The 144,179-nt window shown below is 39.5% G+C and overlaps 9 protein-coding genes across 9 annotated transcripts in view; 6 read left to right on the top strand and 3 right to left on the bottom strand.

Moving 5' to 3' along the window:
- The window catches only part of il11b (interleukin 11b), a 17,423-nt gene extending 9,189 nt beyond the window's left edge, over nucleotides 1-8,234 (top strand). The window contains exons 2-5 of the mRNA XM_055225232.1: nucleotides 6,042-6,205; nucleotides 6,930-7,025; nucleotides 7,401-7,568; nucleotides 8,067-8,234. Of these exons, the coding sequence (XP_055081207.1) occupies nucleotides 6,042-6,205; nucleotides 6,930-7,025; nucleotides 7,401-7,568; nucleotides 8,067-8,234 (596 nt within the window). The remainder of the gene's footprint in view (nucleotides 1-6,041; nucleotides 6,206-6,929; nucleotides 7,026-7,400; nucleotides 7,569-8,066) is intronic.
- Nucleotides 8,235-15,031: 6,797 nt separating this feature from the next.
- Nucleotides 15,032-25,955, top strand: si:ch211-171h4.3 (serine/threonine-protein kinase SBK2). The gene is made up of 5 exons (XM_055225276.1): nucleotides 15,032-15,195; nucleotides 21,081-21,225; nucleotides 22,022-22,224; nucleotides 22,610-22,771; nucleotides 23,315-25,955. The coding sequence occupies exons 1-5, from the start codon at nucleotides 15,190-15,192 to the stop codon at nucleotides 23,900-23,902; spliced, it is 1,104 nt and encodes a 367-aa protein (XP_055081251.1). The 5' UTR covers nucleotides 15,032-15,189; the 3' UTR covers nucleotides 23,903-25,955.
- Nucleotides 25,956-33,829: 7,874 nt separating this feature from the next.
- Nucleotides 33,830-39,664, bottom strand: necap1 (NECAP endocytosis associated 1). The gene is made up of 8 exons (XM_033975201.2): nucleotides 39,503-39,664; nucleotides 38,293-38,393; nucleotides 37,670-37,774; nucleotides 37,470-37,551; nucleotides 36,758-36,866; nucleotides 35,751-35,898; nucleotides 35,560-35,653; nucleotides 33,830-35,484 (listed from the first exon to the last, which is right to left on the bottom strand). The coding sequence occupies exons 1-8, from the start codon at nucleotides 39,595-39,597 to the stop codon at nucleotides 35,436-35,438; spliced, it is 783 nt and encodes a 260-aa protein (XP_033831092.1). The 5' UTR covers nucleotides 39,598-39,664; the 3' UTR covers nucleotides 33,830-35,435.
- A 1,188-nt stretch (nucleotides 39,665-40,852) lies between these two features.
- LOC117378322 (epsin-1-like) lies at nucleotides 40,853-52,397 on the top strand. Its single transcript, XM_055225323.1, has 11 exons — nucleotides 40,853-40,962; nucleotides 41,388-41,543; nucleotides 42,830-42,958; nucleotides 43,233-43,353; nucleotides 43,913-44,088; nucleotides 44,607-45,101; nucleotides 46,309-46,747; nucleotides 47,873-48,391; nucleotides 49,065-49,193; nucleotides 50,379-50,549; nucleotides 51,960-52,397. The coding sequence occupies exons 1-11, from the start codon at nucleotides 40,894-40,896 to the stop codon at nucleotides 52,349-52,351; spliced, it is 2,796 nt and encodes a 931-aa protein (XP_055081298.1). The 5' UTR covers nucleotides 40,853-40,893; the 3' UTR covers nucleotides 52,352-52,397.
- A 7,862-nt stretch (nucleotides 52,398-60,259) lies between these two features.
- Nucleotides 60,260-64,801, top strand: si:ch211-232m10.6 (uncharacterized protein LOC572203 homolog). Its single transcript, XM_033975409.2, has 6 exons — nucleotides 60,260-60,455; nucleotides 62,108-62,302; nucleotides 62,753-62,812; nucleotides 63,344-63,502; nucleotides 64,083-64,194; nucleotides 64,270-64,801. The coding sequence occupies exons 1-6, from the start codon at nucleotides 60,260-60,262 to the stop codon at nucleotides 64,799-64,801; spliced, it is 1,254 nt and encodes a 417-aa protein (XP_033831300.1).
- A 3,554-nt stretch (nucleotides 64,802-68,355) lies between these two features.
- LOC117378320 (recoverin-like) lies at nucleotides 68,356-74,504 on the bottom strand. Its single transcript, XM_033974909.2, has 4 exons — nucleotides 74,425-74,504; nucleotides 72,572-73,050; nucleotides 69,092-69,203; nucleotides 68,356-68,513 (listed from the first exon to the last, which is right to left on the bottom strand). The coding sequence occupies exons 2-4, from the start codon at nucleotides 72,947-72,949 to the stop codon at nucleotides 68,428-68,430; spliced, it is 576 nt and encodes a 191-aa protein (XP_033830800.1). The 5' UTR covers nucleotides 72,950-73,050; nucleotides 74,425-74,504; the 3' UTR covers nucleotides 68,356-68,427.
- Nucleotides 74,505-80,409: 5,905 nt separating this feature from the next.
- tmem238a (transmembrane protein 238a) lies at nucleotides 80,410-85,807 on the bottom strand. The gene is made up of 3 exons (XM_033975468.2): nucleotides 85,656-85,807; nucleotides 83,387-83,538; nucleotides 80,410-82,363 (listed from the first exon to the last, which is right to left on the bottom strand). Exons 2-3 carry the CDS (start codon nucleotides 83,529-83,531, stop codon nucleotides 82,200-82,202), a joined length of 309 nt encoding a protein of 102 aa, XP_033831359.1. The 5' UTR covers nucleotides 83,532-83,538; nucleotides 85,656-85,807; the 3' UTR covers nucleotides 80,410-82,199.
- A 148-nt stretch (nucleotides 85,808-85,955) lies between these two features.
- On the top strand, nucleotides 85,956-91,964 carry ccdc106b (coiled-coil domain containing 106b). The gene is made up of 7 exons (XM_033974908.2): nucleotides 85,956-86,192; nucleotides 87,375-87,542; nucleotides 88,452-88,640; nucleotides 89,701-89,847; nucleotides 90,655-90,846; nucleotides 91,121-91,281; nucleotides 91,512-91,964. Exons 1-7 carry the CDS (start codon nucleotides 86,153-86,155, stop codon nucleotides 91,665-91,667), a joined length of 1,053 nt encoding a protein of 350 aa, XP_033830799.1. The 5' UTR covers nucleotides 85,956-86,152; the 3' UTR covers nucleotides 91,668-91,964.
- A 519-nt stretch (nucleotides 91,965-92,483) lies between these two features.
- Nucleotides 92,484-131,782, top strand: cnot3b (CCR4-NOT transcription complex, subunit 3b). The gene is made up of 19 exons (XM_033975341.2): nucleotides 92,484-92,658; nucleotides 95,086-95,148; nucleotides 104,512-104,579; nucleotides 104,671-104,745; nucleotides 105,889-105,978; nucleotides 110,107-110,235; nucleotides 110,784-110,879; nucleotides 115,085-115,213; nucleotides 116,469-116,559; nucleotides 117,026-117,159; nucleotides 119,424-119,480; nucleotides 120,647-121,535; nucleotides 123,709-123,814; nucleotides 124,223-124,367; nucleotides 125,248-125,338; nucleotides 125,821-126,019; nucleotides 129,634-129,766; nucleotides 130,290-130,415; nucleotides 131,106-131,782. Exons 2-19 carry the CDS (start codon nucleotides 95,124-95,126, stop codon nucleotides 131,202-131,204), a joined length of 2,682 nt encoding a protein of 893 aa, XP_033831232.1. The 5' UTR covers nucleotides 92,484-92,658; nucleotides 95,086-95,123; the 3' UTR covers nucleotides 131,205-131,782.
- Nucleotides 131,783-144,179: the final 12,397 nt, after the last annotated feature.

Here is a 144,179-nt window from a genome sequence, read left to right as displayed (position 1 = left end):
CTTTGATATTCGCGGTTGGAACTCGGCTCCAAATTCGCCCGGATGAGCCTGGATGAGCTTCATCTGTCCCGACGCTATGGGTGATATCACACTCACTTAGTCACACTCTACGTTATTATCCCACCAAACCAAGTCAGAATAAGAAAAACTTGAAAACCTGTCGTATGCACTTTATATGTTGAAGAATCATAAAAGACTGTCAGTTTGATAAAGTTACCACATGGATTCTGTTGATTGATGACCATAACGTTATCATCATGAGCCACAGCTAAGGCTAATTCACAATGGGACAGTTGTTTTGTTCCTGGAAATGTTCAATCTGTTTGTCCTCTATTGACTAATAACTGTTTCACCCTTTTGGGGCAGGGCGTATTTAGCTAACTGTAGTCTAAATCCTATTGTCTCAGAGCAGTATCATCCAATGTAATAGTCTAAACATCTTGATTTCAAAAAGTCTCCAGATGACGAAACTGTTTCTACATTGTTTCACTGTTGGGTTTTCTGTGAAGCTGCGAGGTGACTGCTGTTGTGATTTTAAACTCTACAAAAATAAATAGAAACCATCTCTCCATAAGCCCCCTGCTCTGTACATTAGCCTGCATGTTCATTATAGCAGCAGGTGAGATGTATTTCTCACCCAGATGTGACTGAACTCTCACCTGCTCCGACCACAGCTGTCTGCAGACTACACTGTGTCATTCAGCCTGTCTGACTCTCACACAGTATTTACATTCTTTATATGCAGTGAAACACAGAAGAAGCACCAGAACCAAATAATGAACATGTTGGTATAACCTTTCACAGTGTAATGGTGAAATATAATTTATTGGGTCACAGTCTTTGATTGTTCACATAAGATTGTGGGGGGTCTGTACAATTTTCTCCATGTACTTGAGCACATTGTCTCTTGCTCCAGTACAGATATAGTGTATAAGCAGCTCTTTAGGTCAAAATATGTCAGTTGTGCCCTGTCTGCATCTAATTATGAAACGCGTTACTGTCCATGAATCAGGAAGTACACGGTTATCATGTGAGTTTTTCGTAGCAGTACCATGACAGCAAACTCTGCCCCTGTGTTTGAAACTTGTGAAAAGTCTTATTCACCTTATTCAGGAAGTTGCCACCATAGACTGTATAAATAAATGGACATATCACTCATAGCATTAGCAACAGGTTTGATTGACCAGTTGTCCGGGGCGGGAAGGGGCGTTATCTTCAATAGTCTCACTCTAGATGGGCTCTTTGGTTGCGATGATACTCGTGCTCCGAATTCCAAATGTAGAACTCTCGCCTCGATAAGCTTCATTTGACTGGAGCTGAACGCTATGGATGACGTCATACTCACCTGGTCCACTTCTTTATGCAGTCTTTGGTTGCCATGGGTAACACAATCAATTTTAGCCCAATTTTTGGTTGTATGATTTTGCATAGAGCTGCTTAATACGCTGTTTTCAGGCTCCCAAAGAATCGATGCTCTGATGACTCTGAACTTGAAGTTGAATAAACATTTATCACAAATACTAACTACTACTAAACTACTTTATATCATATTTTAGTTAGTAGTGGCAAGACATTTCTCTAGTTGTCCATTGAAATGAATTGGATTTGCGCATAAGACGAATAGCCAACACAAATGAAAGTCTGGTTTAGTCACAGTCTGAAGTAAAAATGGGCGGGTCTAAAGGATCATTTTATGAAATATATTTATCACTTTATTCATTTTGCTGTAAATTCCTGTAAACTAAAACTTAAAAATGATAGCAGTTTCCACAAGGACACTGCACAAAGATCTGTTGCTATTTTAAACTCAATTATTCTTAAGATGAAGTAATGACATTTCTAACTAACTTTGAGAAATCTTGAACATTCTCCACTGATGTGTAACTAGACAGGCGTCCTAGGATCAGACATCTCCTCATGGTTGACCTTTGACCTCACAGACATGAATCGGAGGGGCCTCGCAAAATGCAGGGTTAGTAAAAACAGTAAGGGAAAGTGGCGTCCCACGGCGTCTGCCCGGTGATGTCAAAGCTTTGACTCACAATGGCTGCTCCCAAGGCATGATGGGAAAAAAACCTCCGCTGCGTTCCACAAATTCCACTGGGCTGGTGTAACGCTGTCTCTGAGCATGTCTTTGTGGCCCTAGGTTAAATTTTTTTTTAAATAAACGATTGGATAGCTTTACTCATAAACCCTACTGAATGCTGTTATTGTTGAGAATTGAGATCTTCTTCCAGCAAAGACGCACGAGACAAGACAAAACACAACACAGAGGATGTGACTGGCAGAGTGCAGCAGATGGATTAGATAAGGCTGTGCAAACAGACAGGAGTGTTCCCAATGATTATTAAGCAACGCATATAAACTCTAGACACTTCATTCATTCATTATTAGCTCATATTAAGTCTCATGAACGCGGAAATGTGTTAAAAATATGTCACTTTATCAAAATCTGTGTCTGGACTAGTTGATGGAACCATTTTGGAACACTTTATAATAAATACACTTTAATTAGCCTTAGTAAAGCACAAACAAAAACGTAATTCATAATGAGCAAATCGTTTTTTGAGAATGATTCAGGCTTAGGTACTACTCAATTAGCCTGATTTGTCTATTATTAATGTTCATATCTTGAGCTACGGGCACAATAGAAAAATAAAAATACCAGGATTATGTAGAGCGGGTTAATGTGAACATTTTAAGACTAAAATGATGAGCCAGACCGCAGGAGTTACAAAGAGAGGGACAAATGTTTTTTAATAGAAAGTGAATTTAAGCGTCGATGCAGGTGGAAGTGTGCCCATGCTCATTATTTGGAACGCTAGCAGGTTAGCCCAGTCTATGCTCTAGCCCCTTAATTAGATAGATATGAAGACTGAGTCGCTCCTAATAAACAATATGTCCAATATAATTATGAAATGAAGTCCTTGTTCATGCTTTATTAAGGCTATACAGGGAGATACAATTAAAATTTGTTTGGCTCTGCGTGTTTTAGGCTAACGGGAGGAACCTTTGACCCCAGCTATGGCCTGTATACATGCTGCTGTTATCTAAGTATGTAAGAATGAGTGTGTTATTAAGTGAGTGACTGGTGGTGGTTGGAGAGGCTGTTGTCGCAGAGTGGCAGCCATCCTTGGACAGCTGTGGCTACAGAATCTTGTACCTCTATGTGGTTCGGCGGTCAAAGAAAAAGCCAAATATTTATCCAGTAAGTTAGTAGGCCCGTCACAGTAAAAATAAATCTATATATATATATAAATGAGCTGTAATGCTTGAGAAAATATTGCAATTAACAAAAATATTGTTTAATATTTCAGCAGGATAAAACCTTTTGAACCATATTGTAAAGACAAAATAAAATACAGTAGATAAACAGTATCAGTAAGGTGTCATAGAGATATCAGTATTGTAGTATATTCTGCAGCACAAAAATACAAAAACAAAAAAAAGTACTCCAATGGCGCAAAAAACATAGACTGTATATATACATGGACATGGCTAACTTCCTAGCCGTCACATTCTAAACAAGAAGTGAGCATGTGCGCGCTTCCAGCTTCATCGACACTGGCTTCAATTAACTTCCTATTGATAAACTGTTGCCCCTCTCTTTGTAACTGCTGCTGTCAGACTCGTCATTTTGGTCTTAAAATGTTCATATTAACTCGCTCTACATGATCCTAATGTTTTTATTTCTCTATTTCAACAATAAGTTGCTATATTAATTACAGGCCTGTATGAGTTAGTGCTACTAGAAATCCAAAGTACAGATTTGCTCAGCTCAGACCAGGAAGAGGCACCTGTTGCTGTTTGTGGATCAGTGGAAACTTAGACCTGGATCAGATTCTATACACGCCTATTGCTCTTTCTGCGCTTCCTCTGGGAATGCACTAAAATGACTGCAGCCCATTCACAAAAAGGTCTACTGGCCCCAAAACCCACGTCACCAGGCCACAAAGGAGAACCATTGTGTCAGAATGTTTGTTGTAGCGACGTATTGTTGGTGAAACTGGTGATTTGGGAAAAGGACTCGTACAAGTCCAGGATACAGACTGCATTTATTTTAAGGAAATAGTGGTTATTGCCGGAAAAACGCTTTGCAGAACAGTTTGATACTATAAATGTGACTGTGGAATAGGTCATTAACCCAAAGTATGGTAGTTTGTTAATGGACACTGCCCTTGTGTTCTTGAACAAGACTTGAAATATCAGTTTCCTCAAGAACCCTGCACAAGAAACTGGTGCTTTTATAAACTCGATTAGTTTAAGATGAAGTTATGCCATTTCTAACTAACTCTGAGAAATCTTGAACATCACAGACTAGAATGATGAGTATTAGAGTGAATTCATATTGTTTGTTGTATTTCAGATTGGCTAATAGTTTGATTAAAGGTGCACTGTGTCACTTTTCTTGTGCAAGGTCCACCACCCGGTCGTCTCTATGGAGCTGTCATGGAAAGTTTTACATTATGACATTAGTATCTCTTTATAAAGGGTTAAATGCTGGTGTTTTAATTGCTTAACTATTTTATTGCTGAACTAAACGTAAAAGGAGCCGTTAACTTGAAAACTACCATTTCATGACACCACAAGGTGAAACAGAGCCTTTTGAGCTTTGGAAATGTAGACAGAGTAATAATAAAGTGTTACTCAAGGATTTGTAAATGAAACAAAACACATCTCCAGGTCTGTTTTAGAGAGGTAATAGCATTATAACATGACTGAACATGTCTTATATTGTACGTTAAAAGTGAAAACGCTGATTGGGTTCCTGTGGTACCTGTGGGGGTGGATCTTGATTAGGTGTTGACATATTAGTTTCTCTGAAATGGGCTGCACACTGTCTTCCTTCCCATCAGAGAGTTAACAGCATGTGACATTTGACCTGTTTCCTCATCACATATCATAAATAGCCTTGTAACCGTCACCTCAACCAGCATTGTCTGCACAACGATGATGTTTTATTATGGCATATACTGATAGGAAATAAGTATCCTACAGATTACATAATGATATTTTGATTAAAATTACTGGAAAGCACAAATGTTGAATCTGATAATTAATGTTGACTTGGCCTTTATACTCTTTAAAATCTGTAAACTCTTTAGTAACAAGAGCGAAGGAATAAGAATAATGTTTAGATCATGTAATTAGTAAGGACTTTAAATAACGGATAAAAGATAAACAATAGCTCACTAAACATAGCAAACAACGAATTTAAATCTGTCAACTGGACAAATCTTGTAGGAGTGAAGACGTTTTGCTGCTCATCCAAGCTACTTCTTCAGTTCTGAAGAAATGGCTTGGATGAGCAACAAAACGTCTTCACTCCTACAAGATTTGTCCAGTTGACAGATTTAAATTCATTGCTTGCTATGGATCAGACCTGGACGACTGAGGGTCTACACAGACAATAGCTCACTAAGTACATGTTAATACTTGTATTAGTGTGTTATATTCTCAGAGTTTATACAGTTTCTTGCTGAGCTTGGTACCAGTCCATTAGTGTGTTCAGATGTGTTCAGATTTGATGTAGAACAGATGATGTGATAGGATGTGGGAGCGTGGCCTGTTTCCTCTCTCTTATTAACACATAAACCACACACAGAGATTACATGAGTGTAGCAGAGATAACCCTGCTCTGACCTCATTGTGTATTTACTGATGTTAATAATGTCTGATCAAAGACAATACTTGGGTCCGGATATGGTTTTCGAAGATGTGCAGCTTGGCAGTTTCAAAGACAAAACACAACCTTCAGTTTTAGCTTTGCACTTTTAGAAATACCATATTGTTTGCTCATCAATTTTGAAGTTTTCACAACTGTCAGAGACCAGGGTGACGTTTTTCCATGGCGGTTAAGCAAACAACAACTAGCAAGCTAATACGCACTTCCTTTAATTCCTTGCTAAGACATTATTTGAGTGGTAACCCCTAGTACAGAAATTAAAAATGAAAATACTTGAATGTGTGTGAGTAATCTTGTGTAATCTAAATTTACGTTTTGGGCATAATTTAAATTTTTTGTCACCTTGTCTTTTCAGTAATCCCAGACTCGATATCCTGCCTTGTCCTGCTGCTGTTGTCGGAGCTGATTGGCCAGTCCCTGTCTCGTCCCGCCCACAACCCCGCCCTCTGCTCTCTGTTTAACTCCATGATCCCACACACCGAGAAGCTCATCAACCTCTCTCGAAAACTGCACGAGCTGGTGAGCTTTGGCTTTACTTATTATGGGAAAAATGTGTGTCTGCTTCAAACGCATTTTTTTGTATTGTGAGAAACCTCTATGGATCATTATGGTTTAGTTTGGACATTTAAAAACACAATATTCATCAAAAACAAGAGCGGTGAGCGTGTACCAATAGCAGTGAAAACGAGGGTTGATTGGAGCAATGCATCTGGAATACAGAAGAATAAAGATTACTCAAACATGAATCACTCTAAATAGAACATTGGGAGGGTAAATGAGAAGGAAACAGTTCAATAAAAGTCCATTTTGCAGAATAGGTCCACTTTAAGTTTGACTTAAATTGGTTCGTTCACAATTGAGTAATCCTGTAATGTTCTGCATCTAAAGCTTGTGCTAAAAAAATGTCTGTTTTCACCTACCCCCTATCTCCTTCTTTGTACATTTTGCGATTTTTCAAGAACTCCGGGTCATACCCAGGATTCAAATAATAATTTCTCACATAAACGAAATAAATCAAAACACTGTTTACAGTGACCACAGTGCCACTATGAAGCAGTTGGGCCTATCAGTTTTGCATTCGAAGGAAATCTGTTTATATTATTAGGACATTTTTATTTAAAATATTGCAGTTTAGGATGAATAAAATGTAGAATAATTGTGTGCATATGTTACAGTTTCATATTAAACATCCATAAAACGCCTTATCTTTTCTAATCCTGTATTTTTTCTCACATCTCCACAGTCAGATCAGGAGCTGAGTCGACTGGTCACTGTAGATCACAGACTGGACTCTCTCCTGGAGATACCGCACACAGCAGAGGCCTTCAGCAGCATCAAGGTAAGACCACAGAAACACAGAACACAGGCTGTTTGGGGCTTTTACTCAGCTCATCATGATCTATCACATAACCAGAGGTGGAAGAAGTACTCACTGTTACTTAAGTAAAAGTACACATATTGGAGCAAAAAAAAATAAAATTAATGTAAAAGTATCACATGACAAAATCTCGTTTAACTCGGCCTATTGGCATCACCTGCTTATCTCCATGGGGATAGAAATGGTTAATGTCATACTGTGGAAAATGCAGATAAAGCAATGAGATTCCTGGAGACATGGTAGAAAGGTTCCACAGTGCCTCTTTAATTATCAGTGAAAGTACATGATTTCAGTGTTGTATATTAAAATCGACTCTGCTTGTGCTCCGCTCCACAGATAAACGAGTCCCTCTCTCAGCTCTATAACTTCTCAGAATCGTACAGGTCACACATGGACTGGTTAAAAACAGCCAGAGAAAATGTGAGTCTTCCTACTCATCCAACAGAGGACGCCACCCGACACCTGCAGCAGCTCATGCACCTGCTCAACTCCAGCCTCAGCCAGGTCAGACATTATACACACAGACACACACACCCACAGACACACCCTGACACACACACACATACCCACCCACACACACGCACACACACCCCTACACACCCACACACACACACACACACACACACACAATATAAACAGGTCCATTACTTCCTGTTCTATGCTGGTGTCTTCCCTCTTCACAGTGGCATTTCAGCAGATTTCACTTTAGTATTTTATTTTTGTTGTGTTTAATCAGAATGTTTTATATATTATTTGTAAGTACATATAGTGCAGTGAGTGGAGCTAAGGGGTAGGTGAAAAATGTGTCCAAGTACTCAAGCCTGTGAAAGTAGGACAATACAGGATGACTCAAATGTGCACGAATCAGTCAAAAATAATAAAGAGTAAGCTAGAGGTGATGGAAACACAGAACATGTTAGGAGTGCATAAAGACAAAAAGTATGAAACTAGATGTATGTTTCTCATGTCCACTGTTTTGTGTCCCTTTGTCCCCAGGTGCAGGTTCCCCAGGCCCCTCACCCCCCACCCCCCTCCCTCCCTCTGGTCTCCTCGGCATTTGACGCACTCAGGTTTTCGGTGGAGGTCTCAGAGAAGCTCCGAGCATTCGGTCTGTGGACCAGGAGGTGCATCCGGGTTATACAGAGACACTCACGCTGCCCGAGACGCTGACCACACCTGCGGTTGCCACGGACACCGCATCTGCGGTTTCCACGGACACAGGGTCTGGACTCTTACTGTGAGGAGGGACTGTTCACATGTATCTTATAGAAATATCAAAGCTGAATGTATGACTGTCCAGTTTCTAAAGCCTTTAAGCGCACTCAGAACAATCACATGTCCACCCTAAACATATGAAGTCACTTCTTTCTGTTTAATAATCTTATGTTAATTTAAAACAAATCATTTAAATTTTAAGATAATCTAGGCCTATTCTAGTAGCAACTCTCCACGGCGATACTATTGCTTTGCCTACAATATTCCACAGTATGGAAATAAAGTTCAAACTTTAAATTGAACCTATTTCCATGGATATTTTCAAGGTTTCTGAGTAATAGAATAACTGCTAATGAGATATGTTTGATGCATACAGTGGAAGATTCCAGGGTTAGTCCCATCTCCACGGTGACAATCATTTAACATATGTTGAAAAGTAAAAGCTTATACATTATATTTAAATGGGGTGGGCGTGTGGTTTTTGAGTGAGGTAATGCACTGTTTTGGGCCAGTTCCTCTGTTTACACTGACGGTGCCTCCAGGAATATTTTTGTACTGTTTCTTTAGAATGTTATTTATGACTCTCATCAGTGTTTAGTTTGAGGTGCAGGCACCTCACGTTTTGTATATCCGTCAAATAATATGCAATATTTAATAATAATATTAATATTAATAATATTAGCATTGCTGTAATGCTTAAGGTTTATTTATGTTTTTATATGTTTCTGTTTTGATATGTTGATTAATGAAGATAAATACATTTTACAAGAAAACATGTAGTACTGTGTTGTGTTTTACTCAAGCAACAGCACTGTTTATTTATTTGTTTGTTTATTCATTTATTCTTTCATTCAGAAGAATCCCATTGAGATTAAAAATATCTTTTTGAAGGGAGTCCTGCATCGTTCCACACAGTTATGACTTACAACAACAATGACATGACAACATGACACGTGGACGCACAGAAGAGGAAACACAAGTGCACTGAAACACATTTGAAAAACTGCACTACAAACTCAACACATCTCACAGCCACAGACAGGACAAAACACACTCTAGAGCAGGAAACAAAACAAACAAATTCCAAATCAACCCCACATCAACACATAAAAATAAGTAAATAAACTAACAATCAATACATGTGTATGTATGTTTATGTTCCTATAGAGCTGTCAAATGTGCCAGTGCTCAGTGTTGACATGGCCCATATCACACACAGTTGTTATATAAGTGTCTGTAACGCTCCATAGGCTCAGATCAGGTCCAGTTTCGCAGTGTGGCCTCGATACGTCATGTCTGTACTGCAGATCTCCAGGGTCTGCTAACATGAACCAAGATGGAAATGAAGTCGTCTTTCTTACCTAAGCTAATTTCAAACATAGACTTTTGAAGAGCTCAAAATGAACTGTGTGTGTAAGTCAATCATACTCAAAACATTTAACAGGGATTGTTAAGTTTCAAGTTTTTACTGAGGCAACCCAAGAGAAACACCAAAAATAAAGTCCTGATAAATGCGAGACGTGATACTAAACTGTACTGTACTGAAGAAAACTAAGACTAAACTGAAATTTTAAAATCATGCTTTTTGGTAAAACTTTAAAATAGCAAACATAATTAACGAAGAATTTATGAAGAATGATTCAGGCTAACTACTTCACACAAGGCAGACATTAAAATCACTATAACAAATCAAAATGTAAATAATCATTATAGAATTAACATTAAAAGAGAACAGTGCAGAATAAAATCCTTTCAGTCGAGCAGCAGTGTTCTGGATGTACTGCAGCTGTGTTAAGGCTCGTTTGGAGAGGCCAGTGAGCAGGACGTTACAGTAGTCTGACCTACTGGAGACAAATGCATGGATAAGTCTCTATAAATCTGTGTTTGTCAGTAAATCTTTGATTTTTTAAATGGTAAAAAGCTGCAGATATTATTAATTTGATGTGGCTGTTAAAGTTCAAGTCTGAGACCATTATTACCCATAGATTTCTCACCCGATTTGAAGGTTTTAGAGAGAGACTGGAGGTGACTGCTGACACTTTCTCAGTGTTTCTGTGGCTAAAGACTATGACTTCAGTCTTGTCTGAGTTTAGCTGGAGAAAGTTGTTTTGCATCGACACACTGATCTGCTGCCAGTGAGACATAGATCTGAGTGTCATCTGTACAGTTGTGGTAGGACACATTATTGCTGCGTTTTAACTGGCCAAACAGGAGCATGTAGAGATTGAACAAAAGGGGTCCCAGGATTGACCCCTGGGGAACCCCACAGGTCAGGGCCATACAATATGATGTTTCAATGGAAATAGAAAGTTAAAACCATTAAAGGAGATAAATAAGTTTTATGTTATACTTTGAGTCTATTTTTTGACTCCATACTGTGGCTTTAATTTGATTTAATAAACTATTTGTTCTTTATGAATTAAGTCTTTCATCATCATTTATTAAGGCTCATGTAGGTGTAGTTATTATGAAATGTAATCTTTTTTTTTTTTTTTTTATCTTTAAAGTGTCTTGTCAGCCTGTGTTTCAGGGATGGGACGTGTTTGAAAAGCTCTGGTCTATTTCCCATGAAGATTCTTAAGAAAAAAACATGAGAAAGAAGCTGCTGAGAAGTGCTCTGTGAAATGCTGAAATAGATGGATTTATGGCTGCGGTCTTTGGTCCACCCACCAGGGAATGTACAGAGGAGCAGATGGAGAGGCACGGGAGCTCACGAAAAGAAAGAGAGAAAGAAGAGAGGAGGGGCAGAGCAAGAGACAGAGAGAGGGGGGGGGGGAAAAAGAGGAGAGAAGGAGAGGAAGGGAGAGGAAAGAAGAGGAGAGAGATGGTGGAAGGACAAGAGACAGGGAGGAAGGGGGGGAAGGGGAGGGAGAGGAGAGAGAGGGGATGGAGTGAGGGGGGAGAGAGAGGGAGAAAGGAGTGAAAGAGAGGGAGAGAGACAAAAAGAGGTGGAAAAAGAGAGACAGAAAGATTTAGTGAGACAGGAGATAAAAACTTGGGTGTGTTGAGTATCTAAAAATAGTTATGACATATATTACTCAAGTAGAAGTACAAAGAAGTATAACTGGATGTAACATGCTTCAGTGATTCATATTTCTTAAGAAGTTAATCTAGCACACATAAAGATTACAAAATAAATCTGGTATTTTCAAAAAAACAGATCACAAGAAACACAAATGTTATCATGTTTAATGTTTTGAAAAAAAGCTGTTGTCACTCAGCAAGAACAAAACCAAAACTTTTAATATGATACGGTTTAATGCCAAGTAGTTATTTCTTATTTGTCAGTTGGGAAGTTTTGTCCTCCTCGTTTCATTCAACAAAGTATTCCTGACATATTTGCCTTAAAAATGGATAAAAATGAGAGAAATCATCATAAAAATAAAGTCAGTCTTAAGTTTAAGTGATGAACCTGTAAACAAAGTGGACTGTGACAGAGGACTCATGTTTTAGAGTCGGGCAGAGAGTGTAATATCATGCTGACCTGTAGGGGGCAATCATGTTTGTGTGGTTGTGGTCACTGGCAACAGCTGTATCGAGAGAGAGAAAAGGAGAGGGAGAGAGAGTAAAAGAGGAAGAGCAAGAAAGATTAGACTGAGAGCTGGGTAAAGGTAGAGCTGGCAGAAGGGGAGAGAGAGAGAGACAGGGAGGGGGAGAGAGGGAGAGCGAGAAGAAAGAGAGCTGTATAAAGATAGAGCAGATGACAGGAGGCCAGAGGAGCAGGGTCAGAGCAGAGAAGAGAAAAAGAGAGAGGGATCTGTATAAAGATAGAGCAGATGACAGGAGGCCAGAGGAGCAGGGTCAGAGCAGAGAAGAGAAAAAGAGAGAGGGATCTGTATAAAGATAGAGCAGATGACAGGAGGCCAGAGGAGCAGGGTCAGAGCAGAGAAGAGAAAAAGAGAGAGGGATCTGTATAAAGATAGAGCAGATGACAGGAGGCGAGAAGAGCAGGGCCAGAGGAGTAGGGTCAGAGGAGGAGGGTCAGGAGTGCAGGGAGAGAGGAGCAGGGTCAGAGGAACAGGGTCAGAGGAGGAGCAAGGTGAGAGGAGCAAGGTCAGTGGAACAGGGTCAGAGAAAGGCCAGAGGAGCAGGGCCAGAGGAGCAGGGCCAAAGCAGAAAGGCCAGAGGAGTAGGGTCAGAGCAGGGTCAGAGGAGCAGAGTAAGAAAAGCAGGGTCGTAGGAGCAGGGTCGTAGGAGCAGGGTCAGAGGAGCAGGGTCAGAGGAGCAGGGTCAGAGGAGCAGGGTCAGAGGAGCAGGGTCAGAGGAGCAGGGTCAGAGGAGCAGGGTCAGAGGAGCAGGGTCAGATCAGGGCCTGTGTTGTTTTTGGGAGCGCTGAGTCTCACTGTGACTCTGAGGGAATTCTATGGAATAAAAATAACCAGAGACAAAGAGAATGACACAAACATGGTTTGAGAACATAAACATGATGTGACCCATTTTACTTGTTTTCAGTGTAATGTGGGTCACTTTTACATGAAGTAACTTTGTGATGAGCAAACAGAAATTCATTCTTCACAAAAAATACATACATATAAATATAATCCCCTAGAGGCAAAGTATGGGATAGACAGAATGTTCTACAAGTCTTCAACAAACATTAAAAACAAATGACATTACACAGTTATTTTTGTATAAAGCAATAATACATGAATTCATGCAGTCACAAACTGACAGCCATGATCTTCTCACTCTGTCCCATGGCAGATGTGGCAACAGAAGAAATGTCATCAATGATAATAAACTAAAAACAAACTAAAGAGATGAACTGAAATGTTCAAACGAACAACATGAAACATCTCTATTATTAGAAAGCAGAGGGTTAAACTCAAGGGAGGAGGCCCTGTCAACACCAGGAGAGGACGAGAAGGAGAGGAAGAGAGGAGGAGGAGAGAGGACGAGAGGACGAGAGGAAGAGAGGAGGAGGAGAGAGGACGAGAGGAGGAGGAGAGAGGAGGAGGAGAGAGGACGAGAGGGAGAGAGGAAGAGAGGAGGAGGAGGAGAGAGGACGAGAGGAGGAGGAGAGAGGAGGAGGAGAGAGGATGAGAGGGAGAGAGGAGGAGGAGAGAGGACGAGAGGGAGACGAAGAGAGGAGGAGAGAGGATGAGAGGGAGAGGAAGAGAGGAGGAGGAGAGGGAGAGGAAGAGAGGAGGAGGAGAGAGGATGAGAGGGAGAGGAAGAGAGGAGGCGGAGAGAGGACGAGAGGGAGAGGAAGAGAGGAAGAGAGGAGGGCGAGAGGGAGAGGAAGCGAGGAGGAGGAGAGGGAGAGGAAGAGAGGAGGAAGAGAGAGGACGAGAGAGAGAGGAAGAGAGGAGGGCGAGAGGGAGAGGAAGAGAGGAGGAGGAGAGGGAGAGGAAGAGAGGAGGAAGAGAGGAGGGCAAGAGGGAGAGGAAGAGAGGTAGAGAGGAGGGTGAGAGGGAGAGGAAGAGAGGAGGAGGAGAGGGAGAGGAAGAGAGGAGGAGGAGAGAGGACGAGAGAGGAAGAGAGGAGGAGGAGAGGGAGAGGAAAAGAGGAGGAGGAGAGGGAGAGGAAGAGAGGAGGAGGAGAGGGAGAGGAAGAGAGGAGGAGGAGAGGAAGAGAGGAGGAGGAGAGGGAGAGGAAGAGAGGAGGAGGAGAGGAAGAGAGGTGGAGGAGAGGGAGAGGATGAGAGGGAGAGGAAGAGAAGAGGGAGAGGAAGAGAGGACGAGAGGGAGAGGAAGAGAAGAGGGAGAGGAAGAGAGGACGAGAGGGAGAGGAAGAGAGAACGAGAGGGAGAGGAAGAGAGGAGGGATAGAGGGAGAGAGACAGAGAGAGGGAGGGAGAGAGAGACAGAGGGAGAGACAGAGAGAGAGACAGAAAGAGAGACAGAGAAAGAGAGACCGAGAGAGAGAGAGAGAGGGAGAGTTAGAAAGAGAGAGACAGACAGACAGAGAGAGACAGAGAGAGAGAGACAGAGAGAGAGAGAAGGAGAGAGAGAAAGACAGGGAGAGAGAGAAGGAGGGAGGATGCATGTCAAAAAAGGGGAGGACGAGTGGGAGAGGAAGAGAGGAGGGAAAGAGGGGGAGGGAAAGAGAGGGAGAGAGACAGAAGGAGGGAGGGAGGACCCATGTCAACACCAGAGCTACTCACACCCTCTGAGGCACAGGAATGAGGGAGGAGGAGAGGAAGAGGAGGGAGAGAGGAGGGAGGGAAAGACAGGAGAGGGGGGAGAAAGAGAGAGGGGGAGAGGAGTCCATGTCAACACAAGAGCTCTGGGGCTGTCTCACTCCCACCCGTTCAGGCACAGGAATGGGGGAGGAGGAGAGGAGGAAGGGAAGAGAGGCATGAGAGAGGGAGAGAACAGCAAGAAGACAAGAGGGAGAGAAAGAAAGAGGGGGAGAAGATAGGGGGGAGAGAGGAGAAGAAGAAAGAGAGAGAAGAATAGCAGGATAAAGGGAGGAGAGAAATAGGGAGGACAGAGGGCGAGAGAATGATAGAAGAGGTTGAGGAAGAGATAAGGAGAAAGGAGAGGGAGGAGGAGGGAGGGATGATGAGAGGATTGAGAGAAAGCGAGGAGGGAGTATAGGGAGGGGGAGAAAGAGGGAGGAGAAGGGAAGAGGGAGGAAGAGAGAGTATGAGTAAGAGAGAGTAAGGAGCGGGGGGAAAGGGAGAGAAAGGGAGGAGGAGAGGAGGACAGATCTAAAGCGGTGCAGCTGCAGACATGAAACTGTCCAGCACACACACACATGCACACCCCGACAGACAGACAAACACACACACAGAGAGAGAGAGAGAGAGAGAGAGAGAGAGAGAGAGAGAGAGAGAGGCTTTGAAGAAGTGAAAAGCTCCCAGGTCTGAGTCACCAGAGTCCCGGGACGATCGGCCTGAAAACACAAGGACCGCTCTGCACCTGCTCCTCCCTCAGTCTGCACCAGGACCTGTGAATCAGAGCAGAATGACAGTAAGACGCCGCCATCGTTTCACTTTCAAACACACCAGAGACACTAACCCCTTACCCCTAACCCCAGTCATGTGTCACGCATGCACTTAAACTCGTTCACTTTACGCTTGAGCTTCAAATCTGTGGCAAACGTGAGTAATACAAACGTCTGTCAGGAGAGAACTCTTTTGTGCAAGTCTGAAAACATGTGAAGCTTTGATGTTGGTTGAGGCTGTTCTGCGTAAGGCGTTCAGTCACTTTGGGTGTTTTTTGCGGGTATTTTTTACATTACTCAACAGTGACGAGATTCAAACGGCTTCAGTTGTTACTAAACATTTGCAGAACTGATTTTGTGTTACATAAAACGTAGGCTACATATAATAATAGGTGTGTGGGTTTCATGGTGTCCGGAAATGCTCCAGATGGGCCGATGTTAACTTTGAAATAGGGTTAATTCTGTCTAGAGTAGGTGTTGAGGTAATTTAAAGGTACACTCTGGAACTTTTCTGGAGAAGAATCAATCAGCCACCTGCTTTTTGCATGAAGATGTTATAGCTGTGACTGGAATATTCTATAGTATGGCATTAACCTTATCTAGCTGGTACATATTCAATTACCAGAGTTTTTATTGCTAAAATAAAATCTGAAAACCATGCGTTCTTAGTGTACCAGGAGTCGCCGCTCCACAGATCTGACCTGTAACTGGAGGATTCACCTGTAATTGTATAAAAAATAAAAAAATTAAAAGCTTTGTAATATCAAAAAGTATTGTCAATAATTGTTTGATCAGCTTTTGATTGGATTTAATAATAATAATAATAATAATAATAATAATAATAATAATAATCGTAATCGTAATAATGCCTCAAGTTTTACAGTTATATAAGTTCCAAACAGATAGGGGTGTATACGTTAATATATGATTGGCATTGCTATTTGAAAGGGAAACTGCATTGTAAACTGTGATATACTTTAAGTTACACAATCTTTATTAAACAAATACCACACATACCACAGTATAATTTTATGTGCTCATTAAAGTCTATGGTGTGAATTCTTTGCGCTGGAGTTCAGACAGTCATCCTATCCCCATGCAGGGTCCCTCTGGTCTTATTTGTTTATTGCTTTGTTTATAGAGATTAACTATTTCTAGACTTGGCTTCAGGATTCAGGGCATGGTACAGTTGCGTATATCCAGTTTGGGCCGGTCCATCTGGGGTCTTATGTAATGTAGATGGCAATGGGACATCCCGCTGAGAGAGGGCTCCTGTCACCTCATCTCTCTCTGCTCCTAAACCCACTCCTGACATGGCAGACATGCAGCTCACTGAATACTGGGTTAACCCCTCATATGCCTTAGACAGACACAGCACTTACAACTATAGACCGCTATTGTCCCTGATAAATAAACTAATAAACTAATAAACTAAACTGGTCGCACAAATAAGAGACAAGCACAAATCACAATATTGATTTTAAATTACTTAATAAAAGAAACATGCCCACTGATTTTTGTGTTAGAAACCTGAGGTGCCCAATGGGAGTTGATGTCGCCAGAAACTAATTGGAGAATGAAGTGTGTATGTGAGAGTGGGTGTGTACTGGTGGTGGTGAAAACAGGAGTTGATCAGCAACATGTTAAAATTAAAAATTACTCAAACATGCACAAGTCACTCCAAATACAACTTCAAGGGAAGGAAACAAGTATGACATGGTTAAAAGCTCTGAAAAGTACATTTTGCAGAATAGGTCTGATTTCTTCCATCTGACAGAAATTAAATGCAGTGGTTTTCTACAGAGAATATAATGATGATAAACTTTACATCACCTTCCCCCTGCACTGACCTGTAACTGAGGCTGATGCTGTTTCCATGGAGATAGATGAGTTGACACTAATGCCAAACTTCAGGCAAAACAACGAAATCTGTGGAAAACCATGTTGCCTTCCCTTTACTAAAGTTACTGCACTTTTAAGTCTTACAAATGTACACAGATAAGAGGACAAAAATAACATTTAATATTGAGGTCTGTGATCACTATTACACCAGCATTTCCCCTGAGTTATATATTTATGTAAAGATGAGGTCATTATTATATTATAGATGCAATTTGGCTAAGTATACCCATTTAGAATTTGTAAAGTTAATTAAAAGCAACTGTTTTTATTAGATCTACTTCAAAATGTATACAGAAAAGACGACATAATAAATCTTCAATAAAAAGGTTTTGGAGTGAACAGTGAGCTTATATTGTGATATAAGCTGATGGGGGTGCATAAACATCACACACCTTTAGCTCTTGGTGCCTTTAGAAGTTTTATTTCATTAAAATAAAAAATAAAAATAGACTCAATATAGACATATTTGTTTTGTTTTAGGTAATTAGCATATTGGCACTTTGTTGACTGTAGTTTAGCACATTCTCAGTTGCACTTGGGGAGTGTGAATAACTTACCAATTAGAGAGAGGTAGAAATACCGATAGGGTTAAAGGTCATGCAGCACTCAGACCCCCCCCCCCCCCCCCCCCCATACTGACGAGAGATTACACCCTCGGGGAATTACATAACACAGCTCGGTATCTATAGGTTCTCTCATGTACATTATGTTTGAATTAAGTGTCAGCTGTCTAATGTGGAGGAACGCTGTTTATCTCTCAAAATAGTGTCTCCTGTTGCACATGTTCAGAGAATCATAAACAAATGCCATCGTATGTGGACAGACAGACGTGTAAATAAACCGTAATTATCTGTTGCTATAGTGATCCATTAAAGGTGCGCTATATGTCTTTTCTAGTGGAGAGTAGTGGGGAGCTACTTTTCTCCATGAAGACGTTAGTGCTTTGTCTGAAATGTTCCATGGTATAGCATTACATTTGTCTATGTTGCCAAGTTACAGGACAGAACACACTCACAGTAAGAATACAAGTATCTTTAAAGGCGTTGTGCTTGGTTTTTACTGTCTTAAAAACTTGGAAAACAGAACAATTTGCAGTGGTCCAACATTATTCTTCACTTACCTCATGCATTCAGAGCATGCTAATTATTCACAGTGATGATTTTATAAGTGCCTTTCACAATTTAGAGCAGCAGCTAGCATGCTAACACACATTTCCTGATTATTGGACAACAAAACGCTTCATAGTTAAATGCAGACAGAACACAGCAGACATATTTTAATCATTTTTTGCTCACATAATTGGAAAAAACATTGGGTAGAGGACCTTAAAGGAGCAAAAATCTGTTAATGAAGTTTCTAATCATACAATAAACAATCCAGGAAAACCGACAACATCTCCATAAGAAGAGCAGATGACTGACCCACCTCCCCAAAAGTGACATAGTGCCTCTTTAAACATAATGCTAACAACTCCACAAGACAATACAGTATAATTCCCTCTCAGTATTTCATATAAACACACTGATTCACACAGGTATGAATGAAACAAAGCACAAACCAGAAAACCTGCACACAAAAAAGTAAATCACACCTTTACTAACATATGTAATATAATTAGAAGTGGGGGGCAGGGAGAGCGAGGGATATTTCCACACAGCTGTTGGGGATCACACTGGGATAACATCAGAATCTGGTGTCAGGACAGAACAACAATAACAGCGTCATTACAGATCATTACATGGAGCAAAACACAGGGCTGGGAATGCACTGCCCATTCACACAGAGAGAGCACACAGCAAAATATGTGTGCGTTTTGATGTTACTTCTAAGTGATGTGGTGTATGCTCTAATACAGGGATGGGTCAAATGTACAGGACATACTTACACAGGGGATCAATGAAGTATACCTAACATATTTCAACCTATCACATTCTGTAGGCCGGTAATATTTGATACAGATGGGGGAACCTAGAATTATTATTGTCAAAATCGAAATTTGTGTTACAATATAGAGAGTTATTGGGGATTCTCTCTAATAGAAATGACCAGGTTCAACATCTGTGAATTTACCTTTTGGATATTTCATGGCAAAGTACAAGTTCACTAGACTAGGGGACTAGAATGCAGGCAATTGATACTTCACAGCGATATCATGCTGGGGGTGTTCTTCATGGATGTCTATGGCGGAATGTTCAGCAGTTATCATAGTGACACATTGCACACATTAGCAAACACTGTCAAAAAAGTTATAGGATTGTCTGAAAACTCAAGAAAAAATACAAAATGGATTTAAGTAAGAAACATTTTCAGTAGCCTGTGATCAGTCCGAGCCGATCCGTTCATGGTCCTGTTTAGGAGATTTTCAACAAAAAAGTGAGAGTGACTAACTGAAAAACTGTTGGCTAATAAGGGCCAGCTGTAATGTTATTTGAGAGGGACTTGTTTAACAGCACAAATCAGCTCACCTGTTGTATTTCCAGCTAAGTCAGTTCTTTATGACCAGATTGTGTTAAAACAGCTCCGATTGAAGTTTTACTTAAGTAACCTTGCCTACAGTTATCATCACACCCCCAGGGAATGTTGACGACATCAGCTGCGTATTATCAACAGCCAGATTTCCCTATGGCTTACACTTTACTGTACTTTCCAATGAAATATCCAAAATATTAGAACTGATCATTTCTGTTTATGACTAGACCCAAGTCGCTGTATCACGACACAAATCTGCATTGAATCAATATTTACTTTACCTGCTGCGTTAAATATTATTGACCTGCAGAATGTAGTGGGGCCCTCCTTTACCCAGCAATAGCAGCCTGGAGTTGACTATGTGTCTGAAGTGCTCATTCCAAAAATATGCTCTAGTTCGAAGTAGAAATTGAACCGATAACCATCTGGTCTACTGGCAGCCTGCTTGAGCTACTGTGCCACTGTGAACAGCCTATTGTTTGACCAGCTGAACAAATGAGGTCTCAGTTTGGCCGCGCATTTTAATAACAGACGATAAAATGTGAGCTATGGCACCGCTGCAGTGCTAAATCAACGCTAAAGACTTGTCGGGATTTGGATAGTGTCCCGAGTGCATGGGAGGGGGAGGGCAGGGGGACGCAGGGGGGCAGAGGGGGGCACAGGGGGGCACAGGGGGGCACAGGGGGGCACAGGGGGGCACAGGGGGGCATAGGGGGGAAGCAGGGGACACTGGACATAAACACGTCTCATAATAGAGCCTCAAATCCACATGGCTCCACAGAGAGAGAGAGAGAAAGAGGGAGAGAGGGAGGGAGAGAGAGGAGAGAGACAGGAGGGAGAGAGGGAGAGAGGGAGAGAGGGAGTGAGAGAGAGCGGGAGGGAGGGAAAAGAGAGAGGGGAAAAGAGGGACGGAAGAGAGAGAAAGGGGAGAGGAGAGAGGGACAGAAGAGAGAGAAGAGGGAAAGATTGGAGAGAGTGGAGAGGGAGAGAGGGGAAAGAGAGTGAAAGTGAGAGAGAGAGAAAGGAGGAGAGAGGGGGCAAGAGAGGAGAGAGGAGGGGGAGAGGGAGAGATATAGAAGGGGGCAAAGAGAGAATAAGACAGGAAGAAGGAGAAAGACAGAGGGGGTAGAGAGAGGGAGGTTGTAAGAGAAAAAGAGGGAAAGAGAAAAATAGAGAGAGGAGAGTGAAAGAGAGGGAGGGAATGATGGAGAGAGGTGGGCAGAGAGAGAGGGAAAGAGAGGAAGAGAAAGGGGGTAGAGAGGGGAGGAGGCAGTCGGAAAGGTAGAGAAGGAGGAGGTAAACACTTTTTCTGTGTACTAGCTCTCTGGGTTGTAACATGTTGGCAGCTCTTCCTCTCTCTGTCTCTGTGTCAAACTGGAATCAGAGTTCATCCCTCCATTTCCACAACATTCATCAACATGTCTGTGGCCCACTCACACCACACTGACACCCAGGCAACAAGGGTGGAGTGTCTTGCCAAAGGACACGAGATCACTCGACCTCATTACTAATATGTTCCTGCGTTACTTTTCTGTGTTAGGCGGCAACGAAGCTCCTGGATGAGATGTGCTTGTTGACAGCACAGTCTCTGATCTCCATGGAAACGGCAGAGCACTTCCAGGTCCTGAAGATGTTGGGAGAGGGGTCCTACGGGAGGGTCATGCTCGCTGTGCACAAGAAGAGAGGTGACTCAATATGGCTTTAATCTGGGTTTTAAATGTGTGTAGAAACTTTGTTTTGTGTGTAGGCTATGTAAAATGTATATGTGTATATTTTATCTTTATTTAAACAAGGAGAGCCCAATGAGAGCACTTAGACTCTGCTTTTCATGGGTGACTTGTTCAAATTCCAGAAAAAAAACATTCATACATAAGTCCATTTCAAACATTACAAACCGGGGCAGGTGTGAGCATAAATGTTTATGACCATATATGGAAAGTGAAGATGACTCTGCGCTAGACAAGGAAGATAAATGTTGTTTTTTGCACATTAACAATAACCTTAATAAACTGCTGTCCTTACACGCAGGTAATTTAGCAAGAAAACTGTTGAAACCTGCAATAATTTGGTACAATCCAAAAATGCAGACCTAAAGATTAAATCAATTTTGAAATCACTCAAATCAAGATTAGTATTCTGAATTTGGGTGATTTGAACTCAGATGGACATGATATATGTGTATTTATTTATTTATTTATTTATTTTTTTTGTGACAACAATTTGTCCAGTTGACAGATTTAAATGTTGCCTTTTGTTATTTATTTATTTATTTATTACAAATGAACGATGAAAAGAAAAAGATTGCTCATATTTCAGAGAATATTTCCAATTTCAGTCAATGTAAATGTGGGATCGATGTAAAGTATTTTGCGTCTGAACTGAACCTGAGTACTTTTATTACTAAGCCCTGCCTCCTGGACACCTGAATTTCTCCTAAGGGGGTTAATAAATCATCTCTCTGTCTATCTCTCTATCCTGCAGGCACTCCAATGGCCCTGAAGTTCTTCCCCCGTGAGTCCACCTCCATAGTTTCATTCCTTCGGGAGTATAACCTCTCCCTCTCCTTCTGCACCCATCCCTCGCTCACCCGCGCTCTGGGCATCGCGTACAGCACCCCCTCGCACTACGTGTTCGCCCAGCAGGCCAGTCTGTTTGGAGACCTGTACGACGTCATTATACCGGAGGTCAGGAAACAGTACCAGTCACAATACAAGAACTAGATCCTCACATATTCTCAAGTAGTTAAGTGAATTTTTAAAGCTATTATGAAAAATCACTTATTTTGTGGAGACATAAACTTGTGAAGCTAGTACAAAGAGTCTCAGTCTTCTCTCCAGACCCTGCTGCATCTGTACGTGTCATTAGTTCTGTTCTTAGTCAATCAGAACAATCTTTACAGCAAAAACACACAATAATTTTATGGACACATGGACATTTTTGCATTTTCCTGACAATCTTGAAAAACTTACATTATTATGCTATGAGGCTAATAACATAACTGGTTCATCATCAGCCCAGATCACCACCAACCACTCACTCACATTTGTTTGTTTGTTTGTTGTGGTGCAGGTGGGGATGGAGGAGGAGAGCTGTCAGAGAGTGGTGTCTCAGCTGTGTGGAGCTCTGTCCCACCTGCACTCGCTCGGCTTCGTCCACAGAGACCTGAAACCAGAGAACGTGTTCCTGTGTGACGCGGCCTGTCGCTGGGTCAAACTGGGAGACTTCGGCATGGTGCGTGTATCCGTACATTTACGCAGGGATACTTCAGAGGTCACTGATCTCTGCACTCGTCCATACGAAAAGACAGAATTTACCTAAGAGCTCTATCTCTGTGTGGACTCTTTGTACCACTGTGCCATGAGAAACCAGTGACCCGTGCACTCTCATTCAGGCACCTGTCCCCAGACAAAAGGGCGACGTGGGCTTCCAGTAAGACGCCCTGCGATTACTCATCTGATACAGTAAAAGTAGAGATCTGACCTGCAACTTAGCCTGTTAGAACCACCTGCTTGTCTTGATGTATACGTTTAATGCTTTAATGGGGATTTTCCAAGCAAAATAATAACAACTCCATGGAGAGAAGTATGAGCATCATCAGAAAAGTTACATAGCGCACCTTTAACTTTGGCACTTTGATGTCTTTTATGTCATGTGATGGACAAAATCACTGTGTAGTTACAATTAGTTAGCCTTGGACACAATTAATTAATCTTATCTTCTCTATCTATTCTATATATTTGATGTCAAAATTCCAACTTCTTCATTTTCTACCAGGTCAAACCCAGAGGCACTAAGGTCCCGGAGGTGTGGTACAGCTCTCCATACTGCCCCCCAGAGGCAGAGGTGGCTCGGGGTAACGTGGACTGCTGGAGCTCTGGAGGTGGAGGAGAGGCAGGCAGAGGAGAGGAGCGTCCCAAACGTGTGTGGGTCCCGGTGGAGCCCTGTACAGACAGCTGGGCTCTGGGCATTCTCACCTATGCTATGCTAACAGGTAGCCACCCCTGGTCTGAAACCGCAAGCGACTGCAGGTCCTATCTCATTTACAAGGAGTGGTTTGACTCTGAGAAAAGCCCAGAAGACGAGCTCGATGTTTGGGCTTGTGGAGGAGAGGGGCAGGAGCAAAAGAATCTTGGAGCTCCAGTAGCACCTCAGTTCAGCTGTTTTACCCCTCTGGCGTGTTCGTATTTCCAGAGCCTGCTAGACCCCAGGCCCAAGCAGCGTGGACAGCCTGCAGACATGCTAGCATTCCTGGGAGCGGAGTGGATGAGGGAGGCGGAGAGGGAGAGGCTAGCCCAGGAGAGGAGGAAGAGCAGAGGAGCCATCAGCAATGTGAAAGATCTGGAAGGAAGGAGCGAACGCTGAGACGCTTAGACTCTGACTTTAATGATGTAAAAGAGGAATTACTTGGACACAGCAGCTCAGAAATATAAAACAATGAAAACACCTTCAATGGTCTGGCCTGGAACGATTCTGAGACATTCTGAAAAACAAAGATGGAGAAATTCAACAGTTTGGCATGAAACTTATCTATCTATGGAGACAAGCAGGGATACCACCAAATTAGGAGTCAGATTTGTGCGCAGTAACATCTGTAAATGAATACAGGATAGAAAAATTAAAAGTAAAGCCACAGCATCTCCATGGAAACAGATAGCAGAAAGGTTCACAGTGTAAAGAAAAGCTTCTGTAGCAATCCATCCGTCCACATTCTTCCCTTCTAGGCGGGGATGTGCAGACCAGGGGAGGCGTCCAGGAGACATCCAGTACAGATGCCTGAGCCAACTCATCTGGTTCCTTTCCACGTGGAGGAGCAGCGACTCTAGTCTGAGCTCTACCTTTTATGTGACTGAGCTCTTCGCCGTATCTCCACAATCACCTAAAAACAACAGAACATGAAGCACATCGTCTTTTTCTCTTTTGCTTTCCTCCATTTTCCTAAGACGTTACCTGACTGTACTTTGGTCCTGGTCATACTTGGACAGTCTGGAGTAGTCTGGAGTAGTCTACATTATGTTGTGCTCTTGGCTTGAACAGTTGAACTTGTAAGAATATTATGAAATAGAAATAGAAATGATGCCATGGACACCCAGGATTTTGACCTTATGAACAGCCTCACATGGTCTTGTATATACTCTCTCTTGGAAACCACTTCATCTCGCCAAGCCGCTTTTCTCAATCAGCATTTTGCAGCCATAGAAAAAGTTGTTATGGATATGAGTACATGATATGTGTGGTTTGGATATTTAAAGTGCATTAAAACCATATTTATAAAGTGTAACAGGTGCAGTGAGAGTGGAGCCCTGTAAATCCACTGGGGTTTGTAAAGGAGGAGTTGTATTTAGGTGTGTGAAATATGCTGTATGTCATATAGGAGCCGTGTAAACAGCACAAGAAACTCCAGATGCCCCGCCAGCTCCTCATACTGCATAAACTCAGTATCTTAAGTTGCGTTAGAATCTTTCTTTCTTTTTTTTTTTTTCTTGATTGTAGTCATTTCAACTAGATTTTTAATAGATTTTTTTTATATGCATCTGGGTATTTCCAAAAGGTTTCTTGTTTCTATACAGTACCTGCATGATAATTTAATGTGAGTGATTTTTTAAATAAATAAATAAAGTAAAAACAAACTCAAAGATAAAAAATCCAGAAGATAATTTTGATAATGACAAAAATTATTACTAATTATTAAGACAATCAAAAATGTACTAAAACATTCATGGAAATATTGTAGTTAAAGTTTCAGTCAGGATGAATTAATGCCCCCTGTGTTTATTTTTAATTGGCTCTTTTTGTAACGCATCCCTCCATTTTCTTTTGGGTCGGGGGGCACTCTAAGCAGGGACTCCTAGACTTCCCTCATCCCAGACACTTCCTCCAGCTCCTCCAGTGGGACCCAAAGGTGTTCCCAGGCCAGCCCAGAGACAGAGACCAGAGTCCCTCCAGCGTGTAATGGGTATTCCTCAGGGTCTTCTCCTGGTGGGACTGGGTCTTTTTGATACCGTTCATTTTTTTTTTTTTTAGTAAAGACAATATAGGCCTACTGGATTTTCAAATTTTGCATATTCCCCCCTCCAAAAAAAAAAAAATAATAATAATTATTCATGTATTTTTTGCAGTGTGAGCAGGGGATCTCCACATGTCGCTGTGTTGTGTTTTTTTAGAGTCAAAGTGTGACATAAGTTACTCTAGAGGCAGCACTTACCAACAGTTAGCACTTGTTAGCACTTATTAGCACTAACAAACTATAAATGTACAAATGTAATAAATGCATGTTATATTTTTATAGTTCTCTCCAGGTTTATATGTCCACTCTTTTTCAGTTTTGTACACTCACACTTTTCTGGGGCTTTTAAATATGACTTCTGCTTTGAAATGATTTTTGCAACATTTGTAAATAAAATAAACGCTTTAACTGAGCTGCTACGTCTTTCTATTTTGTTTGCATGATATAGACTTTATATCAGATGCCCTCTCACAGCTAGCCACATTACACTGAAAAAGAATAGAAAGATGAAATATTTTTAATTCAAGCTTTTTTGTATCTAGAGTTTGTTTGCAGTGTATTTTGACTGGGTGATGTTTGCCCAGCGACACAACAATATATATTCCAAGGTAGAATCAAACCCACAACCTTCTGCACATAGTTTATATCATAGACTCTACACTATCCTCGTTGGACTTTGATTGACTGGAGCTGAACATTATGGGTGATTTCCTGCGCAGAAGTCAAATACCTACACCACTGGCATCCACACACATACAAATTCAGTTGTATTAGAATGCTTTTAATTTTCTAATACATGAAACATACAGTGACAGCTTTGTAGTTTTTGTAAGCATTTTTTTCCCACTTCTCCACACATGTTTAACACACAAACCCTGGATATTTAGGCTGAGTTCTTCTGCTGAACTAAAGGTAAAAGGAGCTCCCATATATCAAACTCAAGGCCCATGGGCCAAATTCGGCCTGCTACGTCATTTTATGTGGCCCACGACAAATAAATTAAAAGGTATGACTGTCTTAAAATGTCAGTTTATCAGAAGATGCACAGTTCAACAGCCATTTTTTCATGTCTATGCAAATCCATACGCAATATTTGTAACTTGAATAAGTAATAAATATAGAAACAGTTAATTAACAAGATTAAAACGTAGTGACATTTATCTTACAGTTATATCTGGCCCTTTGAGAGCAACCATTTTGTTGACGTGGCCCTCGGTGAAAATGAGTTTGACACCCCTGCCTTAACTGGAAAACTACCACTTTATGACATCACAAGAAAAATATAAAAATTATAATATATAAAATATTATAAATTATAAATATAAAAAATAATTACAGGCCAAACAAGTGGATAGGTATTAACATTAAACGTGTGGGTAAACGTTTTGAGCCTCTCTCATTTGAACGTTGTCAGAGCAGAGGCCTGTATTTTGAATGGTTCCTAGACTATTTTCCACGCTCAGTCGTCCTCAGTCCTAATCCAGCCACTACTGTCTGCAGTGTGTGCCAATGCTTCACCTGATCTGTGACGGTCCAGTGGAAAGTAAAAAGTGACGTAAGAGAAACTGAGAGCCGACCCCAGGCCCGCTCTAATAAAAGCCATAGACTCCTAAATAACACGAGGAGGAGGTGAAAACGAGCCCCTGCTGACAGCACAGTGTGTGTTATGTGTCCAGTGCATGCTACACTCACACTCCAATGACCTTATTCTGCCCGCTCATTTATCTGTGAACGCTACCATTGATACTCTGCAGTGACGTCACACTGGGGGGTTCTGCATGTATGTCTATGACGGAATGATCAGTAGTTACCATGGTGACACAACACACATATTAGCAATAACGACCAAAAAAGTTTCAAGATTGTCTGAAAACTCATGAAAACAACAAAATGGACTTAAGAGCACATTTTCAAGTGATCAATACAAGCATTCATGATCCTGTTTAAGAGTTTGATTTTTAACAAACGTGAGAGTAACTAACTGGGAAATGTTGGATAATGCTATCTACCTTGTGACTGTACTGTTCTTTGAGAGTAACCTGTTTAACAGCACAAATCAGCTCACCTGTTGTAGTTCCAGCTAAGTCAGCTCTTTATGGTCAGATTGTGTTAAAACAAAGCTCAGATTAAAGTCAAATTTAAGTAACCGAGCTTCAGACAGAGCAGTGCACACAGTTAGCACCACACCAACAGGGAAAGTTGATGACATCAGATAATGTCAAAATAAAAGACAACCCCAATGACGATGGCGGCATCCACAACAACTTTCAGAATAAGGTGAATAGAAATACAGATCATATTTTCAGTCAGTCCATAGGTTACAGAATGGTAAGTTATTAGGACTGCTACCATAGCAGTTAACAATAAAAAAAAAACTGGAGAAAGTCCTCAGGATGTTGCATAGAACAAGAAGCTCAAACCCATGAAAAGTAAATAGTTAAACAAACATTATTATTATTTAAAGGGGCACTATGTAACTTTTCTGATGGAGGGTCAGCCACCTATTTTGTCTTCAGGGAGATATTATTTCTTTTCCTAAAATCTTCCACAGTATAGTTTTAAACTTGCCAGCTCCTACAAGCAAATAATGACCCCAGGCCAAGTTACAGTTGAGATCTGTGGAGAGGCGTCCCTACTCTCTGTAAGAACTCATGTTTTTTCATGTTTATAACAATTGGCTAAATGTGAGATAAGATATGTTTCATGCCATGCTGCGGAGGATTTCAAGCAAAGCAAACAAGTGCAAGATTTCAAACAGTCTATGCCCTTGACCTCTGACCTGTGACCCTCTCTAAATCACAGACACACGGGCACTGCGTCAGCACTTCCCCGTTTGTGCCTCTCTTCAAACTCATCAATATTATGACCCTGACCACTTGTCCTGGTTCTGCTTTGGTTGAGTTTAGTCCACATGTAGACCTGGTTTAGTCCTGGTTTAGTCCTGGTTTAGTTTTGGTTTAGTGCTGGATTAGTCCTGGTCTAGTCTTGGTTTAGTTCCAGGTTTAGTCTTGGTTTAGTGCCTCACTCATGCTGCATGTTGTTGTTGTGCCACTTGGCAAGACACAATATCTACATTGTATCAAACTGAGGGTTGGAGTGTGTTTATCCCTTAAAATTGTGAAAATCTAAATAAAATGTTGCACTGTTATAATGATGCTCTGCTTCTGTGTTGATTCTTATTTTGCCTCATTGTAAATCTGTGAAAAAATGCATTCAATATGAAAAGAAAAAGATTCAGTTCTTTAAAAAAATTGATTCAAAAGAGCCGACTGTGTCACAAAAGTCATCACTATCACAAACACATTTAGTCAGGGATCAAATGTGGAAATCTAGCATAGATTTTGTTTCTGAATATAACACACAACCATCTGTGATATCAAAGCATCAGAGGGAGTCTTTAGAAACCAGATCTCTCCATGAATTAGAGACTCGTTAAAAGCTGACAGTTTGATGGGTCCCGCGCTGGAGGGGTGTACCAGCCCCCCTCCTCTGGGTCAACCTTTCACCCTATCTGTTGAATTAGCACTATGCAGAATGTGACACTGGACACGCTTACCGAGAGAGAAAGGAGAATGAAACCTGACGAGAGCTGGCTCATAAATGTGTTATTCCTACACAAGTGAAATCCCTAATACTCCAGACAACCAGACAAAATACAAAATGTGGTTTTCAAATGCTTCTTCTGCAGGTGTGAAACAGCTGAACGAGAAGGCCAGAATACTTTTCAGATCAGGTCTCAGATTACAAGGCTGTTGACCTGGTTTGTGGTTAATGTCTCAATCTATCTTTGTAATCACTGGGTCTACATGAAACAAAAACGTGCACAAAGTTCTGTCAGCATAAATACACTCATAATACCTTGAGAAAGTGGTGTCATTATTCAAACCCAAAGATGTGACAGATGATAACGAGCTTTGAGCCTTGAAGGTAATAAAGCGCTATATAAAAATGTAACCAGATTACAGTTTACCATGTGATTGATGTCAGTCAATTTCAAGCCTTAAGATTATTCAACATTTTTGCAGCCAATTTAAATAATAAAATATATTGTTTTAATGCATTATGAGACCCAATAATGTTGTGGTTTAAATTGTATTTAAGATATAAAATGCAAACCCAAAATGTCTCAGGTATAGTTTGCTGTGTAACTGTCAGACTGCAGATGTTGTGACCTAGTTTCTGGTTAATATCTCTGTAATCACAGGGCCTATCCACATGAAACAAAAACTGTCATACACTTCTGTGTGTTCTCTGTCAGTGTAAATAAACAAAAGTCAAATGATTTTTTCACAATAGTTTGAGAAAATGGAGCCATTATTCAACCCCAAAGACATAACTGTCGTCAGTCAACTTTAGATTAAAATGGAAAGTTTGTGGAAACATCTCTAACAAATATTGGTTCAATATTTGTGCAATATTCAATATTTGTGCGTAAGAAGGTTGGCTATTTCTTCCAAAAACAGTAGGGCTCGTGTAGAGACTCTTGTACAGACCATTGGAAATCATGACATTATAAAATTCCAGAACTTGAATTCACCCTATAAGTAGAAAAATGTGCATAGAAATAACAATAATCATTGAACTTGTTTAAAATATGTATTAACAGCGGTTTTAAAATTCTTCTGCAGGTGTGAAACAGCCCAACAGCGAGGCCAAAAATGCAGGCGAGAATACTTTTAATATGAGATAATTGCAAGTATTAGACTGTATGCAATGATACAGTCAGAGGTGGGTAGAAGTACTCACATTTACTCAATTACATTTACTCAAGTCACTTTTTAAAGAAATTCTACTTTTCAGAGTGTTTTCCTAGCAGTATATTTTCACTTCTATTGAGTTTTTTTTTTTTTTTTTAATTAACAGTACTCTTACTTGAGTAAAGGTTATGGTTCCTCTTCCCACTGTGAATAAGTATAAAGTGACTTGAGCTGCACATACCAGATTTTGTGCATTATTTATGTTTTGTCCTTCAAATTACATTCACACCACATTATAAATCAGATGTTACCTCCGGACAGTTACTCTTACTTGAATAGTACTTTTCCCAAATACTTTTTTATTCATATTTAACTCCTTAAGTCATTTCTGGGACCACAACATTGTACTTCTACTTGAGTAATATTATCTTGAAGCAATGTTACTCTTACTTGAGTACAATTTTGACTACTCTAGCACTCCTGGATATAGCGCTATAGAAAAACGTGATCATTTACCAAGGTCAGTTATCCTCCATTACACTTAAACTCTGCATATTAATAATGATTAGAATTTAAGATATATAGGCTAATGCACATGTTGTGGAGTCAGTTTTTCCATTTATGTATCTGGTGTTTTCATAAGATCAAAAGAAACATTCACATATGTTTAACCTGATCATTTCTGCAAGTGACAGAGGCTTTGAAATGACTGTATTTGATTAACACACAGCCATTTAAAACAGGATTAAATGCCTGCAATCACATTTCAAATCCAGCTGCTAAACTGGGAAGTGTCTGGAGGACTAAAGGGGAGAATAAGGGGGGAGAAGGGGCGGAGTCTGGAGGACTAAAGGGGAGAGTGAGGCGGAGGAGGGGTGGGGCCTGGACATATAAGGAACAGTGTGATCGGTCTAACAGGTATCCATACTTCAGACTCCACCCCTGCAGCCAGGTGTTTGTAATCAGAGACACCTGGCTGTAATCAGGGCAGTCTTTTGTAATGTCACCAACTACTTGAAATTGCAGATGTCACTGAAGGCATCGCACACTTAGATTTAAGTGTTTTTTAAACAGAGAGCTGCAAATTTACCTAGTTTGTTGCCAAAAACCATGACTAGGAATGGTAGACAATGTAATAACAATCCATGTACATAGGTTAAAAGTGAATTAGAGAAAGAAGTTATTAGAAAAAGTTGATTTAGAGTTGAGTTCGACTTTAACCTTCCTCCGATCTCTAGTTTCTCACAGGCCACTGGACCAGACATGCTGCCTACAGTGAACTCTACACTTGGTCCTAATCAAGCACATGATGATGGACAAACATAATTTGGACCAGAGCTCAGCGTGTTTGAGCCAGGATACATTTGTACCCTGTGTGAGGCCTGCTCTTTCCAAGTACCAGACGCGTTCTGGTGTAACTCTGATCTGAACAAATCCTTCAAACTGACACGAGCCCCAGGTTTCAAATGCAGACAGAAGAACAGCGCTGACTCAAGTATAGGGCACATTCAGAATAGTGTTACATTTTGTCACAGTTATTTTTGGCTTTAAAAAGTACATTAATTAATTATACATTTATAATTTGAATGAATGAAAGTACAATTTGATTAATTTTGTTTAGAGAGTGTAGCTGCAGCTGCTGTAGTGGGGGATTAGCTCTAGTGGCTGCAGACCAGAGCTCCACTTCGAAACATCTGGAGTCAAAAAAACAAACTTTTTTTTAATGAGGCAAGTTAATAATGTATCATATTCACATGGTTAAGTTGGTTAAGGTTAGGGGTCAATAATCGAGTATTAAAGAGGACATCTTGTACCTGTCCTGCTCTATAGTTATAATCTATGACACCTGTGGATCATTATGTTACCATTTGGACATTTTAAATTGCTATATTGATCTAAAAGGACTTAATAAAAGAAACTAGTTGGCAAATTTTTGCATTAGAAAACTGCAGTGCCCAAAGCGAGACGAGGTCAAAATCGTCACAACGAAGCGCCGTGTAGCTGTCGGCTCTTCTTATGCAGATCATGCTGGCGAGTAGCTTCTTTATTTATTTTTTATTGCACCAAAATTACTACGCAACACTGCCAAATCCCACGCGTATCACTGATAAACAAAATAAAATTGGAGAACGAAGTAAGTACAGACCGTTGGGCGTGTACCAGTGGCAGTGAAAAGAGAGTTTCATCAGAGCAATGACATCTTGAATACAGGAGTGAGAGGGTAAATGTGAAGGGGGAACTATAACTATACAAACGCTCTATAAAGTTGATTTTGCATAATGGGTCTGCTTTAAATCAAATGGGATGTGGATGTTAATGAGCTCCACTCATGACGCTTTAAAATGAATTACAAATTTGTCTTTCTAGTGTCTACCTTATTTTACATTTGATTCAGGTCACAGTCAGTGTGTGGAAATGTGTTTTGACCCATTCTTCTGTGTGATGATCATGGACCCCCCAGTTTGAATGAGGGATTACATCGCTGAGTTGCTTAACCCTAAATTCCATTATACTAGCCAATATCCCTCACACGCTCCTCTTGATGTCCACTCTGGTCGGACTCACCCCATGGCAGGAGCACAGGGTGAAGTGGGGTGAGCGCGAACACGAGAAAGATGGATGGAGCTCAGGAGGTGGTCATTTCTGTGTGTCAATCTGCAGAGCCACTTATCACCTCTTCTATCAGGGGGAAATCTCTGCTGTCTGTGCACACATGGCCTGAACTGCTAGGGTTGTCAAGGTATCGAAAATCATACACTAATCTATACTAAAAGTAGTATCGAAACTTGATACTCAGTTGAACAGGTATCCATACTAAAAAAGTCATATTCACAGGACAGAAATGAACCTTTCCTCAATATCTTTAGAATGATATTGAGCTGTATCAGAACAAGTATAAGACACATAGACTAGATGTGAACTGTATATATAAATGGACATGACTAACCTGCTAGCCGCCGTGTTCCATATAGGAAGTGAGCATGGACCTACTTCTGGCTCCACTAACTCTGGCTCCACTTCACTTTCTATTGAATAAACTTCCACCCCTCCCTCCATAACTGCTGCTGTCAACTCATCATTTTGGTCTTAAAAAGTTTGTATACACCCATTTTACATAATCCTGGTATTTTTATTTTGCTATTGTGTCCATAAATCAAGACATGAACATCAATAAAATACAAATGAGGTGCCTTCTTTCCCTGAGGTCGCGCCGCTAGCGTTAGCAACAAGTTTGATTAACAGTGTTGCTAACCGCCTGCTCCCTGCTAAAAGAGTGGTGTGAGCAATAAGGGGTATTACCTTCAACATTCTTGCTCCAGATTGGTTCTTTGGTTGCTATGATACTCCAAATATCAAACTTGGTTCCTATAACTGCTCTAGCCTCGCTGAGCTTCACTTGACTAGAGCTGAACGCTGTGGGTGATGTCACACTCATTTAGTCCACTTCTTTATACGGTTCATGATTTTGATATATATTGTATCATGAGGTGCTTGGCAACACACAGCCTGAGTATGGACTATGGTGCTGTTATAATGTGTGTAAAGTGTTGGGGTGTGGAACGTAAAACACACAAACTCTTAAATGGCTTCTTTAAAATGATTTATTGCCCCACACTCTTTGAATTGGTCACAAATCATAATTCAGTTACAGCCGACGTGGAATGAGAGACTTCGAGACAATGAACATTTTTGAGCAACAAAAGCCATGTAAACACAATACACAGTGCACCAGCAGTCTGCTCTCTCAATACTATTACATACATATACTCTGTTAGTTCACTTTGACACAAGAAAACATAAGAAAAAGGCAAAAAATAGAAGATATTCACAGTAAAGAAAAGTCTGACAATTCAGTTCAAATGAATGTAAACAATCAAAATGGTGACAGTAAGTATATACATAAACACACGTATTTGAACAATATTCAAACTCATACTTAAGACATTCATGATGAGAAATTATGACAATCTCTCAATGCAGCGCCATTCATTTTAAAACAACTATAGTGAGCAAATAAAGCATGAAAACAAAATAGTACTGTCACTTCATGTGATTTTTTACACTTCACCTGTGTAAAACCCTGTATAGTTTCATAATTGCACATTCTGACAGTTAAGCGCTCTCTCCATTTTGTACAATCCTTAAACCTAAAGACAGTTACTTCATTTAGTACTTATTCTGCAAGCAGTTATACATGATTATGGCAATGCAAACTGAGTTGGGGTTTGTTACATATTTTTTTATAGTGGAGTTACAGTAGAATAGCCCTGTCATGATAATTACTATATCCACTCATTGTTCAGTATATGAAACATGGAACTATATTATTTTGGGGTCAGTATTTATCATGTGAACATTTTCTTTGCGCTACTGGGAAATGTTTGGTTATTTTCTGCAATATTTAAGCCGTAAAAGGTTGAATAAAAAACTTGTATGACTCATTACAGATGCAAACTAAGAACTAAAATGTTTCATTCTGCTGTTTATTTATTGCAGCTCATTATTTTTTAACAATATTGCACATTTAAAAGTGGCATAAACTGGTTTCAGTATTTGGTATCATAATTATCGTATCTATTTACTTCAGCAATATATTGAACTTCAACATTTATCGTGACAGGCTTAGAGTAAACGTCCTTCTGTCACTAAAACACTGCAGGGTAAAATTGCATATCATTTCTTTTTGCATTCAAATTATTCAACCAAATCATTTTTTTTTTTTTCTGATAACCAAACAGCCTATCAACGGTCACAAGAAGCAACAATATAAATGTGAAAGGTATAACCGTATAACTGAATCATTATGATGATTTTCATATTATGTTGTGTTTTAAGTTTTATGTATTTGTTCTTTTCTTTTAAAGCTGTATATTTGCTGCAGAAGTTAGTTTTAAAATGTGCTTCTCTACACTGCCAGTAGAGGGAGCTTTTGCAGATACAAACGTAAATCAAATACAGAGATGCCAGCGCCATCTACTGGAGACACAACAAACTGCATAGCCCTTAGCTTCAGAGATGGCTACAGACTAAATGGCTTTGACACATAAGTGCTCCACTTTTTGATCTAGACATTTTGCAATAAAATTCAGCAGTTATTGTATTTGTATAACATCAGGTTTACTCAGCGTTGTGTGGGGTTTACAGTCAGCGGGATGCACAGGAAGCTACAGCAGACGACGTGAATGAAAACAGCTCAAAACTGGATCCAGTTTGTAGGCTTCTGTTGTTGAGGAGGTACAGAGCTGTAGAGGCACACAGCACAGTGTAGTTTGGTTTCAATGAACAAGACATAAAAGTATGATATTATGATTGTGTACCTTGTAGTAGAGGTGAAATCGCCCCATAGATCTGAGCTAGGACTAGACTGAACCACTGTGTTTGAGTTACTGCTGTCCAAGTCCAGAAGGCATCCTTTAAAACAGACAAATAGACCATTTCAACTTCAAACTGCCATTAACATAGAAAACAAATGTGTGATTACTACAGAAAAGTACAAAATGGGTCTTACCTGTGGTTGGGCTTCCCGTCTGGGGTACTGTGTTGTGATTGGACATTCCAGACAAAGGGGGAGGGGCTATCTTTCCTCCAGGTGGCGGTGGGAGGAGCCCAAATCCTCCAGCACCCTGAGGACGTGGTTTATCCCTTTTCTTGCCTTGCTATAAAAAAAAAAAAAAAAGATGAATTTAGGGACAATGGACCTAATAACGTTGAGCTACAAAAATGAGGAAAAGTACTTGTATAAAGTTGCTTTTATATATAAAGTTGCTAATTTTCACCTGCTGTTTCAGGACAAGTTGGTGTTACAAGGTATATATAAAAAAAATAAAACAAATAAATGCCAATGAAATATGTATAATTATGTGCAACAGAAAACTCACATTGGAACTATAGTTTGAGAAGACAGAGAAAAGTGATTTCTAGTATTTGTATTTGTTGTTCAATCCTCTGCTAATAATAATAATACATTTTATTTGTTAGCCGCCTTTCAAGGCTCTCAAGGTCGCCGTACATACATACATAAACAATACAAATTGAAACAATGTAAAATGATTACTGCTGCTTCAGTGGTCAATATTAAAGATAGACCAATATAATGTTTGGCCGATATTTGGCCTTTAGCTTATGGGCTGTTGGCCTTAAATCTCCAGCAAAGGTCGATGTTTTGTTTTTGTCAATCTACTGCCTAGAAAATGCACACAAAGGTTTATATTAACACTTTAATATGAAAAGATGGCTGCACAAAACATGACTACACAGCTCTCTTATAGGTTTGTGGTAAAAAAGGTCTTGGAGAAGCCCCAAAATATCAGCAGAGCTTATTGGCCATCGCAGCGGTTATTAAGAACACAGGGCTATGAGCATCAGCCATTTAAAAAACCCATATCGGTTCATCTCTAGTCAATATAAGATTTAATAAAGGTAAATATTATCATTTTTACAGCCATCTCTATCTTACAAACTAAAACTATGACTTAAACCTTATGTTATTCCACATGTTTACAAAGCTTCTCTTACTCCTATGTTGAGCGTGATGGTCTGTCCCTCTTTAAAACCTAAGTCCAGTTTGGGTCCAGAGTCTCCAAGCTGAGCTGTTTTGCTGAGTTCAGTCTCCTGTTTGACCCATCTGCGGGGACACAACACAGGCCAATGTAAACACAACATGTCTGTGCAGGGTGAGGGAAAGTGGAGCACAGTGAAACTAGAGCAAGTGATGACGCAAAGTAATACAGCATTTAGAACTGGAACAAAGACCGCTGATTCCAGACAGCTGAGAAGAGGAGATTTGTATATATTTTAATGATAACACTAACAAGGGATTGTATTTCTAAAGCACTTTTTTGGTTAAACAAAGACACTTTACTTAATGCATTTACTCCACAGTGGCTTTGTTCACATGCAATCCAAAATCTGATTATTATCTGATTTCTGGATTGTGCCTTCACTGATGACTGCCAATCTGCATCATCGGGCCCTTTGACCTCCACTAACACTCACGCAAACACCACATCCATACACAGGTGGGGTAAAGTGTCCTGCCCAAAGACACAACAAAAGTATATAATTTGAGCTGGAATCAAACTGCAAACCTCACTAATGCAGCATTAAAATATTCAAATTTAGTTGCTTTATTAGTCACTACTCCAACTTTTACTTTAACATTTTCACACACGAGGACAGATGTGTAAATGAAATCATAAGTATATCGGCTAAAATAAACTAAACTTACTTGAAATGATCCTGAAGAGACACGTTGAAGTCAAAGGCGTCTCCTCTGTCTCCAAAACCAACTCCTATAAAAGCACTACGGCCTGAAGAAAAAGAAAAAAATTAATTGCATGACTAACCAATCAATACTATTCATGAAGTGCCTGAAAAACAAAACATTCAGTTCTGTGCTGTGTATTCAGTGGTCACCCTTTATCTCACCATTGTCATCCTGTATCCTGATGACAAAGTAGCGGCTGGAGTCACTGACGGTCTCCACGGCGATACCCGGATACTCATTCACAGGGGCCTGGGCAAACAGTTCCCCTGGGAACAGAAAAATACACAAAATACTACATTTGGGCTACATAGCAGAAGAAGCAGTCTATAATAACTATGAATGTTCTGTTTATTGTAGTTTATTTATTAATTTTTTTTATATCCCTGTCACTTAAAATGGCAATCATTTGCCATATTTCTAGACAGAGTCAGCTGGTCATCAGGGCACTAATGGCATGTTGTTTTTTTTCAGTTTGGCTCTGTTCATTGTACTGCAAAGCCAAAACAGTAAGGATGCACCTTACTGTGAGCAGGCTTGCATCTCCAAAAACCTGACTCTTATTAGGCCTGGAGGAGGCCCTCCTTGTTTCTATCGAAATGTTGCTTTATCTGTAATATTCCACAATGGTATGGTGTAAAGCGTACATCTCCATAGAGACTGTTCTGTTCTGCAGTTTTCTATATCATGAAATCATACAGATGATGGGCCACCTCCAGAAAGCTATGTACTGTTGCTTTAAGTTAGGTATTTATTTATTTATTGATTGATTAGTGAATTTTGATACCTGATACTTTGTCCTCCAGTTTGATAAATGCCACTTTGCCTTTAGCTGTGATTCTCATCCGTCCGGACCAGTCGGGCGCATCCAGTTTCCAGTCAGCTGCCCTATAAAAACATATTTCTGAATTAAATGTCCAGCGTGACCTTTTCAAGATATAAATAATAATAGATGACCAAATCAGCCATGATAAAGTTTAAATCCATCAACACAACACTGTTCAAAGAGCTCCTTTGTGCCTGTACTGTATCACATGCATGAGCTTCCCGTCTAAATTACATTATAATATAAGATAAAACAAGTTAATATGCTTAGTTCAACAATAACATATCCATGATGCCCAAAGTTCAACAACAGGCAAACCAAATGTAGGCCAGTTACAGTCTACTGAAATCTGCAATAAATTATGAATGAACTGGAAGGAAAATATTGATCGTTAGTTTAGAGCAGTGTTTTTCAACCACTGTGCCGTGGCACACTAGTGTGCCGTGAGATATTGTCTGGTGTGCCGTAGGAAATTATCCAATTACACCTAACTGGTCTAAAAAATATCAGGTTTCACACTGAGTGAGTAGAAATATTTAATTTTATTATAAAATGCTTTTTTTTGTGTGTTTATTTGATTCCTGTTCAAAATAATCTGATGAGAATTGCTTTATATTGTAAATATAGGATGCAGAGTTTCATTTTTTTAACATTTTCTGCTTATGGTGTGCCTCGTGATTTTTTCAATGAAAAAAATGTGCCTTGGCTCAAAAAAGGTTGAAATACACTGGTTTAGAGGGTGTGCGCGCCCATATCGAGTAACATCAAATATAAACAGGTACAACAAGGTCTCTATCCCCTCTTTACAATGAGCTGTTTGTCATGTTTTTAGCTTTATTTTGGGTAAGAGGAGCAAACAACTTGTCACTTATACTGGCTCATGTCTGACAGGCTGACACTGACTACCAAAGCAGATGATTGTTCAAAAATGATATTAACTTACTAAGAAACTAAACAAAACACGAAACTAAACATGTTTTCTTTGGGTGGATTCATATAAGCCACGTCGTGACTGTTACCACCCGGCGTGATGCGCGCGCGGTGCCCCCCTCTCTGGTGCCGTTTGACAGACACACATCGAGGAAACAAAGTGACAACCGACCTACAACCAGTTTTAATTGTGTTATACGGCATTAAGAGCAATTTTAGCCCAAGACAATCACGTATTTACCTGTACGCGCGGTTAGAAGCCCTCGGGGGGATGCGGTACACGTTTACTTCAGGTTTTACGCACAGGATCGACTCGTATTCCCCTTCGGTCGCCATCTTGGATCAGCTGTTATCGGAGTGGGTGGTGGGAGTGTGATTGTGGTGGTTTGATTCAGCGTTTCACACAGAGGGGGGCTTGTGTGTGTGTTTGTGTGTGGGGGTGTGGGGGTGTGTGTGGGGGGGGTGTACTTTTGTGTTCTGTGGAGTTTACGACTGCAAAAACGAGGAACGGCAAGTGCATTCAAAATAATAATAAAAACAAAACAAAACAGCTTAATATGAGCAAGTTACATTATAAAACAGAGGTAATTATGCCAGTACAGAAATAGCATATCGTATATTGATATTGTGTTATGATATAAAACACCTAATATAGTTCAATATTGATCGCTGAGGACGTGGTTCGTCGTGAGGGGGCGGGGCACGTTTCTACGGAAGCGGAAACGTAGCAGCGTCTCTCCTCGAAGATTCTTGAGGATCTGTTCAAGGTTTGTGCCGTTTTACTCGTTCTGTTCACACATTTGGCATTCGTGGATGAAATGACGTTTTGATGATATGCATTGAGTGTTAAATGGCGTTGTATTTGTTTAGTTATTTCTAAATTTACTGATAGAAAACGTGTGTTAATTCTCGCTGACTTGATGGTGGTTTGCGTGTTCTGTCGCTGTCCGAGGTTCTGAAATCACATAACGTTGACATTTGACGCTTGCTTTAATCTTTGAAGAGAGTGTCAAGTCTAAAACCCAACTGTCTTCATAAGAACCGTATGAAAACGCCGTATTATTGCACAAATTGTACTTTGGGGTAGGGTAAGCACTGGGTTGCCTGTTAGCAATAGCTTAGTGTTAGCCATCAAGCTAATTAAGCTGACTGTTACATTTACTGTTCAAAACAATCCATTTGCAGAGGCGCTTTTCGTGCATTTGCATCATTGTCAACTAATAATTGTGACCACTGAATGTGAAGTGGTGCGGTTTTAGCATGGCATTAGGAGCTAGCCTAGCAGGGACTTGACACTCTCACAGTGAGGTGTTATTACACAGCTTGGACCCTCTCTTGGTACCGAGGTGCGCGAGCCAAGCCATGGTTCAGCTGATTTTTATGTCGACTCGCTCCTTCTCTCTGTAGGATCTGGTGTCTTCATTCTAATGCAGCCTGAGGAGGAGAGAAGAGCAGAATGTGTGATTACTAAGAAGCAATCTGTATTCAGGCTACGTAGGATCTCTTAGCTTTAGATTATAAAAGGTAAGTTACATTAATAGTGTTTGAAATAATTAAAATATAAACAGGCATTATATGATTGTTTTTCTTTCAGATTTTAGTAGTGTGAGTCCCCTCCTCCCAACTGGCACCATGACGTCCTCAATGCTTCGACGACAACTGAAAAACCTGGTTCAGAATTACTCTGAAGCCGAGGTCAAGGTATGAGAATTGTTCATTTCCTGTAGATACTAACACAGCATGAATGCACATACATATTTTACATTGTTTGTTCAATTAAACTGGAGAGCTGTAGTTCTTTAGTCCTTTAGTTGAGTAATCAATCAATGATGTCTTAGTCAATCACATTTTTATTAGGATTATATGGATTTATATGGACCACAGCAGAAAGGGAAAATCTGAGTGAGTAGCTGGAGATTTGGGAGTAACTTGACAGTTCATCCTGCCTTTTCACTTATGCTGTAAGATGTTGTTCACTAGTACTTCTCTGTTCATTTTAGTCAGTTAGTTGATGCACAGATCAGGCCTTGTCAAGAATTTCTTTTGTCAACTACAGCTCTAGTTTGTACATAAGTATATTATTACATCATTCTGTTCTATTAAACTGTCCCCTTTCTTCTATGCAGGTGAGAGAGGCGACCTCCAATGACCCCTGGGGCCCATCCAGCTCGCAGATGGCGGACATTTCAGACCTGACGTACAACGTAGTGGCCTGTAACGAGATCATGACGATGCTCTGGAAACGGCTGAAAGATGACAGAAACTGGAGGCACATCCACAAGGTACCACAGACACAACAGTATCTTCTATTTCCCTAAGTATTTAGGATGTTTTTTATTCAGTCAGTTGTTTTTTTACATTTGAAAGAACGGCTTGGGATCAAATGCACATCCCAAACATCTATAGAGATGCTTTAGCAAAACCAATTTAAACAAGTAAACTAACTAGCCATGGAAGAGCCCAATTAGCTTCTGGGACACTACTGGTACATTTATCATTATAGTGTATACTACGAGTGAATACTTTTAATGAGTGCTATGTTTAGTGTTTTTTTTGTTTTTGTTTAATATTAGGCTAGTTGAAAATTCACTTTATGCAGGACTTTAGATGACAACTCTAAAGTCTTGTAGTTTTTAATGTGCAGATTTTGTGACATGGTTGACCAAATCTCCCCTGTTAGTGGACCACATCATTACGTGCCATATACACTCCAGATAATAGCTTATAATTAATGTAGGAATATTGACTTCTACCCAAAATATGAGGAGGACACAGCCAATATTTCACATCTTAGTTTACCCACTGTTAGTCTCTGTTTTTTTAATGTATGAGTTTGGTCGGCATTGAACTTTTAAAAACACATCTATAAATGATGTATGATGGTGTGGAACCTCCATGGCCCTTGTCCAAAGAGTAATGTGTCTCACTTTGGAGAGTTGGCCGTCCTTGAGGTTTGAAATCTGCTTGAATGTTTCATATTAACCTCGACAAGTTCAACAGCAAAGTCATCATTTATTTAATTTAAACAGAAGACACAGCTCCTCGGAGAGTCTCCTGTTACCTGCACACACAGCTTATTAGCAGGCATGAGCCTACTGTATATTTATGCTTAACGATAGGGAGGCATCAATACTGATACTTGAATTTTGGCTTAGATCTTGAAAAAACGAGTATCATTTCCATTATATAGGTTCAGCTGATATCCTGGTTGGGCCTTTAATTAAGACCATTAACTGGCTGATGTTCACCCAAAAAATCTCATAATGTTTGAACTTGTTTCCATTAAGCAATTATAGTTATTAGTAGGATAAATAACAGTTACATAACACAATTGGGTCTATTTTGTAAAAAGTGAGCTGTATTTTAAGTAACTAAAAGGCATTTTTAGTCTCTACACTTGGATCGGTTAGTGTTGGTTATTTGCCGATACTTAAAGGCAAAGTATCTAAGTCAGTATCAGAACTGAAAAGGATTGATCAGTGTATCTCTACTCAAAGATAATTCCAGTGCATTCCTTTACCACAATTGTGTATTTTAAGTTTTATCTCTTTTACGTTTCTCTTTCTAGTCCCTGACTCTGCTTGAATACCTGTTGAAGACCGGTGATGAGCGTGTGCTTCTGAAAATGAAAGACAATATCTACATCGTCAAAGCACTAACAGAATACCGCTTTTCTGATAAAGATGGCAAAGATCAGGTATTTAAAATAGAGCATTTTGGTCTTTATTAAATGTATATTACTTGAGAAATCCCATTAGTATTGACAGACAGATACAAATATGCTAAATCACATTTGCAAGAATTTTTAATTTGTACTTTCACAGCTGCCTATATTCTAACGAACGTAGCAGACATACAGGCCATACTTTGTCATTATATTCTACAATTGCAAGTTTCTTTTTACACGCAGCTTCTTCATTGTTGATTCTGCTGTTCAGACATTTGCTTACTCATGTATATCTGTACATCAGGGAGTGAATGTTCGCGATAAAGCCAAAGTTGTTCTAGTTCTTATGGAGGATGATGAAAAATTGAAGGAGGAGCGAGACTTTGCCTTCAAAACCAGAGAAAAGACCTCCAAAGGAGCAGCAGGTCAGTGGTTCATCATTTACTTTCTCTGGTTAAATATATATTGTATTTTAGTGTAGAAAAGCTGCCCCAGGGACGGGAGTTGAAAATTCTCTTGCTATGCTCAGCTGTTAGCTTTGTTTTGTAAATATGTCTGACATCCCTGCCAAATAAATAAATACATTTGTTTAAAGTATAAGTTCAAGTACACTATGTAAGTTTTCTGCTTGTCTCTATGGAGATGTAATTGCTTTTCCTGGAATATTCTATAATATTCCACAGACATGTATCTGTCTATTATTTTCAGTCAATTACAGCATTTTGTATAACTAAAAAATACATTCTTAAAACATATTCTTACTGCGGGTGGGGTCGCCTTTCCACAGATCTGACATGTAACTTGGCCTAGTGGCATCACCTACTTATCTCCATGAAGTTTAATGCATTGCTGTGGAACATTCCAATCAAAACAATAACTTTTCTATGGTGATAAGCAGATGGCAAACCCTCCACTTTCAAACTTATTTATTTTGCAACTTCATAACTTTTAATTATTGAAATGTATTTTCTTCTTGTAAATCAGCTTCTTCATCAGATGCTGTTAAGGATCCTACCTATAAGCCCTGCTACGTGCCCGGAGCCTCTGGACTTCCGTCGTTGGACAACATTCCGTCAGTGGCAGATCTGACAGCTTCATTTGCTGCTCGTAAAGAAGAGAAACTCAAACAGGAGGCTGAGAAGAAGGAGGCAGAGAGGAGGGTCAGTATTTGGTCACTGGATTTCCTTAGTAACATTTTTTTAATATATTTGGATTAACTCAACACTTCATTCAAACAGTATTCCGAACTTGGTGGAGCTTTAATGTCCTTTCTTGTATTTGTCTGGTTATTTATAAGAACAATAAATAATTGTATTAACAGAAAGAACTGAACCATAGTAGTAATAGCACATATAAAGCATTAGCGTAAGAGTAACCGTGACAACAACAATCGCTGCAACTTTACTGCACTGTAAATGTGCAAATTAGCACCTACACATTTACATTAAGAAACAAACAGCCATTACCTTGTTTACAAACCCACATCTACCACAGTTGTAGACCTCAAGTGTTGAAAGTAATCACGTTTCCATAGTAACAACACTATGCTTCCAAGGACCCCTTAGCTGCCCAACGAATGCCTGAACTAAATACAAGTCAAAATAGCGAATTTATAAGAGTAAATATGTATTGACAGTGTAAATGCTAGTGTGTTTTATTTCTTTCTGTTGAATCCCAGGCTAAACTGTCTGAAGATGAGCTGCAGTGGGAGGACGCAGGCAAAGGCTCTGGAGTTAAAGACGACGCTTGGGGAGGAGGGAAACCTGAGGAAGAACTCGATGAATGGGGTGCTCCCAAACAACCCAAAGAGGCCGAAGGTCCGTGGGGTACTCCCGACCGACCAGAGACCACCGATACAGAGATGGAAGAGGGCGCTGATGCTTGGGGAGCACCTACAAAACCTGATGAAGACCCCTTTTCTGCACCTAAAAATGGAGAGGACCCTTTTGTGGAGAGCGAGGATCCTTTTGGTGCTCCAGAAGAGGTTAAATTTACAGAGGAGGACAGTGAAGACCCATTCCAAGCCCCAAAAGACAACTCTCCAGAGGGTAAACGTGAATTCCCTGTATCCGAAGAGGATCCATTCACATCCAAAACAGATGATCCATTTAGTACGCCCAAAAATGACCCTTTTTCGACAGATAAAGAAGACCCTTTCAGTACACCCAAAGAGGTATGTGGTTCATCATTTTTATTCTATGACTAAATATTTGTTTAAAGGGCCTGTACCTGATTTCAAACCATGAGTCAGGAACATGTTTTAGTTTGAACTTTTAGCCCTGCTCACTTAGTCTTTTCTAGTGTTGTCACAATACTAAAAGTTCAAACTCGATTTCGACTCTAAGGAATTGACTCAATACCGATTCCAATACCACGATGATAATAAAAACAGTCTTTCTTTAGACAATACATCGTGATTTTCCACATTAAATGGTAGTACTTTCTTTTATATTCCCATGTGGCCTTATATCTGTATAATTCCTCAGTGGTCCAGGTAGGTTCCAGTCTTCCAGTCTTATACTTCTAAAGCTCATTCTAAAGCTTTCAGGAAAGGTTGTCTGTTTTTTCTTGTAAATGGGACTATTCCAACATCGATACTAGTTTTAGTATCAGTTAGTATTTGATTGTCAATACTTTTTGCTAGTCCTTTCTGCTTTTGTGATATTGCACCGTGACACAGAAACAGCTGTCTGAGATAATGTCATGCAGTTGTTTTCTTAAAGTTTTCCAATCTTTGCCTACTACTTGTTTTTTTTTTTTGTCACTTTTGGAAATGCACCATGACAGAGAATCAAGTGTCTGGGATAGTGTCAGGCAGCTGATTTCCTATGATTCTTAGTAACAATGCCCCTGATTGGATGAAAAAAATGACCCTGTTTGTAGCATCTGTATAAGTTATTAACTGAGAAGATGTTAAAGGAATATGTTATATTTTAGTGTGTTTTTGTTGTTTTGTTTTGTTGGGGGTTTTTTTATTTAGCAGCTTTTACCTTTTATGTGATGTGAAGAGCATTTATCTTGAAAAGAATAAATTAAAATCAGCTACAGACCCTTTAAAGGTGCACTGTGTAAACTTTCTGTTCTACTGTCTGTCACCTGTGTGTTTCCATGGAGTTGGTATTGCTTTGCCTGAAATCCACAGTATGGCATTTACTTTGTATGGTTAAATATGCCTCGTAAAACTTACATTCATACTCTGAGCAAGGTTGCCTTTCCGCAGATCTGACATGTAACTTTGTGCCATGGGCTTGTCTCCATGAAGAAAATGTACTTAGTGTACCTTTAAACTTACAATGCTGAGCTTTTATATTAAAGGAATATAAGATTTCAATGTTAAATTTCATAAACTTGACTTATCTGAGGACCCCTTTAAACCCCAGGCAGAGGACCCCTTCGGTGCCCCCAAGGTTGACCCGTTTACATCATCAAAAAGCGACCCTTTCAACATCCCAAAAGACGACCCCTTCTCCTCAAAATCAGATGATCCATTTGGGACACCTAAAGATGACCCATTCAACGCACCCAAAGAGGACCCATTTAAAACCCAGGCTGAGGACCCCTTCGGTGCACCCAAGGATGACCCGTTTACATCATCAAAAAGCGACCCCTTCGACACCCCGAAAGAGGATCCCTTTGGGGTGTCTAAAGATGACCCGTTCACTGCAGCTAAAGAGGGACCAAAGTCACCTCCACCCAACGATGATCCATTTTCAGCGCCATCCAAACCTGTGGAAGACCCGTTCAGTGCACCCATGAGTCCAAACGGAGACGCGTTTGGAGCTCCGACCTCACCACCCAAAGATGATCCCTTCAGTACAGGTGGGTTACATATATTCTCTTATATACAGTGGTCCCTCGCTATATCGCAGTTCACCTTTTGCGGCCTCGCTGCTTCGTGGATTTTCCAGTGGAATTTTACACGCTTTTTTACAATGTATGAACACGCACAGTGGTCTGCGTCCCAAGGGACTGTAGACCACTGTCAATCGATTTCCATGCCGCGTCTCCTGTACAGTACATTTTTAGAACGTAACGCCCGCAATAAACAAGGGACCACTGTATACTCAAGTAACGCATTTTACCAGTTAAAAGTTTGGTTACACCTTTGTTAATTTTGGTTTTCTTTGATTAAAGGGCCCATCTTAGGATATTTTCTGATATATGTTATAATTTTGTTTCCTCATCACAAACAGACCTGGAGTTATGATTTGTTTCATTCACACATGTTTAACCCTGTATACACCTTCACTAGAATCATGTGGATGATTTCAGCCCCGTGATGATCAGTCTCTACTGAACTAAAGGTAAAAGGCAGCTATTAACTTCATGACATCACAAGGTGGAACAGAGCATTTTGAGCTTTGGAGATGTAGACAGATTAATAATAAAGGCTTACTCAAACATGTGTAAATGAAACAAAACAAAGAAAATAGAATCCATAATGTAATATAGAACGTTTTAATTTTAGTTTGAAGTAAAAATACTCATTGGTCAATACATTGGTAACTTGCTGGCTCACTTTTTGGTGTAAAAATGTGTATTTATTTATTTAAGTTGATAAAAAAATAGTTCTGTTTAAATTTCTTCTAGCTTATCCTAAATATATTGTTTATTATTTTTTAGAGTTTTATTTATTTCTTCATAATTTACTTTTAAGAATTTTCACCTTTTTTTGTTTTGGATTTATTCAGTATTCACTTAAAAATCTAATCTACTTCTTCTAGAAATTAGTTACTCTGAAATATTGTTTCCACATATAATTTATTTATATAGCACGTTTCTGAAAATATTCTAAATACTTCCCCAAAATAATAATATAAAACCCAAAATTCAGGTACATGGAACAAAATAAAAACCAAACTTTTAAATACATACTAAATCATATGTGACATATTTGAAAATACTACTAAATACAATGATATGTTTGACTAATCTATTCTCCAGCACCTGCGGATGACCCATTTGCGGCGCCAACTACCCCCCCAAAAGAGGACCCATTCTCTGCCCCGACCAAACCATCAGAACCATCGGACCCCTTCGCCTCCCCTACCTCCCCTCCTAAAGATGACCCCTTTGTCTCCCCCACCTCCCCTCCTAAAGATGACCCATTCACAGCACCCACCTCCCCTCCTAAAGATGACCCATTCACAGCACCCACCTCCCCTCCTAAAGATGACCCATTCACAGCACCCACCTCCCCTCCTAAAGATGACCCATTCACAGCACCCAAAGACCCAGCCGTGGACCCCTTCAGTGCCCCCTCTCCCCCTCCGAGTGCAGACGCCTGGGGGGAGCCAACCAGCCCTCCCCCCTCCTCCGATGCCTGGGGAGCAGCGTCACCATTGCAGGAGACCAAAGCTGGAGACCCCTGGGGAGATGGGCCCAGTGCCAAGTCTCCAGTGGACAATTCGGATCCATTTGGAGACACAACCAACCTGGATAATGACCCGTGGGGAGCACCAGGTATGTGACAAATACAAATATTCAGTATATGTTTATTGTGAGAGGTAAAACTGCAACTGTTGAAATTATTTACACCATTAACAATAACCAAAATACTGGCAAAATGCATCTTAAAGGATTATACAAGTTCCACAAGCATCCACATCCATGTTTACTATACCAGATTTCTTTTTGTTCTATTTGTTTATGAGCTTTTGAGTATTAGAATTTCATTTCTAGGCATGTCCCTACCCCTCAGGAGACTTTATCGCACATGTGTTTGAAGGTAGAAAGGGTCTTTCTCCCATAGAATCATTTTTTATTCTTTTTCTTTTTTAGATCCCCATTAGTTATTCCCACAGCAACTGTTCTTCCTGGGGTCCACAGAGGAAACCACATATACAGTAGGCCTTCCTCTGGGGGCAGGATTCACCTGAAAAAGAGATTCCAAATCTCAGTGGGACTAAGCTCAATAAACATCACACTGGAATTAAATCAGGGACTATCTTGGTTTGAGGCAGAAGTGCTAACCACTATGCCTCCAAGCCACCGGTCTCAAAATACATACTTACTCCATGATTACATACACATTATGTGTTAGTGTAACCAGGTTGTTTTAGAATATCAGTAGAAGAACATCATTACAGTTGGAGTAGGAACAGATTCATATTTACACTGCTCCCTGCTCTTCCAGCCTCAGCTCCAGTGAACACAGATGATGCGTGGGGTGCTCCTGCCCCTGACTCCCTTTCCTCTCCCTCTGACCCCTTTGGATCTAAAGGGGATCCATGGGGTGCTCCCAGCAGCACCAGCCAAGGCACAGGTAACACACATTTTGCTATAACTCCACCGTTATAAACCATCCATAACACATGCAGCTGTTAAGTGTCTACTAAAATGGCTTTAAAGGATCAGATCAATAGATTATATTTGCCTGGCTAGCTAAGACTTCACTCTTCCCCAATACGTTACTAAAATGTTAAATTTACTGGTTAGCCAGTCAGAGGGAAGCATCGTTAATGTCAAAACAAACAGGGCAGAATAGCAGTGTGGCCATCTGCAGAATTATGTGCAAAGTAATGTATTCAGCTGTTGAGACCATAGACTGTATACATCTAAATGGACATAGCTAACCAGCTAGCTGCTGTGTTTCAAATAGGAAGTGATCATGGCTCCATCGACTTTGGCTCCAGTTCACTTTACATTGAAAAATTGTCACCCCTCTCTCTGTAACTGCTTCAGTGAATCTCGTCTTTTTGGTCTGAAAATGATTATATTAACCTGCTCTACATGATCCTGGTATTTTTAGTCCACTATTCTGTCCCTAACTCAAGATATGAACATTAATAACAAACAAATCAGGTGCCTTTTTTCCGAGGTCACTCTAGTGTTAGTAACAAGTTTGATTGACAGCGTTGCTAAGCGACCTCATGGCTGGACTTTAGTAGGGAGCTGGTGCTTAGCAACACTGTCAATCAAACCTGGAAAGGGGTGTTGCCTTTAACAGCCTCGCTCTGGACTGGATCCTTGTTTGTTTTGATACTCGCGGTTGGAATTCCAAATGTGGAACTGGACTCAAAATTTGCCGCTGTAACTGCTCTGGCCTCGACAAGCTGCATTTGACTGGAGCTGAACACCATGGGTGACGCCACATTCCCTTAGTCCACTTCTTTATACAGTCTATGGTAGAGACACATGCTACAGATTTGGATTGGTGAAGAACGTATTTTTTAATTATTTGTTGTTTACGTAGTACTTTAAATGCCAAATATTCTATTGATCTTGCTTCTGCGTTTTTCTTATCCAAACCTTTTTAATTAACTATCTATTACATTCAAACTTAACTTAATATCTTGTAACTAGCAGTTGCTTAATTTCATCTCAAATTCAATTTTAATTTCAAATTCTTCTAATTTCTAACCCACTAACTTCTTTTCTTTCTCTCCTCCTTCCCTCTCTCCAAAGAAAACACCTTCTAGAGTAGAATTGGACCTGTATTTTTTTGCAGGACGGCGATCAGATAAAGATTTGGAGATGTTTAAAAAGACTACTTCATTTCTGGGTTCAGCTGGGGCTTCATTGGTCGACTTGGATGACTTATTTTCCTCCACCCTTCCACCCAAACATGGCGGCGCTGCTGTTGCCAAGGCAGCAGTCGCCTGGCAACCTCAAGCCGCTGGTAAGGACAGGTAGACCATGGTTGCAATGCTCTGCCATAGGATTTCATGTGGATATAATCTATGGATGCATGACTAACCTGCCGACCACTACTAGAACCACAGACTTCTTGTTGATGTGTCAAATGCATTCCACGTTGTTTTGCTGCCCTCTTCAGGTCATTGAGGATCAATATTCATAAACAGTTGTGTGAAAGATATTGTGCTGTTTTATTTGAACCCAGTCTTGAAGAAATGTTGTCATGGGATCTTTTTGCAAGCTAATTGCAATACTAACGTTTAAAACGGATATTTTTGGTGTCATAAAGTAAACAAAAATTGCTATTTTCACAAAAACAGTGGTCAGAAAATTAGCTTCCATATTTTGGTTCTAAAAGCATTATTCTAAAACGGTATATTCCCTGTTATTTCATCCAATCTCATTCAGCCATTATGTCTTATGAATCAAGTTTCCGTTTTCTGCAATTGCTCTCTGGAAGACCTTCATTATAGATAATGGGTTACATAAAATCACATTGGCTGATTTTGTCTGGGATCCAGAACAAAGACTTACGTTACAAAGATGTGGGACTGGTCTCCAATGAATTTTCCCAAGTTAAAATGGGTGTGATTGACAGGTGGATTAGCCAGGGACACACATGGTCAGTCCGTATCAAAAGAAATATGGCTGCTTATGAGGATAAAAGAAAGTAAAAAAGATCACAGGGGATTGAAAAACATCACAGAATTCTGCAGAGTCAAAGTAATTTTGTTCTTAACTGATAGATGACCACTGAGCTCCTTCATTTCACATATGGCACTGAAAACATCAAATCTGATTGTATGATCACATTTGGTCTGGCTCAAGGAGGTATTGGGGGCCAGACTGACATCCATCTGTATTAAAATAGTGAGCGTTATCATTCTGGATTTGTCAAACAGATAGTACCTTTTAACATACTGCATAAAAGTGCATAATACTTAAAATTGCATGTTATGTTATTACAGTTTTCTTGCCTGGCCAATCCAGAATGACATCCCTCTGTATTTTTTATACAGACATAGTTCTATCAGTCTGGTCTCCACGTCCTTTGTCACGTTTCAAGACATGATATTAACTAGTTTTAAAACATATCGTAACTAATTATTTTTAAATGTCTTGCAGAAACTTTACATAGAATCTCCATGTATTTCTGAGACTGGGTTCTGCCTAATCCCTCCTGTGATTTCACTGTAGATGTGTAGATGTTGTTGTGTATGTGAGCAGTAGTGCACCATAGAGATTTAGAGTTTATAGTGTAAAATGTAACCAGCAGATATTAATGCTATTTCCTCATTCACCTGTCTCTGCTTTCTGCTGGGCTGCTCTCAACTGTTTATCCCACCATCTTAACCCCCCCTACCCTTTCATCACCTGTTACTAAATTTCCCAGGCGCTTTGAATGCACCATTATTAACGCCCTACCACCAAACATCATATTTACCTGGCGGACATATTGGGTCCTCCTCGACTCCTTCATTCTCAGCTTTTGGACTTGCAAGCCAATCCACTCCATCTTCTTTATTCCAAATGGAGACTGGATCAAATTTCGGGACAAAGTTCAGCAGTCAGAATTCACCGGATCAAATGCAGGTGTTGTCTTTAAGTCCACAGAGAGTATTTGAAGTGCAGTCGACCCAGCCAGAGCCTCTTTTTGGGGACTTGGTGGGTCTAGCAGGATTTGGGCAAATAAACACTGTTTCACCAATGCAAAGTGGAGTTTCTAACCAGAGATTTCCGAACAGTACAAATGAGACAAACAATTATAACCCATTCCTCTTATAGAAGTGTAAAGAAGTTAAAATATTACAGTGGCTGCGTTTGCATGCGCTCTCCAAATCTGATTAATATAAGATTTTTGTAGTTCTAAGACTATTAAAATGAGCAAAAACATCTAATTTCTTTCTGATCCTGCTCCCTTTGAATACTCACTTCATATTTGGTGTTTACATGCCATTTAAATAACCTCAATGTTCCAGAAATCAGACTATGATTGGATTTCGGTGTGCATGTGAACATAGCCACTCAGGAAGTTGTAATGTGGCTTTTCATAAATTGTTTTCACGAGTTTCAAATGTTATTATATAAATCTAATAGAAGTTGGGGTCAGACATAATAAGTTATATATTCTGTGGAAAACCAGCCATGTTTGTTGTAAGCAGGAAAAAGGATAATTTGAAAAGCAGTAGCCAAAGCAATATAAATTTAAGTTTTAGTCGAGTAGTTTGCATCTGAACATCTCAATTATTGATCAGATGACAAAACCTAAAGCTGTATTTTAACAGATTTCATAATGTACTTGTCCAAAAATTTGAAAATTGTGGTAAATAGAAATGGTTATGATTGTGTATATGAGATGGAACAGCTAACAGTGTGCCTGTTAGTGTTAATTCTTTCAACTGAATACCCAGCAGTAGAAATAAGGAGGATAAATCGACTAAAATAATGTATGAAAAGCCTTTTTTTATATTTAAAGGGCCCATATTACACTATTGTCTGATCTATGTTATAATGTTGTTTCCTCATCACAAACAGACCTGGAGTTGTGTTTTGTTTCATTCACACACGTTTAGCACACAAGCCCTGCATATTTAGGATGTGAGTGCTTTCTCAAACTCAAAATGCTCTCTTCCACCTTGTGATGTCATGAGGTAATACAGGAAGTGCTCCATTGTGTTTTTAAACTCCATGCGCCTTCACTAGAATCATTTTTGATCATTTCAGCCCTGGAAATTCCAATCTCTACTGAACAAAATGTAAAACGCAGCTATTAACGTGACAACTACCACTTCATGACATCACAAGGTGGAACAGAGCATTTTGAGCTTTGGAGATATAGACAGATTAACAATCAAGTGTTACTCAAACATGTGTGAATGAAACAAAACACAACTCCAGGTCTGTTTTTGAGGAGGTAACAGCTTTATAACATGACTTAAAGCTCACAAGAGTTAATTTTGGGTAATATAGGACCTTTAAATGTCATTAAACTGGAAAAAAACTACTTTGATTCACCAGAACAATGACTTAAACCTGTTCATGCAATTCACAGTATGTGCTTTACCAGTTCAAAGTCGATTTGCAGTTGTGATGGTTGAAAATGTGCTGTAGCCTCTTATCTCTGTTCTGTCTCACGCACAAGTCTCAGAGACAGAGAGAGAGCAGGGGTCTGTGGGAATCATGCAGAATTATATTACACCGTTAACCAGATGTGACCAGTGAATGATGAGAAGAATGCTTACAAAAATCAGGTCTAAAAACTCTAAATCAGGCTTTAACACTTGCCACTATTTTGGTGTATAATTTCATAGATTTCACTGAGTCAGAATTCAGTTACAATGCAATAGTTATTATTCTGAAATGTGCAACAATAAAAATATTAACTGTCATAGGTTTCAACTGCAGGTTTTAATAATGTTAGTGTATTTTGTAGGAGTATTTAGTAATTCCTCATGGTTAGATGAGTTACATAAATAAATAAAAAACAAACTTACTTAACAACCACTTGCAAAACATTCAAATGAGACTGTTAAAATATTGTAAATTTTCATATTGTAAATTTGTCTGTTATTGCACACCAGCCCATAGTTGAACAATTACAGTAAATCAAGCTAATTAATTATTATTTCTATTTTCTGATCTGTGTTATAATGTTTCTTCATCACAAACAGACCTGGGGCTGTGTTTTGTTTCATTCACACATGTTTAATACATAAACCTGCAGATTTAGGCTGTGAGTTCTTCATGTTTTGACACTACATGACATCACAAGGTGGAACAGAGCATTTTGACATTTGAAATGTAGACAGACTAATAATAGAGACTTACTCAAACATGTGTGAATGAATCAAAACACAGCTCCAGGTCTGTTTTTGAGGAGATAAAAACATTATAAAATGGCTTAAAGAGTCCAGTTGTGTAATCTGGGACCTTTAAATTCTCAGTTCCTGGTCACATCTTGTATTATTTTTTGTTATGGACCTGTACAACATTGACTTCTGTTGGAAATGTGTTGCTGTAGCATTTCATGAGTGTGTATGTGTCTATGGCCTGTACATACGTGTGGTTTGTGTGTGTATGAGTGGACACTGGAAATATATTGTGCTTTTGTAAATAGTGGAAGTAATATCAGATCTAATAAACTGTATATCAGAGTGTTACAATCAATGAGTATTTATGGAGCTAAATTATTGTGCGATTGTTTATTGATGCCGAAAAGTTCTTCAGAAAGCGACAGTTTCAGGTTTCATGTTTTAATCTGTGGTCATGTGATGTGATTGGCTGCAGAGGATCATGTGACCAGTGGTGTTTTATTTCCTGTTTGGTTTCTTGTCATTTTTGGGGTGTTGCTTCGTGGACAGAGGCAGATGTGTGTCACTGTACGATGTGTAGCTACAGAACTGGGTCAATTAAATGGAAATTCAACATAACAGGACTGCCTGATTTATTTAATTTTAAAATGCGCCTTGAATGTTACACAGTATGGCATTAAATTGTTGCATTTTATTTCATTAGGTGTGGTTATTATTTAAAACGATGCCTTTTCTTACTGTGAATGGGCGTCTTCATAGATCTTGGGCTTGGTGGGATTACCTTCTGTCTCTGTGGACATACAATAAATTTAATGTTATACTGTGGACATTTTTTCACATTTTTTCTTGGTAAAGCAAAAACATCTTCACAGATACTGGTTAGGTGGTGACCCCTCCACCAGGAAGGTTTTGTATTACTCAAGGGTTTTCTTCCCACCAGCATGTGTTTGTCATTTCTGTGTGGCAGCTGGCAGTGGCTGTATTGGCCGTAGGTTCAGAACTATTTAAAATTTGCACAATTTTTGTAGCTATTCACAACAAAACTTTTGATCTTTTGCAAGGTAAAGTCCTCAGGATAGCACTGGGCCATAGGTTTCAGTCTAAACAGTTCAGAATACAGTGAATGAAACATGTTTGTCTCTACTTCATGATGAAAAAACAACACTTCTGGGGTCATGTCAGGTGATGCCATGAAAGGGAGACTACTGTACAGAACTGTCAAAGTTGCACCAGACCGAACAAAGCTCCACTGATACTACCATGAAGCGGTAAATAAACAGAATCAAATACAAGCCAATTTCAGAGAGCATGTGCCAAATAAACTTTGTGATTCGAAAAAGTTTTAATGACATTAATATGTAGTGATTTTATTTGTAGGCCACTCTGTCTTGAACAGGCTACATTTAGGTTTGAACCTCCAATTCCACAAGATTTTACAGCCCAAACTGTTGAAAGTCCTGTTTCATCAGGCCGTCCCCATGTCCCTGCTCATCTGTGGGTTAAGAGGAGTTAGAGAGGGCACAAGAGACAGTTAATTTGTTGAAACTGGTCTGATTGAGCTGTGACACAGGCTTAAACTGTTTACAGTGTTTAAAGAGGAGGCAGATGGAGAATTGGACAGTTTGGGACACTGATGGTCAGATAGTGTCCTCGGGTTGCCTTTTTACGCTGGTCTCAGAGGATTCTCGAGCACGCACCAAAACTGAGACACCACGTGGTTTTATTTGGGAGACTTCATTTAGACAAAGACCTACACAAAAATGTGCATATAGTGTCAGTTTAGTTTTTAAAAGGGTCTATATCTATTAGGAAAAATAAGAAAGCACTTTTACCCAATGTATTTTAGCATCACATATTAATAGCAACAATACTATTAAATGACGTTAATTGATCTGAATGTATGCAGGTAAGAAATAGCCCCATCTAGTGTTACAAAGTGGCACAGCAGCTGTGCGATGTTTTAGTTGATGTCACACTAATTTTAGCAAGAATCTAGATGTAAAAGTTTCTTAGAACTAAATCTTTAGGAAACTGTTAAGAATATGTCTCATGTAAAAGATCCCACTGTAACTTAAGTGCAGACCAAAATAATGTGATGTGATGTTCGCTTGTGATCTGTGAGCATCTTCCATTACTCACTGATGTGGTATCTGAGACTAGTAGGTGTAGTGTAGGCTTTGATGTGTGCTGCGTGACTGGTAAGACAGCAGTATTATTTATACTCGTGTAGGGCACTCACTCCACTGCACCATCTGCATTTGTGGAAGATGAAATATTCATGAGATGAAGAACAGTAATCAGGATATTAACAACTTTAACCTTTTTAATTATAATATTCTAGGATATTCTATATTGATATAACCAAATAGGTTACCCTAAAAGTGGTACATGTAATTAATAACATCTCTATGGGGATGTTCACAGGTAAAGTTACGTGTGCCTTTAAAATCATAATTTTTCATTATAATAAATCCTTATGTTTTGCGCATTTTAACACTTCCTAATATGGACCTTTAATATTACTATCACAAAATGTTAATATAAAAAATAAAATAAAAGATGTGCGTCCAGTCCTTTCCAGGAACCATCAGAATGATGTCACTGTAAAAGCATCTGTAGTAGTCATGTGACCTTTTGTACACATGGAGCAGTGATCTGCACTAAGAAGAGTGAAGTTTAGAGAGCTCTCATCAAGCTGCACGTCCATACCATGAACAGATAATCCTCCAGGAGCAGGGGTCAGAGGCAAGCCCAGAGAGGAGACCCGAGACCAGGCAGAGATGAGAGGAGGCGCTGGGTGTGGACTCACACATCCACAGAGACACTGAAGGGAGGGACCAGATGGAGGATTAAGAGACAGATCTGGTGGGTTTTCTCTGTTCAAAACTCAACCAAGACCCGCCGCAGAGGAGGCGAAGAGAGGAGGAGGAGAGGAGATGGGGACGAGGGACAGAAGTGAGTGAGGCTGAAGATGTAGAGTCCTGGGGTCCCAAGAACAAGGGGTAAGTGCAAATTCTGTGTCTAAATGATAAAATGAATAGCTGTTTTAATCATAGACAGGATTTTGGTTGATCACAATTATATTGATCTGTAGTTTGGTATCTAATATATCTGGTATAGTATGATTCTGTCATCTCTTTAGAAAACCTCTACTATCAGGGTGTATTCACACTTTTCTTGGTTTGGTTCTGATTTGAGTCCAGTTTAGTCCAGATGTAAACTTACAGATGCATTCACACTTGCATACCAAATTGGAAAAAAAACATGCAACCTGGAATATACCAGGACGTGAACAGGACTGAACCATGTCTACGTCAGGACTAAACTGAGCTCAACCCAGGAACAAACCAGGACTTGTGTGATACACCTCTGGTTTAGTCCTGGTCTACTGTGGTATAGTCCTGGTGTATTCCAGGTTTAGTTTCAGGATCCGAATTAATTCCAGATTTAGTTCAGATTCTAATGTGCTGTTTTCACTTTACCTTTTATCGACATCATTCTCTGTTTAGTTCTGCACACCTGTATTTTATGTTACATGTTGTGTGTCATGTTCTTGTGCTGTAGTGAAAAACCTGTGTGTCTGGATTATACCTGCTCTAGTATTACTCTCAGTCACAGAATGGATTTGATTGAGTTAAACCTGAGCCTTTGACATAGTCACAGATTAACACAGCAGCACCCAAGTACAGAGTCATTTTAGGGAATATAAAGATAATTTAAAAAAAAAACCTTTACCTTTTATGCAAGGAATAGAATACATTTCAAATTTATACAATTTATATCTTGATTGCTATGTAAATGTTGCTTTATTACTGCTCCTGCTGCTATTTGTTCTACCATGTTTTCAATACCTTTAATTGCTCTCTACTACTACTTGTAAATTAGAACATTTTGAAAATTACTTAGAAATGTTTAAATTACCATCTCCTTTCCACCTGCATGACCTAAGTACATTTTATTGCATCTTAATCAGGATAGTACTTGTTGTTTTTAAATAAACAAGGTTTAGATTTTTCTCCTAATCCAGATGTTGTTTTACTTTCTCTTCTAGGTGCCTCTAAACACAGCCAAATAATCTCCTCCACCTAAACCTCCAGATTAACACAGATTAAGAAACTACAGGCAATCAGTGCATTCTCCAAAACGTCTCACTGCTGCAGAGGTGGAACAAGGACCATATTCAAGATCACTTTTGTACACCTAAAATGGAGTAAAAACAAGACATATTTAGGACTTCTTGGACATCTGAAGACTGTGTAGAGTAAAAACTAGATTTGAATTTTTTATCTACTTGCTCCAATGAGGAATGTCCCAGTTCGTTTTAAAATTTTGCCTGTTTTTTTCTCAGAGGAAGTAATTTAATCCATCTACTTCTTACTACATGTAATATCCTGGGACTTCTGTTCAATTGCTCCGCCCGCCTTTGCTCCAATGTCAAAGACGTAATCACTTTTCTGTAGATCCTATGGAGAGAAGCATCAGCTGGGATCCGGAATCTAGCCATGCACAGGATTCCTCTTGAGAAGACACGGAGCATCCTGATTGGTGGAGGTTAGGTCATGTGACTGTATGAATTTATATATATATATATATATTATTTTCTAAAATGAGTTTTAATCCTGTTTTGTATTGTACCTATGAACTGAAGTGGATTTTGATCTCTAAAGTAGCACTACACAAGAGTTAAACCTCGACAAAATCTTGTTCTGAACCAGGACTAAAACAGAACTAGGTCTTAACAAAGACTAAACCGGGACCAATAATTATTTTGACAAGATCAACCCAGTTCTAAGCATCAAAACAAGACTGAACCTGGTCTAGACTAAAACCAGATTCACCAAGATCTATATGGAATAAACCAGGACTAAACCAGAACTAAACCAGAACTATTTTAGACAAGGTCTAACTAACAAAACCAAATTTAACCTGGTCTAAACTAGGTCTAAACCAGGATTTAACAAGGTCTAAACCACAATTATTCCAGAATTACATAATTTCTTAACCAGGACTAAATTATGACTAAACCAATTTAAATCATACTAAATCTAATTACCAAAGCATCACTCAACCCAGTATAAACTAGAAGTAAACCAGGACCCGGCCACGTTCAAACAAAGGACTCTAAAGGAGTTAAATATAAACCTGGATTTTTCAAGGATTAAACCCCCCTAAACCAGGAGTTAACCAGGTCTAAACCAGATCTACACCAGGTCTAAACCAGATCTACACCAGGTCTAAACCAGATCTAAACCAGATCTACACCAGGTCTAAACCAGATCTACACCAGGTCTAAACCAGATCTAAACCAGATCTACACCAGGTCTAAACCAGATCTACACCAGGTCTAAACCAGATCTACACCAGGTCTAAACCAGATCTAAACCAGATCTACACCAGGTCTAAACCATATCTAAACCAGATCTACACCAGGTCTAAACCAGATCTAAACTAGATCTACACCAGGTCTAAACCAGATCTAAACTAGATCTACACCAGGTCTAAACCAGATCTAAACCAGATCTACACCAGGTCTAAACCAGATCAAAACCGGATCTACACCAGATCTAAACCAGATCTACACCGGGTCTAAACCAGATCTACACCGGGTCTAAACCAGATTTACACCGGGTCTAAACCAGATCTACACCAGGTCTAAACCAGATCTAAACCAGATCTACACCAGGTCTAAACCAGATCTAAACCAGATCTACACCAGGTCTAAACCAGATCTACACCAGGACGTTTTAAGGATTTATATGGTTAATCCTGAACCAGGATTAACCATATATAAACCCGGTCTAAACCAGGACTACACCAGTCAAAAGAGGGCCACCATAAGAACCTCCAGTAGCCATACCAGACTTTGTGGATCAGAGGAGCCATGTTGGAGAATATGTCCAGAGGAAACCGCTCTCTACTCTCCCTGTCCCTGACCTCCATGGCTCTGACACTGTCGGTGTCGGCCTTCTGCACGTCGTACTGGTGTGTGGGAACTCACAAAGTGGTCAAACCTGTGTGTCTGTCTCCAGTCAAGATGAAGAACTGTGGGCAGAACAACAGCCAGCCCTACACCACAGGTGAGAACACACAGATATTCTCTCTGGAGAAGGCTGCACGAGTCATAATCACATTTCAGTGATCACAATTGGCAAACACTCCAAATCTTTAACCTCGAGCTGCAAACTCAAGTGAGTTCAAACTCACAAGGAGCCATCAGATGATCTGTCTTAGTCCTCACACAGTAGAAAGTAGAGATGTTACAACAAAATGATTTCATTAATAATTACTATTGTAGCCAGGTTAAAAGATGGTAGCTATGATGGAAGCATGTCCAGAGGCTCTTGCGATTGACTAAAACTGCTGAAAGTCCTTCCTCCTGATCTGTTTTATCAGGATTGATTCCAGACTGTTTTTACAAGTTCACCTTATTAGTCAGATTCAGATTTAAGACAGGATTAACATAACAAGACTGTTGAGAGAGAAGACCAGGAGCAATTGTATACCTCAGACAGACTGGGATCCAGAGTCTCTCTGTGTAGGCCTACAGTTATACACAAAACAACTCTCCATTCTCAGGTTAATTTAATCATAACAAAAGACTCATACAATTAATAGATCACTTGAAGTAAAAGCTGATTTAACTGAACTGCCTGAGATTAGGGATGAAAGCCAGAAGCAGTGGGTAACTTTAGTGCTCGTGGACTCCAGGAGCTCCAGTTCAGATGGTCTTTGGTCAGGACTAAACCTTGGCTAGAGGATTTTACCCATGGTGCATGTTTTGGGGAAACAGAGTGCCTGGAGAAAACCCACCCAGACACCTTCTTACAGTGAAGTTATGAGTGGTAGCCACTCAGCCACCGTTATGGTTTTAGTTTTTAGGATTATATTGTGAATGATCAGGATTATCAGTAAACAAATAATCTTGATTCTCAGTTTGACCCAGTTAAAAGTGCCGTTTTGAGGTTTTTCTAGTGGAGCGTTCAGCACATCTGGTTGCAGGTGTTGTGGCCTTCTGTCTCATATCGACTCATTTTCATTGTGCCTGTGCAGCTTGTGTCTCTGATGTGACGACAGGGCAGCCCGTAATCCCAGATTCTGCTGCTAATCTCACACAGGAATCTGCTGCTGATGGCTCTGTCTTATCAGTGCTGTGTTAAGCCTATTTGTTTTTACAGCACAGAACACAACAGATTACCTCCAGAACATGTTTAAGACTGCATGCTGTGTGGTAGAAGACTAGTTATTAGGATTTGGGTCAATGATGGAACATGAGATCCTTCAGTCTGACACTGTCTATGGAATGTGACCTTAGTAAGGATGAGCTCTTATGGTTTTATTTTTCTTGATAATATTCACTTTTTCCGTTTCATTGTTTTAAGTTAAATTATATAATTTGAAAAGATTGTCTTAAAATGTATATTATTTGCTTTGGACCAACACAGATTATGATATGATAAAAAAAACATTTAAATTGTACAAAGGTGATATAATCCAAGTGGGGGTGTTTGTGTGTGTGTGTGTGTGTGGGGGGGGGGGGGGGGGGGGTGTATATATATATATATATAGGGGAGGGGGCCAAAGATACAAACCCCAAAACTTGTCACCAGGTCTTGAGTTAATATTGGTCAGGATTACCATACCTGAAGGATTTTGCTTAATGCATTTTGAGCTTTGAGTGACCCTATACTATTCATTCTTATAATCTAAAAGTTTTCTTTTCTTTTTCCAGAGGCCCCAACCCCAGACCCCAAAATGCCCGTGTCCAACGTGACCCTGTCCCCGCAGCAGAAGGAGGAGCTGGCCCGGCTGAGGAAGAAGCAGTTAGCCAACGCAGTGCAGTACATCTGGGAGACCGGGGAGGACAAGTACATGCTCCGATACTTCCACACAGGATTCTGGCTCTCCTGTGAAAAACATCAGGAAGGTTAGCAAAATGGGTGATCTGGTAGTTATAAAAAATGAAATAATAATGGATCATTCAAAATTCATTCATTTCAATTTTATTCTCCATAAATGTGTAAATTAAAATGTTAAAAATACTTTTTTTCATAGTAATAGTAAAAAAAAATTAGCACTGTGATGTTTCTTCCATAATAACAAATAAGTTTGATCATGTGACATCCCTGGTTAGCAATAGTATAGACAAGTCAATACAAGTTCATTTGAATTGGCTGTGTTAGTTTTATCTATTGTCGTTCATCTTAGTGATCCAACCCTCTACTAATATTATTATAATGTTTAGACACATTTTTGGTACATCTGAATCAAGCCATGACACTGAGAATAACATGGCTATAGCATTTTCATATAACTGGGATGTCTGATAAATGTAAAATGTGAATACATGAAATATGAAATGTGTGTTATTGTCCAGGGAGCGACACAGAGGAGAAGTGCCGCAGCTTCATAGAGCTGACCCCAGGAGAGACACAAGGTCAGGTCACAAGAACACTGTAGTGTTTGTCCCTCTCTCTCACCTCTCTGTAACTTTTTAAAGAAATACTTCTCATAGTAGTTGATGGACAGCATACATTATTCCTACTTGAGTAATATTTGTTTAAAGTAAAAGTACTCTTACTTGAGTAAAAGTTTGTAATATTCTTCCCATTGAGAGCGAATCCACTCCTTCGGATATGATTTCGTTTATTGCAATGTTAGTGGTCTATCCTTTGAAAATACCAGATTTTGTGTATTATTCAGATTTTGTATTAGTTCATTAGTTCATTGTTTGCTCTCAAATGGGTTGTTTACAAAGTAAACTTAGAACAGAATCCTACTTTTTAAACATATATGGCTTATCTATTCACAGTAGTTATCAGAAATTTGATCTTTTTCTAAAATAGTGCAGCCTCCTCTACCCCTTTCAGTCCTGTGTTGTCCCTGCCCCATCCTCACCTCTGTGTTGTGTGCAGGTGTGATGTGGCTCTGTGTGTATTGTGAGTTCATACCTCTGTGTTGTGTGCAGGTGTGCTGTGGCTCTCTGTGTATAGTGAGTTCACATACATTGGGCTGTTGGCCATGGGCTTCCTGCTCATGTGCATCGAGTGCTTGTGTCTGTGTGCCAAACGAGAGATGAACGCACTCAAGATCAACGCCTTCGCCGCCATGTGCACCGTGCTCTCAGGTAACAAGATAGACTGTATACAGTATACGGGTAACACACACTGGTTATACCATAGACCAGGGGTGTGAAACTCAAATTCACAGAGGGGCAAAATTAAAAACTGTGACTAAGTCGCGGGCCAAGCTATTTATTTATTTAAAAAATGTGCATTACATTTGCATTACATTATATTTGCATGTTTTTCAGAAGGGGTGGATTAAATTTGAGTGAGGCACAGGGAGCAGATGCTAATAAGTGTGAACAGAAGTGATGGTGGCTGGTGCCAACGTATTTGCAAAGCATTTTGGGATTTGTACTATTAGTGATGCATGTGCTATACTGGTGCGGTGGCTGGCGGGCCAGCTCTAATATATATTTCATATGACCTCGTGGGCCAAATATAATTATACTGAGGGTCAAATTTGGCCTGCAGGCCTGAGTCTGACCTGTCTGCCATCGACTGTATATGACTTACACCATAGGCTGTATACGAGTAGCACACATCGGTTAGACAGGGGCTGTATTCTTTATATTGGTGTGCACAGTATTTGGGTTTGGGGATCAGTGGGAGGCTTGTTTTGATGACTTCCTCTGTCCTCAGGGATGATGGGGATGGTGGCACACATGATGTACACCACAGTGTTTCAGATGACCGTGAGCATTGGGCCTAAAGACTGGAGACCTCAGTCCTGGGACTACGGCTGGTCTTTTGCGTGAGTTTATGCTGTGTTTAAACATGTTACATAAACTCCCTGTAGTTCTGACTCTTGTATACTGTGTGTTTTCAGCATGGCGTGGCTCTCCTTCAGCTGCTGCATGGCTGCAGCTGTGGCCACTTTAAACTCTTACACAAAAACCATCATCGAGATGAAGCACAGAGCCAGAGTGCGCCTGGAGGAGGCTCGCACTGCCGCCCGTGCCCCGTCCTACGAGGACGTGGTCCAAGGAGGGGGAGGGCTCTATTCCATCAGTCAACTCATACAGCTGGCCCAGCAGGGCATGCTGGTGGACCCCATGTGGCCCAGAGGAGAGGGGGCAGCCGTGGGGCCCCTGGCCTGTGGAGCCGGAGGGGCTTTGCTGGTGGGTGGAGGGGGCATTGGGGTAGGCATAGGTGGGCTGAGCATGGGCGAGGCAGGACCCATGGGAGCCTCGGGCAGCATGGGCTCCGGGACAGTAGGGGATCCCGGAGCCCGACTGATGGACCCTCAGGGGATGATGATGCTGCAGGGCTGTGGCTCTGAGGGCTGTGAGGACTGTGAGCGAGAGATGGATGAGATGGACTACACCCTGCAGGAGGAGCGCGAGGGTTCCATCTGTTGAGGACAGAGAGAACTGCAGGAGGAGGGCAAAGAGGCGAACTCATGGACCTGTGTACAGATGTGTACAGACAGAGACACAGAAATGCCATAGCTCTCCACGGAGACTTTTTTTTTTAATTCTCATGTCATTAAACCTCTGCAGCTGCTGAACAAGAGTCATTTCCTGTTTATTCCACTGAAGAAAAACGTCGAGGTGGAGGTATTCATCCACTTATATAAAGGTTGCCTGTTTGATTCCTGCTTGTCCTTGGGCAAGTGTTTGGATGTATGAGTGTGTCTATAACTGTTGTTTATTCAGTTAAGTACTGTAAAAAGTAGAATACACATGAAAGCAGAATACAAAATAGAAGAAAATGACCAGAGACTGACCATGGACAAGTTTTTGGAAAACTGAAAAATGCTAATGGTATGACAGAAGTACAACGATATGATTGTAGTTCAAACAGAGAGACTAAAAGACTGGACAGATAATCTTGTGCAGAGATTTGAGTCACAGACAGATGCTCGCTCCACTGAAGATTACGCTGTAATCTGGAGTCAGGGGGAATGAGGAGACAGTGATTGACATCTCTGTACCACAGAAGATCACAGGGTCACTGCTGCTTCACTGGCACTAATTAAAAATGTAAATTAAATACATGATTTACACAACAATATTATGTTTGAAGGTGCTGAGGTAAGCATTCTTTGTATAACAAAACCACTGCTGTGGTGTTTGGAGTGAGCCATTTGAATAGTGATAAAAGCAATGTCAAAATACAACATCAACATTGTGAAAGGGCTCATTGGGTCATCTCAAAGTGTAACTTTCGGTCTGCTGCCTGCTTGTCTCTGTGGAGATGTAATTACTCGTCCTGGAATAATGTCTGTGTAATCCCTTAGTTATCCAGATATGTTCCATAGTAAGTGGACAAAAAGTTTTTTGAGTGAAGACGTTTGGCTGCTCATCCAAGCAGCCAAACGTTCTGGTCAGAATGCTGCTGGACACTGCCTTATATCTGTCTGAAGGGAGGAGCTAACTACCCTGAAATCAACTGTTGACAGAATAAAACTTTTCTTTTATTTCCTGGAATAAGGTTCCACAGTATGGCATTAAAATCATTGTTTTCTACGTGATGCCACCTGGACAAATTAGATCTGTGGAGAGGCAATCCCTCTCATAGTAACTTCTTAAGTAATATCAATATCATCTCCAGACAAGCAGATGGCGAACCCTGTTCCAGGAAAGTTACATAGCGCACATTTAATTCAATGGGATGCCTTGAGCACCAGAGTGATAGAGGCCCAGATCTACCACACCAGACAAAACCCAAGATGTAGGCTGTGCAAAGAGGCCCCAGAGACAATCCAGCACATAACTGTGGGGTGTAAGATGCTGCAGTGAAAGAAAACATGGAGCGACATAACCAAGTGGAGTCATAGTGTACAGAAACATCTGTGCAGAGTACAGACTGGAGACCACAAGGTCAAGGTGGGAAACACCTCCAAAGGCAATGGAGAATGATGGAGCCAAGATCCTGTGGGACTTCCAGATACAGACTGACAGAATGGTGATGGACCAACCAGACACTGTGGTGGTGGATAAACAACAGAGCAAAGCCGTTGTGGTGGACATTGCAGTACCAAGTAATGGGAACATCAGGAAAAAGGAAAAAAAAAAAAAAAAATAAAAAATAAAAAAAAAAAAAAATATATATATATATATATATATATATATATATATATATATATATATATATATATATATATATATATATATATATATATATATATATATATATATATATATATATATATATATATATATATATATATATATATATATATATATATATATATATATATATATATATATATATATAAAAGCTACACAGTGTACCTTTAATTTCACTTTAATTTCAACACCATCTGGTTGTGCTAATTTAGGGTTAGATTTTGGCCCATTTAAATGAGAAAACAGAAAACATGGTGGAGGTCTGAGAGGTTTAGGTTGGATAAACTACTGGCTATTTAAATTGAATTAATTTGAAACCAACCACTCTCCAAAAATACCCCCATAATCTCACTGTGGACAAAAACATCATTAACTGAGATGTGTGTGATTACATTTTGGATAAAAAGCCTCTATTTTAAGCTTGGTCATAGTGGTGTAGTGATGAAGAGGAGACAGGCTTAACCTGCTCCAGACGACAGCTGGAGTTACACATGTTACAGGTCTGAGTTTAAGACATGCACAAGAAATTACACAAGAGTGTGCACCACTGCATTTGATCAAATAAAAGGGTCAAATAATTAAAGGTGCACCGTGTAACTAATAGCTTATCTCCAAATAGGGGTCTCTTTTTTTTTTTTTTCAATAAAAATGCCTGTGATATGTATAATCAAAATGCAAGATAGATTTGTTTAATGACATACTGTGGAACATTCTAGCCAAAGCAATAACATCTCCAAGGACATCTCCTGTTGCCTGGGGGCTCAGCATTGTTCTACCCATATATTCACTATTCCCTCTCTGTTCCTGCCCAAACTATCTCAAATGTCTAACTTTATATTCAGAACATCTTATTATCTTATTAAAACTCCATATAACAAAATAAATGTGTTTGTCCACTGACCCGCAGACTGGTGTTTCGAATCTCAGTTAACCCACCTCCCCTCCAGAGTCTGTGTGCACTGGTGTATGAATGTGAGTGTTTTATGACCATTTACCAAATAAATGACACCATACACCTTTTATTGAAGATTGGCCAACAGTACACTCTATTCACTGCTATTCACAAATCCATGGCTCCAAATGCTTGGCCTCATACAGAATCATATACATGAACTAATCCTAGAGAAAGAAGTGTGGATAAAACCTGACTACCTGACTAAGATGGCCCACCCCCCCAAAAAAACAAAAGAAAAAAAAAGAAAAAACAAACATCACTATAACTTAGGTACTAAGTATAATTCAGGATCTGCATCAATACACCTCTTTGAATACATAGTTTTATCCAATTAGTTTAAAATTTGACTATAGTGTAGTTGCTATCAATATATATAATTATAAAATGATTTCCAGTGTAAATATTTACTGCTGAAGAATGACATCACTTGTTTACAAACCCTTCACAGTGCACTGAATCAATACAAAGAATACAGAAAGGTTGGTATGAGCATTACATTATGAATGCCCCATTTTATATATGTATATATTTTTTTTTTTAAAAAGGTCCATTGTCAAAATGTAAAGAAAACAAAATCACATAATGATCTCACATGTTACATACATGACATATTTAAAATATTTTCTTTGTAATAACATTGACTTGCTTGATTTTAACTTCTAGAAACCATCTCAAAATGTTGTGAACAGGAGCCAAAAAGAGCAGAATAAGAATACTGTAAGAACACTGCACAGTATTTGCAGTATATTCACAATATAATTACAGTGTAACTACAATAAAATTACAGACTGTAAGTGCACGCTTTTTGCTCCAATGACACGGTTCGGTAGTGACCCTGACAGCTGCAAACCGTTTTAATGTGTTATGTGATGATTTCAACCACATTCAGAGGATTTGTTTAATTTACATTTTAAAAACAGACTTGCATTTGGGGCTGTGTAGATTTTTGATGTTGTGTTTATTTTGAAGGCTGGTACTGAATCAAACGCAGAGCATCATCGTCATCCAAAACTCCCTGAATGAACTCTCCCTCTGCCACTCGCCCTGCACAAAACAACAGCCACAGAAGGAAATTATACACTTTATAATCATATTTAAACTTTTTTGTGTAACCTGCCAAACACACCTGAACCTGTGTGCCCAGAGCCTTAACCTGCAGATAGAGGACACATACAAGTGTGTCTCATTCTCAGTTTATGGACAGGCCTCATGTGAAAGAACCTCCAGAATTCACTCATTGAGCTGCAGAGTCTGCACTAGCACTCATTCATGATTGACTGCAGCTATAGTGATGATTCAGATCAAAGAGAGTCCTTTTAGGTTTAAACCAACTGGATTTCAGCATTGCAACTGGCAACACAAATGATGGACTCCTTTGAGCCTCATTCTGCTTTCTGATTGGATAGTTGTCTTGACAACCAAAACACCAAATTATAACAAACAACTTGATCATCAAACCATTGTCCAATGTTTTTGTGATGAAGAATATATCAGCATTAGAACTGGTAGGAGTAAGGAATATTTAATTTGAACATGTCCATGTTATATCTGGGAACACAGGTTTATGTTTATGGAATAATCAAACACACTTACAGCTCCTTTAATAACTGAAGGACTCTCACCTTCATCTGGTTTGTTAAAGATCTTCCACAGTTTGTCGGCTCTCTTGTCTGGAGTGTTCTCATCTGCAGGCAAACAGTTCACCTCTTCTTTTGGGATCATCTTGAAAATGGCCTGAAATATCAAGGTTTACATTTCACATGATATCTGTGTCCTGGTAGTACACAAATGCGGCTTTGACAATATTGGAAATTCAAGTCTAAACTACTAAAAATAAAAGAAAGACATTATACAATTAATGTCATAATCTGAGATGGAGGGCGAGACTGGAGATTTACAGTTATGAAGGAAATATCCAAACTTATGATCAACAAATGTTGAATCTTATTAGTACTTGTTGGGGGCATAGACTGTATATATAAATGGACATAGCTAACACACTAGCTGCCACGTTCCAAATAGGAAGTGAACATGGGTGCACTTCCTGCTCCATCGACTCCAATTAATTTTACATTGAAAAACTGTCCCCCCTCTCTCTGTAATTGCTGCAGTGAGCCTCATCAATTTGGTCTTAAAATGTTCGTATTAACCTGCTCTACATGATCCTGATGTTTTTATTTTGCTATTTTGTCCATAAGTCAAGATATGAACATTAATAACAGACAAATCATGCACCTTCTTTCCCCGAGGTCGCTCCCTTTAGCGTTAGCAACAAGTTTGATTGACAGCATTGCTAAGTGCCCGTTCCTTGCTAAACCAATGGTGCAAGAGGGAAGAGGCGTTACCTTCAACAGCCTCACTGGGGATTGGACTCTTTGGTTGCTATGGCACTTCGGAATTCCTGATGTGGAACAAATTGGCCCCTATAACTGCTGTAGCCTCCATGAGCTTCATTTGACTGGAGCCAAATGCTGTGGGTCACCTCACATAGTCCACTTCTTAATACAGTCTATGGTTAGGTCATGGTCAATTTTAACAATCTGGCAGTGCACTGCAATGTTCAAATGTTTCTAATGAACTGTGTCATTTTTGTTGCTCTGAGCGGCAGATTTACTCCACACAGACTTCGGATTAAATACATATTAATCTTTTGACCTCAGATCTATAAATAAGCATCAGACTGGGGCCGCATCAGACCACTGCAGGTACATTCATCTCCACTAGATTATGAAACAAATGATTGTCATAAAATGTGATGTAATCCTGTTCCTGCCTGTTGTATCACTTTGGACCATTAGATGGAGCTCTTGTATTGCATGTTTTATTGAAAAGGTTAAAAAAAAATACTGCAGTTTGTTTTTTTATTTATAAACTATATTGAGTTGAGTTTTAGTTGAGGAAAATGTCAAGCTAACTTAGCCAATTAAATCCATAAACACTGAGTTAACCACTAAATATACATTTTATTTGAACTATGATCAAATGTATGTCGTCAGTCAGGTCTGCAGGGGCCAAAGGTGCAGATCAGCTGCTTTGCTTTTGTCTACCCTAGGGCACCACCGAGTGTGAGGACCAAATGAAGAATGTATATAAAGGACTGACTTATGCATCTTGAAAATTACTGTAAGAAAAATCCATGATTTTGCATTCATTTAAACCCTGATGGTTGATGGGAGATTTAATTTAAATAGAGACTGGGGTGCTGCCATTTTAAATCAGCATTGCTTTGGCCTTTGGTTGATTTGGAGCAGAGTTTGTTTGTTTATTTATTTATTTATTTATTTATTTATTTATTTATTTATTTATTTATTTATTTATTTATTTATTTATTTATTTATTTATTTATTTATTTATTTATTTATTTATTTATTTATTTATTTATTTATTTATTTATTTATTTGATAGGGACAATGCACATTAATGAACATCTGTTGTGAACAAATGTAAATATGCCGGATTATAGCTACAGAGCTAATTTACATCCGCAGTCCCTAGGCAGGTAACGAGTACAACAAATACATCACATTAGTACAACATATGAAGAGTTAAAAAGTAAGAAGAGAGGTACATATTTTGGCTAATGATCACATGACTGATTTGATTTCAGCCAGATTTTGAGTTGAGTTTTAAAAGTGGATAATGTGGAGCACACAAGAGGAATGCCGTTCCACATCTTACTAGCCTTCACAGAAAGAGCATTTTGTCCAAAGGCAGTTTTTCTATAGGGTCCCTCACAGTCTCCTCTGGAGGAGGCCCTGGTCCTCATGCTGTGGGTGTTTTTTGTTTTGAAAAGGTCTGACATGGGAGGTGGGGCTAATCCATGTAACACTTTGTAGATAAAACATGCATATTTAAAATGTTTAAAATGATCAAAACTAAAAAGATTATCCCTTTTTAAAATATTACAAACATGGAAAGAAAGTGGTTTCCTATCAAAGACCTTTAGCGATTTTTTGTAGAGTGATTCCATTATTTTGAGTGTACTTAAATTTGTTAAAGACCAACTTGTGATACAGTATTCAATGTGAGATAATATCATTGAGTGGAGAAACACTCTGGGAGCATCAAGGGTTATAAATGGCCTGATTTGCTTAAAATTTTGGAGATTGAATTTAACTGTATTGGCAGTTCTTTTAACATGATTCTTAAAACATAAAGTAGAGTCAAGTGTGACACCAAGGTACTTAAATTCAGTTACAATTTGTAATTCTTCTCCTCTCAAGAACACTCCTGAATGTTTTAAATCTTGTGGCTGCTTTGTAAACATCATACAAACTGTTTTTTTTAGTATTTAGCAACAGACAAAATTTAAGCAGCCATTCATTTACAGACTCCATTGCTGTAGTTAAAATGGAGGATGCCTCTTTTATACTCCTTGCATGCGTGTAAATCACGGCGTCGTCGGCATACATTTGAAAGTCAACATTTAAACAAATTGAAGGTAAGTCGTTAATATACAGTGAGAATAAAAGCGGGCCAAGTATTGATCCTTGAGGCACACCAAGTGGAACATCTACAAGGGACAATTTGACACACATTGCTTCCTGCAGAGTAGGTATGATTTAATCCATTCAATTGCATCTGGAGAAAAATTGAAGTTGTTAAGTTTAAGCTTTAGAGGAACAGATGTGACTATTTTGTGTTAAATGGTTCACTCATTAAAAGTCTGTAGGCTGTAATTGAAGTACAAAAAACTAATATTGAATGCAGTTTTTTAAAGTTGCACCATGTAACTTTTCTAGAGGGCCTTGCCATCAGTTTGTCTCCATAGCGATGGCACTGCTTTGCTTTAAATGTTCTTCTTAACATACCTATTGTGCTTTTGTTGAACTGCAGGTGTTTTATAGCTCATAAGCAGGTGTTATACTGAGAGCAGGTCACCTCTCCACAGATTGGACCTGTAACGTGGCCCGGTGGCATTTAAATACATACTATGGGACATAGCAGGCAAAGCAATAACATCTCCATGGAGAAGGAGGTGGAGAACCTGTCTCCAGAAAAGTTATGTAGTGTGCCTTTACATAAAACCAAAATATCATCATAAAACAATTTGGGAAATAAAATCCATTCATATTTTTGTCTCTGGTCCTCTGCCTACTCACCACACAGATCTCCTTCACTTCATTCTTGGTGATGTATCCATTCTTGTCCACGTCAAACAGGGAGAAGGCCCACTCCAGTTTGCGGTTGGTCTTCCCGGTGGAGGTCATATGCAACGCGATGATGTACTCCCTGAAGTCCAGAGTTCCATCGTCGTTTTCGTCAAAGGAGCGGAACACATGCTGAGCGTAGGTGTTGGCGTCGCTGTCCGGGAAGAACTTGGTATAAATGGCTTGGAAGTCCTGTTTGCTAATCCGGCCGGAAGGACACTGCTTTTGGAAGTTCTCGTACCACTGGACGATTTCTGTCTCAGAGAATTTGGTGTTGAGTTTGAGGTCCTCCAGGATTTCCTTGGACACGGCGCCGCTCTTGTTGCCCATGGTTACTACAGGTGTTACAGGGGATGACTTTGTTCAAAAGGATTTCAGAGCGTTTCACCACTTTTGGTAAATAAAGGTTTGAACGCAATGAGAAAAGGCAGCTGCAAAAAATTAGAAAGCATCTGGTTAGTAAAGTAGTGCAGATTTTATGGTAATATAAAAACCTGGACTTATATGTTGGAAACAGAGTTTTAAATCAACCCCTTACAGTTCTGGCCTATTTTTCCAAAACTGAGGTCAGAACACTTTGAAGCACAGACCAATGGCTAGGCTCTTTGAGGAACTGAGACTTGTTTTGTCTACTCTCATAAGTGTCTAATCTACTCTCATTATAAGAGTGTGATCTACTCTCTTTATAAGACTGTGATCTACTCTCATTATAAGAGTCTGGTGGAGGGACTACCATCTCCATGGAGATGTTATTGCTTTGATATTAAACTCCATCTCAAGCAGTTGTCGCCACCGGGCTCAGTTAAAGGTCAGATCTGTGGAGAAGCTACCCAGCTCACAGTGGGAACAAGTGTTTTTCAAGGTATCAAATAAATGCAAGATAAATTATTTTATTTCCATACTATGGAGCATTCCTGGAAAAGGAATAACTTCTCCATGGAGACAAGCATGTGGCTAATGGGCAGGGTTTTAGTGACATAAAGTGAAAGTTGATCAGTCCTTTAACTATCCACTGGAAAAGTTCCATAATCATTTTTGGCCAGACAAACAGAGCACATATTTGGTTACTTCGCTTGTTAAGATGTATCCAGTGTAAAATAAGCATCTGCAGTGAAGACAAGGCTCTCTCACTTAAATACTTCAGGAGTTGAACTGAGGTCATCAGATTATGTTTTGTCCTGACTCCTGAGCAGTGTAAAGGGCTTACTGACGAAGTAGTACTTACCTCTTTAAATACATGTACACTGATTCACTATACACTGTATTTCAGAATAACTAAAATCTAATTTTCACTTTTTTCTTTTAAATATTTTAGGTAAAGTGAACATAGATATTTTAAGTATATTCACTTAAAAACTGGCAAACATTATGTCAGCATTTCATTAAAGCAGTAACTAGTATAATGGACAGTTTTAACATAATGTAATAATTGTCAAACTTTTCACACAAAGTACAACCTAAGATGTTATATAGCTTCCAACTACCACCGGATCAAAATCTAAAACATTTGATCAGGCTAAAAGTGGCCTTAGATGTGACTAAATCAAGTCAATGAGATGAACGTGTTCTGAATGATTATTAACCCAGATGACAAAAGTTTGAACAGATTTGTCTCCAATAAAACAAATACTCAACCTGAAAAGAGCTCCACATACCAGAGCCTGTGTATCACCAGTGTTAAACACACCACAGTCTGAGAAACACTGCTCTAATGTAAATGCATTTAAAAGGACTGCTCCCTCTTCTGTTCTGTTCTTCTGTTATTTACATTAAACATAGACATAGAGATAGTGTGTGCATGTTACCTGTCTGTGGAGTCCAGGTGAAGCTCTGAGCAGCCGTTTGGATCTGACAACACCTGAAAGCATAAGTCAATTAAACCAGATCAAACCAGGGCGAGGAGGGCGGAGCCACAGCACGTCCCGTCTCAATCTCCAGCAGATATATTTAAGGACTACACGTTTAGTAAACAAGTCAAATAGAAAGTTCACAGCATACTTTCACCCCACGTATGACCTTTGAACTTATTCAAACTAAAATAGCGCAATTAGTTTGATCAAGACGTGACTATCTACAGTGAAGACATCTGTTTTACAAAGTCTACATATAAGTGCATTATTGTGGACATTATTAGCTACAAAACATGCTGTCATATTTATATACAATCTGCACACTACTCTGCACAAAGGTATTTCTAGCTTAAATCACTCAAATAAAGACTATATTATTGCAAAAAGACTATATTATATTCCGATTTGAGTTAAGTAAAATGATCTACCAATGGAACAAGACTTACACTTGTAGTTATACTGGCAGCACTTTGCACTGAAAATAAGAAAAGAAATTGGCTGATAATTTTGAAAGTCAAATCTACTCAAGATATGTTGTTAACTCAAGAAATTTGAACTTACCTAGATATTACTTTATGCTGGGTATATCAATAACTATAGTTACCATGACGCCTGCCCAATTTAACTGAACTGAAAACCTGTTTTCAACCAAATGCATCCACGCTGTTTGTACTGCTCTCCTCCCTGACACCTGTCTGTGACTCCTGCTGCTCGGATCAGGACCGTCTCCAACATTAATGAGATTAGAGCAGTTTGATCTGATGTAAAAAATAACCCTGAACATGTCTAATGCATCAGGATCTCCCTCCTGTCACTGTTTAGTTCTCTGCTCCAAACTATCGTCATACACATCCTCTCTAAGGCCGTCAAGGTATAGTTTTCTATAAAGCAATTCATCAGCTAGCTCATTTAAAAGTCTTTTTTTTTTTTTTTTGGCCAAACTGAGTTTTCTGTCTCATTCTACTCTTCAGACCCTGCTGCATCTGTAGGTGTCACTGGCTCCGTCCTCAGCCAATCAGAGACTTTTTTCAGTTTTCATTTAATTTAATTTGTTTCTACATTGAGAGTCTAATGAGACGACCAGATTCTGTTAAGAACAATACAAACAAAAACAGGTCAGCCAAGTGACATAGTCCCTCCAGCGTGTCCTGGGTCTTCCCCGGGGCCTCCTCCCGGTGGGACATGCCCAGAACACCTCCCTAGGGAGGCGTCCAGGAGGCATCCTGAGCAGATGCCCAAGCCATCTCAACTGGTTCCTCTCGACGTGTAGGAGCTCTACTCCCTAAGGGTGCGCCCAGCCATCCTATGGAGGAAACCCATTTCAGCCGCTTGTATCCGCGATCTTGTCCTTCCAGTCATTACCCAGAGCTCATGACCATAGGTGAGGGTAGGAACGTAGATTGACCGGTAAATCGAGAGCTTTGCCTTCTGACCTAGCTCCTTCTTCACCACAACGGACCGATACAGTGACCGCATCACTGCAGACACTGGACCAATCCTCCTGTAAATCTCACGCTCCATCCTTCCCTCATTTGTGAACAAGACCCCGAGATACTTGAACTCCTCCACTTGAGGCAGAGACTCACCACCCACCCTGAGAGGGCAAACCACCTTTTTCCGGTCGAGAACCATGGTCTCAGATTTGAAGAAGCTGATTCTCATCTCATCTGCTTCACACTCGGCTGTAAACTGCCTCAGTGCCTGCTGCAGGTCCTGGCTTGATGTAGCCATCAGGACAACATCATCTGCAAACAGCAGGTGATGTTGTCCTGCCAGGGGCGGATGAGATCCGTCCCGAGTACCTCAAGTCTCTGGATGTTATGTAGCGGTCGGGGCCAGTACCTCTGGATTGGCAGACCGAGGTGGTGGTCCCTCTGTATAAGAAGGGGGACCGGAGGGTGTGTTCCAATTACAGGGGAATCACACTCCTCAGCCTCCCCGGTAAGGTCTATTCCAGGGTACTGGAGAGGAGAATTCGACCAGTAGTCGAACCTCAGATTCAGGAGGAGCAGTGTGGTTTTCGTTCCGGTCGCAGAACACTGTACTAGTTCTATACTCTCCATCAGGTCCTTGAGGGCTCATGGGAGTTTGCCCAACCAGTCCACATGTGTTTTGTGGATCGGTCCATGGCTCTTAGCTAAAGGCTGTCCGGTCCTTGTATGACCAAAAATAGCCAAAATGTTGATGCACTGTCCCTGAAATACATAAATAAATAAATAGACAAAATTTGAGTGAGGCGACAGGTAGCAGATGCTAATAAGTGTCAGCAGTATTAGAGTTGGGTGTGCTACACTGGCGCGGTGGCGGGCCAGCTGTAATACGTATGTGATATGATTTCACGGGCCGAATATAATAATATCGAGGGCCAAATTTGGCCCACGGGCCTGAGTCTGACATTTCTGATTTAAAGCATTAAAAACAGGAGCAGGTGTGATTATAAATGTTTGTCTCCAGATTATTAAAGTGCATTAGTGGCACCAATCTATCCAGTTTTTGAAATGTATTCCATTTTGGCAAATAAAATAACCAAAAGGTTTTTTTCCATTTCAGTTCTAGTGTGGCCAGTTTTTAGACATAGACAATCATGTATCTTGTATCAAAGTTCAACAAACAAATGAGATATTCAGGCAGTCTCTCAAGTTGTTTCGTTTTACAGCCAAAAACACAAACCATCTTATTTGTTTCAGTTTCACTTACACCATTACAATCACTGCTCTATTTGAGTGAGCCTTCTGCTCCTGTGGCTACAGTACCTCAATGACAACACTGCTGCTAAATATTGGAGGGGCAAAAATACAGAGGACATGTTTCATCGATCAGTGACAGGTACAGGTGTGTATAAGGGTGCATTATACCCACATTTAAAAGTGTTTGCACACTGATGTGAGGCAGATAAAATAATGACAGAAACTTATATCAGTCAGTCTGGTGTGGACCCGGATAAGAGTCTTCTATTCTTTATAGTGTGTTGGTCCATGTGTTTATGTGTCTGCCTCCTTAAGGTTACGGCCTCAGTGATGTGGCCTCTCAGAGCTCCAGTCTTCTCTCATTGAAAGCACATTTGGGGTATTCATTTGGGTACATCTAGCCTTAAACTCATTCAGGGCTGGTTTGTTGTTTGACACTGTTGATCATGGCTTCCTCTTGCAGAGACTTGAGGACTGCGTGGGCAACTGCACTAAACTGGTCCAATTCCTATCTAGGAGGCAGGAAGTACTTGATTATTTGTAAACTCAAAAGAGACTGAAGTCATAGTCTTTGGCCCACAGGAACAAAGAGAGTGTCAGCAGTCACCTCCAGTCTCTCTCTCTCTAAAACCTTCAAATCAGGCTAGAAATCTAGGGGTGATAATCAAATCAATAACATCTGCAGCTTTTTACCATCTAAAACATTGCAAAAATCAAAGGTAAACTGACAAAACCAGACTTAGAGAGGCTTATCCATGCATTTGTCTCCAGTAGGTTAGACTACTGTAACATCCTGTGTCCTGTGCTCAGGTCTCTGCACTGGCTCCTGTGGCTAAGAGAATAGACTTTAAAGCAACTATATTCACATTTTCAAATTATTCTTTCCATCACTGCTCCTGGGACAGACCTGTTTCACACCAGTCTTGACACAGCTCCATCTCTCCAGGACCCATGGGTGATCTGGCCTCCACCATCTGCTGCTACCGCCTGTCACCTCAGCACATGCTCCCCGTGTGTTCTTTAGATTTCATTAGTATGATGTAACTTATTTTCGTAAAAGGAAATGGGCCCAAGTGAATGATTCCAAATGTACAGGGCAGAATCTAAACACTTTATATTTGCAGTTTTATTGATAAACTTATTTTCATTTTAAAAGTTGACTGAAAACCACGTGAAAATGACCAAAAGCTACACTAAATCACTTAAAAACATGAAAAACAGTACTAAAAACAGTTTGCAATGGTTCAACGTTATTCTTCACTTACCTTATGCATCTTAATTATTCACCACGATGATGCCAATAGTGCACTTCCTGATTCTCACACAATAAAACTCTTAACTCTTAATAGTATACAGCTGACTTATTTTGACCTCAAGAGCTGCTTAGACAACATATGTTTAGTGGGAATAGAAAACCTTTGTTCAAATACTGTACATGGGGAAAAATAGAGTACAAGGCCTTTAACTTTAGCAGTAAACAGTTCATTTTTGAGACCAATGACTAAATGACAAAAATGTACCTATTGGATTGCCATAGTCCCCCCTCTAACCCGTGTTCTGTTTTAGGCCTGTTAATCAGAAGGAGGATCCATTAAAAGTAGGATTAGGAGCTAAAGACGTAGAGATGTGTCGGGAGTGGGGAAGGATTTGGCACCCGGACAAAACCAAAGTTCAAAACACAGCACAGGGATGTGATTAGGAACAGGTTTGTCTATCAGGAGTCTGGGCCCAAAATGGCACTTTAATCCATCATTGTCTACGCATGCTGTCCTGGTGAATATGGCCCAGGGAGTCGGCTCACTTTTTACTATTAACAATTTTGTATTTTAATACCAGTGTTTTGAAACTTATGGGAGACTGGAAATTGTCAGACTGGATGTTGCACATGGTCTGCTTATTGAGGATCAGATTAGAGCACTTACATAATATAATGAGTACAGCTCTGGTGAAGGTATAAGGACTTTAAAAACATTGAGGAGACTATACTGCATATTGAATAATACCCACCTAATGATGTCACAAGTTGGAACCAAGCATTTGGAGCTATGAAGGGGGAGGCGGCCTAAATGAAGGATTACTCAAACCTGTATGAACGATATGGCTGTTCATTCAACGTCTAAACACTGCTCCAGACCAGATGCTTTATGACGGATTGGCTGTAGATCTCTTAATTAATACAACTGACACTGACAGATGACAGAATCCCAATTAAAATTAAATTAATTGCACAGCCTTCATAAACTGTTAATCAGCATGAGACAAACACAGCTCTCAGTCATCATCTTGAAGAGGAAACATAAAACACTGTCAGAAAAGTGGAACTACACGGGCCCTGTGAGGTTCTATAAGGTCCCAAGCCTTGAACTTAATACACTTTGAGTTGTGAGCAGTGTAATCCCATTAGTGTTTGTTGAGCCAACGTCTGCCACTCCGGCTTTCACATTTATGTTGACTTAAATAATGATCTTAACAGGTTACGTAACAATAAAGGAGCCAGCCAACAGATCGACCATATTAAATAAAACAGTAACAAAAACTTGATCCATACACAAATCTGACAAAATGCCGCAGAATGTTTACATTTTTATTTAGACAAAATTTTTCTGTAGTTACGGTATTTGAAAGATAAACAACAGCTTGGATCAGTTTAGTCTTATGTCATTTTTGTTTAAAACAGGGGTGGACAAACTTTTTGACACAATGGGTTCTAAAATTTGACAGAGGGGCGCCCCCCACGTATATACATATAACCCCCCCCCACACACACACACACACACACACACATATATATATACAAACACACATACCCCCCCCCCCCCCACACACACACATATATATATATATATATATTCATGATTTTCTATTTAATTTTGTCTCATTCCTCCAAAGTCTAAATTCTGTCCCAAACGTCGTAGTTTTACTGATGATTTAGGCTGTGCACCTCAAGATTAAAAAGAACCAACCATATCATTGGTTATTAGAGACCTGATGGAATCTTGGTCAGTGCGATAAAATATTGTGAATGAGAAAGCATACATATATAAGCAGGTTGATTTTTTTTTTAATTTTTTTTTTTTATTCACATTTAAGTTAATTTTGTATGACTAAAAATGAAATATAAATTACTTACTTTTGCATCTAAAATTGTAACTTTGTATGTTGTATGTATTTTATGATTATATCATTGTGGCCTGAATATTCTATATTAAAATGAATCAGTGATGCTGAATTTAAGTATAATCTTTATTATATGGGGAGAGGCCAAATGAAGCTATACCTAAAGTTACCACGAGAGGGCAATGTTGTGAAGCTACAGGAGCAGGTTACTATAATCCAGAGCAATTAATCCTGAGGTTAGAGGTCATGTTTAAACTCTGTGGAAATAAAAGGTAAAATGTGAGTGGGATTAAATCAGAGGGGGGAGTTTCCTTTGGGGAATCTCCCGTGAGGTCACTTCCTGTTTACTGTATTTGGATGTGGAGTTAACATCAACACTTACATGACATGAAGGAGGAGATCTATATAAGAGGCTAGTAGTATTAGTGGTAATAGTCTTTTTGACACTAGAATGTGATGTAAATATGATATAGTAGTAGTAGCAGTAGTAGTTGTTTCTGTAATATTACCATGTGGTTTTACACTGATTGTGACATAGACACAATCCCACATCTTTTCAGAAAAAGTCTATGTTTCGCCTGTATATACAGTGATGGGAAGAATACTTCGAAAATCTGTTTAGTTACAGAATACTGAATACTCAAATTACAATGTATTTTATAACATATTCTGTTACATGGTCCAATCAGTGCTGAATTCTGAATATTGAATACTTTTACACCAAGTTACAATATATTATGGTGAAAAACATGTTATTACAATCAGCTTTATTTCTGTTGCCCTGTTTGTTCTGCATCATTTATGTCCAATTGTTACGCACATTGTAAGAGCTGTTTTCTTTTTCTCACAAATTCTGTGCAATTCAAAATTAAAATAACATTAAGTACCACCATATGGTCTTTTTAATTTCTATTAAACAAACAATCAAAAGAAAACTTATTAAAAGTAATTTTAATCATATTTCATTGATGGCACAGTTTAGTTTTAAATTGAAATGTATAATGTAACAAATATTAAAACATACAAAGCTCACATCATACAAAGACACTGATGAAGGAACAGGCTCTATATTTATTCTACTGGTCCAACGGTCCATGTGGTTCTCAATCTGTGGTTCTGGTCTCACTCGTAGCACGTGGACATCTAGAGGTACTTGAGCAGTTCAGTTTTATCCTCAAACCAGTCTTAAAATAAACCAAGTCCTAAAATAAACTGAAGTATAGCCCTACAGACAGCTACTTACTCAGGGCTCTGGGGTCAGTGTGCCCTGTTTGAGATCTATTTCAGGCTGATAATTACAGATTAGCCATAATTACTACAAATATAGTCTTGATCTTGGCCAGTATAGGTGTTGCCTAAAAAGGTGTACTATGTAACTTCTTGTCTCCATGGAGATGTCATGTTGTATATCTAACGATTACTAAATTGTAGATATTTTATTGCCAAAAATAACTTAAGAGAAATATGTATTCTTGCCAACATATACAATTTATAAGTTGGCCTGATAGTGTCATCTGCTTGTTTCCGTGGAGATAAAGGAGTTTAATGCCATACTGTGAAACTATAAAGACAAAGCTACAACATCAACATCTCCATAGAGTCTATTAAGTAACAAAACCTGCACCAGAAAGGTTACAGAGTGCAACTTTAGGCTGAACAAGGGCTAAATTAAAATTAATGGCTAAACAATATTTTAATTTCAGTTTAATCTTGGGTTTAAGATGAATCCCATTTTAGACTTTATGGATAAGATTAGATTTTGGCCTGGCATATTTTATTAATAAAATTATCATTTGAAAGCCAGATTAATTTGAAATGTACTTGGTCTGAGAATTCTGACAACTGCTGTAATACTGTCTCCAGCAGATGGCGCCTCGTGCAGTGGGCTTTAGATGCTTCGTGTTGCTCAGTGCTGCCATGTTTCGGTCAGTGGTGGCTCCGGTAAATGCGGATCTTGCGGCTGAGGTTTCGGGCCAAACGATCGACCGCACTGCCGATGTGACCCAGCTCCTTCTTCGACCTCAAGCCCTCGATGTTTCCACTGTACCACAGCACCCAACCGCCCAGTGACATCAGGACAAACAGGGCGCCTAGAAACACATGGGACATGTTTGTATTGGGTCAACTAAAGTCGACAAAGGGACATGGCGAAAACCTTCAAAACTATGAAATATTCCAGCTCCCACAGATAAATACTGTCATTGTGTTTTGGGCTAGACACTTAACCCACTTCACTCCCAATGTCTGAGTACACTGATGTATGAATGTGTGTGAATGGGTGAGTGGTTCCTTGATGCAGAGCGTTTTGAGTGCCTTGAAGATGGAAAGTGTTATATAAAAATATGACCATTTACTGTGGGAATTCATGCAAAATCAACTGCATACAGAAAAGTAATAAAACTGTATTAAAAATGTAAATTAATCTCATGATTCAGGCCCAAATCTTCAGCTAGCTCAGTGCATACCTTGCTATTGCTGCTGGTGTCCCATATAAATCCTTTATATTGCTAAAATCGTTAATAATAAAAATGTTGGTTGACTAAAACACCGACTCAACCTAAGGACTACAGACTTATGTAATAGAATACAATATCTTTTCATTATGAATAGGTTGACCAACCAAGTTCATGTAATCTTTCATTACGTTCCTAAATCTACTCTCTGGTCTTCTGCATATACTCCCACTCCTCTGCACCATATATTAACTGTCCCTCCTCTGTCCCTCCTCTGCACCATATATTCACTGTCCCTCCTCTGTCCCTCCTCTGTCCCTCCTCTGTCCCTCCTCTGTCCCTCCTCTGTCTCTCCTCTGTCTCTCCTCTGTCTCTCCTCTGTCTCTCCTCTGTCTCTCCTGTGTACCTCCTCTGTACCTCCTCTGTACCTCCTCTGTACCTCCTCTGTCCCTCCTCTGTACCTCCTCTGTCCCTCCTCTGTACCTCCTCTGTACCTCCTCTGTACCTCCTCTGTACCTCCTCTGTACCTCCTCCACTGCTGTAATGAACTAATCCTAATTTTATTCAACCTCGTCATGAACAAATGCATTTACTAGCACAGTTTATTGGACAAGGCACCCATGTACCATTTTATAAGACACATTATAAACACGGTCTTACCAGTGTAAACTAAAAGGTCTCCAAAGTCCTTCCCTCGGATTTCCAGTGGTGCAAAGACCCCGACCAGCAGAGCAGATGCTCCCAGTAAATCCATGATGACAGCAAAGGCCAGAGCAATCTTACAATGAGGCAGACCTTCACACATTTTAGACCTGAAGGAAATAAGAAGAGCAGGACAGAGACATGTAAAACTCAGGGACGGAGCAAAAACAGACTGGGTTTAGTTCGGCTGTAGTCAATTAAAGACAGGCTCTGTGCATCGATTAAAGGGCTGATATTACTCTATTTTCTGATCTATGTTCTAATGTTTCCTCATCACAAACAGTGATGGAGGAGTTGTGTTTTTTTTCATTCACATGTTTAACACACAAACCCTGCATATTTAGGCTGAGTTCTTCTCTCAAACAGAAAACACTCTGTTCCACCTTGTGATGTCATGAGGTAATACAGGAAGTGCTCCACTCCACACACCTTCACTAGAATCATTTGGATAATCTCGGTCCTGGAATTGCCAATTTCTACTGAACTAAAGGTCAAATGTAGCTGTTAACTTTAAAACTATCGCTTAATGACACCACATGGTGGAACAGAGCATTTTGAGCTTTGGAGATGTAGACAGACTAATAATAAAGAGTTACTCATGTGTGAATGAAACAAAACACAACTCCAGGTATGTTTTTGAGGAGGGAACATTATAACATGTCTTAAAGCTCAAAACAGTCAGTTTTGTGTAATATAGGACCTTTAAACTGACTAAAAGAGGGGAGTGGCACGGTCCTGGCGAAGGTTCTCAAATTATTACATAGAGAGTATGAGTAAACAGCATGTTCATTAGGGATACACCAATCCAGCATTTTTTGATCTGATACGATATTGATACTTTGACTTTAAGCATCTGCCGATAACCAATAACAGTGTAGGAATGAAAACGGCGTTTATTTCCTATGAAACAGTAAAATTATTACAGAATAGATCCAATTGTGTTGTGTAACTGTCCTTCAAATCACTACTGAACAGCTTTGTATGAATAAAAGTTCAAACATTATGAGACGTTCTGGGCCAAAATCAGCCTGTAAATAGTCTTATCACATCCAATTAAAGACTCAACCAGGATATTAGCTTAAACGATACCATGGCATCAATACCCGATCTAGGTAATTTTTCAGTATTGGCAACAATATTCAATGCCAAGATCTGTATCAATGCATCCCCAATGTTCAGAAGAGAAAAGTCAGAATAAACTGTCCAGTCACACCCAAAACTCCACATAAGTCACTCCATGCATTCACCTTTCTACTGTTTTGGTTGTAAATCCTCATAATCTTAATGAAATAATTAGTCAATTAATAAAAACTATGGTCGACGAAGACACCATCGACTGGTTAAACGATTACAGGACAGCCCTAGGGTTTATACAGCAAGTTTCCTTTAAGGTGATTTAAGCCATATCACTGTATTTACAGACCTTTGCGCACATAGGGCAGGGGTGTCCTAACTTTTCTCATTAAGGGCCACATGTAAAAACACAGATAAAGCTGAGGGAGATAGACTGGTCAATGATACAGTGAATACTTCAAATCTACGTTATTATTACAAGCTAGACATGAAGCACTAGACCTTTATTCATGTTCACATCCTCAGTGGGACACATTAAATATTTGATATGGGCTTGTTAAAGTGAATTTTCAGCAATGTACAGTAAAAAGTACTGTTTAAGATAAATATGAGCCAATTCACCTGGAAGCTTGAGGGCCAAGAAAAATTGGTCTGAGGGCCGCATTGGGCTCCCGGGCCACAGTTTGGACATGCCTGCCATAGGGGCATAGGGACATTGGGACATAGGGACATGGCTCCTCGCATTCCATAGAACAAGTTTTATTTACATGTTAAACTATAGGTGTAGATTAGTTTCATTAAAAATAAAGTGTAACTATAAGCTTTGGGTAGGTTCTAGTTTATGACCAGCCCTTGGGAAACCTAAAGCCCACATTTAAATGTGTAAACAAGCAGAAAACACGATGAGTCTGCTCGTCCGTCAAAGTGACACAGCATCAAACTGTACCATTGGTTTAGCTTTATATTAAGTTAGTAACCAGTTAGTAAACCGACTTAGTTAACTAAATTGTAACTGACGTGCAGATGAGGCGTTTTTGGCACACTGACGAGCACACCCCAAACCCCCCAAGCATCTCCAAACTTTGTTCCGTCCTTAAAACAAAGGTACAGTGCGTGTCTTTTGGATCTTTGCAGGATTCCTTTGACTACTCACTTGTTTACGATGCTGATTCGTCCTTTAAAACCCCTTCATCGATGTATTTCAGGAGTTTGAAGCGACAGATCAGCGTGTTGTTTTTTTGTTTTTTTTTGTAAAAGTTTCCCCTCTCCTTCTTTGCGCTCTTTACCTGCGCCCCGCCCGGCTCTGACGCACTTCCGCTTTGAGCCCACCAGGTCCAAGCACCTCAAAGCTAAACGTGTGAGCAGAGAAAACTGAATGAAACAGTGCACCTCAGACAGGCACGAGCCGCTATAGAGTCATAACCCAGCAGAGAGACGGGCCCTGTTTGGAGCACGCCCTCATCACCTGCGCAGTTGTCCTTTGCGCATGTGTGAGCGAACACCTGTGCGCTACTTATAATCAAGTAATTGCTGCGGATAGCGTTTGAACAGAGCGCAGAGCGTGTGTGTCAGCCTGTATTACAGAAGTATAAGTGAACACAACAGAAGGAGAGGTTTAATAACGCGCTGAAACGGTATAATTACGCACAAATGGATCCTCGGAGCAGCAGAGAGGACCCGAGCCCCTCAGGTAAAGTCCATGGGTAATGTCTCAGTAACTCAAACGGCGCGCGCTGCAAAAGTGTGCCAAACCGTTTAGCGTTTATTTCTTTTGCCCAACATTTTGTCCTTCTTTGCAGTTTGTTTGACAGATAAGTAGAATTACTATAAACAATAATGCAAATGTAGTTAACTACTTGCTCAGCACATGGTGGAACTTGTGCCTGACTTTCTTGTGGCTAACTGTGGGTTCAATCAATGTATTGGTGGTTTTCTCTGGACTCTAGAAAAGGAAACACAGCAACCACTCTCTAAAGCTCCTTAAACCCTCTCTTTGCACTTTGTTTGAGGAAAAAAGTGTAGGAGAACATTTTTACTTACACTTTATACTTTATTCATGCATTAACTTTGCATTTGACAGTGTTTGTAGCATCCCAAAGACCAATCATTCTACTGAAATAGTTTTTTTTAATTTATTTATATATTTTTAGATTAGAATTAGAATGCAGTAAAATAACATATCATTTGATCAAAACTCCCAGACCCCCGAAAAACACTTCAAATAAGTCCACAAAGTTCATAAATACAAAATGTTTCTGTTTTTATAATGTATTAATACCTGACTTTTAAATTAATTGACTAATCACTTTGTTTCGTTATTTGTAAAAAAAAACCCCCAACAACAACAAAACAAAAAAACCCCAACAAAAACATGTGGTTCTTTCTGACTTTTATTTGTTTTGAGCTGGGACAGTGAGACTCTTTTCCTGAGCCTCACTGTCATTTTGATTAGTGATTAGACCCAAGAACTCACTATATTACAACAAAAATCAGCATTTTAACAATCATCTATAGAATGTTGTGTCACCAGAAATCCAGTAGTTTTATTAGCCCAGTCTTATGTGACATAATACAGTGTTTTGTATTGGAGCCTTCTTAAAAAGTCATATTTTTACTTATAACAATATGGCTGCAGCCACTCTACAAACATGTGGACTATCAATAAACTCGTGTTAAATATTTAGTATTAGAGTTAAACACAACCTACTATAACTACACAACTATTATACATTAATAGGTTAATTGTAGTTTAATTATTTTGAACAGGATTCTCACTTTAAATTGTTCAAACCATTTAACTTTGTAAAGCAAAATCTATATTCAGTGACTCAAATGTCCCTCATTCCCCATTTCTGTATGGTGTTTTTTCCAGATCACTATGTGGTTTCAGGCCCCTCTGAGGAGCCCCCAGCCCGAGGAGGAGGTGGCTCGGGAGGGGGAGGCCTGTACCTGGACGCCTACGAAGTGTCTTTCCCTTTGGATGATGGTGTGCAGCGACCTCACGCCTATCACATCAACCATGGCCCAAGAATGGTCGATGGTACGAGCCATCAAATACTACTACTACTACTACTACTACTACTACTACTACTACTTCTTAGGTGTGCCTAAAATGAACGGAATGAACATATGAAAGGAAAACAGGTGATGACAGACTGTTGCAAATATACTCTACAAGTAAAGGTACAATCTATGAGGAACTTTTCCTCTCAAGGAAAAAAAGTAAATCGATTAAAAAAAATAAAAATCTATAACGTTATATAGTTGTTCCCTCATCAGAAACATGCCTGAAAGGTATGATAAATATATAAAAACATGATACAAAACTGTACACAGTAACTTGACAAACCTGATGCAATGTGCAGCAGTTTCACTTGTGAGAGGCGTTGAAGGGTGAGTGACTTAGTGTGGAGAGCAAAGGGAGGGTAGACTCAGTCAAAAACTAAAGCATATGTTTTTTGGTTTTTTTGTGTGTGAATTTATCCTTTTTAAAACAATACAATTTAACTGATCTAAATATGTGTTAGCAGTTAATATCCCACAGAAGTAAAATACCTCTCCTTTAATGTTAATAATCTCGATTATTCATAAATTGTTTTAATCAATTAGAGCAATAATCATAATTGCAATTGAAATTCCATTAATTGTACAGTCCCACTGTAAGTACTATTACCACTAGAACTACTATTATGTTGCATTTTATTGTTCAGTCAATGTGTAGATGGGTCAGTGTATTTATACTGCAGTAGGAAGGACAATAGATCAGCCCCATCATGTGTGAACGTCCCTCTTTACCTCAGTAGCATCTTCACTTTCTTTTTTTGTCTATAAAGCCTTGTTTTACCTAGTATGTTTGCAAAGTTCATTAGACTATGTGCAGCAAAATGTTTGAAGTTGTTGCTCTGTGACAAGATTAAGAATCACATTTGCTGTACACTCTTTGCTCCAGAGGGGGTCCAGGAGCCCCCACCCTCCCCCTACAGCCCCTTCATCCTGGTGTCAAACCTGCGCGCTCACCTGTACGTGGCTCTGGAGAAGAACGCCTGGCTCCAGAAACGCATCGAGGAGCTGGAGGAGGAGAGGAACTTTCTACGCTGTCAGCTCGACCGTTTCATCGTCAGCATGAGGGCTCAGGACGGTAATGTCATACACAACCTGCTCTAGTTAGAAAAAATATGTTTATATTGTTTAGAAGAGAGCTGGAGATGTATTGAAAATGTGATTATAATTTGATTTTTGTTTGGACATATGCAAAATTAGAATACATTTATAATAAAAACTATTTTCAAAAGGATGCAAAAAACATGCAGTCTAAGGATTCAGGTTGAAATGTCTGCACTTGTGTTTAACTTAATAGTCATTTAATTTACAGGCCTGTTTTAACATTGTTCTGCTGGAGTGCTATAATATGTTGAAATGTATTGAGATAGATCCCTGATATGGTGATACAAATAACAAAAAAACATTTCTGCGAATGAATTGGACTGTCATAAATGCCAGTAATTGATTGAAATTCAATGGTGGAAGGTAACAAAGTAAAAGTAGCACAGTACCTAAAAATTGTACTCAAGTATATTTTACAGTAGATCCTTTTTACTTTTACTTCACTACATTTGAGAGCAGTATCTGTACTCTGTACTTTCTACTCCACTACATTTTTGAACTGGACTTTTTTTTTATATGATTTGAGGGGTTATAGGGTAGCATCCTGAGTAAAGTTTTCGAGTTTTAGCTTCAGCTTTGAGCAAACAAAAATAAAAATAATTTCAGAAAAAATAAAAAATGGATTCTTATTGTTGCTGTTGACAAAAATCTGTATACTTTTAATCAATATCACCACGTCGAACACTTTAACAAATGAACAACACTTTATCAAAATCTGTGTGGAATACTTTTACTTGTTCAAAAATGTATTTTCAGACTAAAAAGTAAAAGTACAGATACAGGGCCAAAACTCAAGTAAAAGTATTTAAGTACCTAACAAACAAAATTGAGTATTTAATTTTGTTAGTTAGATTTTTGCCACTGTTGAAATGATAAATCAGTATTAAAAAAAGCAGAACAGTCAAAATAAAAGTGTAGTTTGTCCCTTTGTCCCACATGCTTTGGTGTAGATTTGTCTTAGATTACCAGATGTTCAGCTGTGGGGTTACATCAGAATATCAGAATATAATGAATGGTGCTGTGCCCATTGTCAGACTGGAGCATGGACCCCCAGCGCGGTGTGAAGGTGCAGCCCGACAGCTCTCCGTCTCCTCCCTCTCCGATGACCACTCGATCGGGCATGACTCTGAAGAGGCTGCAGGGAGGGGCCAGGATACGCCACCGTGCCTCTGCTATACCCGGTAATCCATATACACAATGTTGTTTAATTTGGAATAAATTGATTAACTAAGGTTTATCTTATAAAATGTACCATATCATTGTTTCCTTTTATAGATGTTCGGTTGACCTACCACAGTACACCTAAAAAGGGACTAAAGTACAGAAAATATGTTAACTCCTCGCTCTAAGTGCACATGGAGCAACTGTGAAGCAGAGGCCGCAAGAATCCCAAAGTATTAAAAGTAATGTAATTAGCTATTATTTAGGGGTGGGACGATACACAATTCCCACAAGATGAGACAGGAGATTGGATGGAGATTGGACATGAGATCCAACAAGATAAGTTTTAAAAGATTTGTAATAAATCCAATCTAGTTCACATTTTTGGCCTGACAAAGAAAATATCATTAGGTCTTGTAGCAATTTTGTCTCACGAGCTCTTGCCCCATCCTTATTATCGCTTAAACATTTCCTGGGAGTGACTTGCTCCAGCACGGCAGTTGCTCCGTGTGTAGTCTGGGCGAGGCGTAAAGCAGCGTTGACACTGGTCTGGGTTTCAGAGGCTAACACCCACGTCCTACAGTAAGACAGTTGTGGGTTTGACTGCTGACTGCTGCTGACTGCATTTGCTCTGTTCCCCCCATCAACCCCAAATGTGCACAAAAGGTTAAATCCTCCAGTTAAGGTAGTCCTGACCAAGACTAGCTCAAGATCTGGAGATTGATCCCTGCGCACAGCACTCTCACCTCCTGACAGGGTTCCCCAGTGGCATTGAATTGTGCCTTACCTTATCTTAATATTTTTGAATTTCTTGATGGTGGCTGTAGTGAAGCAGGAGTACCACCTGGAGGAGGAGAAATTCTACACTGAGGATGAGTTTGTGGAGGAGGCCGAGGAAGAGGAGGAGGACTCTTCAGTGGAGAAAGGATCGAAGAAGAGCCGAGGGCGAGCGAGCGGAGAGCCACGGATGAAGATGAGACGCATCTTCAGGATCACACACGGCCGGGAGAGGCAGAGAGGTCAGGCTTTTAATAAGAACTAGGTTTTTATTACCAGTGTAAAACATAACATGTAGAATAAAACAATGATAAAAAACATTGATTAAAGCTTAAAAAATACATAGATACCGGTTACTGTTCCCTATAATTTGCCGTTATTGCATTATAGAACTTAAAAAGAAAAGGCTATCTGTATTACTTAGTTAAATTAACTTTTTATACAGTTTTGTTGCGTTTTTATGCACATGTATTTACTCGTATGTGTGCCTGCTCATGCCTTCTGCTCCCTCCTCAGTGAAGGACCCAGATGGCGTATTGATCCGATATAAGAAGATCCTGACCACATATCAGAGAGTGAGGAGCATGTCCAGAGCCTTTCAGATCCACGGTGTCGACAGGAACACGATGGCCTCCACCTCCCCCATCGCTGAGCTGCTGCTGGTCGCCCCGGAGAAGGTACCAAGAACCCCCTCTAATATAAATGAATAGTTAATGTCCAATTCTGGGCCCCTAAGGAGCAAGGAAAACGGATCTCTTTGTCCCCCTGCCTACTCCCCTGCTCATAATAATAATAGTAATAATAATACATTTGATTCTGAATGCACTTACCATTTCAAGGTAAATCTCAAAGTGCTTCTGTGCACACTTGTACGCATTATGCCACCTGTGCTGTGTGTCTCGGGCAGGTGGCAGAGGTGGGAGAGTTTGAGGCATCAAAGGAGAAGCTTTTGGATTACGCTCGACGCTGTTACAAAACGATGGACGAAGACACTCACTCCAAAGTCCAGACCATGAAGAAGACTCACAAGCTGCTGCCCATATCCTACAGGTTCAGACACTGACTGCTGCAGAGAGGAGACGCATAGTCCTACGTGCATTATGTTTACTGCAGTTTCATGTACTTTCTTTGAGCCAATGGTCTATGTATGTATGATTTTGACTGTCTGAAACTGAAATTGCCAAGATAAGCACTTGTATTACTTACACCTTTATTTAAGCACAGACTTGGGGGGCGGGGGGGAAGAGTTAATGTATATTTTATAAGTTTTTCATGTTAATGTTATGGATATACTCAAGTCATGTTTTGTTAAGTTATTAACATGAAATATTTTTGGTTTGTTTTGACGATTAAAAGCTGCAATGAAAAAAGTAATTTGCAAATACTTGAGTTGCATTGGATGGACCACAGCGCCCCCCAGAGGGACTAAGATTTATTGCGCCAAAATTCCTTCCATCTTTTGTAGAACTCATTTAGGCAAATTTATTTAGCATTTTCTTATGGTTTTGTACTGGATTTATTTAATGTCTCGAATTGAAATTTGATAATCACAAAGAATCATTATTACTGTCTTCATTGCCATTTTATGCAAGATTGGACAAATTGTAGTGACAACAGTGCGTAATTATACGTTAGGTTTCTAAATTTTGATGAAATAACAGCATTACATCGTTTTCGGACTAATTAAAAGTGGTAGAATTAAACAACACTTCATTTCCCAGATTAACTTGCTGCTCGCCCTTTAACCCTCCCACTGGACCAATCAGAATTAAGAGTTTAGCGGGAAGTAGTAAAACTCCTAAGTTTTGACAGACAGCAGGGTTTGACCAATAGAAAAGCGGGAGAGGCCTTTAATGTCCAATCACGAGATAGGAGGGCGGGGCTTCTGTCCAACGGGGCATCGGAGGAGGAGGTGTTCCTGGTAGCCATCTTGGATGTGCGGACTGATTGTTTAGCGAGAAGAATTGACATTTTATTAAATATTAGCTTTTATATTCACTCTCTGAAGATTTACTGCAGCCAGACGTGTAAAGAAGCTGATCGGGAAAATTCAGGTAAACTCTGAGCGGACATAAATGTTCCGTTATGTTAGCATGCCCAGCTCTGCCTCTGCCTCTCTCTCTTTTCCAAATTGTCTGTTCCACATCAAACAGCGCAGCCGGTGGGATCTGCAGCGCCTCTCCAAACTTCACTGCTCTTTCACTGCACTTTAAGCCTTATAATTCTTCATTTAAAAATATTATACAAAACAGAAGTTAGTTTGAAAGCGAGCGCGCAGACTGATGGTGCCCACGGGTATGTGCCACTAAAGATGCCCGCATTGTTTATAAACATCCCGGGCTGTCCAGTCCGTGACACTCGGTCCTGTGGGGTCTCCCTGAGCAAGGGTCTGACCTGCTTTTACAAACTGGATAAAACAAAGTTAAAATAATTAGAGATTGTGCAGTGAGATGCTCTTGTTTAGAAATGCCTTCCTCTGCACTTGTCCGTAGGTTGTAATATTATATAAAAACGTGCTACTTCTTGCTTTATCTTACATAATGATGCGCTCTAATTATCAGATTGTGTGGATATTTTGTTTCACTTTTAAATATAGAATAAGCATACCTAAATCTGTGTGGCTTTGATAATGAGACAAATATCTTCGCAAATAAATAGATTTTGATATATTTTTTGCATGCACTGTATTGAATCGTGCAAATGAGGTGAAGGGGCCTTACTTAAAATAGTACAGGATACTGGATACTTGGATATCACTCTGCTGTTCAAATGATTTCTAGTTTGCACGTGCATTTTACAGAATATAGCACATATAAATATTAGACCTAAGTCACCAGTATGGACTAAAAAGTACACTCTACATCAGTGCATTAAAGGTGACTTTTACCAAGGTGCTGCTCAGTTTGTTAAATATATGTCCTCTGGAGAGACCAAAATATCCTGTCTCCAAGGAGCTTAATCTGTAGAACATTCTACACACTGTAATTGGGCATCTAAAATGTGTTCTGAAAGGCATGTGATTCTTGTGTTAATGTTCCATAGTATGGCATTAAAATTGTCTTTCTAAAGGCTTTTTTGCAAAAACTAAATACCCTGAAAAACATGCATTCTTAAGTGTTAGCATGTTCGCCTCTCCACAGATCTGTTCTGTAATATCTCCATAGAGACAAACATGTAACGGGCCCTCTAACAGTAAAGTGCACTTTTTATTAAGTTAATAGTTAAAGTTAATATGACAGTCTTCCCTTAAAGGTGAATGGGTTTTAAAATAAGCATTATGAACTGAGCAATGCATCCAAGTCCAATCTCATTACATTTGAATTAGTCAAAAGTAAAACACTGTGTGCACCTTCATAAGTACAGTCTGTTTATCCCTGCCCTGATATTCCGTGGAATTGTGCAGGTGGTTTTCCAGCCCAACCTGCTCCCGTTTGGGACCGCCTCATGTTACAGCTGCAGGCAGCTCCTCTGGCTCTGGCATAAACTCTATTGTTATTTATGTGTAAGGCACTGTCACACTGTCTGGATATTACACTGACATCCATGAGACAGTGAATGCTTGAGTTACAGCAGTTTGCATCTGTCAGGTCAAGTTCAAATCCAGATGTGTGCAGTGTTATAAAGAGTTCAGAAGAGTCCAGGTCTTTTTTCAATCTGAAGGTTAAACACATTTTGGTTTTTTACAATATTACATAATTTCTGCAATTAATGAGTTAAGTTTAAAGTTAGGTCTTAGACATAATGGCCAATAAAATTCAAGTTGATTTTTAGAAAATATGTCAAACTAAGGTTTGTAGCAAAGTATCATTCAAATATATTTAATACAGTAGAAATGATGCCCAATTTATGTGTGAAAAATGACAAAAATGAAAAAAACAACAACTCTGCAACTTAAGGGATATTTGAATAATGTTATTAAAAAGGCTTTTACACTATTAATATTCAAACCTGTGCTCATTCAGTTACTAAATTATACAAAATAATATAAATATAAAAGTTGTATTAGAAAACATTTCTATACATTTGAATAACCTCAGATCATTCAGAATTTGTCTGTAAAAAAATATTATTGCATAAGAGACAAATGATGGAGTTTACAGGAGATATAAATTACTGTGCACCTAAACATAATTCCTAACATGTTTTACGTAGAGATCGACTGATGTGGGTTTTTCATGGCCGATACAGATCGGTTCACATTCAGTGAAAACGATGCCCGAAAAGCTTTGCAGATAGTTTGGGACCGATATGTAGTTTTGATTATTTTCATCAAATTATGTGTTTAAAATTGACTACAACTGCCCTAACGCACTAGGCGGACTCTGTTGGAGATACAAGGCCGAAAAGTGCAAATATCAGCTTGATCGGTCGACCAGCCTCTAGTCTCCTGTTTAACTTTACACCTGACATTGTATTTGTCATGGTTAATCTAGTCACTCACCCGTAATAACCACCCTAACCCTTTTGTTTCTCTGTTTCAGTGAAAGAAGGCATGAAGACATCATCCTAGTCATCAGTCATGGCCGATAAAAGGAAACTCCAAGGTGAGGCTGGCTTTACGTTTATGCAAATTAGCGTTTCTGTGGTAGTTCGATTGTGCGTCTCTGGTTCACCGCTAATTCAAACATAGCCTGTATCCTATATCAAAGTAGAGCTGTATTATATGGTCAGAAAGATTAATCCAAATCAGTGATTCTCAAAGTTTTCACGATAAGTTCTATCCAGGATAATATTTCGTTTTACGAGTAACCACCAGATTTAAACCCGGAGAATATAGGACCTACATTATGACTAAACCTGGTCTATAATGAGACTAAACCATATTTTGTTGTTTGTTAATTTGTTCCTCTGAAATTTGAAATCTGCTCCAAACCACATGCTTTTACTGACAAAGGATTGGCTGTAGACCTCTCTATTAAAAATACCCAAGTTCATTATTGACAATTTGAAACTATTGGATCTGGATTCTATTAAGATTGGATTTGAACATATCGTACAGAGGAGGGACAGTGAGTATATGGTACAGAGGAGGGACAGTGAGTATATGGTACAGAGGAGGGACAGTGAGTATATGGTACAGAGGAGGGACAGCGAGTATATGGTGCAGAGGAGGGACAGCGAGTATATGGTGCAGAGGAGGGACAGCGAGTATATGGTACAGAGGAGGGACAGTGAGTATATGGTACAGAGGAGGGACAGTGAGTATATGGTACAGAGGAGGGACAGCGAGTATATGGTGCAGAGGAGGGACAGTGAGTATATGGTACAGAGGAGGGACAGTGAGTATATGGTACAGAGGAGGGACAGTGAGTATATGGTACAGAGGAGGGACAGTGAGTATATGGTACAGAGGAGGGACAGCGAGTATATGGTGCAGAGGAGGGACAGCGAGTATATGGTGCAGAGGAGGGACAGCGAGTATATGGTGCAGAGGAGGGACAGTGAGTATATGGTACAGAGGAGGGACAGCGAGTATATGGTGCAGAGGAGGGACAGCGAGTATATGGTGCAGAGGAGGGACAGTGAGTATATGGTACAGAGGAGGGACAGCGAGTATATGGTACAGAGGAGGGACAGCGAGTATATGGTGCAGAGGAGGGACAGTGAGTATATGGTACAGAGGAGGGACAGTGAGTATATGGTACAGAGGAGGGACAGTGAGTATATGGTGCAGAGGAGGGACAGTGAGTATATGGTACAGAGGAGGGAGAGTGATTTTTATGGGTTGAAGGATGCTGAAGTTAAGAGCTGCCAGGAAGCTAAAGACCAAAGAGATTTATGGATGCCGTGATAGAGGACATGCTCAAGGTGGCACCTGTAGTATTTGTAGTTGTAATTGTAGTAGCATCAATAGTGGTAGCAGTAGCAGTAGTAGTAACAACAGCAGCATTAGTAGTAGTAGTCATAGCAGCAGTAGTAACAGTATTAGTAGCTTTAGCAGTATTAGTATCATTAGCATCAGTAGCAGTACTAGTAGCATTAGCATCAGTAATAGTAGTAGTATCATTAGCATTAGAAGTAGTAGTAGTAGCAGTATCATTAGCGTCATTACCAGTAATAGTAGTAGTATAAGTAGCAGTAGTAGCTGTAGCAGTAGTAGTATTGGTATCATTGGCAGCAGTAGCAGTAGCGGTGGTAGTAGTAGTATCATTAGCATCAGTAGCAGTAGTAGCATCAGTAGCATCACTCTAGCTGCCAAAACAGTGATGCTCCAGTAACGTGTTGTTGTTGTTGCTGTTATGAAAGCTGTCGTCCTGCCAGGTTAAGTCTTACATAATGCCCTAGATCAGATTGTGATTCTGTGCTCTGTTTCTCTGTAAAATGCTGTTTTCTGCACAATGTCACCGCTGGGTTCGCTCTGAAAAAGTCCAATGCCATCTATTTTCATCTATATCAACTTTTATGTCAGCATCTGTAAATGTAAGAGTCCACTGTATGATTTAACTGCTGTTTTAAAGAGGCACTATTTAACTTTGAGGGTAGGGTTGGATCTCACGTTATTGCATTGCCTGGAATGTTCCACAGTGGCCTTAAACTTGTCTATGTAGCATTTATATTCAATTACAGATCGATGGTTTTATCAGAAAAAAATAAAAATCTTGAAAAACATTCTTACTGTGAGTGGTGTCGCCTCATCACAGATCAAACCTGTAACTTCACCTGGTGGCATCTGCTATTCTTCATGGAGATAACTTTAATGCCTTTTTGTGGAACTTTCTAGATATATACCGTTTTCTAGCACTAAGAGATCTAAAAATGAGTGTTATCATTGCAGAGCTGTGATATCTGTAGTGGACACGTCACAACCATCAGCTGCTGAGTTAGGAGAATGTGTGTTTCTCTGTTTGTCAGCGCTCTGCTCCTTCTGCTCTTTTCACTGTAAAATATTCAAGCCATGTTAGCCACCAGTCAAGTTGAAGTTGACAGGACAGAGCAGAGGTGATGATGGTGCAGCTATAACCCCCCACACTATCCACAAACAAACAGTAACACAACTGGGACCCTGCACGGAGCCCAAGGCCAACCCCACCTGTTCACTGCCTATTCACCCTGATGCTCCTTTCACATGGCATTTGTCATCCCAGGAATAAAAAAAATAATTGAAAAAAGCTTTGGACAGGACTAAGGCTGGAGTCTTTTGATTTTTATTTATTTAATATTTCACCAGGTAAGTCAGTGGAGAGCACCTTCTTATTTGCAACAACAACCTGGCCAAGATGCAGCATAAAACAGCAGAATACACTCACACATCATAACATGAAACAGTGAATGGAAACATGAGACAGTCAAACGTTTACAGATAAAGATGTAAGTGTTAAAATTGGACCTATTTTGCAAAATGGACTTTTCAGAGATTTTACCCATGTTGTAGTTGTTTCCCCTTCTCATTTCCCCTCCACTTTTATTTTCTAGTCGGTGATATGAGCAAGAATCAGCTGGGTTACATGGACATTTTGGTACCGTTACTCCTGAGTGTGATCTGCAGCTATGCATAGAAGAGGCGGACAGCTACGCGACTCTTTGTTGTGATGACGTTTATGGCGACGTCAGCTCCCATTGGGCACTGCAGTTTTCTAACCCAGAAGTCATCGACTCATTTGTTTTTTTAAGTTATTTTAGGTGAATATTACGATTTAAAAGGTGCAAATTATAACATAATGATCCACGGCTGACATAAATTCTAAATATATAGCAGACACAAGCACAATGGCTCTCCTTTACGAAACTTCCATATGGCGAAAACAGTGTGCATATTTGGTGTACTACAAAATGAGGTCTGAGGTGGCGTACGTCAACATACAGTAAAGTGCAGGAAAATAACTTTCAACCGTATGAAAGGTATTACCCCCAATATGTTTTTTAGAATCAGTTGAGCCGAAAATGCAGTTTAATTTGTAAAGTTCTGCAATCATTTACTAGTTTACTATTGTTGAGACTACACTTTTAAAACTTTAAAACACATCCAAGTTATCACTATGAGCTCATTGCTTTAAATATAAAACAGCAGCATGCGTAGCATAACTTTGGGCACGACTCCCTGCACTCCGGCTCTGAGCAGGAGCACTGAGTTTGGGTAACAGCAGCAGATATTATTATTGATTTATTTATTTATTTAAAAAAGGACCATGTCAACAGCAGGTCTGTTCTGTTATATCTTTGAGCGGCTCGTCCTCTGCACACTTGGTTCTGCCCCAGGGGAAACGCTGCTCAGGCCGAGGCGCTTATAGTTGCTCTCTGCTGGTTCAGGTCAGGTTATTATAGTGATTTGGAAGTTGAATTAATAAACAGCTACAATAAAATATTTATAATTTATTAAATAACAAATGTAGGGTATTTTAGGGTTAAGATTTGTTTTTCTGCATTTTACAGTGAGCCAAAGCAACATATTCCGATGACCACAGAGTTTAGCCATATTCCTTAAACACATGCTGTAAATCCCCGGGGTAAGGCCACCTGAGACTTGAATATTTGGGGGCATTTCAACGCTGGTTTTCTGCCACCGCATTTATTACCAGCTGCTTGTGTGTACGGCAGGATCAGAGCTGTGCCCTCAGGTTCATAAATACCACACCCTGCCCTGTGCTAAAATATACACCAAAATACACCTTTTTCACCACAGTGTTAGTAAACGAGGGCCTTTGAATCTTTTTTAAACCATGTGCCCTGATCCTTTAAAACACTCAGATTGAGTTTTTGAAAGCAGACAGAGGTAAAGTCTGTTGTAGGTGATTCTAGTCACTGCAGAGAACTGAAGTGAGGAGTAACCAAAAGCTGTGTGTTCTTTAGGAATAACCAGGTTAATGCAGCTGTTGGAGTGTGTGGCTGGAGCTGTGGATATTTAGTAGTGAGCTCATGTAATGGGTTTTACCCTTAAAGACTTGTAAATGAACAATAACCAGTGTGTTTGTCTGTAGGTGTAGAGAGAGAGGGCCGCTTCACCAGTGACTGAAGTGTGCAGTGATGGATGGTAAACGCTGCACCTGTGGCAGTGGATGAATGAAGCTTATGGAGCAGTGCCTCAGATCTATGGAGTCTCTGTACTCGAGGATCTGGAGGACTGCAGTTTAACCAAACGCTATTTCACGTTTGCGTGATACAGTTTTTGCGGCAGTGTAGAAAACCTTCTTGATTTCTATTGAAGTCTGTTGATTGAAATTTAGAGTCAATCTAGACACCGAGGTACCTGCAGTGACTGACAATCTGAATCTCTGATCTGGTGGAGGACACTTTTGTTTGAGCTCTCGGCCTGTGGAAGGTTTCTGTTAAAATATGATGACTTAGCCTACCAAAATCAGTCTATTAGGATTATAAGGATTTATATTTGTAAAAGCAAAAAGCATGGTGGTGTTTGGGAGTGACCGGACAGTTTAATCGTCCTTTTTACTTACTTTGTTACTTTTACGTTTGAAAATGCTGTTTGTACTTCTCTGTTTACATAGCCTAGTTATGTTTGTGTGAAATGCTAAATATTTTGAGCTCTTTTGCCAGTGTCACGCCCACTTTTTGTTGATTAATCGATGCACAGTTGATGTTAGTTGAATTTCTTTAGCCCACTACAGCCCTATAGGATGCAGTTGTATGGGTACCATCAAAAAGGAGTACAGTACTGTAATAAAAATATAAATAAAACGTTAAGATATCGAGGATCCTGGGAGAGTACTGTTGTTATAGAGTCACTCCAATGATAGAAACTACAGCTTTTCCTGAAATAAATGGTACATAATGGAGTTGAACGTTGTTATTCTGTTTTGAGGTTCTACAGAATACACTACAAAAAAAAGTCAAATTTAAGAACCAGTACAGAAAAAACAAAAAGTCCCCTGCCACTCCTTTTTATCCTTTTTCCTATTGTAGAAAATTTACTTTACATTGTCATTTTAAAACACCAGTTTTAATATTTTCCACAACACAGCACCTAGAGTGAGTCTTTGCCCAACTTTCCTACAAACAGCTGTCAACAGAAACAAAGCACTCATCTTTGTGCGCACCCCTGCTCCACACGAGCGCAGATCAAACAGAGTTATGTATTATTACAGAGCAGCACTTTCATCTAAAAATACCATGGCGACGCAGCGGTGTCTTCATATCACGGCTACGGAAGGTCAGGTCCAGCCGCTGTAGCCCCTGTCGCCACTCAACTCTCTCCATTCAATGTTTAGGATTTTATCACCAAGAAAGTAGGACTATAATAATCCTTATCATTTTATTTAGATTTTAAGGATTTCTAAGAGCAGAACAGCAGAAGTGAACGAGTTACCTGAAGATTTGGTATTTTTTGTTATTTATATGTAAACAGGCAGATTAAACTTGTGAATCTTGAGTTTTCTAGTACGTTTTCTGCCAAAAATAGTTGCTTTTGAAACTATTCTACTACTACTACTACTCCCCCTGCAGGTGTAGTGTAATGAGTGCAGTTTGGGTCAGGTACATAGAGATAATAATTTTGAGAGCTTTTGGATCCGATATCGAGTAAACCGTGTTAGTCCGTGTTAGCGCTGTTGCCGTGTTAGCGCTGTTGCCGTGTTAGCGCTGTTGCCGTGTTAGCGCTGTTGCCGTGTTACTGCTGTGGTCGTGTTAGCGCTGTTGCCGCATTAGCACTTTTGCCGTGTTAGCGCTGTTGCCGTGTTAGCGCTGTTGTCATTTTACTGCTGTGGTCGTGTTAGGGCTGTTGCCGTGTTAGTGCCGTTGTCATGTTAGCCCTGTTGTCACATTAGCGTTGTTGTCGCGTTAGTGACATTGTCGTGTTACCACTGTTGGAGTGTTGGCTCCTTTGTTGTGTTAGCGCTGATATCGCGTTAGCGCTGTTGTCAGGCTGCACTCTCCATAGTTATTTTAACAAGCTGAGCGTCCACTCCAAAGGCTAAATGAAAGTATCAAAGAGCTAACACAAATATCTTTTCTGTATTTTTGTGTTTTAAGTGTCTGCAGAACCTCCACAGTCTGCATTTAACCTGCTCTGGGCATTAGTGTTAGCGTCAGCCACAGATGTCAACAGCGGAAGTGCTCACGTCACAAGTTATGTATTCAACTCTCTACAGCTCAAGTCTCATTGTAGAACAGAAAAATACTAAGAAAAAGTACCCACATAAATATAGACCCCCAAAATGTGCTGTTCCATCTATCATGTATTGAATGATGTCGATATGGTAATTAACAGGCCTGTTGCCACGCCCCCTTCTCAGTCGACCAATCGATCGGCAGGACAAGTCTTCAGTCAACCAGTAGTTTTATTAGTCTACTACAGCCCCATGAGAAAGCACTGAGCCAGGGGCAAAGTGTTCTCTCATCAAATATTATATTGTATTTTTTGAGACTTTGGTGTGAATTTTATCCAAAAGGCCCATTTTAAAACTAATAACCGTGTGCAGCTCCAGGCAGAGTAATAACTTTGAAGGGGGGAATCTAATGGTTGCATTGCTCACCTAAAATTTGCACAATATGCTAATTCAGGTGGCACAATATATCTAGATCGAACTGAAATAACAATTTGAGATCACGTGAATCTAATGGCAAGACCTGCAGTTAAGATGGTAGAATGTCCTCTGCAGAGAAATAAATCTAATACCTGTATTTTAGACCTCTACAAACATGTGTGTTGTAAATGTAAACATGTATGTGATTCTTGTTAAAGGTCCTATATTACACAAAATTGACTCTTGTAACCTTTTAGCCATGTTTTAATGTCGTTACCTTCCAAAAACGTCTAGAGTTGTGTTTTGTTTCATTCACACCTGTTTGAGTAACCCTGCATTATTAGTCTGTTTACATCTCCAAAGCTCATTATGCTCTGTTCCACCTTGTATTGTCATTAAGCTGTAGTTAATTGCAATCACTCGGTTATTGAGGTTATTGTTAAATTTAATAATTAAATAATCATCTCTCCACTATGCACAGAGTCACATGCCACGTGACGAGAGAACAGGTTTTATGACTCAGGCCATTTTATTCTGTTTTCTGATCTCTCTTCTAATGTTGTTAGAACAGAGATTTGGATGATTTCAGCCCTGGAATTAGCCATCTCTACTGAACAAAAGGTAAAAGGAGCTGTTAACGTAATGTACCGCTTCATGACATCACAAGGTGTAACAGAGCATTTTGAGCTTTGGAGGTGTAAACAGACTTGTGATAAAGAGTTACTCAAACATGTGTCCAGCTATGTTTTTGATGAGGTAACAATATTATGACATGACTCACAAGTTCATTTAGCGTGATATAGGATCTTTAGGTTTTAGAGTTTTTGATGAAAGAGCTATCTTTGCAGTTTCATCAGGGTCAAATTTAGTAAAAGTAATCGATTAGTCTAGATATTATTCTTTGGGTTAATCAATTAAAAAATAATCATTAGTTCCAGCCTTAAATCAGAATACTTATCAGAAAAACTGCAATTTGTTTTCCCCACACAAATATATAAACCCAGAAGTAAACCAAATCCTCTTTTACACAGACTGAAGAACTGTGTCTAAACTATGACTCATAGTGTTACAAATGATGGTTCTTCTGAGTCTGGCCCAAAACCACAGCGCTCACATGATGCAAGTCTTTGATTTATCATTTCATTAGTGCACATCCGCAGCCTGTCAGAGGAGCCCAGTATTTTTAGCTTTTCAGGCTAAAACATTGACTATTAAAGACTTTGAGAAACACAAAAGATTATCATCATACGGCCCGTACAGTGTGGGTTTGCATCAATGCTGCTGTGAATATCCAGGGCAGAAATGATAAAACAGGACTCAGATGCTTCCTGTTTACTTTTAGCCGATAGCTCCTGTGTGTCGCAAATATCTGGGACAAGGCTTCAGAACAGTCGGCTTGGGTTGGATTTTTACTTTGTTGCATTTAAAGAAGTATCTCTTTTTTTGATCATTTGCGTGTGGGATTTTGTAAAAGTACCAATGTTGGATGCAAGATCCGTTCAGCAAAACAAGACCTTTTAATAGGAAGGTTTTGTTTAGCTTTTTTTTTGGCTTTTAATATTGAAATAGTGGCATGTTTCTTTATCTGACACATTTTTTTACAATATTTTTGAAAGTTAAAATAAAAAAAGAAAAATTAGGTTTCAGTTATGGCTCTCTACATGAAGTCCTTGTTTTGTTTTTGGTGTTGTAATTTAACTGAACTTACTCAATGCTCTACTTAAAGGGCCCATATTATGCTGTTCTCTGATCTCTGTTATATCTCTGTGTTGTTTCCTCATCACAAACAGACCTGGAGCTGTGTTTTGTTTCATTCACACATGTTTAATACACAAACCCTGTATATTTAAGCTGAGTCTTTCTCAAAAATGTAAAACACTCTGTTCCACCTTGTGATCTCATGTGGTAATACAGGAAGTGCTCCAACTTTACTAGAATCATTTGAATAATTTGCAACCCTGAAATTGCCCATTTCTACTAAACAAAAGATAAAGGTAGCATTTTTCTATAATAATATTTTATACAGTTTTTCCTCTTAGCGATCAGTCAAACCCCAAAAAAGGCTTCTTTAGTTCACAGTTTTTGGTCATATCAACAAGAAAAAGTTAAATAAACACTTTTTAAAAATAAATCTATTACTATTATCATGTATACAAAAACACATAGATGCCTTTCTTTTATTTATTTTCCTCTTATCCCACCCCTCCCCTCCCGATGCACTAATGGAGCAGCTGCTTAAAAATGTTGGGCTTTTTGTCAAAATGAGTTGAAGAGCGAGTGCTGGCTTATGTGGTGGTGGTGTAAATAATGCACTTTTCAGTGCTTAAATCTTTCATGATAAACAGTTAAAGTGCTCTGACGAAGGGAATCCTTTTTAAAAGTAACGTACCTGAATGTGCACAAAAGCTGCTGGTTTTGTATTTGTTTTGTGTTTGTTTGCAGGGTAAGAGTTTTGTAAAGACTTTTAACTTCACTGAATTATTTTCGTTGCAGGGGAAATAGATCGATGTCTGAAAAAAGTAGCGGAGGGAGTGGAACAGTTTGAAGACATTTGGCAAAAGGTGAGATCAAAATGGAAGTCATTTAACTTGAAAATAATGATGATAAATTGTTGTTCATAATTAATATTATTCTACTTTTTGATTTGCACAGCTTCACAATGCAGCTAACGCAAACCAGAAGGAGAAATATGAAGCCGACCTCAAGAAAGAGATTAAAAAACTACAGGTGAGGCAACAAAATACAAATTCTCTGGACATAACATAATGTGAATGATAAAGAGGCCGGATATATAAGGTTAATATTTGAGTGGGGCATTCGCAATATTACATTCAGTATCATATCTTAATATAACAGTATCATATCTCAATATCATGTCTCAATATCACTACTCAATATTACATGTCACGTCTCAGTATCACGTCTCAGTATCACGTCTCAATATTACATATCACATCTCAGTATCACATCTCAGTATCACGTCTCAATATCACGTCTCAATATCACTACTCAATATTACATGTCACGTCTCAGTATCACGTCTCAGTATCACGTCTCAGTATCACGTCTCAGTATTACATATCACATCTCAGTATCACATCTCAGTATCACATCTCAGTATCACGTCTCAATATCATGTCTCAATATCACTACTCAATATTACATGTCACGTCTCAGTATCACATCTCAGTATCACGTCTCAGTATTACATATCACATCTCAGTATCACATCTCAGTATCACATCTCAGTATCACATCTCAGTATCACATCTCAGTATCACGTCTCAGTATCACGTCTCAGTATCACGTCTCAGTATCACGTCTCAATATCACTACTCAATATTACATGTCACGTCTCAGTATCACGTCTCAATATCATGTCTTAATATAATTTTATTAATTTAATTTGGTTCTAGGTTTTACTTTTCCATAAAAGTTGAGCCATGTATTTTTGACAATGTGTTTTTGTCATGTTTTTTATAGACAAAATGTAGGATATTTAGATAAAAAAATGTCTTTTTAATTAACCTTTTGGGGATCATATTGTTGTCAGTAACCACCACTACAATTATGATGTTATTTATATAAAAAGGAGAACTTTAAAAATGTCTTGTTGTTTCTGATTGTGACAAATGAGCGAAGGCCATTGAGCTGCCCAGTGGTCAATGTGTGTTTGTGTTTGGGTCTATCATGTTTCAGCCCCGTCAGCCTCATGCAGCCTCCAGCGTGGACCAAACCAAGCCAAAAACCTTCACATCATCTAAACTGTTTTAACAAGTCCACACTGGTGCCTCTGCCTGACGCATCTGATGTGTCTGTATGTTTCTTTCTTTTTCTTATCGTTGCGTTGTTCACGGTTGGGTCCCGCAGCGTCTCCGAGACCAGATCAAAACGTGGGTGGCATCCAACGAGATCAAAGACAAACGGCAGCTAGTGGAGAACCGCAAACTTATAGAGACGGTGAGTAACTGCACAGAAAGGAGCGATGGAGGAAGAGAGAGAGAAAGAGAGGGGAGAGGGGGAGATTTTGGCCCATGTCCCTCAGCCCACTTCTTTAGAGAGTCCCACTTTTATATTGATCCCACATGAATTATAAAAAAAGGAGATTTACATTGAAAACATGATCATATATTTAATATTTTTGTAAACTGTAGAGTAGCAGTTTAAACTAGTGTAATAGTCCAGTCAATTATTTGAGTGAGAGTATGAAATATTTTGAGGAAGCTACTACTCAAGTAAGGGTAACCATCTATCTGTTTTTTCAGTGGGGACATAGCAAAGTTGTATCTATTTTGTAATAAGTGAACTGTGTTTTAATAATATCTAAATCATATCTAAAGGAGCGGCTCAAGAAACATTTCATTTAAAGGGCTTATACTAGGCTGTTGTCTGCTCTATTTTCTAATGTTGTTTCTTCATCACAAACAGACCTGGAGTTGTGTTTTGTTTCATTCGCACATGCTTAACACACAAACCCTGCATATTTAGGCTGAGTTCTTCTCTCAAACTGAAAACACTCTGTTCCACCTTGTGATGTCATCATGTGGCAATACAGGAAGTGCTCCACTGTGTTTTTAAACTCCATACACATCATAAGGTGGAACAAAGCATTTTGAGATTTGCAGATGTAGACAGACTAATAATAAAGTGTTACTCAAACGTGTGAATGAAACAAAACATAACTCCAGGTCTGTTTTGAGGAGGGAAACTGCATTATAATATGGCTTAAAGCTCACATTTTGCATAATATAGGACTTAATTGGTCAACATGAAGCTTTTGTCACTTGTAGACTTGCTCAAAATGAGAAGAATAACCTCTACGTTTACTTGAGTAAGAGTACTGTTACACTGTAAAATACATTACTTAAGTAGGAGTACAAGCACGGTATGTTTCTGCACTCATAATTGTATTCTAGACTGTGATACGCTGACTTTACATAGCATATGACTACAGTACAGAAGTATTTCCTCCTCTCGCCCTCTGCTTAAATCCCTGCACTCAGAGAGACGCAGCCGTGGATGTGGTTGGATTTACAGCACCTGTCCCTCAGCGTTAGAGGAATTCTATTGCTGTGCTGAAGTGAGGGCACATCTTGCCAGCTCACTCCCTGTTATCTTAGCCTGTGTCATCTGAGGTATAATACTCCCTACAACAGAAGCATAGACAGACTGGACTGGTCTAGACTGGAATGGACAACACTATCGCAAAGTCTCCGTATGCTGTGTCCCGTACTAAAGTTCTCCTTCGTTAGAACTGCAGCCTCTTCTCTTCAGCTCTCAGGCTACTACAATTTAATCTCAGCAGCTGATAATCATGATTATATTATTTTTCAATAATCATGTACATTTTCTGATGATGATGTATTTAAAAAGTTTCAATGTGCAGTTGATACTTTGCAGCCGATGTCATGAACATTTCCTGGGGGTGTGATGCTAACTGTAGGCACTCCTCTGTCAGAAGTTTGATTTAACACAATTTGACCCGAAAGAGTTAAGAGACTAAAACAGGTGAGCTGATTTGTGCTGTTAAACTAATTTCTTACACATGATTCTTAATCTAGCTCTCTCTAATCTCTCTCACCTTTTTGTTTAAAATCAAACTCCAAACAGGATCATGAACGCTCGGATTGACCACATGCTCCTGAAAATATGTTGTTTTAATCCATTTTGTGTTTTATGAAGTATCAATTGAAATAATCGTTTGACCAGTCAACTAATGGGAAAATAATTCTTTTAAGCACCTGTTCTAAGCAACCCACTCTTAGTTCCCACCCTTAGTTCCCACCCTTAGTTCCCACCCTTAGTTCCCATCCCGTGGAGGCTCTCTGGTCTTTGATGACTTCCATTGAGCTGCTATGAATACCCAGCCACCTGCCCCACAATGCACCAGCTCTGCACCTCCCTCCGCTCCTCCTGATCCAAATGTTTCCTGTGGTTTTGGGACAGGCTGCCCTGAAATTACTTGAGGAAGTGGACTCTTGGTGACAGCTTGGAGATTCAGAGAAAGAGACAGGGATAGAGAGATGTTTTCTGAAATCGTTCAGCTCAACTTCTACATCAGATCATAAGTCAGTCTCACATCTTTAGGTTTTATTTAATAGAATTTTTACCATTGTTACAGTAATTCTAAACAAGGACTAACCCAAAGGAGGACAAAAATATAGTTGAAACTGACTCTGCACAGTTGGAGTAGCACTGAGTTGGGTCAAATATTAGTTCACAGCTCAAATTTTAAACAGTCCAGATGTTTTATGAATGGACTTATATAAACTGTTAAACTAATCAAAGAATCACATGGAGAGCTTATTTAGGAACAAATGAACCTTCCAGATGCATCGGTGATATTTTAACATTTGAGAGAAAATATTAAAAACTTTAAAGTAGGGTTACTTTGTACATAATGCTGCTACTCGGGTCCTGACTATAACCAGGAAGTACTTCACACTTGTGTCGTGTGCTCAGGTCTCTGGCTCCTGTGGCTCAGAGAATAGACTTTAAAACAGCTCTGCTTGTTACAAGTCTCTCCATGGCCTAGCACCAAGTACACCTCCGACATGTTAGTGCCCTATGAACCATCTCACACTCTGAGGACTTCAGGGACCGACCTCCTGCTGGTGCCCAGAGTCAGGACTAAACATGGGGAATCAGAGTTTCAGTTTTATGGAGCTAAAACCTGGAAGAGTGAGACAGGCCTCTACTTTGACAATGTTTAAATCCGGGCTTAAATGGTCCTGTTTAGCTGTGCATACGACTGAAATGTTTTTTATTCTGTACTTTTATCTTGTAATGTAAATTTTCTGATGATTATGATGTTTTGATTTGTGATTTTAATTGTGCTATACAAATAAACTTGCCTTGCCAGAATAAGACCATGAATGGAGACGAGAGATTGCGTTCACTGCAGACATTGAATTATTGTTAAGTTGTTAATTTAAACCGCAGTCTCCATCTCGTTTATCAGTTGTTTTTCAGTCAGCCCTGGTTTTAAAACCTTGGAGCACATGGAGCACATGGAGCACTAGGGTCTGGCTGGGCTCTGAATAGATTAAATGTGTGAAAACTGTAAAGTGACACACAATATGGCCGCTGTTCTGAGCTGGCATAGAGACATGGCCGATTGTCTCTGCCATCTGTGATCACACTCTGTCCATCCCCTCATTCTCTCAAATCTGACACAACATGTACAAACCAAGAGCTGTTTACATGCAGCAGAGTAGCTAAAGTGTATTGTTAAAGTAGGACTGCAAGATTAATGGCATTCATCGATTTTTATTTTTTATTTACAAATCTTGTCTTGGTTTGACTTCACTATTGTAGAGTTTTATATTTGATATTTCTAGTATCAGACTTACTGCTGTCTCATCATGACCCGGTGCTCCTGATTATAACAGTAAGGATGGGCGAAATCTAGAGTCTTTTTTTTCTGTGGGGACATTTATCATGACCTTAACTTTGCACTACTTAAAGGTTTTATATTACGCTATTTTCTGATCTGTTGTAATGTTGTTTCCTCATCACAAACAGACCTGGAGTTGTGTTTCATTCACACATGTTTAACACACAAACCCTACAGATTTAGGCTATTTTATTCTCTCAAACTAAAAACATCTGTTCCACCTTGTGATGTCATCATGTGGTAATTTTCCACTGTGTTTCTAAACTCCATACACCGTCACTAGAATAATTTTGGATGATATTAGCCCTGGAATTGTCAATCTCTACTGAACTAAACTTAAAAAGTAGCTGTTAACTTAAAAAACTACCACTACATGACATCAGAAAGTGGAGCAGAGCATTTTGAGCTGTGGAGATGTTGACAATACTCTTGGATAACGCAAACACATGTGAATGAAACAAACCACAACTCCAGGTATGTTTTTGATGAGGAAACAATATTATAACATAGATCAGAAAATAGTGTAATATGGGCCCTTTAATAACTGCTAGTCCTGCTGTATATTGTTTTAGGTCAAACTCTTTCTAAAACTTGAAAAGCCTGTATTTATAATGACCCAGAGTCCCAGACTGGGTTTCTATTGAGGCTGGCCAGCGTCTAATAATACTTTCTCTGTTCTTTGATGTCTGCAGCAAATGGAGCGGTTCAAGATCGTAGAGAGAGAAACTAAGACCAAAGCATACTCTAAAGAGGGTCTTGGCCTGGCCCAGAAAGTGGACCCGGCTCAGCGGGAGAAGGAGGAGGTCGGCACGTGGCTAACGGTCAGTACACTAATCACTCTTATGAGCTTTTAGTCATCTTATAATTTTACCTTCCCAAAAACATACCTGGACTTGTGTTTTGTTTCATCCACACATATTTAAGTAACTCTTTATTATTAGTCTGTTTACATCTCTAAAGCTCAAAATGCTCTGTTCCACCTTGTGATGTCATGTAGTGGTAGTTTAGTACAGTCAGGACTGCCAGTTCCACGGCTAAAATCATGGAACTGAGCGTTTTCTGTTTGAGAGAAGAACTCAGCCTAAATATGCAGGTTTGTGTTTTAAACATGTGAATGAATCAAAACACAACTCCAGGTCTGTTTGTGATGTGTGATTGTGATGAGGAAATAAGATTATATCACAGATAAGACAATATATTTTTGTATTGCACTATATTATACCTGAGAGCCTTTAGGAAGGACAATACACCTGTTTTACATCCAGTGTCTGCTTAAACTATTACATGGAGTGATTGTGAATGTGTTCATTGATTTAAAGTTATAATGTTATGATTTTGAAATAGCGGTTGTTTGTTTGTTTTGCTGTAGAATACGATAGACACGCTAAACATGCAGGTGGACCAGTTTGAAAGTGAAGTGGAGTCTTTATCAGTCCAAACCAGGAAAAAGAAAGGCGACAAAGAGGTGAGTACCCACAATGCACCTGTCCTGCCTCTGTCTGCTGTCCTCTGTCTGCTGTCCCGCTCCTTTATGGCCCTCAACACTATCTCATCTCTGCTATCTGCTGCTCTGCTTTACAACAGAAAGGTTGCATGATACAGCTTTACAATTCAGCTTGTGTCCAGGAATGATAACCTCACTGACCTCCTGCAAAGAAAATCTTTGGACATGAACAGAGGAGGTGCAGAGGAGGGACACTGAATATATGATTGTTTTTGTTTCATTTCAGAGCAAACTTGTAGCAGTTTGTAAAATTGGATTGTATGTTTTTTAAATCGTGTTAGAATAAAATCATTATAATTCTGTGCTGGAAGAACAGTCCCAGACATTTCCTGTTGTCTATTACTGAGATGGCATTAGACTTCAGAATAGCACGATCATTAAATTATAACATGGCTCAGTCCCGTGTCGGCATGTGTTTCCTGCATTAGCACGTGTGGTCATAGTGATGCATCCACACACACTGAGGCATTATTGTGTTAATATTGACACAGATGAAATGCATTACATGGTCAAATCGCACTAATGCAGCTGGTGGTACTTATACACCAGAACACAGGCAGTTTATAATGTGATTTCAACAAACTTTTAACAACACAAAACTATATGGACTAAAACTGTTGTTCTCAATGTGAGGTACAGGGGATATTTGTTATATTAACCTGCAGTTATTGTGAACGATTACATTTCTTGATTTAGTATTTTAAAAAAGGAGACAAAAAAACAAAGCTATGCTGTGTAACGAACACACCTGTTTACAGTTTGTTTGTTGGCTACATCTATTGAACTACATTGAGTGTGAACTGTCCCTCAGTCATGTTTTGCATAAGAGAAAAGAGATAATGTATGTCTGACATCATTCATCTCCTATTTATAACTCCATCCTCAGACCTAAATCAAAACAAGGAAAACAATAGTGCTTTCCCGTGTGCTTATAAGTGTGAGAGCATCATTGGAAGTCTGAACCATTATGAAAAATATGACTCAGGCACAGTTCACACTTAGTGTAGCTCAATAGACCTAGTCAACAAACAGAAATGGTAAACAAACAGGTGTGTTAGTGTCAGTGTAGTGTTAGCTCCTCCCTTCAGACAGATATAAGGCAGTGTCCGGCAGTGATCTGAACAGAGCTGAAGAAGCGGCTTGGATGAGCAGCCCAATGTCTTCACTCTAAAACTTTTGTCCAGTGACAGAATAAAATTTTTCTTTTGCTATGGATCATACCTGAATGACTGAGGGATTACACAGAAATACACTGTGTATTTTTTCTGGCCGCGGTGTTATCTCTGTGGAGATATTATTGCTTTGCCTGGAATATGATTATGGCATATAACATCCATTTTACAGTTACTAGGTGTTTTTACTGCTCAAAAACATGAATTGTTATTGTGAGTCTCCACAGATCTGACCTGTAAGTTGGCCTGGTGGTATCATTTGCTTGTCTCCTTGAAAATAGGACTATCCACAGTAAGGAATTACGTATCTATGGAGACAAGCAGATGGTGGACCCTCCATCAGAAAAGTTACATAGTGCAGCTTTGTAACTAAGAGTAGCCCTAAACTGAAAGGAGGCAAATTTTATTAACAAAGCAAATAGTAACACGATGGTTTAACATAGTAGTTTAATGTTATATAGGCCTTCGTGGTGTCATGATACAAACATTTCACACTCAATTTTGATACTAAGGAATACAGTCTATTCTCAATACTGATTCTGATACCACAATGATAGTTAAAACAAACCTTCTTTAGACAATATAATGTGATTTTCAATATTAAATGGTAGTACTTTCTTTTCTATTCCCATGTGTCCTTATATCTGTGTAATCCCTCAGTGTCCAGGTACGTTATTATTAGTCCATGGGTGTATACTACTCTGTGTCTTATACTTGTTCTGATACAGCTCAAGATTATTTTAAAGCTGTTACTTCATCAGTATCTAGTTTCTTCAAAGTACCAACTCATGAAATATGTGTTTTTTAGTGTGAAAACTTATGGGCCCATTGGTATAAAACATAAACAAAAGCGTGTATTTGTGCTGTTAAAGTGCTATAGAAAATGTACAGAGTGTTATGAAATATTGAAGTCAGGAGAGGCGGTGCATTAGTCCATTAGTGGTACACCTGGTCTATGCCACTGTACCTCACCTGTTTAAACTTTAACATGTGTGTTTTTGAGCTGCCGGAAACCTCCTCACGATGATTAAGGTCCTCTTTCATTATTGATGTCTGGTGTGTTATGAGTCCCAATGCCCCCAGAGTGTTGGATATTACATTATATAATATTAGTAATGCATAAGTAATGTTATTATAGAGGAAACACTGCTCTGTGGACACTGAGCATGAAATATCAATACTTAAAGAGGACCTATTGTGCTTATGTCAGCTCTATAGTCATAATCTATGACACCAGTGGATCATTATGTTATAATTTGCACGTTTTAAATCACAATATTCATCTAAAATGATTTAATAAAAGAAACACGTCAACTGACTTCCACGTTAGAAAACTACCGTGCCCAATGGAAGATGACTAAAATTGGAGAACGAAGTATAGAGCAGTGGGTGTGTACCAGGAAAACAACTTCGAGAGGGTAAATGAGAAGGAAACAACTATAACATGGTTTAAAAGCTCTGAAAAGTCGATTTCACATAAGTGGTCCGCTCTAACGCTGATTGTATGTTAAGTTTTAGCTTAAGATATAAAAGTTCATCTATAAGGCTTTTTTATTGTAATCTTTGTGACAAGCATTGATTTATGTTGGACAGTTATTCTGTTCAGAGAGCTCATCTTAACTGGTTCGTGAGTGTTAACATTTAAGACAAGACTGAAATTAAACTATTACAAAAGTCACTTGCCTTTCAGAACATGTTTCCATAGATTAGTCCCAACCAATATACGCTACCTGTGTCTTTATTTTCATGATCGTTTGTATTATAGATTCTCACTGAAGCCATCAAAACTATGAATAACACGTGTGAAATGTAGCAAACAAAAAAAAACTTTTTCTAAATTGTTCTAAATTTTGGTCACTAGTTTGCACTTTTGGCATTTGTTGACCCTGGTGTGGCCACAGCTGTGAAGTGAAAACCATTTCAGGAGACTTCATGATGAAGCCCATTGAGACGAGGACAAGGGTTTGCAGCTGTCCACGAGGCAAAGGGTGGATACTTTGACAATTTCAGTATAAAATATATTTTTAAAATGTTGAGTTATTTCACTTCTATTACTACATAACTATATACATCTTTCACCATATATTTGATGCCTTCTGTTTGTATATAAAATGTGGGAAGTAGTAAAAATAAAGAACATCACTGAATGTGAGTGTATCCACACTTTTGACTGATAGTGTTCATTTTCAGGGGCTGATGGCTTATGTATGAGGATATATTTATCAATGCAGTTATAGATCCACAGGGTTAACAGTTTATGTACTGGGCAGTTTAGTTGTATAGATTTTGTTCTGACAATTGCAATTTTGATTTGTTTGTGCTTTGTAGAGCTGTATTACTTTAATCGTTTATTCGATTAATCAGTCAATGGAGTCTTGGTTAGTTTTAGATTATAAGGATTTTTATGAGATAGCGGCAGAAAGGAGGAGTCAGTGAGTGAGTTAGCTCAAGATTTGGTGTTTTTGGTATTTTTATTTTTTTTTTTAAGTTCAAATGAATTACTTGTATGGTCCATTACAGATGCAAACTAACGACTAAAGTGTTTCATTCTGCTTTTTATTTATTGCAGCTCATGATTTTTTTATTTTTTTTTATTTTTATTTTTTTTAACAATGTTGTAGATTTAGAATAATTTTGTCATTTAAATCTGCTCTTTGGTTTTCGTGTCAGAGGCATAAATGAGTTTCAATTTTATCGCTTATCGTCTATATTTATTTCAACGATGTATCAAACTTCAAAATGCCTAGTGAGTGCAGTTTGAGTCAGATACACAGAAATATGGAATAGTTTTGAGAGGTTTTGTTTTTAGTTGCCCACAGATCTAGTGATTTGATCGATCGCGTCGCAGTTCTATCGATTTCTTGCGATATCTGACAGAGGTAGCTCTGCCTTTTCAGTTTTGTAAAAGCAGCTTGACTGGGGGAAAGGTTGGAGCCCCCTGGTGGTGCTGAATGTTATTGAATTTGTAATGACTAATGATCTCTTTCTCCGCAGAAACAGGACAGAATCGAGGAGCTGAAAAAGTTCATTGAGAGGCATCGGTTTCACATCGGGATGCTGGAGACGATCTTGAGGATGCTGGACAATGACTCAGTGCAGGTGGACGCCATCAGGAAAATCAAGGTACTGCAACCGTCATTAAAGGAACAAACTGAGATTCAAACAAGATGCATCGTGCTTGTGTCTGCTCTATAGTTTAAGTAAAAGTTTGACCTCACCCTCTCAATGTTGTTTTTTTTTTTTACTTATTTTGACTACTTTTATACACATACAGAAGACATCAAATATATGAAGTAAGACATATATGGAATTATGTAGTAAAGAAAAAACAAAGTGACAATGCAAAGGTTTTTTTTCTTCACAACATAATTCCATATATCTTTTATATGTATATATATATATAATGTAAAACGTAGTAAAAATAAAGAATGAGAAAGGTGCGTCCAAACTTTTGAGTGCTTTAAAGTTGGAAAAGCTGCACATCACACTAGCAAGCAGCTGATTTTTTTTTTCATTTGTACCAAAATAACTACGTGACTGTACCGGATCTTACTGTATTGCTTTTCAAGAAAATAAAATGGGATAAGTCAGTACGGAGCAGTGGGCTTTTGCCGGTGATGGTGAAAACTGAGTTGATCGGCAAAAAGGTGTCTTGAAAATAAGTGATTAAAAATTGCGTTTAAACATTCAAGAATCACTCCAAATACAACTTCAGGGGGGTAAGTGAGAAGGGGAAACAACTATAACATTAGGTCACATTTTTATATAGCGCCTTTCCACCTACAAGGCACTCATAACATGGCTAAAAGCTCTGACAGGTCGATTATGCAGAACAGGTCTGATTGAAAGGGGCATGCTAAGAGCTTTGACTAATGTTATAATGGTGTTCCCTTACTGTAAGCTTACCTAAGTTTTTTGTATTTTTTTACTCTGAATCCTGCATTTGGGGCTTGAGAACCCAGAACATTTTTGTTTAGATCTCCTGTACGTGCAATTATTAAAAAACATTCAGACTTCGGGTCATTTTTTTCAACAGCTTGTTACGGTGAAATGCCACTGTAAAGAGGTTGGGCTCATTTTAGAGTTTTTAACAGGAAGTCAATGGAACTGTTTTTGTTTCATGAAGTATTTAAAATCAATATGAGTTTTTTTACAAGATTTACAATAAACAAAATGTAAGAAATGTGTTGTATGTGTACTTTTAATACTAAATCTCTGGAAAACAACATATTATGTCTCTTTAAATCTATTGTTCATATTGGCTCTTTCCAAAATAGTGCCATGTATCTCACTAGATCAGGTTGTGCAGGTTTTGTATTTGTTCCTGTTGTAACCTCCTCTCTCTCTCTCTCTATCTCTCTCTTTCTCTTCTTTAAAGGACGATGTGGAATATTACATCGACTCATCGCAGGATCCAGACTTTGAGGAGAATGAGTTTATTTATGACGACATCGATCTGGAAGACATTCGTAAGTACAGTCTGACAGTGAAACAACAAACACTGTAATATTACTTTCAACAAACCTAACTATTTGCTGACTGCACTGTAAATATTAAAGCAACACTGTGTAAGTTTCTGGTGATAGTATGTCGCCTGCTTGTTTCCATACTCTGGAATTTTCTCCATGGAGCCAGATACGTTTTATCCCAAAGGAACTAATTTCCATTGAAAAGAGTAGGGGGAGGTCCTAGGACAGGTCAGAGCCAGGTTTACAGTAACAGGGGGCATGTTTTTCAGTGCAACACCCAAAAAAGACATGCTTTACTTGCAGTTTATTTTTGGGCTAGAAACTTACACGGTGGGGCTTTAGAGGAATTGAATGTTTTTCTATGTGTGTTTTTGTTAAAAGAAACACTAAAAACTGTAATTATTTGAACATGCTTATCTGAAATCTGAGACAGCGTTTATACACTGTTGAATCGTCTTTGTTACAGCTCCGTCGTTGATGGCCACGTCTCCTCCAGGACACTCACATTTAGAGGATGAGATCTTCCAGCACTCGAGCAGCACCCCCACCTCCACCACCTCCTCCTCCCCCATCCCTCCATCACCTGCCACATGCACTGCAGTAAGTACAGTCTAGACCATAGACTGTATAAAGAAGTGGACTAAGTGAGTTTGACATCACTCACAGTGTTTGGCTCCAGTCAAATGAAGCTCATCGAGGCTAGAGCAGTTACAGGGGTCGATTTGGAGCAGAGTTCCATATTTGGAAATCCGTAGCTAGTATCATAGCAACCAAAGAGCCAATCAAGAACAAGGCTGTTGAAGGTAATGCCCTTTCCCGCTTGCACCGCTTGTTTAGCAGGGAGCGGGTGCTTAGCAACACTGTCAATAAAACTTGCTGCTAACGCTAGCAGGAGCAACCTCTGGGGAAAAAAGGCGCCTGATTTGTCTTTTATTAATGTTCGTACCTTGCTTTACGGACACAGTAGGAAATAAAAACACCAGGATCATGTACAGCGGGTTAATACGAACATTTTAATACTAAAATGATGAGCCTGACAGCAGCAGTTACAGAGCGATGGACCACAGTTTTTTAAAAGAAAGTGAATTAAGTCGATGGAGCCATAAGCATGCCCATGGTCTCTTCTAATTCGGAACGTGGCGGCTAGCAGGTTAGTTATGTCCATTTATATATACGTTCTATAGTCTAGACCCTACTAAAGTAACAAGGAACTTTCCAGACATGCTTTTTACCAAAGTAGTTTAATAACACACAATATAGGCCAAAAAGAAACTACCTGGTTATGTACAATCAGTGGAAAAAGTTTAATACAGTATTAGGTGAAACATTTTTGGAAGCATTGCTCAAAGGTGCTAAAAAGAGCTTACATTTTATTAGAACTGGTCGATATGGCAAAAATGAGTTGTGGTTTTTTTTTTGTTTTTTTTTCCCAAACTAAAAATGGCTTTCAGTATTGATTTCACGAATATAAAAAACTTTGTATCGACGAGAAATAGCTACATTTCTTCCTCCAAAGTCTGAACTTTGCTCCCAACCACATGAGTATTGGCTGTAGACCTCTCCATTAAAAAGACAAAAGATGATCATTGACCATTATGACATGCCTGGATCTGTATCTCGATTCAAACGTGATTAATTGCACAGCCTTTACATTATATCATCCAGAGGTCTTACAAACAGCCATGTTTTTTGCCCCCTCTGTATCAGGTCTAATAATCTTGACAGTGTAATATTAGTAGTTGAGTGAACTGGAGCTCTTTGTGGAGCCAGGTCAAACCATTATTTAAGTCTGTGTGGGATAATTGTATATATTGTCACGGTCTATTCCCTTTATGTCACCTGCTCTTGAGTTCCTGCCCACACGAGCAGAGACTGAAGAGGTGTTATAGCTGCGATGACAAAGAGGAGGAGGTGGGCTGGGGTACAACTTAAACGCTGCTTTAAAACTAGTTTAAGTTGTCAACTATACATTACTTTGTGTCATAAGTATGTTGTTCTATCTAGGGTTGTTCCCATTTTTCAGGTATCGATATCGGCAAGTGCTCGGACCAAATCACAGATCTAATACCACTTTGTATTTCCAGAATAAAGACCCGTAGATTCAAGCACAGCCGCTGTTGATGTCTGCGGCTAATGCTAATGCTAACACCCAGACCAGGTTAAAGGCAGACTGTGGAGGCTCTGCAGACACTTAAAATACGCTAATAATGACAGAAAAGATAGATAGAAAGATTGTGTTACCTCTTTGATACCTTCATTTAGTCTTTGGAGTGGACGCTGAACTTGGTAAAATAACTACGGAGAGTGCAGCCTGGCAACACAGGCTTTGTTTCCTCTGCATAATGATCCTTGTGCTCTGAGGATTAGGTCTTTTTCCAGGCCTCACTGCTGTTTTTATCCTCGCTCTGTGGTACAAAGTGACTAAGTAGAAAAGTAAAAGTGCTTAAATCAGCACAACTCATCATCAGGAACATTTTACATCTGACTCTGACACTTTAGTCTCAAAATCTCATTTATTCTGTAGATGTTCGTTACAGAGAGACTTACCACAGTTATTTTTGCTCTTGTACTGAAACAAATTGGAGTAGCCTTAGTTTACTTCTTCATACTCTGCGGTATCAGACTGGTATCGATATAAGGCTAAACATCGGGGTTGGATCCAAAAAAACAATGGCGTCGGAACAACAGGAAAAAACTTTCTTGTGAGATATTTTTCTCATGTGCACAAAACACTTGTCTCTTGTTCTCATGGACCAAACCTTGTATTTCATCTTGTGGAAATTGTCTGGTCCCACCGCTGTTATTTATGAATTTTAGATGAAAAAGAATGTATTACTTATTATATGTTCTTTGTTTGTCTCTAGGAAAACTCGGAGGATGACAAAAAGAGAGGAAGGTCAACAGATAGTGAAGTTGGTCAAGTAAGTTTGGTGATTTTTGCTGCCACTATGCTGTCGACCTTAGAGCTTTTAAAATACTTCTCTGCTAGAACTGGGCCCAATTCCAACTGGGCCTTTCAACTCAGGAGAACAAAACCATTATTTTTTATGATTTAAGTTTTAAAGATGGCTATTCAACTTTTTGCTAATTAACACTTGAATTGTTATCCACTTTTGAATACTTAAAAAATCTGTTCATTATTATTAAATGATTCTCTCATCGTCCACTTGCAAAAAGGTGTTTCAAGTGAGGACCTGAGTCTCATTAAAAGTTGATGGGCTCCTTATCCTTGCCTTCTTTATCAAATTAGCACAAATGCAATAATATTAATGTAGTATTATTATTATTATTATCATTATTATTATTATTATTGCATTATGAAGTCTCGGGTGCCTAAAGTTGTGAACTTTAGACGATGTTTTTAATAACACATGTAAATTATGAGGCTTTTTTTTTAAATAAATCTTTTTAAAAACATTGTTTAGCCTGATACATTTTCTACAGTGTTTTCTACACTTGATAGTGCAAACTTCCTACTTTTTGCACATTGATTTTCAGGGTCCCCTAAATTATAAAAGACAAATACATTAAAGGTCTTGTTCAAAATTATGCAAAACTGACTCTTGTGACCTTTAAGCCATGTTTTAATCTTGTTACCTCCACAAAAACAGACTTGGAGTTGTGTTTTGTTTCATTCACACATGTTTGACTAACACTTTATTATTAGTCTGTAACATCTCCAAAGCTCAAAATGCTCTGTTCCACCTTGTGATGTCATGAAGTAGTAGTTTTCAAGTCAACAACTACCTTTTATGTTTGGTTCAGTGTAGTTTGGCAATTCCAGAGCTGAAATCTCTTGAATAATATCTAAATGATTCTAGTAAAGGTGTGTAGAGTTTAAAAACACAGTGGAGCACTTTCTGTATTAACACATGACATCACAAGGTGGAACAGAGTGTTTGAACTCAGCCTAAACATGCAGGGTTTGTGTGTAAAACATGTTTGAATGAAACAGAACAAAACCCCAGGTATGTTTTTGATGAGGAAACATGGCATTCATCAGAAAATTGTGTGATATGGACCCTTTAAAATAATGAATAAATATGAATAAATGTAATTACTATTATTACGTGTGTCTTTTTTGCAGTCTCCTGTGAAAAACGGAAACCCGTCGCTGCTCTCTTCCTCTTCCTCCTCCTCATCCTCCGTGTCAGGTCTTACCTCTTCCTCGTTCGTCTCCATGGCGACCATCTCAGGCGGCGTGGCCAACAGCAGCGGCAGCATCATCAGCAACAGCCTCAGTAACAGCAGCCACTCCCCCTTGCTCCACCTTTCCAACAACACCTCATCCGGCAGCTATAGCAACGCCACACAACAACCTCCGCACTCGTTGGCACAACCGCAAAGTATCCTGCCTAAAAATTCCCAAAACTCCACTGCCTCTGTACCAAGCGCCAACAACCACTCAGCGTCTTCGGGACCGTCCCCACCCAACGTTAGCATTCAGGGTCCAATAATGCCCTCGTCACAGCCTCCTATAGGGTCAACTTCCAACAGTTTAGGATTAAATTTGGGGCTGTCTCTTGGTAAAGCGCCCGGTTCCATAGCGACTAGTCCAATGTCCAGCAGTCTTGGTTTATCAGGGATGCCGGCGTCCCTTAGTTCGTTATCAGGCTTATTATCAAGCTCAACCCCAACTCCGTATGCCCAAGCTGCAGCGATAGGAACTACGTCGGGTCTTCCTGGGTCGCTAGGTGGAGTTAGCACATCTTTAAGTTCAGTTACAGTAGGCGGTCCCACGTCAAGTTTGGTGGTAGGGGGCGCTATTGGGGCGGGGATTTTGGGTTTGGGGTCTTCAGGTTCCTCCGTGGTGCAGGGGTCTTCGTTGCTCTCTCAAAGCCCAGGAGGCAGTCTTGCGCCGGGCAGCGGAGTGGGCGTCATTGGCAGCAACGGAGCCAACTCAGGGTCCAACAGCACAGGGAGCAACGCACTGTCCATCAGACCGTCTAGCCAGCAGAAGCAGAACGGGAGCTCCAGTGAGTAGCATATGGGACATGGGGAACACTTTATAAGAAATATACTTTAATTAGCAAAAATAAAACATGAGGAAAGACTTAAAGGAACTAGAATCACAACTGAACCTGTGTTGCCAGGTCCTTAACCTACAGATAAAGGTCACATACAAGTTTTTGTCATTCTCAGTATATGGACAGCACAGACTGCAGCAGCAGAGGCACTGATTAATGATTGGCTGCAGGTGCTGGGGTTTAGGTAGTGAGGATTCAGATCAGAGAGAGTCCTTTTAGGTTTAAACCAACTGGATTTCAGCATTGAAACTGGCAACCCAAATGAGATACCCATGTGAGTCTAAGTTTATTTATACGGCTCATGTATCAGTATCAGTAAAAGCTACATTTGACTGGGACATGACGCCTCATAACTGGGGACAAAGGTCAAGTTTATGAAATTTTAAATCTAAATCTTAGCACCTTTTAAGGAAACTGTAAATCTGTTTCATTGCTTTGCCTGGAATGTTCTACAGTATAGCATTAAAATTGTATATCTAAAATAGACAAGCAGGTGTCACCAGCAGGCCAAGGTCAGATCTGTGGAGAGGCGAGTAATTATGACCTTTTGCCTTTTTTTTGGCAATTAAAACTCCAGTATTTGAAACCATGCAAAATAGATTATTGTAACTCCATTCTATGAAACACTCCAGGCTAAGCACTAACATCTCCATTAGACTTACTCAGGAAAACTTACTTAGTGCACCTTTAATTCATAATGAACACCCTGTGTCATTCTTAATAAACTTAATAACTACTTAATTAATTCCCTAACCCCTTAATTAAGTTACTGAGGCTGAATCGAAACTTGTTGATTTAAAAACAGTGTCCCCGTGACTGTGATTCCACCTGCTTTAGTCCATGGGGATGATAATGCTTTGCCTGCATTTGCCTGGTATTTAACTTGTCTATCTCCATGGCAACAAGCAGGTAATGCCACTACTTGGATTAGGAGTGCATGCTTTATAACAGTTTTTTTTGGCTCAATACATTTTAAAGTCCACACTGTTATCCCAGAGTCCACCGTTTTCCACTCTACGATTGCTGTTTCACATTTGATAACTAAAAATAATTGTATAAAATATGTATGCTTAACAAGAGGAGGTGTATTTAATAAAGTACCACAATTAAAACAAAAGTAAAAAGCCAGTTAAGCACAATAAAAGACCTTTTAAGTGCTTGTCATTGTAAACCTACACAGTTCCCAACCAGCTCTGAATAATGATAACGATCTTAATAATCTTTACCTCTGCAGTTACACTCCCAGAGCTCTTTAAGTGCTTTTGTTATCGCACAGAAATCTCATAACACCAAATGCTCACACAGCCAGCAAATAATTCATTAGCGACACATTATCAAGAGAAAACCAGGCCCTGTTTCCGCTCCAGACAGACTGTGGATCACACTTAGAGCTCAGTAATAGTTAATCACGAATTAAGAAAACATAGAATGAGAGTGTGTGTCCAAACTTATAGAATTAATTAGTAAAAACGTTATGTTAAATAACTGTACTGAATATTTTTTGACAAATTAGAGACTGGCTACTTCGAGGATTTGAATGGAAAATAAAAATAAACATACTTAGTAGAATTATTTAACTTTTTGTCTTTACTACTTAATTCCATATATTTTACTTTAGATATGTGATGTCTTCTGTATGTATATAAAATATAAAAAGTAGTAAAAAAAAAACAAAAAAACATGTTGCCTGAGAGGGTGTGTCCAATCTTTTGACTGGTTGTGTATGTACAAAATTGCCTCAAGGGATTCGTTTTAGAGCTGCACGAGTTTGAACTACGACGAGTATTGCAATTGTAATTATTTCATTGAAAAAGTAGGATTCTGTTCAGGCACATTGTAAAAAACTCCAGGTGTGTTAACATTTGAGAAAAAAACAGAAGAAATATGAACTGGTACAAATACAAGAATCTAAAGACTACAGGCACAACAGGATTTTTATATCAAAAGCCAGAATATGTAGTTCTTTGCAGAGAATTATTCCATTATATAAACAATCCCAGTCTTTCAGATGAACATTCTGGGTTCATAGAAAGGGTTTTGCATTGTACTGTGTAATGTGCATAATAGTGACGTCTAGTATTTTAATCCGAATTAAAGCTTCATTACTTTTTTATTTTCCCAGGTTACAGTGCCGTGGTAGCCGACAGCACAACAGACTCCGCCCTCAGCAGTGCCAGCCAATCACAGAACAGCCAATCCTCATCTCTCTCCTCTTCAGCCAATCAGCCGTGAGTGAAATCAAATCAGAGAACGTCAATGTTTCTTTAGTATAAGGCTGCGTTAACCCTGGACCAACACTCACTACTGGCTGTAATGAGGACCAAAGGCTGGTTTGGTCCTCATTACAGCCCATTTTAGTCCTGATGTAGATTTGGGTTTGTCCGGTTATAGTCCTGGTTTAGTTTTGGGTTAAGTTCCAATTTGTTTTTTTTGTTGTGTGAATGCACCCTTTATCTATGTCTTCAGTCAGGCCATTATTTGGGACCTGCTAACCTGGTAGTTTTATGCTAGTTAATATTTCAGCCCTCCCTTAAATGTAATTGCTCCTGAATGTTTTAAAATAACCGCTTTGAACTCTTAACCACATTTATATTCTGACTTATGTTTTTTCTAACTCCCTGTATCTTTCTCCTCAGTAAAGACAGTGGGCCCAGTCTTCTGGCGTCTATGAGTTTCTCGTCCAGCTCGCCGTCGCCCGCCTCCTTCAGTGAAGCTAAAACAGGAAGTGGGTCTCTGCTCAATGGACCAATGCCGTACTCTCAGCCAGGAGAAAGCATCAAGGTCAGAGGTCATATGCCGGTTATGGAGAGACCATAGACTGTATATATAAATGGACATAGCTAACCTGCTAGCCGCCAAATAGGAAGTGACCATGGACGCGCTTCCAGCTCCACTGACTCTGGCTCCAGTTCATTTTACATTGAAAAATTGTTACGTTCAGCTGCCTGTCTCCGGATTGGCTCTTTGGTTGCTTTGATACGGGGGATGGGATTCGGCTCCAAATTGGCCCCTATAACTGCTGGCCTCAATGAGCTTCATTTGGCTGAAATTGTGTGATGTCACACTCACTTAGTCCACTTCTTTATACAGTCTATGGGAGAGACATGTTTATTTAAACATTTACACCCTAACTGGGACTGGGCTTTCTGTCATCTTTATACAAGGTTTATATGCTCAATACTGTGAATGAGTTTTACACATGTAACAGTCTAGGGCGACGCTCACTGAAAGCGGTCAGGAAAACGCAGAATATTTTAACCTGATTGGTCGAAGTGTCACAACAATGGAAAAGGCCAAGAAATCAAACTTTTGTTACATCCAGTTGAGAGAAAAGCACAGACATCTTTCCCTCCACAAACTCAGCGCTTACCTTCTGCACATGTTTTCAAAAACAAAACAGTCCTATCTATAGTCTAATCTTTCAGTGTACTAATTCTGATCAAACCTAGCTTTAGAACTGGACATGGGTCCCCAGGTGCTGCATTTTTGTCGCCCATGGCTCCTGGGAGGTTGCTCCTGTAGCATTGAAGGCATGGGTCAAATCCAGAGGGAAAATTTCCCAAGTATACCTTATATAGAGTGCATAAAAACATGACCCGTTGCTAGCTTACCTATCATCTGTAATGTGTTTGTGATGTTTTTGTATGTGTTTTTGCCCCAGGAGCCTCTGAGCAGCTTGAAGTCGATGGCCGAACGTGCCGCACACAGCTCAGGGTTAGAGGGGGACGTGCCCTCACTGCACCTGCCGGCAGGTACAATGCACTAATCCTCTGGTTTGATCATATATGGGCGTGACACATACAAACCAGGTGACATCACGACATTTTTCATTCTTTAATCAGATCAAAGCTATATGTCAAGATAGAAGGAGAAAAAGGTGACATGGAAATTTTGCGGTGTGGTTGACTGCACTAATATAGAACCATAATAAGATATAATATAATCTGGTTCAATAATTTTACATTGTCTCTTTATATTTTTGTTATAAATACTGTTTACTTGTTTCAGATTACATCACAACATTTAATAGACCAATAATATTTAATAGAGATGGGTCAAAATGCAACTTTTCATTGGACTGTAGTGAACAAAGTGATATTTCTGCACTATTGTCTGTATATTCCTATCCTTAACTGGTACAATCAAAATAGTGTACTTTTTAAAATTGATGGCATAAAACTAATTGTGAATCCAGGCCTGTGGTGTAAACTGTAGCTGTCCCCTCTCTCTGCAGACATGTTCTCCAGCTCCACAGCCCCCTCCGGCCCCCCCTCCGCCCCTCAGCCCTCTCTGTCGGAGGTGAACATCCCGCCCTCTCTGGGGGTCTGTCCTCTGGGCCCCGTCCCTCTGTCCAAAGACCAGGTTTACCAGCAGGCCATGGAGGAGGCCGCATGGACGCACATGCCCCATCCGTCTGACTCCGAGAGAATCAGGTTTTAGCTATTTTACCATTTTACAAATATTGTGTTAAGGTGCTGTATCAGATTTTTGCTCTGTTAAAAATGTGAACAAGCAGAACTAGTACATTTTAAACGGTTTGCAGTGGTCCAGAGTTATTCCTCACTTAGTTTATGCTTTCCCAGCATCCTAATTATTCACCACGATGAGTTTATAAGCATAACTTTCAGAGACCTGAAGAGTTTTGCTATGCTATCCCACACTTCCTGATTACCGAACAATAAAACTCTTGATTGGATGCAAACACAAAAACATTGGACTCGATGGCCATGTTGTTATGTTATAATTTTGTGTTTTGGTTCAGAAGACAATTATCCAAAGAAAGCAGAATGAGCCTCACATGACTCACATTCAATGCTGAAATCCAGTTGGTTTAAACCCAACAGGAGTCTCTATGACTTGAATTGTCACTACCTAAACTCCAGCACCTGCAGCCAATAATGACTCAGTGCTAGTGCAGCCTCTGCAACTCAGTGAGTGAATTCTGGAGGTTCTGAGCTTTCCCATGAGGAGTGTCCATAAACTGAGAATGAGAAATGTTTTTATGTGTTCTCTGCAGGTGAAGGCTCTGGCCACCCAGGTTCAGCTTTGATTTCAGTTGCTTTATTTAAACCAGTGAAACCTCAGGGCAGGCTACACACCCTCCTGTTAATAGACTGTTGTCATTTACCACTTTATTCCTGGTTAGTTTATAATGGATTCCCCGAAATCCCACACTCCCACATTTTAGCTTTAAACAGGCCTGCTAAAACACATTGAGTCAGATGGCGTACACTTTTTTGGCCTTGTGGGTTGGGGCTCTCCTTTAAAACCGACCGTGGAACAATAGAAACTGTGCAACAAGAGGATTTAAGTGAGTGCCTTTAAATGTCAATAGTGTCTGTGTGGGCTGAGAGCAAAGCACCAGCGGACACAGCGCTAATGCAGCTCTGTTTGTGTTCAGGTAAAAGCAGACTGAACATCATCAGTACATACCAGCATAATTACAAACCTATGTGAGCTGTTTTATTTAAGACAAAATTTTATATGTACTGCTTTAAAGACACAATATGTAACTTTTCCTTATCACCACGGAGACGTTATTGCTGTCTGGCCTGGAATGTTTCATAGTATGGCACTAACTACTTCTGAACTATATGTGGCTCCAGAGTACTGGTCGTACCAGCAAAAAAATACATAATAATGAAGAAAAAAACATATGTAAGTCGCATTTTTTGGAGAAATTTATTGTACAAAACCCAAGGCGAAGAACAGACATTTTATCTTTAAAGGCAAGTTATTAAAAATAATAACAATACCATAGAGAGGAATAGGCTGAATAGCAGCACAGCACGATAACATAACACATTTATATTTATTCAGCTACATGAAGCATAGACAATGAACTGAGTACCTGTCTGGTATGTTAACGGAGACATCCATCCATCCATTTTCTTCCGCTTGTCTGGAGCCGGGACATGGGGGCATCAGTCTAAGCAGGGACTGCTGCCCAAACTACCCCTCACCCCAGACACCACCTCCCAGGCCAGCTAAGAGACATAGTCTCTCCAGCGTGTCCTGGTACTTCCCCGGGGTCTCCTCCCAGTGGGACATGCCTGGAACACCTCCCTAGGGAGGCAGGGCCACCTGAGCTGGCTCCTCTCGACATAGAGGAGCAGCTGCTCTACTTTGTGCTCCTCCTGTGTGATTGAGCTCCTCACCCTATCTCTAAGGGAGCGCCCAGCCACCCTGAGGAGGAAACCTGTTTCGGCCGCTTGTATCAGCAATCTTGTCTTTCGGTCATTACCCAGAGTTCATGACCATAGGTGAAGGTGGGAACATAGATTGACCCATAAATCAGGAGCTTTGCTTTTCGACTCAGCTCCTTCTTTACCACAACAGACCGATACAGCGACCGCATCACTGCAGACACTGCACTGATCCGCCTGTCAATCTCATGCTCCATCCTTCTCTCACTGTGATAATGCAGCTTTCTGTTTTTGTTCAGGCAAAAGCAAACTGAATACATCATCATTACATGCTAGTATAATTACATACCAGTGTGATTAGGAGTTTTAATTGGGTCACAATTTCATAATTTACTACATTAATATACATTAATATAATATACTACGTGTATATTTACTACACAGTGCACAAACATGTCACCACAGAGATGTTTTTGCTGTGCCTGGAATGTTTAATAGTATGGCATTAAACTTGGGGAGCCATGGTTTTTCAGAATGATGAAAAATTAGGACTGTTGCCATAGCAATTAACAATGTAAGACTAAATGTTATAACCTTTTAATGGAAAAAAAGTCTTAAATGTCTTGTATTTATTCAATTATAGATGTTCTTATAGCTCAGACATACATTCTGTCTTTGAATTGAAAGTAGTTTTTTTATTACACTCTGTAATAAAAACACACTACTGTTTATACACTCTGTATAAACAGTAGTGTGTTTTTATTACACTCTGTATAAACAGTAGTGTGTTTTTATTACACTCTGTATAAACAGTAGTGTGTTTTTATTACACTCTGTATAAACAGGAGCATGTTTTTATTACACTCTGTATAAACACTAGTGCAGTTCGTTGGTCCTATTGTCGTGCGATTGTTGGCTGCAGTTTCGGTGACTAACATCCAAATGCCTGATAGAAACGGAGCAGATAATGTGGGATTGTCTAAAAATACTCTGTTTGTGGAAAAGTACATCTGGTGACTGAACTTTCCGACTTTGTGTGAATCCATTTGGGATATTGATCTATTCCGGTCAATAACTTCACCGGATCTAGTGCACTGTCCCCAAAAAATCTCACAAAAAACAGCTACTGCAACCAATTATATTGGGTCTCATTTATAGTCACTTGTGTTGTAATTCTGACAGAATCGTTTTTTGTTATATATAATAGTTGAGCACTGGGTGAATCAGATGGTTATTCAGTGCTAAACGCAATAATTAGTAGTTAGAGTTAGAGCTAGAGTTTAGTTACTGTGTCAAAATAAGATCAAAACACAACTAAATTTGGACTGGTGAAATGGTGAAATAAAAATACCAGGATCATGTAAAGTGGGTTAATTAAAAAACTTTAAGACCAAAATGAATAGTGTGACAGCAGCACTTACAGAGACAGGAGCAACACTTTTTTCAATAGAAAGTGAATTGGAGCCAGAGTCAGTGGAGTTGTAAGTGTGCCCATTATCTCTTCCTATCTGGCTCGCGGGTTAGCTATGTTATACAGTATATGTATATACAGTCTATGGACAAGACATAAATCCCACAAGATTACCTCTCAGATCAGATTAACAGTGCAGATATCTTTAAATATTTTTCAATCCTTTGTCTTATTTTTTTCCTTATAGTAACAGTAGCAGTAGCAGTAGTAGCAGCAATGTTTGATTTGATACAGACAGACTGTGCGTGACCCTGATTTGCTAATCCGCCTGTCAATATGAGGACTCTACATATCATTATACTAATACTTTTACACAGAAGAATGACACTGCAAAGGGGTAGCATTGAGGTGATCCTGTCTTCACTTTTGGTTATACTTTGTTTCTATTGAATTCCCCTGTACTAATAGTTTCCTTGTGTGCGTGTTACAGACAGTACCTGATGAGGAACCCCTGTCCCACGCTGCCTTTCCACCACCAGGTGCCGCCACCTCACTCAGACACTGTTGAGTTCTACCAGAGACTGTCCACAGAGACGCTCTTCTTCATCTTCTACTACCTGGAGGTCAGTGTAATGCTTTACTTTGTCCCAACAGAGGAGTTGTATTTTGTTTCATCCACACTAGTTTCATTAATCATGTTTAAAACGTTGTCTTTCTTTGAGCACACACAAATCACTCCGGTTCACTCCACAATTTTCCCTACATTGTGAACGGAATAGAAAATCAACTGGAAGTCTAATGCACCCAAATGTTGTCCATTTCAAACACATGGATGTATTACCATTACATCCTCAAAGCTAAATGGCTGCTAAAAAGCTTTTTTGTTCATAGTTCATGCCTATTGCTGTCAGCAGAGGGAGCTCTAACAGAAAATCTAATCACTTGGAAACAGGGACCTGTATTTTCCAAACAAATTTGAAAATACACATGTTAAGGTTTCTAAACACTTGTTGAAAAGCCATTGAAAGGTCAAGATAATGCATGATCTGTTCACTTTAATACAAACAGTGTAACATTTTGTATACCATTCTGAAGATGGACCACATTCTCCTCACATTAACCAAACCCATGTTGCACTCTGCACAGGGCACTAAGGCCCAGTATCTGGCAGCCAAAGCCCTGAAGAAGCAGTCGTGGAGGTTTCACACCAAGTACATGATGTGGTTCCAGAGACATGAGGAACCAAAGACCATCACCGACGAGTTTGAGCAGGTGACACAGAACTCACAATCTACAAAACTCTGTAAACCAACACATTTTAAAGGGGTTGGTGATACAGCGATGTTTTTCTCATATGGATCAATCACAACTCTCGATTCAGTTTAAGTTTGTTTTTTTTGTTTTTTTGCATAAAAACAAATAAATATGGTTTTAAATCTTATTTTCACAAACATAGACATAACATTCCTTAAAAGACTGAACTCTGCTCCAAATCATTTAGCAGAGAATCATCTTTAGACATTTCAATTAAAAAGGCTCAAGCTGATCCTCGGCGGTTTGAAACTGTTGCATCTCTATTCAATTAAAATCTGATTATGTTCTGTCTTCGTGTCATTGGGCAAGACGGTGTTAATCCATGCTGGTGTATGAGTGTGCCTTTGTTATCAGCATGTATTTCATGTGTTCACTTTACATGCACCACTACTTTTTAAAATACTTACTTATTAGTTTTTTGGGACTGTACCAGTTTTTTTTCACATAATAGAGTTAAATTAACAGAACAGATATATTGTAAAAGCAGCTCTTGCCCAAGGAGTTGGAATGAGGCCGCCAACCTTAAAACCTTCAGATCAGTGGACAAACGCTCTACCAACTGAGCCACTGTTGCATGCTAGTAGAAATTAAAAAAAAATTCCAATGTTTTGAGTTGAAAATGAAATGATTCCTTGTGCTTTATTCTAGGGAACATACATTTACTTTGACTATGAGAAATGGGGCCAGAGGAAGAAGGAGGGATTCACGTTCGAGTATCGGTATCTGGAGGACAGGGACTTACAGTGACCCCACCCCCTGACACCTCACAGCGGGACGGTCCCAGGGACAGACACACCGCCTCACCACAAGGGGGCGCACACACAGAGAGAGACAGGGGGGTCCGACCTGATTCCAGACCACATTCCTCTGCTGTGCTCGGGACAGGCCTGGACGGGACGGGGGCAAACATGGACACTTTTCTAGCCCTCCCCAAAATGTCCCACTGCTGTCGACTTCTCACCAGGCACCACACACATCACAACTGGATTCTTTTTGGCTTTTTCATCTCTGTCAGTTTGGTTGGCTTTAAAAATATTTAGTTTTTATTTTTATTAACCCCTTTAAGAACCAAAGAAACTGGTTTAGTCCCATTTTTAGTGTGGAAACGGCAGCTAGACTAGAAGCTCCTAACACCAATCCTTCCTTTGACTTGGCTGACTCAGACAGTGGCAGTTCTGCAGCGGTGGGGCAAGAAATGATCAAATGTGATGTTTTCCCAGGAATTTTGAGTTTTTATTTTAAAATCACATTTTTACTATTTTATAAAATCAAATTCAGAAGATAATGTTTTAAATATTTTGTTGTAAAATGTATAAAGGCCTCTTAAATAACATTTTTGCTTTAATTGTGCATTTTATTCTTTTGAAGTACTAATCTTTGAAAACTATTTACACATTTATAAATTTGGATTTTTCCATAAACTCAAAATATTCTAATATTCAGTCAGTTTATTCTCAGATTTTATACCCACTGAGTGAAACATTTCTGAATTTAACTTAAGCCCATATTTGAACACCAATATTATTCAGCTTGATAAGAAGAAAAAAAGTCTTGTTACAGTCGCAGAAGAAAATTACTTTGTAAACTCTGTAAACCAAGAAAACCCATCCACTTCATGCAGTCTGTGAAATGGGCTTCAAATCCTTCAAAATACTGTGGATGATTTTCTTTTCCTGCTATTACCCAAAAACCCATTAACCATGAAGTTAAATAACAACCTAAAAATCTGACTGCATTAATTACACATATTACACTATTTTCTGATCTATGTTATAATGTTGTTTCCTCTTCACAAACAGACCTGAAGTTGTGTTTTGTTCTATTCACACATGTTTAACACACAAACCCTGCATATTTAACCCTGAGTTCGTCTCTTAAACAGAAAACGTGTCATGGACATGCTCCACTGTGCAGGGTTGAATTTATCCAATCTCTATGAAACAAAATGTAGCGGTTAATTTGAAAATTCCCAATTAATGACATCACATAGTGGAGCAGAGCTTTTTGAGCTTTGGAGACGTAGACAAACTAATAAAGTATTACTCAAACATGTGAATGAAACAAAACACAACTTCAGGTCTGTTTTTGAGGAGGTAACAGCATCGTAAATCCTGTTTAAAGTTCACAAGAGTCAGTTGTGTGTAATATAGGACCTTTAATACAAGTTCTATTCAGCATGTAACATGTAACAGAAGATTCAGAGTTATGGTAACCCTACTTCAATGTAAACTATTAAGAGTAAAATGTGAAGATAACTCATATTTCCACGTTCTTGCCCCTCTGCTGCCTCCAAACGGCTCACAGAGCTGTGTCTCATCACTGGACAGTAAACAGGTGAATGCAGTCCGTAGGTGTGCACTCTGCTTTAGTTCTTCTCTCACATGAAGAGGTCCTGCTGCCATTGTGGAGTGGGTTTAAAAATACCAGCTCTGGCCCACTCGATCGCCCCGGGCGGAGGAGTGAGAGAGCGCACAGGCGTCATGGTGATAGTCAGCACCTGGTGGGCAGGTGCACATCGCATCTGCCTTTTTAGGACTTTTATATGAATGGAGAGATGACATAATGTACCCAGACTGAAAGAGTTATACAGGGAGCTAGACCTTGGCAGCTTTCCCTTAAAGGTGCATTACGTAACTTTTCTAGTGGGGGGTCTGCCACCTACTTGTGTCCATGGAGATGTTTATTGCTTTGCCTGAAATGTTCCACGATATTATATTAAATGTATCTGAGTGGCATTTATTCAATTGTAGGTTGTAATGCTGAAAATATTATTACAGCAAGTGGGGTCACCTCACCTGAGACCTGACCTCGCTCTGCCACCTGCTTGTCTCCATGGAGATAGAGAAGTATACGTTTTAATGCCATACTATGGAAAATTCACTGCAAAGAAATGCCATCACCATGGAGAGAAGCAGGTGGCACACCCTCCATCAAGAAAGCTACATATTGCACTTTAAATGGAAAAGGACATTGTTAATTAGTCCTCTCACAATAAAACGTTTAAAGTTTGATGTTTCGGAAAATATTGTGATAAACAAAAATATGAAGATACTTTAGATACCACATCTTCAGTAAATCTTGAGATGCAATAATGAAATAGCTCAATAAAACAGTGAAGTAGTATCTATAATATTATATACAAATATGTAAACTATACAACCGACTAAAACTCAAGCGTTAATGTTCACAGCAGGATCAACAGCGCTGAATAAATCCCATGTAATTAATCATCAAGTTCTTTGTGTTTAGACTTATACTCCTTCAAATGAATTCACCAGTTCACTCGACTTTCAAAGTAATTTTTTTAAACTACATCTTAAAACGTTCTCTTATCTTTTTTGTATGTGGCTCACTGGGAGGGCATCTGGCATAATAATTTACAGAACGATTTGCCTGGTAAACTGTGAATGAAAAAGGGAGCAAAGTTTTATAAGATTTTTAATTTTGTACGCTTTTAGGTTTTATATTTAGTTTTTGTTTTGTTTTTTATTTACCACAGCAAACCATCTGCATCATCGTGCATGTATAGAATTTAAACCGGATGCCCTCCCTTGTCTACATTTATCCAGGCTATTGGCTCGTGACCTCATTGATTTTTGATACCTTAACATAACATTCCTATTGGGAGTTTTCAAAGTGTTTTCCGTTGGCTAACTTTGTCCTGGTTCGTTTTTAAACTTTTAGCTTATGCATGAGTGTTGTGCTTTTAAATTATGTATACTTTAATGTGGTTGGACAAAGTGGGATTGGCAGTGGAGTTCTTGTACCTCGAGTGAACTGGGACTTTCAGATTGGAGTTAGCAAAAATATGGACAAAAATTACTATATATATATTTGCAGATATTTTTACAGTCAGAATTGTGCTAAAACCTATAATTACTCCCTTAAAGTGTGAAATTAAACATAAAATGGCCCTTGTATATTTTAATACGCTGAAGAAGATGTTGACAAAAATATCTTCTTAAAGCTCCACTATGTAACTTTTATGTTTATCCATACATCTTGTGTTCATAGACATGTTATTGTTGGAATATTCCATAGTATGGCTTTAACTATCCTGCATTTATTCAACTGAAAAACATGCCTCTACTGAGATTGACCTGAAGTGCTTGTGTCTGTTTAATGCCATACTCTGGGTAAACAGTGACATCTCCATGGAGACTGGCAAGTGGCAGACCCTCCAATAGAAAAGTTACATAGTGCACCTTTAGTTTTTTGAGTATCCTGATCATGGTAATTTGTCTGTCCATTATAAACCTGCTAAGATGTGTCTTTAAATGTATTTTGTGAGTTTTAAGTATCAGACAAATGAGAAAGGACTAGACCATTATTTTATACCCAAGTTTGTCCCATTTAAGCTCCGTTACACTCATATATACAGTAACAATAGACCTCATACTATGTTTTCATTTCTTTTTTTCAGCAGGTTTTGGCTCTGACGCTGCACTGTTATTTTCATTTTTATATTTGACAGTTTGATGATATTTCACCCTCTGTAGACAAAGGCTGGATACATTATGTCTTCTCTCTCCACCAAGAATAATAATGAGGTAATAGGGCTCCGAATAAGAAATAAACAAATAATCTATTCTCTTCTCTCCTTCTCTCTCTCCTCTCTTACCCTCTCTCTCTTTTCTCTCCTCCTCTCTCTTTCCTTCTCTCTTCTCCCCTCTCCTCCATTCTCTTCTCTCTCCTCCCCTCTCTCTTCTCTCTCCTCCTCTTTCTTCTTGTCTCTCCTCCCCTCTCCTCCACCTCTCTTCTCTTTCTCCTTCTCTCTCTCCTCCCCTCTTTATTCTCTCTCCTTTTCTCTCTTCCTCTTTCTCCCTTTCTCCTCTCTCTCCTCTCTCTCCTCCCCCCTCTCATCCCTCTCTCTCCTCCCCTCACTCCCTCTCCTCCTCTCTCTCTTCTTCTCCCTCCTCTTCTCTCTTCTCCTCTTTCCTCCCCTCTCTCTCCTTCTCTCTTTTTCCCCCCTCTCTCTTCTCTCTCCTCTTCTCTCTCCTCCCCTCTCTTCTCTTCTCTCTCCTCCCCTCTCTCCTCTTCTTTCTCCTTCCCTCTCTCCCTCCTCTCTCTTTCTCTCTCCTCCCCTCCCTCCTTCTCTCTACTTCCCTCTCTTCCTCTCCTTCCTCTTCTCTCTCCTCCCCTCTCTCCCTCCTCTCTCTTCTCCCCTCTCTTCTCTCTCCTTCCTCTTTTCTCTCCTCCCCTCTCCCTCTTCTTTCTCCTTCCTCTTCTCTCTCCTCCCCTCTCTCCCTCCTTCTCTCTCTTTCTCTCTCCTCCCTCCTTCTCTCTACTTCCCTCTCTCCCCCTCTTTTCTCTCTTCCTCTCCTCTCTCTTCTCTCTCCTCCTCCTCCTCCTCCTCCTCCTCTCTCTCCTTTAATCTCCACTTTCATAAATCACACTTCACACCAGGCCCAGTGTCCACAGCAGAGTCCACTGTCTGAGGTCAGTTTCACAGACCCACTGCCCCAGGACCCTCAGAGGTCAGAGACGTGCCTCAAACTGGTCTAAACGCTACAACAGCCCCTGTAATGACACAAATATTCTGTTTATGGGTTTAAGCTTCTGTTTATAGGCGACATTTTGAGGATTTGTCACAGTTCCTCACACTTTATACAGTCGTTCTGATACTGATATTCTCTACACTTTCTAAAATGAGGTCCTGAAAACGACCTCACTGCTGTTGTAAAATGCAAAGCTATTTTCATCTGGTGAACTGTAGTTGGTGCTACATTTTTTCTTTTACTAGAAAAATACTCATTTAAAGACATACTTTTTTTTTCTTTTTTTTTTTTTTTTGTGGCCAAATCTAAAAAGGTTGCTACAAATCATAATCTTCGTTTTAGAAGAATTAATTGAAATTTACAAGATCCTAGTTGAATTATTTTTATTTTTTTAGTTAATTTTTTATTAATTTTTTTTTTGTTTTTGTCATAACAATACCAAACTAATTCATGATTTCTATTAGTAACGTCTCCCCAAATGCTACTTTGATTCAAAATATTCCTGGACATTGCTTCATTAACTCGTTTCAGACCAGTTTGAGGTACTTTTGTGAATCTTTGACTCTTTTTATTGTATTTTTTCGTGGCCACTCCTCATGTCCAGGTAGAAGAAGTTTCCTTATTTCTCAGGAAGTGTCTTTTCAGAGGAAATTGCCAGCAGCTTAGAACAACCTCCTACAATCACACGTGTGTTCACCAAAGGCTCACTCTCTCTACACCAGTGACCCTGTTCATTTGAAACGTTTCATTTCCAAACTGCACCTGAACCTACCACCATATATTTCTTATGTGTTGGATTCATTGTCGTAGATTGTATATTTTTTCTTTTTTTCCAGAAATGGGGAAAGCGTTTTAAAGCCGTTTTTTTTTTTTTTTAAAGTGGCTCACTTCTGATGGGACAGTGGGGTTTTCTAGCCAAACGGATTTGACTGACAGCTCTGATTTTAACCCTTCGTTTACCTTTGAGCGTCGAGAGGAAAAACCAGCTGAAATGTGAATCTCTCTGCTCTCGTGTTGTATAAACTGGTTTAGTTTTGTCATCTGGACAATATGGAGTTATGTCACGGTCATAGTGGCAACACACACGTAATAAGGACATAACCATGAATAAAGGATTGTAAAATATTAATAAAAGAATTACTTTTCAGAAAATACACCTGGTTTGTGGTTCTTGTACCGGTTTGCACATTTCAGCCTGGAGTTAATTTTATTACCAGAAACAAACTCAGTAGAGTGACTTTGGACTCACTTCCGGATCCATCGACTCCAATTCACTTTACATTAGAAAACTGTGGCCCCTCTCTCTGTAACTGCTGCTATCAGACTCGTCATTTTGGTCTTAAATTGTTCGTATTAACCCACTCTACATGATCCTAGTGTTTTTATTTCACTATTGTGTCTGTAAATCAAGATATGAACATTAATAACAGACAAATCCGGTGCCTTTTTTCCCCAAAGTTTAGCTTTAGCTTTAGCAACAGGCTTGATTGACAGTGTTGCTAAGCGCCCGTCCCCTGCCAAACCAGTGGTCCCGGCGCTACGGTTCATTACAGAATTGCAAATATGGAACTCGTCTCCAAATCCGCCCCTATCACTCCTTCTACTATAATGACTGGAGCCTATCATCTGCTGGTCACCATGCAGATGTTGCCGCTTTCCCCAGAATGTTCCACAGTATGCTATTAATTTCAGGAATACATGGATCCAGCTTTTTCTGTTCTGTCGATACTTTGGCTTTAACTATGTGACGTTACCCGATATCAACCGATACCAGCAGAGATAGAAAATATAATTGATTTCCTTAAAACACAAATGATCCCAATGTGTAACTGTTGTTTAGCGTTTAAAGTAATGACAGAACCGCTTGAAAAAAAATATGTCTGAGGTGTTTTGGGCCAACACTGTTCAGTAAATCGTCTTATTACAACAATTCATAGACCAAGATGGGATATTGACTCAACCGATATCAACTCAAGTTATATCGACTCAACTGATACCCGATCCATCAACATTTTCAATATCAGTATCATATCTGTGCATCTCTAATAAATTCACCATTCTCCATGGAGACATGTGAGTGATGCCACCAGGCCAAGTTATAAGTCAGATCTGTGGAAAGGTGACCCAGCGCATGTTTTTCCAGTGTCATTTTTGAGCAATAAAAACATATGCAATTGAAAAAACCTTGCAGGATATATACATTTAATATCACACTGTGGAACAATGCAAAACAATCAGCTCCCATAGATGAATGTTGTTGTTGTGTCCTTGGGCAAGACACGGTGCATCTTTAAAGTTTAATAATAAAGAATAAAGGTTCTCTTGAGTGACTTTAATAATTGTCTGTCAGTATGTATACCTTTAGAATAATATATGGAAACGTATCATTGGACAGAGCAGTGAACTTCCATTGACCCCCATTTTGTAGCTGGAAAAATCCCGTCAGGATCTGATCAAATCCGATACATTTTTCCATACCTCTTCAACTCTAAACAATGAAACTTTGTGAACCCACTGATCACATGTAGTTATATAAACATGTGAAACTGCCACAGAGTAGTACTAACGCGTGTGTACACAGCTGACTTCCTAAAAGCGTTACCGTCCCATACTGGAATAATATAGTCCCAGGTAAAAGGCTCAGGGTCTCAGGGTCTGTAATGTTCAGGTTAGGAGAGTGACGGCTGACGCAAATGTAGTACAGGCTTTCACCGCTCACTCAAACCACTTCTGATCTCAAGTGTGTAGCACAGAAGTACGTACAAACAACTGCTAGTACTGTTGCCCTGTTAGTGTTATGTAAGTAGGACTGATCAAGTATTCAACTTTTAACATCAAGCAGCACTGTGCAACTTTTCTGGTGGGGTTTGAATTCATAGTAATCTTAATTGAGCACAGTTTTGGCTATATCTGTTTGTCAGTGGTCTATGTCGTCTTATCCTCCTGAGACCTGGCGTCCTCATATGTGGACAACGCGTTTTGGGTTGTCTAGGCCACAATGCAAATTTTTAGAAGAAAAATAAAGGCATACAAGAACAGCAACAATGTAAATATATTATATATATTCATTTTTTTAACAGTTTAGAATGTTTAGAATATTTTTATTTATTTATTTTTTTTATTCCTGCTCCTGTCAGCAGCTCTTCACATGAGACACATTGTTCCAAGAGGCACAATTGTTGTTTCTCTTTTTGTTTTTATTCAGGACGGATGTTCCTGTGTTCAGGGTCTTAATAAATAGGTTTTGCAAATCATTATTCAACTGTTTTATCAAAATGAGTAAAATGTCCACATATGAGGACATTTGATTGACATAATTTTTTCTCAGAAACTACATAATGTAAAAAGATAATTCTTTGTATTTACACTTATCAGGTCCCAGTCAGCCCAAATAAGAAAGAGAAATTAATAAAGCATGTCATGCAAGAGCTCGGGTCTCAGGAGGTTAACTCGGAAGGTAAGCAAGTCAGGGCCTGGTCAGTACTTGGATGGGAGACCGCTGGGAATAACAGGTCCCAAAGTGAAGTGGCTGTGGCTTTCACACACAAAAATCAAGACTGAGACTTTCCCTGCATCAGTGTTCAAGTCATTTGTCACTTTGATAAGCACAGTCTCAGTGCTGTGGTCTAAAACCTGACTGGAAAACATCAAGGAGTTGTACATTTAGAGAAAGTTAATAAGTTGGTAAATAACTTTTTCGATTGCCTAGATTGCCTGGAAACAGCAGATTTGAGATTGGTCAGTAATTGTTCAGTACTGTGGCCTCACGATTGGTCTTCCCTAGGAGAGGCTTGATAACTGATGTTTTCAAAGCTCTTGTGAATGTTCCAGACTGAAGTGACATGTTAACTATGCAAGTGAGTGGTGACAGCAAAATATTGAGCACAGACTTTAGGAATTTAGTGGGTAACACATCGAGGCAGCATCTAGATGGTGACGATCTCTTGGACAGTTTTGTCAGTTACAGGTGCAAAGTGAGTCCACTTTAAGTGTCTAGGTGGGTGCTGGGTTGTTATTTGCTTTGTGGAATTGATGTAATTTTTAGTGCCCTGAACCTTGTCATTAAAGAATACTGCAAACTCATTGCACTTAGATGTGGAAATTAGTTCGAATGGCAGCAGAACTGGAGGGTTTGTTAATTTGTTTACTGTTGCAAACAGGACACAAGACAAAATATGACTTTTCCTTGAGGTGCAATGACACACATAGAGCAAAGTCAGACCCAGAAACTTAGACCTCCGCCGGCCCTCTGCTCACCCCACATCTGGAGCTCTGTCCTGGGGTGAGTGAGCTCCGATCTGCCCTACATTCATCCAGTCTGGAGCCAAACAGCACAACAAGCACATATGGCCCCACGCCCCTCTCCATATGCCGGGACAGGGGCAGGGACAGGGGCAGGTGCAAAGCAGGGGCAACAGCTGCAGACATCAAGAACACGGGCAGAGACAGGGCAGGGGTAATAGGGGGTGAGAAAGGAGGAGAGGAGGTGAAGAGACGAGATAAAGGATGTGAATGTGAGCTAAACTATCTAACATAATCTGATTCATAATTTGAAGTTAATGCAGTTTGAAAGTTATAAATGTGATATCTGTAATGGATTTACTACAAGAATTAGAGAAATAACTAAATTAAATCTGAAGGAGCGGTGCAACAAACACAATCATTTCATATTACTGGCACCTGCTTGTCTTTTTGGAGATAGATACACATTTTTATGCCATACTGTGTAATATTATAGCCAAAGGAACAGCATTGCCATGGAAATGAGGAGGACTAACCATACTCAAGGATACGAAAGAGTCAGGCTTGTGGAGAGGCAAGCCCGCTCAGAGTAAGGACGCATGTTTTTCTCTGTTTTCAGTGCAATGAGAAAACCCCAAATGAATAAAACATGCATTTATGTTATGTCTGGGTTTTTTTGGGAGAAAAGTTACATACTGTGGCTTAAAATCCTCTTTCTTTTCACACAGATTTGATCCGTATTTGTGTACATATTTTTACTGGACAGTGGGCAGTTCTCCGACGCACTCCTGTCTGACCCCAGGCGTCTGACTCATGTGTGACTGGACTCGGGTCTCTGGTCTGGGATGAGAACCACGTCAGACCCCCTGAAGTCCCCAGGAACCACCCCCTCTGCGTGGGAGCCCTCCGCATGCACCCGGCCCAGATCTGCACCGCTGCCTCAGACCTACTGGTCCTTTTCAGAGCCTAGAATGAGATGATGTCATACTCCCAGATGAAGGGCAAGAGAAAGATTTCCCCATTGATTACACTGTGCTCCGCCATGACAGTCTGATGTTTCTATTAGACCCAAGAACTCACTGTATAACAACAATAATCTGCATTTTAACTATATGAATTTTAGTAGCCTATAGAATGTTGTGATGTCATCTGAAACCTAGAAATACAACCAGACCTGACCAGAGCACAAACACAAAATACAGAACTGCCAATTAGACTTTTTAATTATGTTTTACTTTTTTTTTTCCCCCCGCGAAGTATCAGCTTTATTTTTCACAATTATTCTATGTTTTTTGCTGTAAAACCCCTCACCACACACTTTATACACTTTTCTCACACAGGCATTAGCGTTTTCTCACATTTCTCTCTCGTTTAAACTCTCTCAAAGTTCAAACCGTCGTAGGCGTCTTTGTCGGTGCAAAACGTTTCATCGACATTGTGGGTTTTGTCGGGGAGAAAACAAATTGCAAACATACAGCACTTCAGAGTCACACTGCGATCCAACGTTTATGTAAATTTGGTTGAACACATTTTGTACTGTACAGGAGACACTGATATTTCATTTTCGTTTCTTTTTTTTTTTTATTATGTTTTACTATTTAGTCATTAGGCAAGATGAGTTTATTGTATACCACAATCGGTACACAAAGTAATTCAAAGTGCTTTACGGAATAAGAAAGACATTAAAATCACAATACGACAAATCAAAACATAACAGAACCGTTGGAGCCTGGATTTAAACATTGTCAAGAACATTAAAAGTGAATTCCTGATTTTTAGCGTCTTTAAAAACATGTAAAGTTAAGGTTCACTTTACTGTCCCTGTCGAGAATTGTATCTTCTGCATTTGACCCATCCTTCATGTGGGATCAATAATAAGAGACAGTCACTGTTAATATTACGTTTGTACAATTGGAATACTTTAGAATAGACCACCCACCCACTGTATATTTTTCACTATTTTATTATCACGTTACAATAGTTGGACATTTTTATTTTTGGTAATTTTGTGCACATAAAGCAAAGTAAAATAATATTTTTAGTCAGGAGATAAGCAGACGACTCACGCAGGCAGGTGAAGGCAACTCGTGGGGGCCTCGCTGGTCCAATTGAAAAAGTGTGCTCAGACGTGAATGGCGTGGTCACAGAATTGTCTCTTGTATTTAAGTGCATACGGCAAATAAAGGAAGAAAATACCAAACTCTCTCAAGCTCCTTTTTCCGACCAAATGTGCTACAAATCTTGGGGGCTCGTCCGGGATGGAGAAAGACTTCTGAGAGTGTCTTTCCACCGCCGAAGCACCGAACAACTTTCCCGTTGACGGCCACGCGCATTCACGAGGGAGGCGCGGCACCGCGACGCACGGCAAAATGAGTCTCGAAGAGTTAGCGGAGCAAGTGTCACAGCAGCTCTGGGCGCTGAAGCTGGATGAGCTCAAAGAGGTGAGCGCGCGTGCTAAAGTTGACTACCGACATGCAGCGACCAAACGGGCAGTTATTAAAGTCATCATAGACTCAATAGACAATGCAATTGAAAACGAGGAAAGTGAAGCGGCAGAACAATATCTGAACATGTTGCTAAGTTTAACCAAAACGGGCACAAGTCTAACCAATGCATCTGAAGCAGAAAATATTGAGGAAAGAACGACTGGAGTGCCAATCATAGATCAAGCACCTGTCAATGAAACTCAAAGGCTAAGTGATAGAGCAAGCATCCTTTCTCTACAAAATGAGCCCTCTGTCCATACAAACACAAGTTTGCCTACAAACAGGCTCCAAGAAGTCACAATCAGAAGAGAATTCAAAATAAGTGGCCAGATTGGGGAAAAGGGACAGAAAGATAAGCTCTCATTCACAAATCTCATGCACCAGATTGAAAGAGGCTTAGTTAAAGGGCACAGTGAAGATGAAGTGGTTGAAGCTGTTGTCAAAGCCATTAGCCCAGGTTTGAGTTTACGAGACATGCTTGAAGTTAAAAGTGACCTCACATTATCACAGCTAAAGACTATATTAAAGGGGCACTTTAAAGAGGACAGTTCAATGGACTTGTATCACAAACTAGTCAATGTCACCCAAGACAGTCGTGAATCTCCCCAGAACTTTCTTTTTAGGGCAATAGAACTTAAAGAGAGACTTTTCCTGGCATCTAAAGAGTCAGGCTCAGATGATCAGTACAGCCCAGGAGTGATCCAAAGAAAATTTCTGAGGTCAGTCAGCACTGGACTTATAAGTGATCACATTAAGTTTCAGCTAAAGCCTTATTTAGATGATCCTACAGTAACGGATGAGATTCTCATTGATAAACTGAATGAAGCGGCTAGTGTAGAGTCAGAGCGTCAGTCCAAACAGCGCAAAAATGCTGTAAACAGAGCTCCAAAAGTAAATGAGCTGCAGGCAGAAGCACAAGCAGGACAGACTCAAAGCAAAACTGTTTCTGAAATGAGAGTAGGAGTACAGGACCAAGCTGAAGTTGTCAAACCAAAGGCACGCAAAGCTCCAGCACCTTCCAGCCCTCGAGATACTGAGTTGTATGAAACAGTGAATTTGCTCAGAGAGGAAATGGCGGACATAAAGAAAAATCTGCAGGACCATCAGCAGCGTACCACTCCAAGTTTCAAGCGCACTCAGCGAAGGGCGTGCAAAGCATGTGAAGAAAGTGGGCAAAGTAATCACTGTGAACACTGTTTCAAATGTGGATTATCAGGACACTTTTCAAGGGGGTGCAGAGGAACACGGAGTGCTGCTAACCGGTCAGAGACAGTAAATGTTAAACCCCACAAGGTGGCGCCATCCACTCTTTCCCCAAAGAAATCCCTTGAGTCTGAAAACAAAATGCAAGAGCTACTGTTGGACAGAATTAAACAGCTTGAAGCTCAGCTGGAAAACAGTAACAAAACACACCAAGGGGTGAGTGCCACTTATGCAGATCCAATGTCCTCACGCTGCCATGCTAAACTTCACGCCCTCATTGGCAGAAAGTGTCT

The sequence above is a fragment of the Periophthalmus magnuspinnatus genome, chromosome 11, assembly GCF_009829125.3.
Source record: "Periophthalmus magnuspinnatus isolate fPerMag1 chromosome 11, fPerMag1.2.pri, whole genome shotgun sequence".
In the NCBI taxonomy this organism is placed as follows: Eukaryota; Metazoa; Chordata; class Actinopteri; order Gobiiformes; family Gobiidae; genus Periophthalmus; species Periophthalmus magnuspinnatus.
The sequence above is the reverse complement of the archived record's forward strand: the minus strand, read 5'-3'. Positions and strand labels throughout refer to the sequence as shown.

Coding starts and splice junctions, on each gene's coding strand:
- LOC117378322 (XM_055225323.1), top strand. CDS start 40,894: ATGACGTCCTCAATGCTTCGACGACAACTGAAAAACCTGGTTCAGAAT. Junction 42,959..43,232: donor ATAAAGATGGCAAAGATCAG/GTATTTAAAATA, acceptor TCTGTACATCAG/GGAGTGAATGTTCGCGATAA. Junction 43,354..43,912: donor GACCTCCAAAGGAGCAGCAG/GTCAGTGGTTCA, acceptor CTTGTAAATCAG/CTTCTTCATCAGATGCTGTT.
- LOC117378320 (XM_033974909.2), bottom strand. CDS start 72,949: ATGGGCAACAAGAGCGGCGCCGTGTCCAAGGAAATCCTGGAGGACCTC. Junction 69,204..72,571: donor AAGTGAAGGAGATCTGTGTG/GTGAGTAGGCAG, acceptor TTGATATTTCAG/GCCATTTTCAAGATGATCCC. Junction 68,514..69,091: donor CTTTAACAAACCAGATGAAG/GTGAGAGTCCTT, acceptor TGTTTTGTGCAG/GGCGAGTGGCAGAGGGAGAG.
- si:ch211-232m10.6 (XM_033975409.2), top strand. CDS start 60,260: ATGTTGGAGAATATGTCCAGAGGAAACCGCTCTCTACTCTCCCTGTCC. Junction 60,456..62,107: donor CAGCCAGCCCTACACCACAG/GTGAGAACACAC, acceptor TTCTTTTTCCAG/AGGCCCCAACCCCAGACCCC. Junction 64,195..64,269: donor GACTACGGCTGGTCTTTTGC/GTGAGTTTATGC, acceptor GTGTGTTTTCAG/CATGGCGTGGCTCTCCTTCA.
- necap1 (XM_033975201.2), bottom strand. CDS start 39,597: ATGGCGACCGAAGGGGAATACGAGTCGATCCTGTGCGTAAAACCTGAA. Junction 38,394..39,502: donor GCTTCTAACCGCGCGTACAG/GTAAATACGTGA, acceptor ATGTTTTTATAG/GGCAGCTGACTGGAAACTGG. Junction 35,899..36,757: donor CCATCACGCTCAACATAGGA/GTAAGAGAAGCT, acceptor TTTTTTTTATAG/CAAGGCAAGAAAAGGGATAA.
- cnot3b (XM_033975341.2), top strand. CDS start 95,124: ATGGCCGATAAAAGGAAACTCCAAG. Junction 104,746..105,888: donor AAGAGATTAAAAAACTACAG/GTGAGGCAACAA, acceptor TGGGTCCCGCAG/CGTCTCCGAGACCAGATCAA. Junction 117,160..119,423: donor CACCTGCCACATGCACTGCA/GTAAGTACAGTC, acceptor GTTTGTCTCTAG/GAAAACTCGGAGGATGACAA.
- ccdc106b (XM_033974908.2), top strand. CDS start 86,153: ATGGATCCTCGGAGCAGCAGAGAGGACCCGAGCCCCTCAG. Junction 88,641..89,700: donor CAGCATGAGGGCTCAGGACG/GTAATGTCATAC, acceptor GCCCATTGTCAG/ACTGGAGCATGGACCCCCAG. Junction 91,282..91,511: donor TGCTGGTCGCCCCGGAGAAG/GTACCAAGAACC, acceptor TGTCTCGGGCAG/GTGGCAGAGGTGGGAGAGTT.
- si:ch211-171h4.3 (XM_055225276.1), top strand. Junction 22,225..22,609: donor ACGACGTCATTATACCGGAG/GTCAGGAAACAG, acceptor GTTGTGGTGCAG/GTGGGGATGGAGGAGGAGAG. Junction 22,772..23,314: donor AACTGGGAGACTTCGGCATG/GTGCGTGTATCC, acceptor ATTTTCTACCAG/GTCAAACCCAGAGGCACTAA.
- tmem238a (XM_033975468.2), bottom strand. CDS start 83,531: ATGTGTGAAGGTCTGCCTCATTGTAAGATTGCTCTGGCCTTTGCTGTC. Junction 82,364..83,386: donor AGACCTTTTAGTTTACACTG/GTAAGACCGTGT, acceptor ATGTGTTTCTAG/GCGCCCTGTTTGTCCTGATG.